The sequence below is a fragment of the Trachurus japonicus genome, chromosome 1, assembly GCF_045865225.1.
Source record: "Trachurus japonicus isolate A0001 chromosome 1, Traja_1.0".
In the NCBI taxonomy this organism is placed as follows: Eukaryota; Metazoa; Chordata; class Actinopteri; order Carangiformes; family Carangidae; genus Trachurus; species Trachurus japonicus.
The window spans coordinates 36,120,510-36,221,954 of record NC_140907.1 but is presented as its reverse complement, the minus strand read 5'-3'; the positions used below and the strand labels follow the sequence as shown (position 1 = coordinate 36,221,954).

The 101,445-nt window shown below is 42.9% G+C and overlaps 6 protein-coding genes and 2 pseudogenes across 7 annotated transcripts; 7 read left to right on the top strand and 1 right to left on the bottom strand.

Annotated features, from left to right (window-relative positions):
* Window positions 1–3,175: 3,175 nt before the first annotated feature.
* LOC146992449 (E3 ubiquitin-protein ligase TRIM21-like) lies at window positions 3,176–5,074 on the top strand (annotated as a pseudogene).
* A 27-nt stretch (window positions 5,075–5,101) lies between these two features.
* Window positions 5,102–66,140, top strand: gtpbp2b (GTP binding protein 2b). 2 transcript variants are annotated; one of them, XM_085786530.1, is made up of 13 exons: window positions 5,102–5,154; window positions 55,483–55,655; window positions 56,560–56,586; window positions 57,124–57,308; window positions 58,089–58,200; window positions 59,076–59,273; window positions 60,456–60,630; window positions 61,957–62,176; window positions 63,067–63,202; window positions 63,413–63,471; window positions 64,502–64,673; window positions 65,022–65,186; window positions 65,897–66,139. In XM_085786530.1, exons 4-13 carry the CDS (start codon window positions 57,268–57,270, stop codon window positions 66,116–66,118), a joined length of 1,500 nt encoding a protein of 499 aa, XP_085642656.1. In that variant the 5' UTR covers window positions 5,102–5,154; window positions 55,483–55,655; window positions 56,560–56,586; window positions 57,124–57,267; the 3' UTR covers window positions 66,119–66,139. The 2 variants fall into 2 exon arrangements, with proteins under 2 accessions (XP_085642656.1, XP_085642646.1); XM_085786520.1 differs by lacking the exon at window positions 5,102–5,154 and having other exon boundaries at window positions 55,424–55,655; window positions 65,897–66,140.
* On the top strand, window positions 10,717–12,363 carry LOC146992448 (E3 ubiquitin-protein ligase TRIM21-like). The gene has a single exon (XM_085790620.1). The coding sequence runs from the start codon at window positions 10,717–10,719 to the stop codon at window positions 12,361–12,363; it is 1,647 nt and encodes a 548-aa protein (XP_085646746.1).
* Window positions 17,610–19,391, top strand: LOC146992447 (E3 ubiquitin-protein ligase TRIM21-like; annotated as a pseudogene).
* Window positions 24,092–26,196, top strand: LOC146992446 (E3 ubiquitin-protein ligase TRIM21-like). Its single transcript, XM_085790611.1, has one exon. The coding sequence runs from the start codon at window positions 24,493–24,495 to the stop codon at window positions 26,194–26,196; it is 1,704 nt and encodes a 567-aa protein (XP_085646737.1). The 5' UTR covers window positions 24,092–24,492.
* Window positions 28,911–32,889, top strand: LOC146992445 (E3 ubiquitin-protein ligase TRIM39-like). Its single transcript, XM_085790601.1, has 3 exons — window positions 28,911–30,550; window positions 31,991–32,139; window positions 32,242–32,889. The coding sequence occupies exons 1-3, from the start codon at window positions 28,915–28,917 to the stop codon at window positions 32,887–32,889; spliced, it is 2,433 nt and encodes an 810-aa protein (XP_085646727.1). The 5' UTR covers window positions 28,911–28,914.
* LOC146992444 (E3 ubiquitin-protein ligase TRIM21-like) lies at window positions 51,230–52,918 on the top strand. The gene has a single exon (XM_085786638.1). The coding sequence runs from the start codon at window positions 51,234–51,236 to the stop codon at window positions 52,875–52,877; it is 1,644 nt and encodes a 547-aa protein (XP_085642764.1). The 5' UTR covers window positions 51,230–51,233; the 3' UTR covers window positions 52,878–52,918.
* A 4,681-nt stretch (window positions 66,141–70,821) lies between the features above and the next one.
* LOC146992442 (apoptosis-stimulating of p53 protein 2-like) lies at window positions 70,822–96,834 on the bottom strand. The gene is made up of 18 exons (XM_085786471.1): window positions 96,687–96,834; window positions 95,038–95,139; window positions 94,122–94,198; window positions 93,837–93,920; window positions 91,864–92,053; window positions 88,563–88,801; window positions 85,665–85,829; window positions 84,313–84,538; window positions 83,268–83,390; window positions 82,055–82,146; window positions 80,493–80,892; window positions 79,240–79,462; window positions 77,670–78,246; window positions 76,084–76,221; window positions 75,836–75,969; window positions 74,752–74,918; window positions 72,726–72,925; window positions 70,822–71,808 (listed from the first exon to the last, which is right to left on the bottom strand). Exons 1-18 carry the CDS (start codon window positions 96,832–96,834, stop codon window positions 71,767–71,769), a joined length of 3,327 nt encoding a protein of 1,108 aa, XP_085642597.1. The 3' UTR covers window positions 70,822–71,766.
* Window positions 96,835–101,445: the final 4,611 nt, after the last annotated feature.

Genomic DNA, 101,445 nt, shown 5'->3' with positions numbered 1-101,445 from the left:
GAAATCAGACCAAGAGGGAATGGAAGAGAGGGTTCTCATGATTGAGAGCTCTGACATCACTCTGGTTACTGCAGACCAAGTGAAAGTATGGACTGATAAGGATCCGGTGCTCTCACGGGTGAGGGAGATGGTGCACAGAGGCTGGCCCTCAGAACTAAAGGGAAGTGAATTCGCACCTTACACAGTGAGAAAAAATGAACTCAGTATCCAAAACGGTTGTGTATTGTGGGGGGCTAGAGTGGTGGTGCCACAGCCAGGCCAAGACAGTGTTTTGAGACAGCTTCATCAATGCCACCCAGGGATGTCCAGGATGAAAGCGCTGGCCAGGAGTTATGTGTGGTGGCCAAAGCTGGACAAAGAAGTGGAGGATACTGTCAAAACCTGCACAATATGTCAAGAGCACCAAAATGTTCCAGCCCCAGCCCCTTTGCACCTGTGGGACTGGCCCGACAAGCCCTGGTTAGCAGAGAGAGGTGTACAGACATTTAAAAGAATGATGAAGAAATGTAAGGAAGGCACACTGACAGAAAAGGTGGCCAGAGTGTATTTTGGCTACAGTTCCCCTCAGACTACAACAGGTCTATCACCAGCAGAACTTCTTCTAGGGAGAAAGCTGCGTTGCACGCTGGATCTGATCCATCCAGATCTGAACAGGAAAGTGCTGAAGAAACAAGAACGACAGACCAGAGATCATGACACCAAGGCAAAAGCACGCTGGTTCAAAGTGGGAGACTCAGTGTTGACCCGGAACTTCAGTTTTGGCCCCAAGTGGATCCTGGGAATCATAGAGTCAGTGACCTGTATCCTATAAAGTGATGCTTGGTGATGGGAGTGTGGTCAGGAGACATGTGGACCAGATTCTGAGGCATCAACAGTCATCAGAGAAAATCACAGAGAGACATCAGACTGACACAATGCAGCAAAGTCACACCACAACACAGGACAGGACATTGCTGGATGTGGAGGATGTTGTTCTCGGCAGTGATAAGGTGGAGGAGCCAGCAGCTGCAGAGGCTGCAGAAAAATCAGAGACTGAACCAGAGACTATGTCAAATGCAAGTCCAGTGAGGAGAAAGTCAAAACGGGAAGTTAAAGAGGAACTAAACCCCTATACCACTTTTTTCTGCTGAAAACAAATGTGTTTGGGTATAAGGTAGTGTTGTCAGTTGATTCTGGTCCAACTTTTGACATTTTAGTCAAAATATTTCAATTTGGTGTATTTTGTAGTAAAAATGTAGAGTGACTGCCCTCTATGGGTTGAAACACGGCTATTACAATCTAATTTTTCTATTGGCTGAGATGGAGGCAGATGACGTTTTGGAGGCAGCTTTCGTCACCGGCCACTAGCTCCCCGGCCAATCAGCACCAGCTGCTGCCTGCCGCCAACGGTTGCTAGGCGCTCTAGCTGCTCTGCTGCGGCTAACGGCTGCTAACAGCTGCCTGAATGGGAATCGTTAGTGCGGCCGGCCGCCGGCGCTAACGAGCCGTTAACGAGTTAACGAGCCGGCGGATCAGCTGTAGATGCTGTGTCACGGCTCTGGCGTCCTCTCCTAGTAGTGTCCACACTACTAGTGCTGTTAGAGTAGCTCGTTAGTAGCTCGTTAGCGCTAGCAGAAGTGTCGATGTGTGTTTATTACTTTTTTTTCTCTTTTGTGTGATTTCGCGGGTGTGAATGGGGCGCAAGGGGGAGGGGGGATCGGAGAGTGCTCCTGAGTCCCGCCCATAATCAAGGCATTTTTTGAATTTCAAGCTTAGAGCACGTCATCCAAAACTGAGGGGTTTAGTTCCCCTTTAAGTTGCCCAGTCACCTTAAAGACTTTCAGTTGAACTAGAGGATTTGCTGAGAGTGTTGTTGTCACCTGTTGTAAAAGAAAAAAAGAAACAAAAATGTTGTAATGTTCATGTTTCAGTTGGATGCATAGATCCTGCTTAAGGGGGGAGGGATGTAGTAAGGAGATGTACTATAGAGAATGCCCACAAGAGGGCACAGTGGGTGTAGAGAACCAGTAATACACACAGAGGAAGTGAGGGTTGTTGATGTTCGTGACCAGCCCAATGTGATGTATGTCGATGTATACCCTGCCTGCAATTCTCGGGTTAAAGTGAAGTAAACCAGTTCTTCTTGAGATACCATGACTCCGGTGTGAGTTACTACAGATGTATTTCCTGTTTTTGACAAGGGAGCAGACTTTTGTTACCATGAGTGTAGGGACTGCTAGCTTGTGTGGATTAGCACGGATCCTGGCATGGACACCTCCTGGTTTGTCCCGCTCAGGTGATGTATTGCAGTGACTGCAGTAACGTCTCAATGGTGGAGCACCATGTGGAAAAACTGGAAGGTGTGGCCTTCCAGATGTCAAACAGTATTTGTCGTTTGCACTATGGCACATTCATACAGTTTTCAGTAATACCAGTCATTCCACTAACCCATGAAAGCGCTGAATTTTCACAGAAATTTCAGAGAAGCTTCCGCCAACATCCATCATTCAAGTCAGACTACACATCCTAGTCATATGCACTAAAGTGACATTTTAAGGCTCTCCACTGAGGAAAAACAACACCAACGTAAATGTCTTCTCTGTTGGTCACTTTCTTGTTCTTTGATTATATTCCTTCTGCTGAATGACCAGGGTTTTCCTGTGTAGTAGCTACAATCCATTTAGGACCGGGTTACACAACAATGCTGGTGAAAATGGCTAAAAAGGACAAATTATTTTATAGGATGTGCCTTTCATTTAGATGGCAACGGCGTTTTTGGGGCTTGAACATTGAACCACCATTGGGTTCCCGTCTAAAGGGTAAAAACGCAAAAGTCTGCTACAATCTGCTCATGTCGCACGTGTTTACGTCATAGGCATGCCGCCTGGCATGCACACGTAATTGGATTCCACAAACTTTTGGCACACAGATTTCCCCCCTAAAAATGCTCGTCTAAAGGCAGAATAAAATGTGGGTACACAACGCCACTTTTGCATTTTCTATTCAGATCGTCTCTATGTAATCATAGCCTCATGAACTGTGTCTTGGGTACTTGTCTCTACCTGTTCCTAGGAGACCCACTGCTCCTCCTCCCCCTCCTGTCTGGTTTAAGTAAAATGTTTCATTTCCTGTGCGCAGCATGGTAACGTTTCAAAACAAAAAACAGTGAAAAATACCACAAGAGATTTGTGTTGTGCTATGGATATAACGGACATTCAACAGACCTGAAAAAGTTACACACTATAGCTTAGAGAAGTGAAGCTCAGTGACTTTCAGCTCCAGAATTAGACAGTTCAGTGAAAGTATTTTGAAAAATGATTGTTTTTTTCCCTTTGTCCTCAGTGTGTAGACATGTCTGCTGCCAGCAACCTGAGGTCTGAAGATCAGTTCCTGTGCTCCATCTGTCTGGATGTCTTCACTGATCCAGTCACTACACCATGTGGACACAACTACTGTCAGAGCTGCATCACTCAGCACTGGGACGTTAATAACAGGTGTCAGTGTCCAATGTGTAACAAAGTTTTCAAAATAAGACCTGAGCTGCATGTCAACACTCTGCTCTCTGAGGTTGTTGCTCAGTTCAGACGTGAAGCTCAACAGAAAACCAGCAGCAGCAGCTCAGAGCAACAAGTTTCCAAACCAGGAGAAGTTCCCTGTGACGTCTGCACTGGAACCAAACTGAAGGCCCTGAAGTCCTGCCTGGTGTGTCTGACCTCCTACTGTGAGACTCACCTGGAGCCTCATCTGACACTGTCAGGTCTGAGGAGACATCAGCTGATGGAGCCTGTGGAGAACCTGGAGGACAGGATGTGTAGGAAGCACGATAAACCTCTGGAGCTGTTCTGTCAGACCGACCAGACATGTGTCTGTGTGCTCTGCTCTGTTTTAGACCACAAGACTCATGAGTTTGTTCCTCTGAGAGAAGGATATGAAGGAAAGAAGGCAGAGCTGCAGAAGACAGAGGCTGAAACTCAGCAGATGATCCAGAAGAGACGACTGAAGATTGAGGAGATGAAACAGTCAGTGAAGATCAGTAAAGCTGCTGCTGACAGAGAGAAAGCAGAAGGTGTTGAGGTCTTCACTGCTCTGAAGGAGTCTGTTGACAGAGGCCTGAAGCAGCTCATCAAGGAGATCGAAGAGAAACAGAAAAGCTCAGAGAAACAGGCTGAAGACTTCATCAAAGAGGTGGAACAGGAAATCTCTGAGCTGAAGAAGAGAAGCACTGAGGTGGAGCAGTTCTCACTCTCTGAAGACCACCTCCACCTCCTCCAAAGCTTCCCATCCCTGAAAGCTGCTCCACCCACCAAGGACTGGACACAGGTCAGAGTCCGTCCACCACCATATGAGGGGACTGTGGAGAGAGCTGTGTCTCAGCTGGAGGAGACGCTCCATGAACAGATGAAGAAGATGAAGATGGAAGCTGAGATGAAGAAGGTCCAGCAGTTTGCAATGGATGTGACTCTGGATCCTGATACAGCAAATCCATGGCTCATCCTGTCTGATGATGGAAAACAAGTTCATGATGGTGATGTGAGGAAGAATCTCCCAGACAACCCAGAGAGATTTGATCCTAGTGTCTGTGTCTTAGGAAAACAGAGTTTCTGTTCAGGCAGATTTTACTTTGACTTTCAGAATAAAGGAAAAACTGACTGGGATGTGGGAGTGGCCAGAGAGTCGATCAACAGGAATGGAACAATCACCCTGACTCCTCCGAATGGTTACTGGACGATATATTTGAGAAATGGAAATGAGTACAAAGCAGGTGCTCGCCCCCCAGTCCCTCTCACTCTGAGGTCTGGTCCTGAGAAGGTGGGGGTGTTTGTGGATTATGAGGAGGGTCTGGTCTCCTTTTATGACGTTGATGCTGCAGTTCTCATCTACTCCTTCACTGGCTGCTGCTTCACTGACAAACTACACCCATACTTCCTTATCTCAATAATGGAGGTAAAAACTCTGCTCCTCTGGTCATCTGTCCTGTCAATCAAAGTGCCTGATCATTGACAACAATCAATACACTGCTGAATGAAATCTTATCATTGTGTGTGAACAGAGTAAATATGCAATAGATGTGGTCTTCATATTACAGCAGTGTTACAGATAGGATAAATGTCCGCCGTGAAATGCTTCTCACGGCGGACATCTTGAGCTCAGCGATGGTGGATTAGTCTGGCAGTGGTGCAGTGTCTCCTGGACACGGCAGACACGGACAGGGCTCCGGCTCCAGGAACAACGGTATGAAAACGTTGAAGAAGTCGGGAACGGGCTGCCCAGCTCTGGGTAGCTGGTAGGGATGGGCATGATTAATCGATGATCGATTATTGATCGTTAAGAATTTTATCGATCACGGAAAATTTTTATCGATTTATAATAAGGGATCATGTAGAGGGCAGAGGTTGTCATGGAAAAATAAACCACGGGTTTATTTTTTCATAACAACCAATAAACTCCATATAAGTATTATTATACAGGCCTATTATTATTATTACATGGTTTAAGAGTAAAATAATTCATTAAATATGACAGGGCACGTTTGTGTCGCAGACTCGTTGCAGCAGAGATGTGAGCTGAGACACCGCGGCTCCGCTCTGATTAGCAGGTTTGGTTTTCAGCAGCAGTGTGGAAGGAGCCTCCACTCTCTCTGTAAGTTACAAGCTACAAGTCATTTATCTAACATCACAACTAGTCCGAAGCTGTTTAACGATGGTTAAAATGAAACTTAAGGTAAATATCCTGCATAGTTAGTTTCTCTTTTCTGTGCCGCGCTGATCAGAGCGCCGCTCCGTGGTGTTGGCCACAGAAAAAACAATAAAACACACGCGTTCACAGTTTGAAAGTGCCTGCGATTTTTTTTTGTACAAGTGCAGCCAAACACGAGGCTGAAGAGAGAGGGACAGCAGAGCTGCTCTGACAGCTCAGCTGCAGGTGAGCCAGGCAGCGCAACAGTGCTTTTTTTTTTTTTACCTAAATGATGCCGGCACCGGCAGCACACAGACGTCCGTGGAGCTACGTTGTTGTCTGACCTTCTTCATTCACGGGGACTGCCCTGGATTACTGGCACACGCCATAGCCGCACGCATTTTTAAAAAAAATTATGATTATTAATATTAATATTAATATTAACGATTAATCGAAAATTGATCGTTAATTTTCCCGAAGATCGATCAAAAAGATTTCTTCAAATGCCCATCCCTAGTAGCTGGATAGGTTGGGAAGGACATCACAGGCCACCTAGACCAGAAACCTGATGCAGTGTGACTCTGCTCACCAAAGGTCAGCCCACAAGGTCTTCCTCATCACAGTTTGCTGCCATCTGGTCTAGGTGCCTTACTGTGCCATTGTTGTCACTTCATTCTGGACTAGTTGCCTCAATTCCTTTCCTCAAGCCTTGTCGGAGCAAGCAGCTGTGAAGGTTCCTAGCCCAGTCCTTCCTCTGGCCACTGCTCCTGCCAGGACTTGATAGCATATTTGTAATTTTGCCTGCTCCACTGCAACATCTTACCCCCACTTCCTGCCAGTTCTGACTGCTACCCCTCCACGAGAGACTTTAGGGTTTCTTGACTCTCAGAACTGCAGCACCTCCCTCATATGCAAAACTTTGGACTCCTCCTTGATGGATTAAAGAGGGAGCCTCAGTTTGCAGGTGTTTACACAGAGGCCGATGTTGCTCAAGCTTCTTAGGAGCCCTAACAGCTTACTCGCCTTTTCAGGTTTGAGATGGTGGAGATCGTGAACTCGCGGAGGAAAATATGCCACAGTACTCTTGGCAGAATCCTGTGCTGGTACATCCACACCTGGAATTTGCCAGGAAGTCCGGTCTTGTCAACTGCCTTCAACAAACTTTCCAGCTCCTTGTACTTGTTCTTATGGCAGCTGTCAAAGATCTTCCCCAGCCTTTAACTGGTTTCTCAGAGAGGGTGGGGATTTGTGACCATGAAACAGAGAACCAGAACTTTTCCACCACTTGGCCTTTCTTTAACATCAGCAATCTTCACATTTCTGACTTGAATCGCTTCCTGGGCCATCCTACCAGCCTCTCCAGTCCCTTCAGGATCCGATCTGCCTCCAGGCACACACTCGGCCTTTAAATGGGGCTTGTAATCAGCCTTTTGGTGAAGCAACTAGTCGGAAAGATTCAACACATTCACAGGACCTCATCACACCATCACTAGTCGAGGGACAGAATAATGGACATTTCCATAGATTATTTATTAACTGCAAGACATTTAAAGCAGTACTAAAGAACTTTCAGTTTTGGTTGAGTTTGGCGGCACCTGTGGACCAAAGCGGTAGTGTTTTGCCTGAAGGAAGACTCCATTTCCCATGAACACTAGCGTGAAGCCCTGTAAATATCCTGCATTAAAATTAACAGAAGACATCAAAACTAAGTTTCTGTTTCCAGTGGATCATTTCAAAGTGAAAACACAAACATAATCCATTGCTAAAGTGCCGTTTTGCCTGTTCCCTCCTTGTTGTGACTCGCAAAAGTGAAAGTGAAAGTAAAGTGAGAGCAGGGTTCCTACCATGCTCCTCAAAGTTGCTTATGCCAGTGAAGGCAACATAGACCCCCTCAGGCCATGACAGAGGGGTCATTCAACCTGTTGTAAGTCGATGTATCATCACAAAAGTTATGAAAATATTTTATGAAGGTTGAAAAGTTCCTTAGTGTTGGTTTAAATTAAGTCTGAAAGGGTTCAGCCTTGCTTGTCCCTCTCCTTGTTCCTCTACAGCTCCACCCAGGCCCTGATTGCTAAACAACATCCACCTGCTTCTTCTATTTTTTTTTTTTTTTACCTTTTTATTTTTGGTGGTATCTGGGTGTGGGTACATTTTCTGGGTGTGGCAGTGGGCCTTGCCTCAGGTCCGTTGTTGACTTGCAGAGTTCAAAGTTTAAAGTCTACCTAGTTAACCTTCATCATGGGGTGCCTCACAACATTACTTTACTCTAACCTTGCCCTTGTTTGTACAGCAGTTTAATCACAATCTCTTTTGGTTTGACTCTACATTTGGTTTTGTTCTGTTTTTTCTGGAGTCTCTGTGTTAACTGATGAACAGTAACTTTTGGGATGTGAATTGTTGTATCTGCACAGTACATTTGTTGGGTTACTCGGTTACTATGTACGGTAGGTGTAAGTTGGCAACATTTGTGTAGTTGTGTCTACATTGTGTCCTTTAATTGTGTTGTGGCTGTGGCAGTCCGCTTTTGGTTGGGTCACTTGTGTATTACTCAATCACTATTGCTTAGCTGTGACTCCTTGGTTTCGTTTGGACCGTGTGTGTGTGTGTGTGTGTGTGTGTGTGTGTCACTCAGATCACAAAGATCAGTGGATCTTAGTTTGATGGGGTTGACTTCATAAGTAACAAAGTCAGTGTTTCCTGGTTAACTGTATTTACTACTGTCATTAAGGATGTGGCTGTAACCTGCTTGGTGTAACCTGCAGGGATTGCTATGGGCTTGCCTGCCTCTCTCTCTTAAAGCCCTTTGAGACAAACTGTTTGTAAAAACGGGCTATACAAATAAAATTGCCTTGCCTTGCCCTTGCCTCTCAGATTGTTTTTTAATGTCCTGTGATTCTTATGTTTATTAAACCATTTCCTATTTTTATTAGTGTCTTTGTGTGGATGTTTTGTAGCCTCGTAAACCAGTTGATGTAACATTTCTGTCAGTAAATCTGAAGCAGAAAACAAAACACAGGAACTGTGCTGCAGTGGCCGTTGGCACAAAACCTCAAGCTTCAGCATCAGGTTACTGAGAAGAGTGAGAGCATCAGAGAGACAGCAGAGCCTCGTTGGAGACGGATCTCTCTCTGTTTTTGTCTGAAGACAAATAAAATAAAGTCCATCAGGATTTTTTCAACACCCTCTTAAATACTGGTGAGTATAGTTAATAATATTTACTGGGATTCAACAGTCAGCATTAATACAAATTAACAGAAAGTACCACTTCCTGCATTTCATATTGACACGTGTCAGATTTACTCAACTGAAGACTGAAAGCAACAATATGCTTTTTTTTTTTTTTGCTTTAAAACAATAGTTTCAAAATCATTTTTATTCCTAATTCACTGACTGAGCTGAACACCTGCTCAATGTACTTAGTGTTTTTTTTTTAGCACAGTCTACACTTTCACCAACAGTTGTCATTGAGTTCCATCTTGGTGCCACACCCTGGAAGGGTATCAACAGTTTCCTCTTGATGAAACCTCTTCATAAAATGACAGATTGTTAAAACAGGGATGTGGCCCTTTGGAGCCGTTATGTTTGTTGGTTAAAGTATTTCTGATGTGCTATCATCTTCACTGTGGTGAAACTAGTAGCCTAACAATTATGCCTTTTATGTACTGTAAAACTATTGTTCACTGAAATTTGGCATACAACCCGTTTTAACATTTGTTTGAGAATCTAATTAAGATTTATTAATACCTGCAAATAATTGTGCCAACATGCTGTGTCTGTATTTTATATCACTGTGTAAAACTTTTTTTTAAAATATTTTATCTCCTGAAAGTTTTACAGGGGCCAAATGAGTCCCTGCCTCGGGGAAGTTACTCAGATTGCCCCTGAAAAACTCCCAGGCGGGGCTTGTGGTTTACTCTGTGCTCATACCCAGAGCAGGATGTGATGCCAAAAGAAAGCCCCCAAATAATCAGTATTTTTTAAAACACAGTATTGTTTAAAAAAAAACATCTGCACAGCCAGAAAAAAAGATAACTCAGTAAAAAATGTATGATAATAGTAGCAGTAAAAATGTATTTAAAGCACAAGTAAGCGGAATGTTTGTGTTAATATAAGTCTTAAATAGTTATATCGTCCGACAGCAATCACTTAAATAGAGAGTTTGGTCCGAAACACAGGTCTGTCAGTCACTGCTCTGCTGTAAGCCGAGGAGAAAACTTTCCTTGTATCCTACAACCTTTATCCAATGAGGAGAGAGAACGGCATAAAGGGGCGGTCCTCTCTGTGTGTGCAGCCAAGGGATGCGCGTGAATGTGGTGACGTAGGGACGAGGGCGGGGACTGCTAACTCCATCTGCTGACAGGAAGTTAGCCAAAACCACCGGATCGCTTACTTCTGCTTTAAGTGGACAGAAAACTACACGATCATGCTACTACGTGACGACTGAAACAGCATGAAGCAGCAAGACCCAGCATTATTACAAAGCCTCAACACTTCCAGAATAAAAACAATAACAAAGCAGTAAAAAAAAAAATCCCGCACATTGATAATGCAATGATTGAAACTTTTGCACGTCGCCTCAAGAGTCTGGGAGCCGAGAGTTTCTACCCCAAAAAAACGCTGCTTATTGGGGGGCTTTTATGCCTTTAATTGATAGGATAGTAGAGAGAAAAACAATGGTGAGACAGAGAGAGGCGGGAAGACATGCAGCAAAGGTCATTGGAGCAAGGACTATACCCTCTGTATATGGGGCGCCTGCTCTACCCAGTGAGCTATATGATGCTCAAGAATAAATTGGTTTATTGGCATGTATTTCTTGAGACATTCAACTGATATTTAAGACATTACTAAATCCTACCTCTGTCCTGTCTCAGTGTTGTTGTACCTGGAGCTGCAGTGGTCACTCTTGCTGAGCACTGCACAGTATTGGTTTAAGAAGTCTAGCTAAGTGACTTTTAGCAGCAAAATTAAACAGTAACTTATGTTATTTATCCTGGCCACAATGGAAATGTTCCTATTTCAAATGTTGTTTTTGACTTCAATCTTTGTCCTCAGTGTGTAGACATGTCTTCTGCCAGCAACCTGAGGTCTGAAGATCAGTTCCTGTGCTCCATCTGTCTGGATGTCTTCACTGATCCAGTCAGTACACCATGTGGACACAACTTCTGTCAGAGCTGCATCACTCAGCATTGGGACGTTAATGTACCATATCAGTGTCCAATGTGTGAAGAGGTTTTTGAAACAATACCTCAGTTGAAGATCAACACTCTGTTCTCTGAGGTTGTTGCTCAGTTCAGATGTGAAGCTCAACAGAAAACCAGCAGCAGCAGCTCAGAGCAACAAGTTTCCAAACCAGGAGAAGTTCCCTGTGACGTCTGCACTGGAACCAAACTGAAGGCCCTGAAGTCCTGCCTGGTGTGTCTGACCTCCTACTGTGAGACTCACCTGGAGCCTCATCTGACACTGTCAGGTCTGAGGAGACATCAGCTGATGGAGCCTGTGGAGAACCTGGAGGACAGGATGTGTAGGAAGCACGATAAACCTCTGGAGCTGTTCTGTCAGACCGACCAGACATGTGTCTGCATGCTCTGCTCTGTTTTAGACCACAAGACTCATGAGTTTGTTCCTCTGAGAGAAGAATATGAAGGAAAGAAGGCAGAGCTGCAGAAGACAGAGGCTGAAACTCAGCAGATGATCCAGAATAGACGACTGAAGATTGAGGAGATCAAACAGTCAGTGAAGACCAGTAAAGCTGCTGCAGACAGAGAGAAAACAGAAGGTGTTGAGGTCTTCACTGCTCTGAAGGAGTCTGTTGACAGAGGCCTGAAGCAGCTCATCAAGGAGATCGAAGAGAAACAGAAAAGCTCAGAGAAACAGGCTGAAGACTTCATCACAGAGCTGGAAAAGGAAATCTCTGAGCTGGGGAAGAGAAGCACTGAGGTGGAGCAGCTCTCACTCTCTGAAGACCACCTCCACCTCCTCCAGAGCTTCCCATCCCTGAAAGCTGCTCCACCCACCAAGGACTGGACACAGGTCAGAGTCCCTCCACCATCATATGAGGGGACTGTGGTGAGAGCTGTGTCTCAGCTGGTGGAGACGCTCCGTGGACAGATGGAGAAGATGAAGATGAAGGCTGAGGTGAACAGGGTCCAGAAGTTTGCAGTCGATGTGACTCTGGATCCTGATACAACATATCCTAGACTCATCCTGTCTGGTGATGGAAAACAAGTTCATCATTGTGATGTGAGGAAGAAACTCCCAGACAACCCAGAGAGATATGATAAATGTCCAAGTGTCTTAGGGAAACAGAGTTTCTCTTCAGGCAGATTTTACTTTGAGGTTCAGGTTGAAGGAAAAACTAAGTGGGATGTGGGAGTGGCCAGAGAGTCGACTGACAGGAAGGGAATCATCACACTGAATCCTCAGAGAGGTTACTGGACAATAAAGTTGAGAAATGGAAATGAGTACAAAGCTGGTGGTAGCCCCTCAGTTGTTCTCAATCTGAGGTCTGGTCCTGAGAAGGTGGGGGTGTTTGTGGATTATGAGGAGGGTCTGGTCTCCTTTTATGATGTAGATGCTGCAGCTCTCATCTACTCCTTCACTGGCTGCTGCTTTACTGACAAACTACGCCCATTCTTCAGTCCCTGGAATAATGATGGAGGTAAAAATTCTGCTCCTCTGATAATCTGTCCTGTCAATCAAAATGCCTGATCATTGACAACAATCAATAGACTTGTGAAATGGTTCAGAGTACACAACAGTCACAGTCATATATTACAGCAATGTCAGTGATGTGAATACAGGATTGTAGTGGATTAGGGTTTGAAAAACAAACCAAACAAGGACAAAAAGATCACATTTTAAATAGCTCAATTCCTAATACTGTTAAAGTCCCTGTAAAGTGAAATTGGAGTTTTGTTTCAAAATATATTAAAAATGTTCCAAATGTAATGATAAAAACATGCAAAAAGACTCATTTCTGTACAGTGCTTAATTTTAGAGGTTAGGGTTTCACAGTTTCACTCTGCTTCAGGGGTCTTTGTTTTTAAGGGCAGGCTTACAGAGGGGGACGCCGTGACGCACTGCACTCCCTACTTTCATAACTCCTCCCATGTGCACAGTCACTGTGAGAAAGCCCTATAGGTGAGGCACCACCTACTGGTCAGAGACGGTAACGCGGGCTGGTGAAGTTGGGGAATGCCAGCAGCAGAGCAGACTGAAGCTGCACAGACTTTCTGTGTGTTCTTTTGTTCCTTATCCTGTGTGCGTTCTTGAAGAAATGTAAGTGTCTCTGCTTGTTATTTGTGGATGTTCTATTATTCTTTCAGTTCGTGTTACATAACATGGTGATAATGTGTTGTGTGTATGGTGAGTTAGCTAAGTAGCTGCTAGCTCTGTTTACTACTAGCATTGGAGCTAAGTGATTGCTAGCAATGTGTTGCAGCTCTGTTTACTGTCATGATTGGGTTTATTGTCAATGAGGAATCTGGGGGTGTCGAGTTGTTTACTTTACTGTAGATAATGTACCTAAGGCTCCAGTGTTGTTAAGAAATTTGAGTGTCTTATACACATTGTTCATGGATAATTATTTTACTCCAGTTTGTGATGCTAATATGCTAACTTAACCCTTTCTGTGGGTGTAGCCATGCCTTTGCTAATAGAGGTTAACTGTTTAATTATTTACTGTGAATTATATCTGATATAAGGCTCCCACATTATTACATGGCAGTTGTATTTGGGAGTGCTAATTGATATTTTGCTAAATATGCAGACCATTTGTAATGTAGTTTTTGGTTTCATCTTTTACAGACCACACACGCATCCATACAAACAGATATGTACATGTTGTACAATGTGGTTGAAGTCCAACAAGCTTTATTAAAGAAGAAAGAGTTGATCTCCCTCTCTCCAAGTCCCTTGATTCTTTAACTGGATTCATCGTCCATAATCCACCGCCTCAACCAGCTATCCTGTTTTCTGAGGCTCACCCTCTAACAGTCACATTATAAATACTTCAAGAATGCCAACGACCATCTGCTGCCACTACCTCTGGAATGGTGTGCCGCCGGAGCTACCAGTCCACTAGCTTGGTCTGTCTTAATAAAATGTAATGCAGACTTAACAGGTCATTGTAAAACATATATTTATTGATGTAAATGTGGTGTTATTTGAACATAGTCTGTACAGATCCCAGAGGCAGCGCTGCTCTCATGTGAAACATGAAGCTCCACTTTTAATTCAAACAAACTAATGAGACTGCCACCGTGGGACCAGCCAAAACTCTAAACTCTAAAAGCCAAAACAGCCACAGTCCAGGTGAACCTCTGCAGCGTCTGTCCCACAGCTGACCGCCACAGCAACGGCTACACCGGCAACAAAACTGAGGGCCGCCGCCCTCAGCACACGAATCTCCGCCTGCCCTGATAGCGTTAGCTCGGCGGCTAACGCTAGGCCCGTTCGTCCTGAGCTGACGGTGGTGGCCTTAATTGTTTTTGCGGTGTAGCCTTCAAGGCTCCCGTTGCTGTGGCGGTGAGCCGTGGGTCCGATGCTGCAGTGGCTCGGGACCACGGAGGCTCGGGGTGAACGAACAGGGCTAGCCGGCGAGTTAACGCGTTAGCACCAGGCTAGTCGAGCTAACGCGTTAGCGCCGGGCTAGTGTTAGCCACCGAGCTAACGCTATCAGGGTAGCAGAGATTCGTGTGCTGACGGCAGCGGCCCCAGCATATTTCCCTCACTGCTCAGTGTGTATCAGAGACATTCAGATAAGAGCTGGACTCAAACTCAGGCTCAAGCCCGTAGCTGCTCGGGTACGATTTGACAGTTAGCAGTAGCATCAGCATAGTTGGCCAGCCAGTAGGCCATTTGATTTACAGTTGAAACTTGACGAAGCTCAGCAAGTGGGTGGGGCTTCTGTGCCTGCAGCAGACTTCCAGAGCTGCTAGAACTGCCTCATTTAGTCATGATTTTAAAACCTAATTTCACCTACTAAACGAATTTTTCTAGCATCCAAAATTGGCAGGATGGTTAATAGGACATATGTCTGGGATGTGATTAACTCAGAAGACGGATCCAGTGTCACTTTTCAGGGACTTTAAGTGTATTTCTAAATCTTTTATTATCTTTGAGCTGTCATCATCAGTGAGACACATCTGTAAAACATGACAATGTGATTTTAATGTGTTGGATGATGTGTTTTTTATTTATTGTATTTGTACTCCAGGGAACATCTGTGGGACAACAGATGGAAATTAGCCTGTGGCTAAAATCTGGCTTGTTTACAATTCTATATGTCTTGTTCATGAACTTACACTGTCCCACCCAAATAAAATTGAATTGAATTGAATTGAATTGAATTGAATTGAAATGAAAACAGGGGATTTAAAAAATAATAATAATAATTTTAGTATGTTGTTCTGGACACCTCATAGAAATGATGTATGGTGAAAAACATTCTGTTACAATTAGTCTGTCGTAAAACGTTATTTTGCCTGGACTATTAAGGCGCGTTTCCACTACATGGTACCGGCTCGACTCGACTCGACTCGGCCTTTTTGCGTTTCCATTACGTAAAAGTACCTGGAATCTGGTACCCGGTACTATTTTTTTAGTACCTGCTCAGCCGCGGTTCCAAAACGGCTGAAGCGGTACTAAAATGTGACGTGTAAACATTGCGGACTGCTGATTGGTCAGAGAGTCGTCACCGGTGGCCGCGGGTCATCAGATATCACCACATTTCAATAAATAAATGTTTTGAAATGAACAAACTATGCAAGTCTGGTCGCTTTTCCGCTGTCGCTGTCCCCCCCGCCACTCCCCTCCCCTCCCCTCCTCTCCCCGTCTGGCCATGTGGGTTTGTTGACAACGAAGCCGGCGAAAAATCAATACGGAGCGGTGGCTAACTTTATATAACACATAGGATGTTATGATGTGTAGTCTTAACTGTCAAAAACAAAGGCTTACAGTTACGGAGCTCGTTTGTGTGGCGGTGCAGCAGAGAGGAGAGGAGAGCTGGGACACCGGGGGCCAGGTAACGGATGTTGCAAGGTTGGTTTTCAGCCGTGAGAGGCCAGGTGAAGGCAGAGAGCCTCCGCTCTCACTCGTAACAAGTCACAAGTCATATAGTAAACTATCAAATTACTCCGGAGCTTTTAATTAAGGTAAAAATGTGGCATAACCACGGGGAAAATCCTGTTTATAGTTTTGTTTTATTTTGTTAAGCGCCGCCGGTCGCTATGACGACCGGCCACTCTAAAGCCGGTACTATCCTGTAATGGAAACACTCTCTAGAATAGTACCTGGTACCAGAGCCGAGCCGAGTCGAGTCGAGTCGAGCCGGTACCATGTAGTGGAAACGCGGCTTTAGATGTAACATTTTTGTCAGTAAATCTGAAGCAGAAAACAAAACACAGGAACTGTGCTGCAGTGGCCGTTGGCACAAAACCACAAACTTCAGCATCAGGTTACTGAGAAGAGTGAGAGCATCAGAGAGACAGCAGAGCCTCGTTGGAGACGGATCTCTCTCTGTTCTTGTCTGAAGACAAATAAAATAAAGTCCATCAGGATTTTTTCAACACCCTCTTAAATACTGGTGAGTATAGTTAATAATATTTACTGGGATTCAACAGTCAGCATTAATACAAATTAACAGAAAGTACCACTTCCTGCATTTCATATTGACACGTGTCAGATTTACTCAACTGAAGACTGAAAGCAACAATATGCTTTTTTTTTTTTTGCTTTAAAACAATAGTTTCAAAATCATTTTTATTCCTAATTCACTGACTGAGCTGAACACCGGCTCAATGTGACCTAGTGTTTTTTTGTTTTTGTTTTTTTTTACACAGTCACACTTTCACCAACAGTTGTCATTGAGTTCCATCTTGGTGCCACACCCTGGAAGGGTATCAACAGTTTCCTCTTGATGAAACCTCTTCATAAAATGATAGATTGTTAAAACAGGGATGTGGCCCTTTGGAGCCGTTATGTTTGTTGGTTAAAGTATTCCTTCACTGTGGTGAAAAAGAAACTAGCAACAATCGTGCCTTTAATGTAAAACCATTGTTCACTTCAGAACACATGGACACTGAAATTTGGAATACAAGCCTTTTTTATGTATGAGAATCAAATTCAAAATCAATGATCTGCAAATAGTTGTGCCTAAATTTTGTGTCTGTATTTTATATCACTGTGTAAAACGTTTTTTAAAAAATATTTCATCTCCTGAAAGTTTTATAGCGGCCAAACGAGTCCCTGCCTCAGGGAAGTTACTCAGATTGCCCCTGAAAAACTCCCGGGTCGGGCTTGTGGTTTACTCTGTGCTCATACCCAGAGCAGGATGTGATGCCAAGAGAAAGCCCCAAAATAATCAGTATTTTTTAAACACAGTGTTATTAAAATAAAACATCTACACAGCCAGAAAAAAGATAACTCAGTATTAGATGTATGATAATAGTAGCAGTAAAAATGTATAAGTGAACAGGAAACTACATGATCACGCTATTACGTGACAATTGAAACAGCATGAAGCAGCAAGACCCAGCATTATTAGAAAACCTCTGCACTTCCAGAATAATAACAACAACAAGAGCAGTCTGGGAGCCGTGGGGGCTGAGTGAGAGGACGGTTCCTGTAAAGTTACTATGCCCGAAAAATGCTTCTTGTTGGGGGGCTTTTATGCCTTTAATTGATAGGATAGCTGGAGAGACAAACAATGGGGAGACAGAGAGAGGCGGGAAGACATGCAGCAAAGGTCATTGCAGCAAGGACTATACCCTCTGTATATGGGGCGCCTGCTCTACCCAGTGAGCTATATGATGCTCATTGGTATGTATTTCTGGAGACATTCAAATTATATTTAAGACATTAAATCCTCCCTCTGCCCTGTCTCAGTGTTGTTGTACCTGGAGCTGCAGTGGTCACTGTTGCTGAGCACTGCACAGTATTGGTTTAAGAAGTCTAGCTAAGTGACTTTTAGCAGCAAAATTAAACAGTAACTTATGTTATTTATCCTGGCAACAATGGAAATGTTCCTATTTCAAATGTTGTTTTTGACTTCAATCTTTGTCCTCAGTGTGTAGACATGTCTTCTGCCAGCAACCTGAGGTCTGAAGATCAGTTCCTGTGCTCCATCTGTCTGGATGTCTTCACTGATCCAGTCAGTACACCATGTGGACACAACTTCTGTCAGAGCTGCATCACTCAGCATTGGGACGTTAATGTACCATATCAGTGTCCAATGTGTGAAGAGGTTTTTGAAACAATACCTCAGTTGAAGATCAACACTCTGTTATCTGAGGTTGTTGCTCAGTTCAGACGTGAAGTTCAACAGAAAACCAGCAGCAGCAGCTCAGAGCAACAAGTTTCCAAACCAGGAGAAGTTCCCTGTGACGTCTGCACTGGAACCAAACTGAAGGCCCTGAAGTCCTGCCTGGTGTGTCTGACCTCCTACTGTGAGACTCACCTGGAGCCTCATCTGACACTGTCAGGTCTGAAGAGACATCAGCTGATGGAGCCTGTGGAGAACCTGGAGGACAGGATGTGTAGGAAGCACGATAAACCTCTGGAGCTGTTCTGTCAGACCGACCAGACATGTGTCTGCGTGCTCTGCTCTGTTTTAGACCACAAGACTCATGAGTTTGTTCCTCTGAGAGAAGAATATGAAGGAAAGAAGGCAGAGCTGCAGAAGACAGAGGCTGAAACTCAGCTGATGATCCAGAAGAGACGACTGAAGATTGAGGAGATGAAACAGTCAGTGAAGATCAGTAAAGCTGCTGCAGACAGAGAGAAAGCAGAAGGTGTTGAGGTCTTCACTGCTCTGAAGGAGTCTGTTGACAGAGGCCTGAAGCAGCTCATCAAGGAGATCGAAGAGAAACTGAAAAGCTCAGAGAAACAGGCTGAAGACTTCATCACAGAGCTGGAACAGGAAATCTCTGAGCTGGAGAAGAGAAGCACTGAGGTGGAGCAGCTCTCACTCTCTGAAGACCACCTCCACCTCCTCCAAAGCTTCCCATCCCTGAAAGCTGTTCCACCCACCAAGGACTGGACACAGGTCAGAGTCCGTCCACCATCATATGAGGGGACTGTGGAGAGAGCTGTGTCTCAGCTGGTGGAGACGCTTCGTGGACAGATGGAGAAGATGAAGATGAAGGCTGAGGTGAAGAGGGTCCAGCAGTTTGCAGTCGATGTGACTCTGGATCCTGATACAACATATCCTAGACTCATCCTGTCTGGTGATGGAAAACAAGTTCATCATTGTGATGTGAGGAAGAAACTCCCAGACAACCCAGAGAGATTTGATAAATGTCCAAGTGTCTTAGGGAAACAGAGTTTCTCTTCAGGCAGATTTTACTTTGAGGTTCAGGTTAAAGGAAAAACTAAGTGGGATGTGGGAGTGGCCAGAGAGTCGACTGACAGGAAGGGAATCATCACACTGAATCCTCAGAGAGGTTACTGGACAATAAAGTTGAGAAATGGAAATGAGTACAAAGCTGGTGGTAGCCCCTCAGTTGTTCTCAATCTGAGAAGGTGGGGGTGTTTGTGGATTATGAGGAGGGTCTGGTCTCCTTTTATGACGTAGATGCTGCAGCTCTCATCTACTCCTTCACTGGCTGCTGCTTTACTGACAAACTACACCCATACTTCAGTCCCTGTAATAATGATGGAGGTAAAAACTCTGCCCCTCTGATCATCTGTCCTGTCAATCAAAATGCCTGATCATTGACAACAATCAATAGACTTGTGAAATGGTTCAGAGTACACAACAGTCACAGTCTTTATATTACAGCAATGTCAGTGATGTGAATACAGGATTGTAGTGGATTAGGGTTTGAAAAACAAACCAAACAAGGACAAAATGATCAAATTTTAAATAGTTCAATTCCTAATACTGTTAAAGTCCCTGTAAAGTGAAATTGGAGTTTTGTTTCAAAATATATTAAAAATGCTCGAAATGTATTGATAAAAACATGCAAAAAGACTCATTTCTGTACAGTGCTTAATTTTAGAGGTTAGGGTTTCACAGTTTCACTCTGCTTCAGTGGTCTTTGTTTTTAAGGGCAGGCTTACAGAGGGGGACGCCGTGACGCACTGCAGTCCCTACTTTCATAACTCCTCCCATGTACACAGTAACATTATAAATACTTCAAGAATGCCAACGACCATCTGCTGCCACTACCTCTGGACTGGTGTGCCGCCGGAGCTCCCAGTCCACTAGCTTGGTCTCTGTCTTAATAAAATGTAATGCAGACTTATCAAGTCATTGTAAAACATATATTTATTGATGTAAATGTGGTGTTATTTGAACATAGTTTATACAGATCCCAGAGGCAGCGCTGCTCTCATGTGAAACATGAAGCTCCACTTTTAATTCAAACAAACTAATGAGACTGCCACCGTGGGACCAGCCGGCGCCCGGTGGCAAAACTCTAAAAGCCAAAACAGCCACAGTCCAGGTGAACCTCTGCAGCGTCCGTCCCACAGCTGACCGCCACAGCAACGGCTACACCGGCAACAAAACTGAGGGCCGCCGCCCTCAGCACACGAATCTCCGCCTGCCCTGATAGCGTTAGCTCGGCGGCTAACGCTAGGCCCGTTCGTCCTGTGCTGACGGTGGCGGCCCTCATTTGCCCCGTTTACATGAGAGCTTTAATTCCGAATTAAAATCATTTAATTCGGATTAATTCCGCTTTAAAAAGATCATGTAAACACTTAATTCCGAGTGAAAATTTAATTCGGAATTAAACTTAATTCCGAATTAAGTGGGTGGTTTATTCCTATTTTAAAGCGGAATTAATTAATTCCTCTATCATGTAAACGTTTATTCTTTTTAAAAATAATTCCGGTCGTTCTGCGCATGCGTATTAACTGACTCGCCGCTCTGTGTGTGTGTTGCGGCTGTAACGTTATGTTATAGCCTACTTTTCGGCTACAACACACACAACATAACGTTACAGCCGCAGTGTTGTGAGTGAATCATGTCGGGACAACCAGGCTTCATGAACCCGCTCCACAGACCCCGCTGCCCGACCGCCGGTGGCTCACACACCGGGGAAGGCGATCCGGGCAGTGAGGGTGTGTGAGCCCGGCGCCACCGCCGCCGCTGGGGGCAGGGAAGGCGATCAGTGAGCTTCGCCTTCCCCGCCGTAGCAGTAGCGGCAGCGGCGGCGGGGGCGGCCAGGCTCACACACCCAGGGAAGGCCATCCTGGCAGTTAAGAGGAGAAACTTTCTGCTTCTAAGTTGTTGTTAAGTTTAGGAGCAGCGGAGCGGCTCGCGGCTGCAGCTCTGTTCACTTCACACACTGGGAATGGAGTTTGTTTTCTTCCAGTAGACGTAAATACGTAAACACGTGTACCCTCTGTCCAATCAGAACGCTTCCCGACCTCCAGACGTTGAGCGGAATTAAATAAAGGCGATTTAACGTGTTTTCCATGTAAAACCTAATTCGGAATTATTATGTCCATGTAAACTCGAAAAATATTTTAATTCCGAACTATTTAATTCGGAATTAATTAATTCCGCTTTAAAAACATCATGTAAACGTGGTAAGTGTTGTTGCGGTGTAGCCTTCAAGGCTCCCGTTGCTGTGGCGGTGAGCCGTGGGTCCGATGCTGCAGTGGCTCGGGACCACGGAGGCTCGGGGTGAACGAACGGGGCTAGCCGGCGAGCTAACGCGTTAGCGCCGGGCTAGTCGAGCTAACACGTTAGCGCCGGGCTAGTGTTAGCCGCCGAGCTAACGCTATCAGGGTAGCAGAGATTCATGTGCTGACAGCAGCGGCCCCAGCATATTTCCCTCACTGCTCAGTGTGTATCAGAGACATTCAGATAAGAGCTGGACTCAGACTCCAGCTCAAGCGTATAGCTCAAGCCCGTAGCTGCTCGGGTACGATGTGACAGTTAGCAGTAGCATCAGCATAGTTGGCCGGCCAGTAGGCCATTTGATTTACAGTTGAAACTTGACGAAGCTCAGCAAGTGGGTGGGGCTTCTGTGCCTGCAGCAGACATCCAGAGCTGCTAGAACTGCCTCATTTAGTCATGATTTTAAAACCTAATTTCACCTACTGAACGAATCTTTCTAGCATCCAAAATTGGCAGGATGGTTAATAGGACATAATATGTCTGGGATGTGATTAACTCAGAAGACGAATCCAGTGTCACTTTTCAGGGACTTTAAGTGTATTTCTAAATCTTTTATTATCTTTGAGCTGTCAGCATCAGTGAGACACATCTGTAAAACATGACAATATGATTTTAATGTGTTGGACGATGTGTTTTTTATTTATTGTATTTGTACTCCAGGGAACATCTGTAAATGGGACAACAGATGGAAATTAGCCTGTGGCTAAAATCTGGCTTGTTTACAATTCTATATGTCTTGTTCATGAACTTACACTGTCCCACCCAAATAAAATTGAATTGAATTGAATTGAATTGAATTGAATTGAATTGAATTGAATTGAATTGAATTGAATTGAATTGAATTGAAAACAGGGGATTTAAAAAATAATAATAATAATTTTAGTATGTTGTTCTGGACACCTCATAGAAATGATGTATGGTGAAAAACATTCTGTTACAATTAGTCTGTCGTAAAACGCTATTTTGCCTGGACTATTAGATGTAACATTTTTGTCAGTAAATCTGAAGCAGAAAACAAAACACAGGAACTGTGCTGCAGTGGCCGTTGGCACAAAACCACAAACTTCAGCATCAGGTTACTGAGAAGAGTGAGAGCATCAGAGAGACAGCAGAGCCTCGTTGGAGACGGATCTCTCTCTGTTCTTGTCTGAAGACAAATAAAATAAAGTCCATCAGGATTTTTTCAACACCCTCTTAAATACTGGTGAGTATAGTTCATAATATTTACTGGGATTCAACAGTCAGCATTAATACAAATTAACAGAAAGTACCACTTCCTGCATTTCATATTGACACGTGTCAGATTAACTCAACTGAAGACTGAAAGCAACAATATGCTTTTTTTTTTTTTTTTGCTTTAAAACAATAGTTTCAAAATCATTTTTATTCCTAATTCACTGACTGAGTTGAACACCTGCTCAATGTGACCTAGTGTTTTTTTTGGTTTTTTTTACACAGTCTACACTTTCACCAACAGTTGTCATTGAGTTCCATCTTGGTGCCACACCCTGGAAGGGTATCAACAGTTTCCTCTTGATGAAACCTCTTCATAAAATGATAGATTGTTAAAACAGGGATGTGACCCTTTGGAGCCGTTATGTTTGTTGGTTAAAGTATTTCTTCACTGTGGTGAAAAAGAAACTAGCAACAATCGTGCCTTTAATGTAAAACCATTGTTCACTTCAGAACACATGGACACTGAAATTTGGAATACAAGCCTTTTTTTTTATATTTGTATGAGAATCAAATTCAAAATCATTGATCTGCAAATAGTTGTGCCTAAATTTTGTGTCTGTATTTTATATCACTGTGTAAAACTTTTTTTTTTTTTAATATTTCATCTCCTGAAAGTTTTACACTGCCAAACGAGTCCCTGCCTCGGGGAAGTTACTCAGATTGCCCCTGAAAAACTTCCGGGTGGGGCTTGTGGTTTACTCTGTGCTCATACCCAGAGCAGGATGTGATGCCAAGAGAAAGCCCCCAAATAATCAGTATTTTTAAAACACAGTGTTATTAAAAAAAACATCTACACAGCCAGAAAAAAGATAACTCAGTAAAAGATGTATGATAATAGTAGCAGTAAAAATGTACTTAAGTGGACAGAAAACTACATGATCACGCTATTACGTGATGACTGAAACAGCATGAAGCAGCAAGTCCCAGCATTATTAGAAAGCTTCAACACTTCCAGAATAAGAACAATAACAAAGCAGTAAAAATAATACTCCCGCACAACGATGATGCAATGATTGAAACTGTTGCACGTCACCTCAAGAGTCTGGGAGCCGTGGGGGCTGAGTGAGAGGATGGTTCCTGTAGAATTTCTACCCCAAAAAAACCCTGCTTATTGGGGGGCTTTTATGCCTTTAAAGGGACAACGAGGAGTTTTGGAAAAGCAAAGTGTTTTCACACTACATTTATGAGCCTCCGCGCGCACCGTGAATTTCTTTGACCGGTGCAAGACAGACTCATGTTTTCATTCATCAAGAATTGAAGTCAGAGGTTCGAAGACGATCAGATACTGTCGTAGTTCCAACCATAAACGGCGATTCGGCGGCGTTATTCTCATGACTCGTCGGGCAGTGTCCACGAAACCGAAAGTAAGGAAACACTGGTCGGCTCGCCCAGCGTTTCCACCACCACTAATAATAACAAAATAACGATAGAGACAAAACAATATATTTATCGAAAATGGGCCCATTAACAAGTGTGGGTAACGTAGATTCATCCACATTAATATGAGACTTTTTTATTGTCGCGAAATTTTTCGTTCTGCCGCTGGAGAAACTCCTCGTTGTCCCTTTAATTGATAGGATAGCTGTAGAGAGACAAACAATGGGGAGACAGAGAGAGGCGGCAGCAAAGGTCATTGCAGCAAGGACTATACCCTCTGTATATGGGGCACCTGCTCTACCCAGTGAGCTATATGATGCCCAAGTAAACTGGTTTATTGGCATGTATTTCTGGAGACATTCAAATGATATTTAAGACATTAAATCCTCCCTCTGTCCTGTCTCAGTGTTGTACCTGGAGCTGCAGTGGTCACTGTTGTTGAGCAAATGCTGCACAGTTTTGGTTTAAGAAGTGTAGCTGACTTTTAGCAGCAAAATTAAACAGTAACTTGTGTAATTTATCCTGACAACAATGGAAATGTTCCTATTTCAAATGTTGTTTTTGACTTTGATCTTTGTCCTCAGTGTGTAGACATGTCTGCTGCCAGCAACCTGAGGTCTGAAGATCAGTTCCTGTGCTCCATCTGTCTGGATGTCTTCACTGATCCAGTCAGTACACCATGTGGACACAACTTTTGTCAGAGTTGCATCACTCAGCACTGGGACGTTAATGTACCATATCAGTGTCCAATGTGTGAAGAAGTTTTTGAAACAATACCTCAGTTAAAGATCAACACTCTGTTCTCTGAGGTTGTCGCTCAGTTCAGACGTGAAGCTCAACAGAAAACCAGCAGCAGCAGCAGCAGCAGCTCAGAGCAACAAGTTTCCAAACCAGGAGAAGTTCCCTGTGACGTCTGCACTGGAACCAAACTGAAGGCCCTGAAGTCCTGCCTGGTGTGTCTGACCTCCTACTGTGAGACTCACCTGGAGCCTCATCTGACACTGTCAGGTCTGAGGAGACATCAGCTGATGGAGCCTGTGGAGAACCTGGAAGACAGGATGTGTAGGAAGCACGATAAACCTCTGGAGCTGTTCTGTCAGACCGACCAGACATGTGTCTGCATGCTCTGCCCTGTTTTAGACCACAAGGCTCATGAGTTTGTTCCTCTGAAAGAAGAATATGAAGGAAAGAAGGCAGAGCTGCAGAAGACAGAGGCTGAAACTCAGCAGATGATCCAGAAGAGACGACTGAAGATTGAGGAGATCAAACAGTCAGTGAAGACCAGTGAAGCTGCTGCAGATAGAGAGAAAGCAGAAGGTGTTGAGGTCTTCACTGCTCTGAAGGAGTCTGTTGACAGAGGCCTGAAGCAGCTCATCAAGGAGATCGAAGAGAAACAGAAAAGCTCAGAGACACAGGCTGAAGACTTCATCACAGAGCTGGAACAGGAAATATCTGAGCTGGAGAAGAGAAGCACTGAGCTGGAGCAGCTCTCACTCTCTGAAGACCACCTCCACCTCCTCCAAAGCTTTCCATCCCTGAAAGCTGCTCCACCCACCAAGGACTGGACACAGGTCAGAGTCCGTCCACCATCATATGAGGGGACTGTGGTGAGAGCTGTGTCTCAGCTGGAGGAGACGCTCCATGAACAGATGGAGGAGATGAAGATGAAGGCTGAGATGAAGAGGGTCCAGCAGTTTGCAGTGGATGTGACTCTGGATCCTGATACAGCACATCCTGCACTCATCCTGTCTGATGATGGAAAACAAGTTCACTGTGGTGATGTGTGGAAGAAACTCCCAGACAACCCAGAGAGATTTTCTCCTAGTCCCTGTGTCTTAGGAAAACAGAGTTTCTCTTCAGGCAGATTTTACTTTGAGGTTCAGGTTGAAGGAAAAACTAAGTGGGCTGTGGGAGTGGCCAGAGAGTCGATTGACAGGAAGGGAGAAATCACACTGAGTCCTGAGGATGGTTACTGGGCAATATGGTTGAGAAATGGAAATGAGTACAAAGCTGGTGATGGCGCCTCAGTCCCTCTCAGTCTGAGGTCTGGCCTTGAGAAGGTGGGGGTGTTTGTGGATTATGAGGAGGGTCTGGTCTCCTTTTATGACGTAGATGCTGCAGCTCTCATCTACTCCTTCGCTGGCTGCTGCTTCACTGACAAACTACACCCATTCTTAAGTCCTTATCCTAATGATGGAGGTAAAAACTCTGCCCCTCTGATCATCTGTCCTGTCAATCAAAGTCCCTGGTCATTCACAACAATCAATCAATCACTGCTGAAATCATTGTATTTGTGATGTGTTATGAGTTAATACAGAATAGACGCAGTCTTTATATAACAGCAGCTGCTTAACCCACTGCGCCACCCGGTGCCCCGATTTTCACTGTATTTACTCATCAAAATGTGACAAATAAACTTGAAATTTTAATGAAAATTTTGATTGAGTTGAGTTTAAAAGGGTTTTAATATAAATGTAATGTGATCTGATGTGAACAAATCTCAGTATCAGTGAGACACATTTGTACAGCATCTGTAAAACATATCAGATCTTAATGTCTGGTGACTGAGGGAAAATGTTATTTTTGAATTAATTTCTTAAGAGCTTAAGAGGTGATGAGTCTCTCACGTCATGACATAAATAAATGAATGTTTGTGATTTTGCCGATAATGTGTAATGAAGAACACAATAACCTGATTAAAAAATGAATAAACCTCTGAATACAGATACCCTAATCGGATTATTTTTGCAATTCACATTCACATCACAGACTGCTTTAGGCCACCAAGATGTCACAGGACATGAACATGACCATACCCCTCTCCAACCATAAAACTGCCTCTTGGACCGACCTGATAGGAGCCCTCCTGAAGGGGTGGGTTTCGCTCTAGAAGGGAACCGACCTGCAATGGGCTGGCCACCTCCTATGGGTCTGGTGACAACCCATTGTATGCAAGAACTAACGGGAAGGAGAGGGATAAGAGAATTAAAAACTGAGAATGAAATAAATAAAATAATGGTAAAGATAATAAAAGAGAAAGAATAAAACAAAAACAAACAAAAAATAAATTTAAAAGAAAAATAACACGTATTACGAGTACCTGCCTTGGACTTGAGAAGTTAAAAGCCCTGCAGCTGGCACCAGAAGCAGTGCACATGGGGACTGCTGGGCTTGCCTGCCCCTCAGCTTGGTTTTTGTTTTTTTTAGTTAATGTCCTGTCTTGATCATGTCACCCTTATGTTCATCAAACCTTTTCTTATTTTTTATTCATGTATTTGTGTGGGTGTTTTGAGGGTCTGTTGTTATGCCCCTTAGTGTCAAAAAAGCTGGGGCGTAACATTTGTGTCAGTAAATCTGAAGCAGGAAATAAATCACAGGAACTGAGCTGCAGTGGTCGTTGGCATAAAACCACAAACTTAAGCATCAGGTTCCTGAGAAGAGTGAGAGCGTCAGAGTGACAGCACAGCCTCGGTGGAGACGGAGCTATCTCTGCGTTTTTGCCTGAAGACAAATTAAATAAAGCTCATCAGGATTTTGTCAACACCTGCTCAAATACAGGTGAGTATAATTCATAATATTTACTGGGATTCAACAGTCAGCATTAACACAAACTAACAGAAAGTACCACTTCTTGCATTTCCTACACACGTGTCACACGTGTCAGATTAACTTGAAATTAACATTATGCAATTTTTGTGTTTAAAATAACACCTTAAAAATCATTTTAATTCCTAATTCACGGCCTGACCTGAACACCTGCTCAGTGTAACCTTGCGTTTTAAACAGTCTCTACTTTCACCAACGATTGTCATTGAGTTGCATCTTGGTGCCACACCCTGGAAAGGTCTCACCAGTTTCCTCTTGATGAAACCTCTTCATAAAATGACAAATTGTTAAAACATGGATGTAAAAATCTTGGGTTGGTCCGTGGCCCTTTGAAGCTGTTAGGTTTGTTGAATGAAATATTTCTGATGTGCTATCATCTTCACTGTGGTGAAAAAGAAACTAGCAGCAATAATACCTTTGATGTAAAACGTATCGTTCACTTCAGGTAATTAGGCATACAAACTGCTTTTATTATGTTTAAGACTCTAATTCAAATTCATCAATAAATAATTGTGCCTACATTTTGTGTCGGTATTTTTAACTGTGTAAGGCTTTTTTTTTTTTTTTTTAAGTATTTTTGGCGGGAGGAGGAGGGTGGGGGTTTTCCCACTGCAGGAACTTCAGGGTAATTTTACGGGGGCCGTGGCTGTTGTTGATTGTCTCCACTACAGGAACCAGGAACTCCTGGGTGGGGCTTGTGGTTTACTCTGTGCTGATTGGGCATACTCAGAGTGGGATGTGATGTCAAAAGAAAGTCCCAAAATAAGCAGCATTTTTAAAACACAGAAAAATTTAAACAAACAAACAAAAAAAAACATCTACACGTATAGTAGTAATAGTAAAATATGTATGACATGTGGACAGACAACTATGCGATCACACGATAATTAAAACGGCATTTTTTAAACCCAGCATTATCAGAAAGTGTCTATACTGACCGAAAAACAACAATAACAACAAAAGCAGTAAAATAAACTCCCGCACAACAATTGTCCTACGATCGAAACTGTTGCACGTACTGCCTCAAGAGTCCAGCAGGTCCTGTCTGCAGTGGAGACACGGGGGCCTCAGAGGGCCGAGTAAGAGGATGGTTTCTGTCAAGTTAGCTCTACCCAGTGAAGTATAGGATGCCCCTAAACTGGTTTATTAGCATTTATTTTTGGAGACATCCAGATGATATTTAAGACATTAAGTACTTCCTCTGTCCTGTCTCAGTGTCAGTGTTGTGTAATTACCACTTGTAGCTGCAGTGGTTGCTGTTGCTGAGCAAATGCTTCACAGTGTTGCTTTAAGAAGTGAATTTCAGTGACATTCAGCTGCAGAATAAAACAGTAACTTGAATTTATACTCAACAATGGAAACTCTTCTGATCTAAATGTTGTTTTTGGCTTTGTCCCCAGTGTGTAGACATGTCTGCTGCCAGCAACCTGAGGTCTGAAGATCAGTTCCTGTGCTCCATCTGTTTGGATGTCTTCACTGATCCAGTCAGTACACCATGTGGACACAACTTCTGTCAGAGCTGCATCACTCACCACTGGGACGTTAATGTACCATATCAGTGTCCAATGTGTAAAGAGCTTTTCTACACAAGACCTCAGTTGAAGATCAACATGTTCATCTCTGAGGTTGTTGCTCAGTTCAGATGTGAAGCTCAACAGAAAACCGGCAGCAGCAGCTCAGAGCAACATGTTTCCAAACCAGGAGGAGTTCCCTGTGACGTCTGCACTGGAACCAAACTGAAGGCCCTGAAGTCCTGCCTGGTGTGTCTGACCTCCTACTGTGAGACTCACCTGGAGCCTCATCTGACACTGTCAGGTCTGAGGAGACATCAGCTGACGGAGCCTGTGGAGAACCTGGAGGACAGGATGTGTAGGAAGCACGATAAACCTCTGGAGCTGTTCTGTCAGACCGACCAGACATGTGTCTGCATGCTCTGCTCTGTTTTAGACCACAAGACCCATGAAGTTGCTCCTCTGAGAGAAGGATATGATGGAAAGAAGGCAGAGCTGCAGAAGACAGAGGCTGAAACTCAGCAGATGATCCTGAAGAGACGATTGAAGATTGAGGAGATGAAACAGTCAGTGAAGATCAGTAAAGCTGCTGCAGACAGAGAGAAAGCAGAAGGTGTTGAGGTCTTCACTGCTCTGAAGGAGTCTGTTGACAGAGGCCTGAAGCAGCTCATCAAGGAGATCGAAGAGAAACAGAAAAGCTCAGAGAAACAGGCTGAAGACTTCATCACAGAGCTGGAACAGGAAATCTCTGAGCTGAAACAGAGAAGCACTGAGGTGAAGAAGCTCTCACTCTCTGAAGACCACCTCCACCTCCTCCAAAGCTTTCCATCCCTGAAAGCTGCTCCACCCACCAAGGACTGGACAGAGGTCAGAGTCCATCCACCATCATATGAGGGGACTGTGGAGAGAGCTGTGTCTCAGCTGGAGGAGACGCTCCGTGGACCGATGAAGGAGGTGATGGAGGCTGAGTTGAAGAGGGTCCAGCAGTTTGCAGTAGATGTGACTCTGGATCCTGATACAGCACATCCTCAACTCATCCTGTCTGATTATGGAAAACAGGTTCACTGTGGTGATGTGAGGAAGAAACTCCCAGACAACCCAGAGAGATTTACACGTTATATTATTATCTTAGGGAAACAGAGTTTCTCTTCAGGCAGATTTTACTTTGAGGTTCAGGTTAAAGGAAAAACTGACTGGGATGTGGGAGTAGCCAGAGAGTCGATTGACAGGAAGGGAGAAATCACACTGACTCCTCAGGATGGTGTCTGGACGATATTTTTGAGAAATGGAAATGAGTACAAAGCTGCAGCTGTGTACTCAGTCCCTCTCAATCTGAGGTCTGGTCTTGAGAATGTGGGGGTGTTTGTGGATTATGAGGAGGGTCAGGTCTCCTTTTATGACGTAGATGCTGCAGCTCTCATCTACTCCTTCACTGGCTGCTGCTTCACTGACAAACTACACCCATTCTTAAGTCCTTATCCTAATCATGGAGGTAAAAACTCCACCCCTCTGATCATCAGTCCTGTCAATCAAAGTCCCTGGTCACTCACAACAACCAATCAATCACTGCTGAAATCATTGTATATGTGATGTGTGTTATGAGTTAATACAGAATAGACGCAGTATTTATATTACAGCAGAGTCAATGATGGAAATGCAGGATTCATGTGGATCACAGACAAACTAAACAAGGACCAAATGATGAAGTTTTGTTTCATCTTTTGTTTTTTTAGGGGTTTGAGGTACTGATGAGAGTTCAATTAATAAAATGTTTTATTCAAATGTAATGGGTCATTGAGCTACATCTGTAAAACATATCAGACTTTAATATTTAATGTCTGATGATTGTGTGAAAACAGGTGATTTTTGAATTAATTATTTTAGAGTTTAAGAGGTCATGAGTAAATCAGAAGTTAACAATAAATAAATCAATGAATGTTTGTGATTTTGCCTATAATGTACAATGAATAAGTGAATTCCCTGATTAAAAATGAATAAACCTATACAGATAACCTAATGTTCTTATTTTTGCAATTCACATTTAAAATCAGCAGCAATTTAATTTCATTGGAATTTTGAATTTTATATTTGCTTAATATCATGTTTGTACACACGGAAGCACAATATTGTGTAGTATTGGACAATAAAGATAAGTAATTTCCAGTCATTTTCTCCACTGTGTTGAAATCAATCAGTCATTAAAGTCCAAGTCAATGCTGTCGAATAAAGTTGAAGAAAAAGGTAAAAATCTTTCAAAAATGTTAAGAAAACTGAAAAATAAAGAAAGAGAGAGAAATTTGAAAAAAAGAAAGAAAGAGAGAGAAAGGTCACTTTGTCACTCTCAGCGTCGATTGATAAAATCATGTCAAAAGGGGGAAATGTTATAATTGACTATGTTGGGATATTATGTACTCTGTTTCTATACTTGAATGACTTGATGTATGTTTTGACTGTACTTTACACAAGTGTAGGTCTATGCACAGAGTCAGGTGAGATCGATATAATGTAGAGCAGTGCACACATTAGTATCTTACTTTTGTATGGACATCTTGAGCTCAGTGATGATGGATTTTGGAGCCGGAGCCCTGTCCATGTTGTGACAACCCCAAGTGGTTGTGTGTATGTGTGAGTGTGTGTGTGTGTGCGGCTCCCCTCTCGCTCTCTGTCTCTCCTTCCCTCAGGATTACTCATGGGCCTCCGGTGTGCGTGCCGTAGGGGGGCGTGGCTATGTTCCTAAAAGCCGGGTGGAGATCGCCGTCTCCCTCTCTCTCATCCCATTCATGACCTGGCGTCCTGCAGCTCCCCCGCTGCGACTGTCCTCTTGGTTTTAATGCACAGACAACACCTACATATCCATCCATGCACCCGCACTCACCACTGATATCCTCCACTACTGATTGTTTACCTTTGATTGTTGTTACAAATAAATAAGATTATTGTCGGCACCTTCCCCTCTCCGCGTTTGCTTTGTCAGGAAAAGGAGCCAGTCCTGACAAATGGGGGCTCGTCCGGGAAGCTCCTGCTATGTTGTGTGCAAGTGTGCGAGAGGAAAAGGCGGTGGAGGCGACCGTCAGTGACAAGTCTGGGTTTGAGCCTTTCATCATAAAGGCGCGTGTGTCCTTGGTGGGCAGTACTGAATGTGTTCCTGTGAGAGTGTTGCGTGACACAGGGGCCCGACATTCTTTCATTGTGCAGTCTGTGCTCCCTTTTTCCTCTGATACACAGTCTGGAGATTTCATTGTGATGCGGGGGATGGAGCTTGGCTTCGTTCCCGTGCCACGCCATGATGTGGTGTTGGATTGTGATCTGGCTAAAGGTGTGTTTTCTGTGGGCGTGCGGCCTGAGTTGCCTTTGCCAGGCGTGTCAATGATTCTGGGAAATGATATTTGTGGTGGTCGGGTTTGGTCCAGTGGTCCCCCGCCACCTGTGGTGGTGTCCGAACCGGTGGCGTCTGACAGTTCAGCGCTGGAGGTTTTTCCTGTTTGTGCCATGACGCGCGCTCAGAGTAAATGTGCGTCTGTGCCAGCGGAGGCTGCGGCCTCGGTGGAACCGGTTGCGCTGCCTGATTTGCCTCCACTTGTGGCAAGAGAGGAGTGGATTAAGGCTCAGAAATCTGATGTTTCGTTGTCCTCACTGTGGGATCAGGTTGTGCCGCGTCACCAGGTTGGTGATGTAGCCCAGGGCTATTTTGTGCAGGATGGGATGTTGGTCCGCAAATGGTTGCCTTGTGATGAGGACGTTGTGGGAGCGCCTGTGTTTCAGGTGGTGGTGCCTCAGGATTTTCGTTCCCACGTTTTGAGAACAGCACATGATGAAAGTGGTCACTTTGGGGTGCGTAAAACGTATCTGTCTGTGCTTAAACATTTTTGGTAGCACTACATAATACGGCCCGCGACTTACAGCGTACCTACCGCTCTCTTGCCGCGTAGGTTGCCGCTTATTTCACACAAGTACTGAGTAACTGCAGCTCACTTTCCCCCCTGTTTCCCCCGTGCATTTACAGTGTAACTAGGCTGCGTCTTAGCGCGTAACTTACATCCTGCTTCACACCAACTTCCACAGAAGTACAGGGTAACTCTCGCTGTTTTACAGTTTAACTAGGCTGCGTCTTGGCACGTAACTCCTGTCCTATTTTACACCAAATTACACAGTAACTCTCGCTCACTCCGCCACTAATTACCCCGCATTTTACAGTATAACTAGGCTGTGTCTTAGAGCGTAACTCCCGTACAATTACGTCCTACTTTCCCCGGACTTACAGTGTAACTCCTGCCAGGTACATTAGAAATTAAATAGTCTACTGTACAATATGAGCACAGTTGCAATCCATGTTTTCCAAAAGTGTCAGCAGCGACATTTCACCTCTATTTCAGAGATTTATTATTCATTATTTAATTGTATGGTTTGGAATAGGTGAGAAATGGGTATAGAGTGTGGACATTTTCCAATACAGTAACAGGCTGGCTGGTAGTAAACTTACCTCTCTAAAATGCACATCTATGAAAGTCTAGTTCTGTCATCCAAGGGCAAAACACAAACTATACAGTAAAACATCCACAATAATGAGTCATTCGGAGAGTTAGAAAATGTTTTTATTATTTATTAACCAGAAAACACATGACACATCCACATCCATGATCATTCATAAACTTTAAGTACAGTAAGTACCCTACTGTAAGTGAGCACTGTTACCCCTCCTTAGTCTGCACCTACACAGTAGCTGTCATGCACCTACACACTACTTGTCTTAGAGTTACCCAGTAAGTAGAGGGTAACGGGCTGTATTATAAAGTAATGGCTGTTACTCCCTCCTTAGTCTGCACCTATACAGTAGCTGTCATGCACCTACACACTACTTGTCTTAGAGTTACCCAGTAAGTAGAGGGTAACGGGCTGTATTATAAAGTAATGGCTGTTACTCCTTCCTTAGTCTGCACCTATACAGTAGCTGTCATGCACCTACACACTACTTGTCTTAGAGTTACCCAGTAAGTAGAGGGTAACGGGCTGTATTATAAAGTAATGGCTGTTACTCCCTCCTTAGTCTGCACCTATACAGTAGCTGTCATGCACCTACACACTACTTGTCTTAGAGTTACCCAGTAAGTAGAGGGTAACGGGCTGTATTATAAAGTAATGGCTGTTACTCCCTCCTTACGCTGCACCTATACAGTAGCTGTCATGCACCTACACACTACTTGTCTTAGAGTTACCCAGTAAGTAGAGGGTAACGGGCTGTATTATAAAGTAATGGCTGTTACTCCCTCCTTAGTCTGCACCTATACAGTAGCTGTCATGCACCTACACACTACTTGTCTTAGAGTTACCCAGTAAGTAGAGGGTAACGGGCTGTATTATAAAGTAATGGCTGTTACTCCCTCCTTAGTCTGCACCTACACAGTAGCTGTCATGCACCTACACACTACTTGTCTTAGAGTTACCCAGTAACTAGAGGGTAACGGGCTGTATTATAAAGTATTCTTTGTTATTCCCTCCTTAGAGTGCAAATACACTGTAATTGTCCTGCAACTACAATGTAGTTGTCCCGGAGTTACCCAGTACCTACAAAGTAGCGGGCTGTATTATAAAGTATTCTTTGTTATTCCCTCCTTAGTGTGCAAATACACTGTAATTGTCCTGCAACTACACTGTAGTTGTCCTGGAGTTACCCAGTACCTTCTACTACAGCTGTAACTACTGTCTAAGTAGAACCAGTAAGTTAGAACACAGTTTGTTTCACGAGATAACATCATCTGAAAGTACAGTAATACAAAGACAAAACTAACTGAAGTGTCCCTGACATAATAAAATAACAGATTTCTACTGGCTTTTGTTATTTACATTAAAGTTCAGTTTTGTTCCTTCTGTTATAAACTGTTTCATTTAGTTTTGATCCATCTGTCTGGTCCTTCTAGGTCTAAAATAGTCAGTCAAGTCAGTTTCATTTGACAAAATGTACTTTCTAAGTTAGAAGAGTCAAGTTGAAAAGATTGTTGTGATACTACTATCACACCGGAGTGTGACACTCAGTAATGGAGACTGGATGGGCTCCTCCATAAAAGGTGATCTTGATCTTGATCCAGCTCCTTGGGTCAAGGCAGAGATCAGGGTCATGGGTGGCGTGCCATCTCCCTCGTCAGGTACCATTTTCATGGCATCTCAAAAACCTCACCTGTGTAGAAACATAATTATATATTGTATCATCAACTTCATCACATAAATGCATCACTGTAAAACAAAGTGAGAAAATTAATAACTTTGAACGGTACAGTTTTTCTCATCATGGAATACTTAATCCCGGTTTTACCTTTCACATCATAAATCATTAGCCTTTTAAACCATAACTTGTGATTTTTAAGCATATTAATCAATTACAAATTATACATATTTTTTTCTTTAACTATTGAGTAAATATTTTAACCATTTAAAAATCTTCAATTTTACAAAATCAATGCTATGACCATACTGTTTCACAACTGTAGGCTGCACCAGTACATTATTGTTACTCTTGACTGTATTCATCATACCATTCATTACCAACAGTAACGTTAGCTAATGGAGCTAATGTGGACAGTACTAACACAAATACAGTTCCCGGTTAGCGTGGTTCAGGGGAAAACACACACTATTATCTTTAGCACAAGCTAACATTGCTAGCTGCGTTAGCATAGCTACTTAACTCACCAAGAGGTTGATAACGCGGTCAAACTGCCGTCGCACAGGTCCTCGGTTCATCCCTCTCGTCTCCCGGGGTGTTTGCTCTGTGTTTAAATCAACATATCACATCGTAGACATTGCATAATTTCCCTCATTTCTCCACTTCGTCTCCTCCTGTCGTCCCTGGCTGTGTCAACAAGCTCCGTCCTCGCTGTGAGGTGGGACTTTCTACCTTCTTAACAGGCAACCAATGACAAGTGAGCAGCTTCTGGTCTGACCAATGACAGATGGTCAAATCTGAGAGACTGTGGTAGTCAAATAGGATGAAATAAGTTGTCAATCACAGTCACTCACCTTTGACCATCTGTCATTGGTCAGACCAGAAGCTGCTCACTTGTCATTGGTTGCCTGTTGAGAAGGTAGAAAGTCCCACCTCACAGCGAGGACGGAGCTTGTTGACACCGCCGCAGGGACGACAGGAGGAGACGAAGTGGAGAAATGAGGGAAATTATGCAATGTCTACGATGTGATATGTTGATTTAAACACAGAGCAAACACCCCGGGAGACGAGAGGGATGAACCGAGGACCTGTGCGACGGCAGTTTGACCGCGTTATCAACCTCTTGGTGAGTTAAGTAGCTATGCTAACGCAGCTAGCAATGTTAGCTTGTGCTAAAGATAATAGTGTGTGTTTTCCCCTGAACCACGCTAACCGGGAACTGTATTTGTGTTAGTACTGTCCACATTAGCTCCATTAGCTAACGTTACTGTTGGTAATGAATGGTATGATGAATACAGTCAGGAGTAACAATAATGTACTGGTGCAGCCTACAGTTGTGAAACAGTATGGTCATAGCATTGATTTTGTAAAATTGAAGATTTTTAAATGGTTAAAATATTTACTCAATAGTTAAAGAAAAAAATATGTATAATTTGTAATTGATTAATATGCTTAAAAATCACAAGTTATGGTTTAAAAGGCTAATGATTTATGATGTGAAAGGTAAAACCGGGATTAGGTATTCCATGATGAGAAAAACTGTACCGTTCAAAGTTATTAATTTTCTCACTTTGTTTTACAGTGATGCATTTATGTGATGAAGTTGATGATACAATATATAATTATGTTTCTACACAGGTGAGGTTTTTGAGATGCCATGAAAATGGTACCTGACGAGGGAGATGGCACGCCACCCATGACCCTGATCTCTGCCTTGACCCAAGGAGCTGGATCAAGATCAAGTTCACCTTTTATGGAGGAGCCCATCCATTCTCCATTACTGAGTGTCACACTCTGGTGTGATAGTAGTATCACAACGATCTTTTCAACTTGACTCTTCTAACTTAGAAAGTACATTTTGTCAAATGAAACTGACTTGACTGACTATTTTAGACCTAGAAGGACCAGACAGATGGATCAAAACTAAATGAAACAGTTTATAACAGAAGGAACAAAACTGAACTTTAATGTAAATAACAAAAGCCAGTAGAAATCTGTTATTTTATGATGTCAGGGACACTTCAGTTAGTTTTGTCTTTGTATTACTGTACTTTCAGATGATGTTATCTCGTGAAACAAACTGTGTTCTAACTTACTGGTTCTACTTAGACAGTAGTTACAGCTGTAGTAGAAGGTACTGGGTAACTCCAGGACAACTACAGTGTAGTTGCAGGACAATTACAGTGTATTTGCACACTAAGGAGGGAATAACAAAGAATACTTTATAATACAGCCCGTTACCCTCTAGTTACTGGGTAACTCTAAGACAAGTAGTGTGTAGGTGCATGACAGCTACTGTATAGGTGCAGACTAAGGAGGGAGTAACAGCCATTACTTTATAATACAGCCCGTTACCCTCTACTTACTGGGTAACTCTAAGACAAGTAGTGTGTAGGTGCATGACAGCTACTGTATAGGTGCAGCATAAGGAGGGAGTAACAGCCATTACTTTATAATACAGCCCGTTACCCTCTACTTACTGGGTAACTCTAAGACAAGTAGTGTGTAGGTGCATGACAGCTACTGTGTAGGTGCAGCGTAAGGAGGGAGTAACAGCCATTACTTTATAATACAGCCCGTTACCCTCTACTTACTGGGTAACTCTAAGACAAGTAGTGTGTAGGTGCATGACAGCTACTGTATAGGTGCAGACTAAGGAGGGAGTAACAGCCATTACTTTATAATACAGCCCGTTACCCTCTACTTACTGGGTAACTCTAAGACAAGTAGTGTGTAGGTGCATGACAGCTACTGTATAGGTGCAGACTAAGGAGGGAGTAACAGCCATTACTTTATAATACAGCCCGTTACCCTCTACTTACTGGGTAACTCTAAGACAAGTAGTGTGTAGGTGCATGACAGCTACTGTGTAGGTGCAGACTAAGGAGGGAGTAACAGCCATTACTTTATAATACAGCCCGTTACCCTCTACTTACTGGGTAACTCTAAGACAAGTAGTGTGTAGGTGCATGACAGCTACTGTGTAGGTGCAGCGTAAGGAGGGAGTAACAGCCATTACTTTATAATACAGCCCGTTACCCTCTACTTACTGGGTAACTCTAAGACAAGTAGTGTGTAGGTGCATGACAGCTACTGTATAGGTGCAGACTAAGGAGGGAGTAACAGCCATTACTTTATAATACAGCCCGTTACCCTCTACTTACTGGGTAACTCTAAGACAAGTAGTGTGTAGGTGCATGACAGCTACTGTATAGGTGCAGCGTAAGGAGGGAGTAACAGCCATTACTTTATAATACAGCCCGTTACCCTCTACTTACTGGGTAACTCTAAGACAAGTAGTGTGTAGGTGCATGACAGCTACTGTGTAGGTGCAGACTAAGGAGGGGTAACAGTGCTCACTTACAGTAGGGTACTTACTGTACTTAAAGTTTATGAATGATCATGGATGTGGATGTGTCATGTGTTTTCTGGTTAATAAATAATAAAAACATTTTCTAACTCTCCGAATGACTCATTATTGTGGATGTATTACTGTATAGTTTGTATTTTGCCCTTGGATGACAGAACTAGACTTTCATAGATGTGCATTTTAGAGAGGTAGGTTTACTACCAGCCAGCCTGTTACTGTATTGGAAAATGTCCACACTCTATACCCATTTCTCACCTATTCCAAACCATACAATTAAATAATGAATAATAAATCTCTGAAATAGAGGTGAAATGTCGCTGCTGACACTTTTGGAAAACATGGATTGCAACTGTGCTCATATTGTACAGTAGACTATTTAATTTCTAATGTACCTGGCAGGAGTTACACTGTAAGTCCGGGGAAAGTAGGGCGTAATTGTACGGGAGTTACGCTCTAAGACACAGCCTAGTTATACTGTAAAATGCGGGGTAATTAGTGGCGGAGTGAGCGAGAGTTACTGTGTAATTTGGTGTAAAGTAGGACAGGAGTTACGTGCCAAGACGCAGCCTAGTTAAACTGTAAAACAGCGAGAGTTACCCTGTACTTCTGTGGAAGTTGGTGTGAAGCAGGATGTAAGTTACGCGCTAAGACGCAGCCTAGTTACACTGTAAATGCACGGGGGAAACAGGGGGGAAAGTGAGCTGCAGTTACTCAGTACTTGTGTGAAATAAGCGGCAACCTACGCGGCAAGAGAGCGGTGGTACGCTGTAAGTTGCGGGCCGTATTATGTAGTGCTACCACATTTTTTTTGGCCGCGGGCCAAAAAAGAGGTGGCGGCGTATATTAAAACATGTCACGTCTGCCAGCTGACGGGGAAACCCAACCAGTGCGTAAAACCGGCACCGTTGCAGCCCATCTCTGTGGTGAGTGAACCGTTTGAGTATCTGATAATAGACTGTGTGGGGCCGTTGCCTAGTGCCAAGTCGGGGTGTAAGTATTTGTTGACTGTCATGTGTCAGTGTACTCGATACCCAGCGGCTTATCCGCTTCGAACCATCACCACCAAAGCGGTTGTTAAAGCACTTGCACAGTTCATTTCAGTGTTCGGGATACCCAAGGTCATACAAAGTGATCGGGGGTCCAATTTCTCCTCGCATATGTTTGCGGAGGTGTTGAAATCGCTGGGGGTGAGCCATAACCAGTCCACTGCGTATCATGCGCAAAGTCAGGGCGCGTTAGAGCGGTTCCATCAGACGCTCAAGTCCTTGTTGCGCGCTTACTGTACAGAGTTGGATCGGGACTGGGAGGAGGGGCTCCCCTGGTTGATGTTGGCAGCGCGAGAAGCCGTGCAGGAGAGCACGGGCTTCAGTCCGAACGAATTGGTTTTTGGGCACTCGGTGCGCGGGCCGTTGGCAGCGCTGAAGGGTGGATTGGTTCCTGCCGAGGCGCCCCGAAACCTGATTGACTTTGTTAATGGTTTTCGGCACAGATTGTTTCGGGCGGGTCTGTTGGCAAAAGAAAAGCTGGGGCAGGCTCAAGTGAAAATGAAAGCCCAGTATGACCGGGGTACGGTGCGTCATGAGTATAGTCCTGGGGACCAGGTCCTCGCACTGACTCCGCTGGTCACGTCACCATTCCAGGCTAAGTTTGTTGGCCCATACACTGTGTCTGAAAAAATTTCTGATGTTAACTATCTTGTCGCTACACCAGGTCGAAGGAAGTCGTCCCAGTTGTATCATGTGAACCTGCTGAAGCCATATTACCAACGCTCCGGGCATGGTGAGTGCGTAAAAGGTGACGTTGGTGCAGGGCTCGCTGTGGACACCTGTAGTGTGGCGCAGGAGACAGACGGCGTTCCTGAGCCTGATGACAGTTTGTTGAGTGGTAGGTTGAAGAATTCTGAGTCTTTGTGTAATCTGCAGTCCCTTTTGTCACATCTGTCTGAAGAGCAGCGGGTCGAGTTGGTGGAGCTGATCGGTAGATTTCCGCAGCTTTTTGGTGATGTTCCCTCTCGTACTTCCTGGATTGTACATGATATTGATGTGGGGGAAGCGCAGCCAATCAGACAGCGGTTTTACCGCATGGGTCCTGAGAAGCTGACGCACTTGAACACTGAGATTGATTACATGTTGAAAAATGACATTGCCATTCCATCTGCGTCCAGCTGGGCGTCTCCTTGTGTTTTGGTGCCTAAATCAGATAAAACTCTGCGATTTTGCACAGATATGAGGAAGGTTAATTCTGTCACTAAGTCCGATTCATTTCCATTACCGCGCATGGACGATTGTATAGACATGGTTGGGTCTGCCAAGTTTGTGTCCAAGTTCGACCTGCTCAAGGGTTATTGGCAGGTGCCCTTGTCAGAACGCGCGAGAGAAATTGCTTCATTTGTCACTCCTGCAGGCCTCTACTCATACTGTTATGCCCTTTGGTTTAAAGAACGCTCCGGCCACTTTTCAGTGGCTTATGAACCGGGTTGTGCATGGGTTAAAGGGCTGTTCAGTGTATTTGGATGATCTGGTTGTGTATAGTGACACATGGCATTCACATTTACAGAGAGTGAAAGAGTTGTTTGAGAGGTTGGCTGAGGCCCAGTTGACAGTAAATTTAGCCAAATGTGAGTTTGCTAGAGCCACTGTTACTTACTTGGGGCGTGTGGTTGGTCAGGGTAATGTTGTTCCTGTTCAGGCTAAAGTGCAAGCTGTGTCTGAGTTTCCACCGCCGACTACGAAGAAAGAGCTCCAGCGGTTTTTGGGTCTAGTTGGATACTATAGAAGTTTCTGCAGAAATTTCTCTACTGTTGTTTTTCCTCTGACTGAGCTACTGAAGGGTGGAGCTAAGTTTGTGTGGTCTACTGCGTGCCAGCAGGCCTTTGAGAATGTAAAGTCTTTACTGTGTTCCTGTCCTGTGTTGGCTGCTCCCCAGTTTGACCGACAGTTTGTCTTACAGGTTGATGCCAGCCAGGTCGGGGCCGGTGCCGTCCTTCTCCAGGGAGGGGACGAGGGGTTGTTGAGACCAGTCTGTTTTTTCTCAAGAAAGTTCAATCGACATCAGGCCAACTATTCAGTGATAGAAAAGGAGGCTTTGGGTCTCATTCTGGCCTTACAGCATTTTGAGGTGTACGTAGGTGGGACGGCACCTTTAATTGTTTACACAGATCACAACCCTTTAACATTCTTAGGTTCCTTGAAAACTCCAAATCAGAGACTGGTCAGGTGGTCTCTCTTTTTGCAGGGTTATGATTTAGATACGCCACATTAAAGGGCAAGATAATATCCTGGCAGATGCTTTGTCTAGGGCGCCTCTGCCTTAGAGTTGATGGGGTATGGGGTCAATTGTGCATTGTTAATCTTGTATGTATGATGACATGTAACTTTATCCCTGCTTTCACACTCCTGCTCCTCCATCCTTTCAAACTCTTAAATAGGCTTCCCCGGTACCAGGTTGCAGAGTTCTGGGATGGCTGGGTGAGTTGGGTTGAGGTTTTTGCAGTGGGAATTGTTCATGTAATTCATGTTATTTGGAGTATGGTTACAACTGTAAATGGGTAACATGTAGCTGGTCCTGCCACCCTTACTAGCTTGGGGGTTTATTGTGCCGGTTCCCCTTTGGGGTCCCGTCTTAAGGGGGGGGGTGTGACAACCCCAAGTGGTTGTGTGTATGTGTGAGTGTGTGTGTGTGTGCGGCTCCCCTCTCGCTCTCTGTCTCTCCTTCCCTCAGGATTACTCATGGGCCTCCGGTGTGCGTGCCGTAGGGGGGCGTGGCTATGTTCCTAAAAGCCGGGTGGAGATCGCCGTCTCCCTCTCTCTCATCCCATTCATGACCTGGCGTCCTGCAGCTCCCCCGCTGCAACTGTCCTCTTGGTTTTAATGCACAGACAACACCTACATCCATGCACCCGCACTCACCACTGATATCCTCCACTACTGATTGTTTACCTTTGATTGTTGTTACAAATAAATAAGATTATTGTCGGCACCTTCCCCTCTCCGCGTTTGCTTTGTCAGGAAAAGGAGCCAGTCCTGACAATGTCTCCCGGACACGGCAGACATGGACAGGGCTCCGGCTCCGGGAACAATGGGAAAAAAACGTCAAAGAAGTCGCAAACAAGAAGAGGCTAACAAGGAGGAGAGGGAATAAAAAGAACAGGAACAACAAAACCCCGCCGCCATATTTACCAGCCGGAGGTAAATAGTTACTACAACCGAACCGTCCCTTTTTAGCCCCGGGGATTAGCCCGAGGAGAACCTGATGCCTGCCAAACTAAACAGCTAGCTTGCAAGCAACCACACATAATTATAACTTAAAGAGAACTCCTAATGTATGAGCGACTGGATCCATCCAGGTGCACTCTGTCAGTAGGTCCAGGAGGGGCGTTACCTGGGAAGACAGCACAGACTCATGGCAACTATACGGCTGTAACAAGGGGCTTCAACAGCATCAACCTCCAGCTCCAGCAGATACGAGTGTTTGCTGCAATACTGTTGTGTATTATTTTGTAGGTGGTAGGAACCTGTGGCACCTGCTAGACAGTACAGTGACTCAGAGGCATGGAGTGTCCAATGCCGAAGCAGAGGCCATTGTGGAAGTGCAGCCATACCGGTACCAGTACTCTCAAATGAGATGTTAAATGGAGCTTTGTGTAATCATCCTTTTGGTGAAGCAATTGGCCAGAAAGATTCGATACATTCACACCATCACTCGTCAAGGGACAGAACAATGGACATTTCCATAGATTATTTATTAACTGTGAGACATTTTATCACATTCTAAGGACAGAGGATGTTGTTATGATGCCATGTAAAGCCCTTTGAGACTGCGTTTACACGTGCCCGGCTATTTTCATAAACGGACATTTCCCCCTCTCCGTTTATAAAAAACACTGCGTGCACACCAGTCCGTTTTCAGAAAACGTTTCGTTTACACTAACCCGTGTATATATGCCGTCAAGAGCATACCAAACCTGTAGGTGGCAGTGTAGCGAGAAGCTCAAGCCCACGTCAGCCAATCAGAATCCCGCACATGATCCCACATAGCAACCTGATAGCAACAGCAACAACAACAACATCGTCACTTGCCCTCCTTGTGTGTAAAGTTTTAATATTTTTTCATGCGAGAAAGTAACTGTTTAGATGCCAAATATACGGCCAGTTTATCCAGATGATGGCTGTTTAGAAGTTTGCTCCGATGTTTCTCGGAGAGTTGAAGCTTTTTTTTTTCTTTCGGAGAAGTGAAGCTCCACCTGTGGAGCAACGACCGGGACATCACAGAGACAGTGTCCGCTCTGCAATGCTGCTCGGTCGGCCAGCCTCTGTCGTCCTCCCGTGGGACAAAACTATCGCTAATTAACTTACCCGCAGGTTTTTAGAGCTTTACCACCGGCTGGTTAAATTATTTTTAGGAGATAAATGTTGGTCTCATTGATGAAATCTAACAGTTGTGGCCGTAGCAGTTTGTTTGAATGAAAAGTGAAGCTTCATGTGTGTTAACTGTTACTGGACAGAAGAGCAGCCCAGCCTCGGGACTCTGTACAGAAATCACCCCATTTAACGTTACATCAATAAATAAATGTTTTACAATGAACACATCAGTCTGCATTAAATTTTATCATTATTATTATTAATTTATTTTATTAAGTTATGTAATATGGTTACGGTTAGACGTCAGGGTCTGACGTCGGCTACCCAAATCTCTGTTTTTCTCTGTTTACATGCAAACGTGAAAACGGAGTTTTCCAAAATCTCCACCCTGGCCGGAGCATCGTTTTCAGGGGCGTTTTCTCCGTTTGAGTGTAAACTGAGGGTGCAAACGATGGTTAATGTCTCCGTTTTAAAAAATAACCGGGTACGTATAAACAGGGCCTGAGACAAACTGTTTGTAAAAACGGGCTATATAAATAAAATTGCCTTGCCTTGCCTTGCCATTGCTAAGGCCGAAAGGGTTCGGCCTTGCTTGTCCCTCTCCTTGTTCCTCTACAGCTCCACCCAGGCCCTGATTGCTAAACAACATCCACCTGCCCTGGGCTTGAGAAGTTAAAAGCACTGCAGCTGGCACCAGAAGCAGAGACAGAACCAAGGGGACTGTTGGGCTAACCTGCCCCTCAGCTTGGTTTTTGTCTGTTTTAGTCATGTCAAACTTGTGTTTATTAAACCTTTTCCTACTTTTATTAGTGTCTTTGTGTGAGTGTTTTGGGGGTCGTTGGGCAAATTCACCCGCCACTTCCTAAATTTACCCGCATTTAGCCAGTGGCGGATGCTAATTTCCCACCCTGCCTTCCACACTATAATTTTACTCTTAAATATAGATCAATTGTATCTATTGTTTTACTAGTGTAATAGTTTTGTAAGGTCAAGAGAGAGAAATTGGCATTTCCATTGAATGATCCAAAAATGGAACAAAGAATAACAAACAGGAAAAGCAGGAAAAATATACCACAGGAACTGAGCTGCAGTGAGAGTTAGAGCTAAACCACAGACTCAGTCAAGAGGTTCTGAGAGGAAAGTGAAAGCATTTCAGACGGATGTCTTAGTGGAGATATTTCAGACGTATGCCTTAGTGGAGCCGGATCTCTGTGTTTCTGTCTGAAGACAAATTAAATCAAGTTCATCAGGATTTATCAGGCACTGGTGAGTACAGCTCATAATATTTACTTAGTGTACTCCCCAAAAACCTGCTCTATGTAATTTTTATGAGTGCCACACCCTAGAGTCGTCTCAGCAGTTTCATCGCCGTGAAACCTGATGTGATAATAAGATTGTAATATCATTAGACACTGGTTAAAGGGGACAGTCAAGATCTTTAGGGATTACACTATGGCACTTTGGAGATTTAATGTTTATGTATTATTTCTGACATGCTCCTATCTTCAGTGTGATCAAAAATAAAATGGAAACAATCAGGTCTGTGCTCATTGGGAGACTGTTAAGAGAGGATGACAGGCAGAAAGTCACGTCTGCACGAGACCTGGGATTTCACAAATCATGGTCATCATTTATTAAGTTTCACACATTAACCTTATCAAGCCTGGCTGTACTGCTACTATTTTTATTATATATTATAAGCAAAACAGAGGCCACAGAGGTAAGTGTTTAAGGGATATTCCGGCGTAAGTTTAAGCCATGGTCAAACACACTGACACTGAGTAAGACCCCCCCCCCTCGAGAGATCAAGTTTGCCGACCGCTAGCTTCTCTAGTTGCACCAACTTCAGCAAAGACTGCATGATAGCAATACACAGCTGTATGTTTCTCCACGTGCCAATCGCAACCAAAAAGCCACTTATAGCCACAAATAATGCTCAGAAGAGCACCTAATTTCATCAACAGTACATATAAGGTCCCAGCACGTAGTACGAGTCATCAAACATCTGCTAGCTTTGCCTGGTTTCTTTTGCAAAGAGAACAATCACAACTCACTCCAGCAGCTTGCTTGTTTGTGGGGGAGCCCTGACGAGTCAATCACAGAGTGCAGCGGAGTTCTGCAGCTCAAGGAAGAAATTTTATTATTATTACTTTATGGAAATGCAATAAGAGTTCTCATGCATCTTACATATCAGTTTAAACATTTATTATTGAGTGCTGGCAGGGAAATGAGTGCAGTTGAGCATTTTTAACTTTACGTATTTGCGGGAGAAAATCATGTAAAAAAACGTGAGATTTGAAGTGACGTCTAACGCGTGATCACATTGACTTGTAAACATTCCTGTAACCAGAGACGTAGTGTAACAGTGAAGCAGACAAGAGACAACATGGATGAATTTATGGAGATGGAGAACAACGATGAGTGGCTTCATTTCAATGGGCGCACCTATCAGTTTGAGCCAGAATTCACAGAAGAGGAGCTAAAGGAATTGGAGGACTGGGGCGGTGCGTGGCGCAGTGGGTAGAGCGGCCGCCCTATGTAGAGGCTACAGTCCTCGCCGCAGGCGTCCCCGGTTCGAATCCCGCGTCGGGCAGACCTTTCATGCGTGTCATTCCCCCTCTCTCTGCCTCCCCATTTCCTGTCTATCTCTACTGTCATCACTATCAAATAAAGGCAAAAAGCCGAAAAATATACTTAGAAAAAAAAAAAAAAAAAAGGAATTGGAGGACTGCCGGTGGAGCCTGAAGAGTCTCGATGCTCTGGGATTTGGTGCTGTGGCTGTGGGCACTACCTCCCCATGGCCACTGAAAGTGAATGTTTATGCTGCCAGGAGTTGGACGTGTTTCGGCAGTGCCTGGATGCTGTGGTGGACACAGAAAGTCGCTGTATAACGGCCATGGAAGATTTTCAACCTCTCATCTACCCTGCCGTAGGGGAGACGTTTTTCAATCTCCCCAAAATAAAGTGGAAGAAACGGCCAGCTCCGGAGGGGCCAAATGGTCATTTATCCACAAAGTAAGTAAACCATATTTTTTCTCATAGTTGAGATTTACTAACATTCACGATGAGCTATGCTATTACCTGTTTATAACCACTCACGTATTACTGAACCTTCTTGACTATCCAACTATTTACACTTGTTTAAATCTTTATGTTAGCTGTGTGACCAAGTCAGCTTTATCAGGCCTTGTCACTGGGGCAATGTTATGTAAAAGTCTTTTTCGATGAGGTGCAGGGCGGGGCCAAGCATCAATGCTGTGGTCATCCGTCATCTCCAGAGCACTGTCCATCAGGCCAGAACGGAACTGCTGTAAGTCTTTTCATAGATTCACTGATTCATCAAGTTTTAGATGTAATATTGAGCTCCAGCACACATTTATGTGTAGTATTACATGCTCTCAGATGTAATGTTGAAACAGTTTGTATGCATAACTATTTATCTTTACCTTCTTGTGTTTTGGCCTGTGGCCTGCCAACATTTGCATTGTAGTCCATCACTGCATGGAAAACTTCAACAGATCCTGTGGATACAATTATTGAAGTGGTACATTAGAGCATTCCTGTAGATTATCATGCATCTGTGGGATCTTACTTTCATTGTGGTATAACATGAAATTCTACAATAAGTCAGTGGAAAACGACTGTAAATGCATACCAGTATGCTTGAAGAGGGCCATCTGACGTAAGTCACGCAGGAGGTTATTGTCCAGGATGACACTTTTAAGGGCAATGTAGGCAGCATTCATCCGTTTTTTCTTCCGTTGTTCGTCCTCTGTCAATGGTGCATTCGACACCTGACTCTTCCCATCAATGAACACCACAAATGTGGTGGACCAGAGATGTCCACCGACACATACATTCCTGATAAGAATGAAATAGAACAATAGTAAACGTTTCAGAAACATAATTTGACACAGCACTTTTGGAGATTTATAAGTGTTGCCCAGTCTGCGATGTCAGTGTAGGTGGCTCCAGTAAATAAGATAGCGGCACAAGTGAGAATCTTGTTTCTGGTCATGTTTCTCTGGTCTGGGCAGGACTCCCATTGCCCAGTTGCCCTTGCAGGCATGTCCACTGGATTTTGATTTTGCTACCATGACCACTTGTTTTCTCTTCTATTGCTGTTCCACAATGGAAGCAGATTTTGAACAGCTCCAGGAGTTTGGTTTCATCCACCAACCACTTCCTCTCTGCCCATCCACTCCCCGTCCCAAGGCTTGATGTAGAGCCTGAGCTTGATGTGGAGCTTCTACTCAGTGGCTTGAAGCTTTCATCAGCTGAATCCAATTCCATCTCACCGAGGCTTGTGCTCATGTCATACAAAGAATCCTCTACATTTTCCTGTGGAGTGACAGGAATACAACTTTTCATTTGTAGAGAAATGCAATGTTTTATGTCTGAATTCAACCATGTCAATTACAATTAGAGACAGGAATATCAAAGTAATGCACTCACCAGTGCATCAGGTTCAGCTGCAGCATGGGGGGGGGGGGGGGGGGGGGGGGGGTCGGTCTGGGCACCAATTTGCTTTGAATTAAAAACATAAATAATGACCATTATTATCCACAATGTGGATATGTGTCTTCGATTTCACAGAATCAGTCACATAACAATAGTAAACAGTAATGAACATGCTTCTCCTAAGAATGTGCTTGTATAATATGTCAAGACACTTTCCACAAGACTTTGATAAAAATGTTCCTATAAATAACAGTGTTAACTCAATATTCCTCAAACCAGACTGGCAAATTACCTGTGATGCAATGCATACCTTTGAGAATTGCCATGTGGGAAGACGTGCCAGATACCTGCCAGATAGCGACGTTCTTGTACATGGCCTGACCACTCTCTCTTTTGTGGGGTAGACTGGGTGACTGCTTCAAGCTCTGTCTCTTCTATGTGTACCCCAGAAGACTCCAAACTGGTAACCTAAAATGTGGAGGAAGTGTTCAACACATCTATAGTCCATCAAATAGTGTACCTATTTACAACAAATTTGTGAATACCTTTTCTGGGGGGCAACCGCCTTTCCAACATCCCACCAGTCCGACATAGGCCTCTAATTGTCTAAATGGCAACACTTAATTTTCTATCAAATGTCCCATGATTCTGACAATTTTTGCCTCCTATGGTCGGAATGATGGTATTTTTTTCTTTTTTTTTAAAAACATCCTACCTTTCCGACAATTCCTTTAATAGTGTATTTTTTTCCCCCAAAAGATTTTGCACTGGTTGGGCTTAGGCAATGATGAAAGGAGTTGGTTAAGTTTAGTAAAAAGACCAGGCAGAGGCTAGACAGGTAGACTAATCCCTGTCTGCGCTCTGCTGCGTAATTATGCACAACCATGTGGGTATTCCTCTATCAGCATGTCTTAAAGAAGGGAGTCAGCTGTTGAGTAACGCATTTCCTTATATGGAAAGCTTTGTTGGAATGGTGGGATGTTCGCATATTGGAATAGCGGTATGTCAGAATGGTGGGATGTCGGAATAGCGGTATGTTGGAATGGTGGGATGTCGGAGTGGTGGGAAGTTGGAATGGTGGGATGTCAGAAGGACAGCATGTAACTACCTTCTCTAATATATTGACCTGTTAATTTGACTTTTAAATTAATCTCTTGATCAGTCTAACCCCATTTAGGCTAATTACTATTCCATGATTCCACTCCTCTGGATTAAATTAATTGTTTTTGGTTTTGTGGTTCACTTTATGGAAACTACAACCCGCTATATCGTGAGATTATGAATGAATTCGCAAGATCTCGTGTTCCCGCTGTGCACCGCAGCTGCAACAGTCAACATCACGGACGGATCCAGTGGTTGTTGATGGACGGTGGAGTACGGAGCCGTTTCGGAGCGGAGCCATTCTGGAGCTGGTCCGTATCCAGTGGAATCCCGGCGTCACTCTTCACAAGATAAACAAACGCGATGTCACATAAAATCTCACGTTTGTTTACGTGATTTCTTACTCTGTGTCATGGTGTGTTTGACAATGGCTTAAACTTATGCCGGAATATCCCTTTAAAGTTGAGTTGATAGGTGAAAAGAAAACCAAATCGCTTCTTCGCGACACACACAGTGTTAAAGGGGTAAGCTATTTCCTAATTTAGACTCCACAACGTGGACACTGAAAATGATCAACACAATCTTTTAGAAATTATTTATTTCAGAATCTAATTCAAATTCATTAATGGGTGCCAATTATTGTGTCCAGCCAACATTTTTATTTCACTATGTAAAACCTTTTTGGAGACATTCAGATGATATTTAAGACATTAACTCCTACCTTTGTTCTGTCTCTGTCAGTGTTGTGTAATTAGAACCTGTGGCTGCAAAGGTCACTGCTCCTCAGCAAAAGCTGCACAGTATTGTCTTAAGAAGTGAAAGTCAGTGACTTTCACTTGCAGAATTAAACAGCAACTCCTAACAACAATGAAAATGCTTTAGGGTGTAATCAGACCTGGCTCATTAGGAGCAGTTGTTCTGAGACAGGGAGCATTTAACCTCAAAGATCGGTTCGTTTGGATGTGGTATGTGAACACAGCAATCGCGCTCAGATGCGGAATAAAACAAGCAGGCTGAGATCATTTAGAAGGGGTGGATTCGGCTCGTGTCCATTCAAGCCCTGGAGTGGTTTGTCTGACTCAAAGAACGACAACAAAAGAGGGGCGCTGTTTAGCGTAGTGGGTAGGGTAGACACCCCATATGCTGAGGCTATAATCCTCGCTGCAGCCGGCCCTGGATCGAATCCCGACTTCGGTGGCCCTTTCTCCCTCTCTCTGCCTCCCAATTCTTTCCTTCTCTTAACTCAATTAAGGGAAAAAGCCCCCAAAAAACTAGCCAAACACACTTCTGATGCCCCAATGTTTTCAACGACCGAGCATGCTGATTCAGGCCAAAAATATATAGTACCTAGGATCACTCGAGTCGGCTTCCTTTTTTTGGCCGTGTTCAGGTTGGGTTTGGGCCGAAAATATACAGAAATGACTCAGATTGGGTTGGGTCCGGGCCTCAACTGCGGTGTGGACCAGGTTGGGTTTTAATGACAGGCCCATTGAGACCTCTATTCCATGTTTTTTTGTTTTTCTTGGGTAACTTCTTCCTCCTTCAAGGTGAGATTTCTGACCTATGATTGATTCACGCATGGCATTTGTTTACAATTTTGGACCGCTTTGGACTGTTATCGTGTGACAAATGACCCAAAAGAATAATGCAACAATTGTATCGGTTTAGCACCTGAATCAGGACAAAGCAAATAAGCCACAGGTCTGAATACACCCCTAAATTCAAATGTTGTTTCTCTCACTTTGATCTCTGTCCTCAGTGTGTAGACATGTCTTCTGCCAGCAACCTGAGGTCTGAAGATCAGTTCCTGTGCTCCATCTGTCTGGATGTCTTCACTGATCCAGTCACTACACCATGTGGACACAACTTCTGTCAGAGCTGCATCACTCAGCACTGGAACGTTAATGTACCATATCAGTGTCCAATGTGTAAAGAGCTTTTCTACACAAGACCTCAGTTGAAAATCAACACTCTGCTGTCCGAGGTTGTTGCTCAGTTCAGGGGTGAAGCTCAACAGAAAACCAGCAGCAGCAGCTCAGAGCAACAAGTTTGCAAACCAGGAGAAGTTCCCTGTGACGTCTGCACTGGAACCAAATTGAAGGCCCTGAAGTCCTGCCTGGTGTGTCTGACCTCCTACTGTGAGACTCACCTGGAGCCTCATCTGACACTGTCAGGTCTGAGGAGACATCAGCTGATGGAGCCTGTGGAGAACCTGGAGGACAGGATGTGTAGGAAGCACAATAAACCTCTGGAGCTGTTCTGTCAGACCGACCAGACATGTGTCTGCGTACTCTGCTCTGTTTTAGACCACAAGACTCATGAGTTTGTTCCTCTGAGAGAAGATTATGAAGGAAAAAAGGCAGAGCTGCAGAAGACAGAGGCTGAAACTCAGCAGATGATCCAGAAGAGACGACTGAAGATTGAGGAGATGAAACAGTCAGTGAAGATCAGTAAAGCTGCTGCAGACAGAGAGAAAGCAGAAGGTGTTGAGGTCTTCACTGCTCTGAAGGAGTCTGTTGACAGAGGCCTGAAGCAGCTCATCAAGGAGATCGAAGAGAAAAAGAAAAGCTCAGAGAAACAGGCTGAAGACTTCATCACAGAGCTGGAACAGGAAATCTCTGAGCTCGAGAAGAGAAGCACTGAGGTGGAGCAGCTCTCACTCTCTGAAGACCACCTCCACCTCCTCCAAAGCTTCCCATCCCTGAAAGCTGCTCCACCCACCAAGGACTGGACAGAGGTCAGAGTCCGTCCACCATCATATGAGGGGACTGTGGTGAGAGCTGTGTCTCAGCTGGAGGAGACGATCCGTGGACAGATGGAGAAGATGAAGATGGAGGCTGAGATGAAGAGGGTCCAGCAGTTTGCAGTGGATGTGACTCTGGATCCTGATACAGCACATAATCTCATCCTGTCTGATGATGGAAAACAAGTTCACTGTGGTGATGAAGAGAAGGAACTTCCAGACAACCCAGAGAGATTTTCTTACTGTGTTAGCGTCTTAGGAAAACAGAGTTTCTCTTCAGGCAGATTTTACTTTGAGGTTCAGGTCAAAGGAAAAACTGACTGGGATGTGGGAGTGGCCAAAGAGTCGATCAACAGGAAGGGACAAATTACACTGAGTCCTGAGGATGGTTACTGGACGATATACATGAGAAATGGAAATGAGTACAACGCTGCTGCTAGCCCCTCAGTTGATCTCAATCTGAGGTCTGGTCTTGAGAAGGTGGGGGTGTTTGTGGATTATGAGGAGGGTCTGGTCTCCTTTCATGACGTAGATGCTGCAGCTCTCATCTACTCCTTCACTGGCTGCTGCTTCACTGACAAACTACACCCATACTTTGGTCCTTATCTTCATCATGGAGGTAAAAACTCTGCCCCTCTGATCATCTGTCCTGTCAATCAAAGTGCCTGATCATTGGCAACAACAATACACTGATGAATGAATCTTATCATTGTGTGTGTATAGAGTAAATATGCAGTAGATGTGGTCCTTATTACAGCAGCGTTACAGATGTAAAGGATAAATGTGGATTAGAGATTTAAAAACAAACTAAACAAGGACAAAACGATCAAATGTAAATTGTTCATTTTCTTTTTTTGTTGTCTTTTCTCTTTTACTTTGTCTCAGTCATTTCAGTGGGAGAATTTTAGGAAATTATTAAAGTTCAAAAGGGTTTTTAGGGTTTTAAATATAATGTGATCTGACAACTGACATCTGTTTGTCAGAGTCAGTGAGGCACATCTGTACAACATCTGTAAAACATCAGATTTCCATGTTCTTAAATGCCTGATGATTGTATGAAAACAGGTGATTGTTGAATTAATTTCTTAAGAGCTAAAGATGTCATGAGTAAATCAGAAGTCTGTCATCTGTGTCTCATATTAGAAATACATGTGTTTGTATAGCATTGTGGTTGTGATTTCACCTAATGTGTAAGTCAATAACCTGATGAAAAATTAATAAACCTATGAATACAGATAACCTAATGTACTTGTACTTGTTTATTGCAATTCACGTTTAAAATCAGCAACTCAAATTTATTTAATTGGAAATTTGAATAATATCATGTTTGTGCACAGAGAAACACAATACTGTGTAGTACTGGTCTGGACAACGAAGATAAATAACTTCCTGTCAGTTTCTCCACTGTGTTAAGTTTAGTTCTGTGAAATTTTACCTTTAATCCCATCATCATAATTCAGTATAGAGGTTCATGTTCATAATCTCTGTTAATTTCACACTGACCTCATTCACCCCGACAGCTATCACCCTCCTGAATGCGGGGAAAAGGAGGTAGCCACACAGTTACACAGTCAGTCCTAGGCTACTCTTGCACTTATTTATTGCCTTACTAGGTTTGTTCATGTATTTTTAGATTTGATCTATTGTTGTTTCTTATCTGTCCTCTGTATAGATTTTATAGTGGCTTTGTTGTTTTTATTTGCCATTATCATTGACAGCAGTGCTGTGTGTGCTTTGTGCTTTTCACCTCTATGTCCTCCTGTGGTGTGTCTCGTTTTCAATGTCTAGCAGCTGCTGCAACAACATGCCCCAATAAAGAATTTACTTACTTACTTACTTACCATTCTCAGATCAATCACTCATTCAAGTCCACATCAGCGCTGTTGAATAAAGCAAAGGAAAAGGTGAATGCACTGTAATATTTTGTATTGTATACTGTACTTTATAAGTAGGCATAGTACTGTTTTGTGTTTGTTTATTTTTTAATGCATTTTTAATTATTGTAGTGCTCAAGTCACCTGCCCCAGACTACGGTTGAAAATTAGCCAACTTGGCTAAACCGGCATGTTTACAGAAATGTTTATTAATGTGCATTGTCTCTGTATATTTAAACCAATAAATTCAAATTCAAATTCAAAATCACTCAAAAATATCAATTAAACTGAAAAATACAGAAAGATTGATAAATTATGCATCAAAATTTTAAATGTTAATAATCTGTTCATTTAATTATTATTTTTTGTCCTTCATATGATTTTGAAACTGCTGCTTTAAAATGGATTTTAACCAGAACCTGCTATTCCCACTTACCTTTGTTCTTTTATTTTGAAATTTGAGTCTGTCTGTATCCCGTTAAAACCATGGAAGTATTGGTTAAAACGCACTGTAGGATTATTATTCTGAAAGTCGTAGCCGGAAGTTGAGGGGTTTAAAAGCCCAGACTTGACGAAGATGTCGGTGATGCTGAGGAGAGAGCATCCTCCTCCTCCGCCGCCGCAGCCCTGCTCCCCGACAGCCTGACTGTGTGTTTTAACAGATGCGATGTTACAAGACAGCATAACGTCGGTTTTATTACTCTTACGTGTTCTTTCGTCACCGTGAAGCCAGGCCACCCGCTCTCCCGGGTGATTCTTTTATTAATTTCTTAAGAGTTAAAGGGGTCATGAGTAAATCAGAAGTCTGTCATCTGCATCTCATATTAAGAAATAAATAAAAATATGAATTAAACTGAAAAATACAGAAAGATTGATAAATTATGCATCAAAATTTTAAATGTTATAATTATTAGGCTAATCTGTTCATTTAATTATTATTTTTTGTCCTTCATATGATTTTGAAACTGCTGCTTTAAAATGGATTTTAACCAGAACCTGCTATTCCCACTTACCTTTGTTCTTTTATTTTGAAATTTGAGTCTGTATCCCGTTAAAATAGGATTATTCTGAAAGTCGTAGCCGGAAGTTGAGCGGTTTAAAAGCCCAGACTTGACGAAGATGTCGGTGATGCTGAGGAGAGAGCATCCTCCTCCTCCGCCGCAGCCCCGCTCCCCGACAGCCTGACTGTGTGTTTTAACAGATGCGATGTTACAAGACAGCATAACGTTAACACCACCGTCGGTTTTATTATCATTATCATTATTATTATTATTAATCCTACATGTTGTTTCGTCGCCGTGAAGCCAGGCCGCTCTCCCGCCGCATCTCACGGCGCCGCCGGCGGACATCTTGAGCTCATCATCAGCCAGCGATGGTGGATTTGTCCGGCGCCGGCGGAGGTGCAGTGTCGCCCGGGCACGGCAGACACGGACAGCCGGGCTCGGGCTCCGGGAACAACGGGAAGAAAACGTCAAAGAAATCGCGAACGAGAAGAGGCAAACGAGGCCGGAGGAGACGGAATAAAAAGAACAACAGGAACAACAAAACCCCGCCGCCGTATTTACCACCGGAGGTAGATAGTTAACCGTCTGTTTTAGCTCCGGGGATTAGGGTAGAAGAGAAGAACCACTTACCTGAAGCCCGTGAAAGTAGCCAGGCAGGCGGCGGGAAACCCCACTAACGTCTTCTTGTTAACACCACTACACTAATAATAAAACGTCGACAACATGGCGGCTTCGCTTCGTCCTGTTACTGTTTGTTATTATTCTGAGTTTTAAATTTTAGCCGTTAACACCGTAGTGAAGTCTCTTAACGGCCGCTCTCCTACGTCACACCACCCTCCACTCACATATCTGGCCATTTAACACGTTTACAGATAAATAAATCAGTCATACAGCTCGTAGAAGTTCACTAAACAGCTTGTTTTAAATTAAAAGAACCGGATAATAATTCGGCTATAAAATCTACAATATAAGCAGAGTTTGATTTATTATATTTTAGCCTCCAACTTCTGGAGCAGTTTGTTTGACTGACTGACGTCGAGGCCCCGCTGTCAGCGCGTTAACCCGGGTGGGCTAAATCCTTAACTGCGGTATAAACTGGTGATTTGTAAAGAAATATGTGGTGCTAGGTGGATTAATACTAAACCGAATTGAGAAGTTAATACCGTTGATTCAGGAAAATGTCCACTGTATGCGATATGTGTTAATTTATGTTTCTATTTTGAAAAGAAACCTTAAATTGTAAGGATAGTCAATGAGATCCGGTTTGAGGAGGTGGGCGTTACTCATCACTGTAAAAACACAACATGTTGATATTATTTGATTCATGCCATAATAATAACAACCATAATATATATTAAAAAAGTATTTATTATTATAGTTATTATAATAGCCAGTCATGTTCTGCCACATTGTGTAGCCTATATCTTTTTGTCATTTGTTGTTCACTAACCTGAGGTTGTTCTTGTGTCACAGGCTGAAGAAGGAAACATTGAATATAAGGTAATTATCTTTAACAACATCCTTTTACTTGTGTGATTTCCCCTGAGTAGATGTTCAGATGACAGGTGAACTGTTACTTATACATATTGATAGTAATATTATTATGATACTAAAAACACACCATGACATACATGATTAAATGTAAATGTGAATGTACTTTATTTATACAGCCCTTTACAACAATCCTTTCGGTGTACCAAAGTGCTTTACAGAGGGTAATAATAAAAAAGAAAGAAGAAGAAATAAAAACAACATGATTATGTATACCTTTTTAAAAGGTGTACAACACACACACAAAAGTTACAGGAAGATAGCCTAGTTAAAAAAAAATAATAATAATTTTAAACTAAAGCACTAAAATAGCTTATTTCATATAAATGAGTATGTTAAGGGTTGAAGTATCTCACTGTTTTTTTTTCAGTGAACTGTGTCCTGTCTTGTGATTTTTTTTTAAACTCTCCATAATCACTGTCCACAACCTGCTGATATGTTGTGCTCTCTATATTAATTATTGATTATTGACCTTCCTCTCTGCAGCTGAAGCTCGTGAACCCGACTCAGTATCGCTTCGAGCACCTGGCCACGCAGCTGAAGTGGCGTCTGCAGGAAGGCCGCGGCGAGGCCGTGTACCAGATCGGAGTGGAGGACAACGGGCTGCTGGTGGGACTGACGGAGGCCGACATGAAGGCCTCGCTCAAGACCCTGAAGAGGATGGCAGAGAAGTAGGTCCTACTTCCTGTTAACAATCGCTTTAAACGCCGCCCATGTTGTTTTCAGGTCGTCTCTGTCTCACCGTCACAGACGACGCCTCGATGGAATTTGTCTCAAACGCTAAAAGATGAAGTTTATTGTTTATTATTAAGATCCCCATTAGCTGCAGCAAAGCCACAGCTATTCTTCCTGGGGTCCAACAGTATCAAATATACAGTTGAAAACACAAAACATAAACATTATAAAAATTAAAAACAAAAAAAAAACAAGTGAGCGATATGCTTAACCTAACAAAACAAAAACAGAGTAAGTTTTTACGTTTCTTAACTGTGCTTCATTCATTCTTCGTTATATTAATTGTTCACATACTAATCATATTACCCACATTTCTACATATCATATATGTATACTGTACGTCATTACACATCACACATCATACTTGTATATACCTTCATTCTACAGAATATACATTATAATAACACATATCATATATCCATCGAAATATACTCCATATATAAATATACCATGTTGTCTTACTTTGATAAATGCTGTTTTATTAATATTTTGAATTTCTTTGTGTTCGTGGTGAGTTTGATATTTTTCGGCAGTGAATTCCATTCTTTCATACCTCTATACAGAACCGTACGCTTGATGGCGTTAGATCTTGCTTTAGGTAATGTAAAGTTTCCTACAGCTGCATGTCTGGTGATATATTATTTATGACTCTCTGCACTAAAAGCGAGGTTTTTATTAAGTTATTAGAAGTTAGTTCTTCTGTTTGTCCTCTGCAGAGTCGGCGCCGACATCACTCTCCTCCGAGAGCGCGAGGTCGACTACGACTTGGACAGAAACACTCGCAAGATCGCCGAAGTCCTCGTTCGCAAAGTCCCCGATGACCAGCAGGTGAGTTTCTGTCCTCGTCATGACTCTAAAATTGTTTGATTTGGTGGAGCATAAAACAGCCCAAGTATTATATAAAGCAAGGAACTATCTGCTACCAAGAAATATTCAGAGAATGTTTCATGAAAGAGAGCAAGGTTATGATTTAAGAGAGAAATCAAATCTAAAGGTTGGAGGTTCTCATTCTCTCTTCTGATTGGCCAAATGACCTGTGCCTGCTAGAGCTCCAGAAAGAGGCAACAGAAAGGGGCAATATAAACGATATTAAGCAGATTACAGATACTCAAAACCAATGATACATCTTGTTAGGGATATCAGCAGGTAAATAAACCCAGAGAAAAGTGCACAGCATGGGGCCTTTAAGAGAGAAATCAAATCTAAAGGTTGGCAGAGCTCGCACAACAAAGAAAAGTTTCTGTATCACCATTTGTGGAGTAAAACTGTGGAATAATATGAGTGCTGAAATCAAAAACATTTCGAGTATAATCATGTTTAAAAAGACAGATAAAGAAATGATTCTCCAGAGGTACATTGAATAATTCACACAAGGTGTTTGCTTACTTACTATTTGGATTAAAATATGTAATGTGTAAAATGTTTAATTAGAACATATAGTTAAAATGATAGGGGTAGGATTAGATAAGTTTATACTTCTTCCTACTCCTTTTCGCTCATGTAAACTGCATTGCTTATGAGATGTTACTTTTTTTGTGTATATACATTTTTGCTGTTCACTTATTTCCTTATTATATTATTATTTTATCTTATTTATTTTATTTTTTTAAATTGTCGTTTACATGATCGAAATAAAGATATCAATCAATCAATCAATCAATCGTCTCCTCTCTCTGTTCTGTTGCTGTTGCGACCCGGGTCAGTTCCTGGACCTGCGGGTGGCGGTCCTGGGGAACGTGGACGCGGGGAAGTCGACCCTGCTGGGCGTCCTGACGCAGGGCGAGCTGGACAACGGGCGAGGACGAGCGCGACTCAACCTGTTCAGGCACCTGCACGAGATCCAGACGGGACGCACGTCCAGCATCAGCTTCGAGATCCTGGGCTTCAACAGCAAAGGAGAGGTGACGATACAAACCTTTATTGTGAAGGAGCTTTAATACAAACGCCTACTTTTATTCTGAAGGAGCTTTAATACAAACGTCTACTTTTATTCTGAAGGAGCTTTAGTAGAAACATCTACTTTTATTCTGAAGGAGCTTTAATACAAACATCTGCCTTTATTCTGAAGGAGCTTTAATACAAACATCTACCTTTATTCTGAAGGAGCTTTAGTAGAAACAACAACCTTTATTCTGAAGGAGCTTTAGTAGAAACATTTACTTTTATTGTGAAGGAGCTTTAATACAAATGTTTGCCTTTATTCTGAAGGAGCTTTAACAGAAACATCTACCTTTATTCTGAAGGAGCTTTAATACAAACGTCTACTTTTATTCTCAAGGAGCTTTAATAGGAACATCTACTTTTATTCTGAAGGAGCTTTAGTAGAAACATCTACCTTTATTCTGAAGGAGCTTTAGTGGAAACATCTACCTTTATTCTGAAGGAGCTTTAATAGAAACATCTACCTTTATTCTGAAGGAGCTCTAGTAGAAACATTTACTTTTATTGTGAAGGAGCTTTAATACAAACATCTACCTTTATTCTGAAGGAGCTTTGACACAAACATCTACCTTTATTCTGAAGGAGCTTTAACACAAACATCTACTTTTATTCTGAAGGAGCTTTAATACAAACATCTACCTTTATTCTGAAGGAGCTTTAATAGAAACATCTACTTTTATTCTGAGGGAGCTTTAATACAAACATCTACCTTTATTCTGAAGGAGCTTTAACACAAACATCTACCTTTATTCTGAAGGAGCTTTAACACAAACATCTACCTTTATTCCGAAGGAGCTTTGGTAGAAACATCTACTTTTATTCTGAAGGAGCTTTAGTAGAAACATCTACTTTTATTCTGAAGGAGCTTTAGTAGAAACATCTACTTTTATTCTGAAGGAGCTTTAATACAAACATCTACCTTTATTCTGAAGGAGCTTTAATACAAACGTCTACTTTTATTCTCAAGGAGCTTTAATAGGAACATCTACTTTTATTCTGAAGGAGCTTTAGTAGAAACATCTACCTTTATTCTGAAGGAGCTTTAGTAGAAACATCTACCTTTATTCTGAAGGAGCTTTAATAGAAACATCTACCTTTATTCTGAAGGAGCTGTAACAGAAACATCTACTTTTATTCTGAAGGTGGTGAACTACAGTGAGTCTCGGACGGCGGAGGAGATCTGCGAGAGCTCCTCTAAGATGATCACCTTCATCGATCTGGCCGGACACCACAAGTACCTGAAGACGACCATCTTCGGCCTCACCAGCTACTGCCCCGACTTCGCCATGTTGGTGGTGAGCGCCAACACGGGCATCGGTGAGTGAGCTGCAGCCGCGCCCCCTCGTTAAACACAGTCAGATAGATTTTTTTTTTAAAAGGAAGGAGGAGGAGATGACATATTAAGGAATAGCTACCTTTATTCTGAAGGAGCTTTAATAGGAACATCTACCTTTATTCTGAAGGAGCTTTAATAGGAACATCTACTTTTATTCTGAAGGAGCTTTAATAGGAACGACTACCTTTATTCTGAAGGAGCTTTAATATAAACATCTATCTTTCGGGTTTCAGACCTCACCTGCACATTTTTCTTTTCGTATCTTTCTCACTAGTAAGAGAGATAAGTGAATATTCTGTTCTATTTTATATGTGCAAATAAATAAAGTCTGAAAAAAGTCTTTAAAAAAAAGTCTAAACATCTACCTTTATTCTGAAGGAATAGCTACCTTTATTCTGAAAGAGCTTTAACAGAAACATCTACCTTTATTCTGAAGGAGCTTTAGTAGGGACATCTACTTTTATTCTGAAGGAGCTTTAGTAGGGACATCCACCTATATTCTGAAGGACCTTTAGTATGAACTTCTACCTTTATTCTGAAGGAGCTTTAGTATGAACTTCTACCTTTATTCTGAAGGACCTTTAGTATGAACTTCTACCTTTATTCTGAAGGAGCTTTAGTAGAAACATCTACCTTTATTCTGAAGGACCTTTAGTATGAGCTTCTACCTTTATTCTGAAGGAGCTTTAGTATGAAATATCTACCTTTATTCTGAAGGAGCTTTAGTATGAGCTTCTACCTTTATTCTGAAGGACCTTTAGTATGAACTTCTACCTTTATTCTGAAGGAGCTTTAGTAGAAACATCTACCTTTATTCTGAAGGAGCTTTAATAGAAATATCTACCTTTATTCTGAAGGAGCTTTAGTAGGAACTTCTACCTTTATTCTGAAGTAGCTTTAATAGAAATATCTACCTTTATTCTGAAGGATCTTTAATAAAAAAGAAATCAACAACAACCAATTAAATATAATGTTCACACAGCTACAGTATCTATAAATCACCACCAGAGGTCAGAAGTGAACAGATTCAAACCTCCATGTTGTTAATCCTCACCCAGAGCCTCAGATTAATAATAATAATTAATAGTAAATTAAGATTGATTAATGATTAAATAGTGATAAAGTGTCTCATCACTAATAACTGATTGATATCTGTTGATCGGTTAATCAACGAATCACATTTTCTTACACCAAACAACCTGTATCTGTAAACAGAACCGAGGTGTGACATCATAATGGTCCCTGCCAGAGGGGATTCTGGGAAATGTAGTGTTTTTGTTTCATCCCCCTGCTGCTGTGTTTTGCAGCGGGGACGACGCGGGAGCACCTGGGCCTGGCCATGGCGCTGAAAGTTCCCATCTTCATCGTGGTCAGTAAAGTGGACCTGTGTTCCCGCGGCACCGTGGAGCGGACGGTCCGGCAGCTGGAGCGAGTCCTGAAGCAGCCGGGCTGCAACAAGGTTCCCATGGTGATATCCAACCCCGACGACGCCGTGACCGCCGCGCAGCAGTTCACTCAGTCAGCATGGTACAGTACTACAGATACTACTAATACTACTACTAATACTACTGTTAATACTACTAATATTACAGCAGTTCACACAGTCAGCATGGTACAGTACTACAAATACTACAGATACTACTGATACTACTGTTAAAGCAGAAGTAAGTGATCCGGTCGTTTTGGCTAATGCTGCGTTCCAGGCAGGCTTTTGAAACCGTAAATTACAGCTTCAAGTCACGACTTACGACTTTGTAGCGTTCCAGGCAACCCACTCGTGTTTTTCCGACCTGTTTTACCTGTGAAAGTCACTATAACGGCCACTCGTAACTTCCGACCCGTGAACTCGTACCAGATCGAACTGGTACCACTTCACAGGTCGGAAAAACACGAGTTACGGGTTGCCTTGAACGCACCATAACAGTCCTCGTCCCTACGACACCACATTCACGGCGTCCCTTGGCTGCACACACAGCCCTTCATGCCGTTCTCTCTCCTCATTGGATAAAAACTGTAGGATACGAGAAATGTTTTCTCCTGGGCTCAGAGCAGAGCAGAGTGACTGAGAGACCCGTGTTTCAGACCAAACACTCTATGTAAGTGATTGCTGTCGGAAGATATAACTATTTAAGACTTATATTAACACAAATATATCACTTACTTCTGCTTTAATACTACTGATAATACTACTAATCCTACTGTTAATACTAATGATAATACTACTGATACACATTCAGCATGGTACAGTACTACAAATACTACTGATACTACTGTTAATACTACTGATACAGCAGCAGTTCACACACACTGTGAGGTTACCTGCCGTCTGAACATGTTAAAGTTTCCTCTGTCTGCGTGTGTGTGTGTGTGTCTGTCTGTGTGTGTGTGTGTGTGTGTGTGTGTGTGTGTGTGTGCAGCATCACTCCCATCTTCACCCTGTCCACGGTGTCTGGAGAAAGTCTGGACCTGCTGAAGGTTTTCCTGAACATCCTCCCTCCGCTGAGCAACAGCAAAGAGCAGGAGGAGCTGATGCAGCAGCTCACCGAGTTCCAGGTCAACACACACACACACACGCACACACACACACACACAGAGAAGTGTCTCACATATAGTATAAGAATAAACACGTAATAGAATAATAACAGAAACAACGACAATGTCCTGATTCTCTGCAGTGAAAACCTTTAAAATAAATTAAAAATAAAGACTATGAAAGAAGAGGAAGAGGAGGAATTTTCCCATCATGCATCTGTGTGTCTGCAGGTGGACGAGATCTACTCAGTTCCTGACGTGGGGACGGTGGTGGGAGGAACTCTGTACAGGTGAGGAAACAACACACAGACGTTGTAAACATGGTGGAAGAGGTTGGTTGGTTGGTTGTTTGGTTGGTTGATTGCGTGGGTAGTGAGTTGGTTGTTTGGTTGGGTGTTTATTTTGGTTGGTTGGTTGGTTAGTTGGGTGGGTGTTTGGGTAGTTGGTTGGTTGGGTAGTTGGGTAGGTTGGTGGATAGTCGGTTGTTTGTTTGGTTGGGTGCTTATTGGTTGGTCGGTTGGTTGGTTGCTTGGTTGGTCGGTTGGTTGGTTGCTTGGTTGCTTGGTCGGTTGGGTAGGTTGGTGGATAGTGGGTTGTTTGTTTGGTTGAGTGTTTATTTGGTTGGTTGCTTGGTTGGTCGGTCAGTTGTTTGGTTGGTTGGTTGGGTAGTTGGTTGGTTGGTTGGTTGCTTGGTTGGGCAGTTGTTTGGTTGTATGGTTGGTTGGTTGGTTGGTTGGGTAGTTGGGTAGTTGGGTAGGTTGGTGGATAGTCGGTTGTTTGTTTGGTTGGGTGTTTATTGGTTGGTTGGGTAGGTTGGTGGATAGTGGGTTGTTTGTTTGGTTGGGTGTTTATTTTGGTTGGTTGGTTGGTTAGTTGGGTGGGTCGGTGGGTAGTGGTTTGGTTGGGTAGTTGGGTAGGTTGGTGGATAGTCGGTTGTTTGTTTGGTTGGGTGTTTATTGGTTGGTCGGTTGGTCGGTCGGTTGGTTGGTCGGTTGGTTGGTTGCTTGGTTGGCTGGTTGGTTGGGTAGGTTGGTGGATAGTGGGTTGTTTGTTTGGTTGAGTGTTTATTTGGTTGGTTGGGTTGTTGTTTGGTTGGTTGGCTGGTTGGTTGGTCGGTGAGTTGGTTGGTTGGGTAGTTGTTTGGTTGTGTGGTTGGGTAGTTGGTTGGTGGGTTGGGTAGTTGTTTGGTTGTATGGTTGGGTGGTTGGGTAGTTGGTTGGTGGGTTGGGTAGTTGTTCGGGTAGTTGTTTGGCTGTTTGTTTGGTTGGTGGGTTGGGTAGTTGGTTGATTTGCGCTGCAGCTAACTGTGTGTGTCTCCAGCGGCGTGTGCAGGGAGGGCGAGCGCCTGGTGGTCGGTCCCACGGACGAGGGGCGTTTCCTGCGCCTGAAGGTCGGCAGCATCCAGAGGAACCGCTCGGCCTGCAGGGTCCTGAGGGCCGGACAGGCCGCCACGCTGGCGCTGGGCAACTTCGACCGCTCCCTGCTGAGAAAGGTCAGAGGTCACAGGAAAAAAACACCTCTAAAGCGAATCTAAGCTCCACATGTTTCTTCTTCTTCTGTGCTTTTATTTTGAAGGGCTGATCCGGGAGAAGATCTAAAAACCATCTCAATGTAGTTTCCCCATCTTCTCTCTCAGCTTCTCTCTGGAGAACCTACATAGTGTTGCTTAAAAAAGCATTTATTTAGTTTTTATTCAGGCTATGTGATCATACAGCAGGGTTTTATAAATACGACATGGCAATGCTAAACTTTCGTGTCAACAAGCTTTTATTGTTAATCGTTGCAGCTCTAGTTTGAACAGCTGATGGTGGTGACGGTGGCGTCTGATTGGTCGTTGCAGGGCATGGTGATGGTCAGTCCCAAGATGAACCCGACCATCTGCTGTCAGTTCGAAGCCGCCATCGTGCTGCTGTTCCACGCCAAGACTTTCCGCCGAGGGTCGCAGGTCACCGTGCATGTGGGCAACGTCCGGCAGACGGCCACCGTGGAGTGCCTTCATGGAAAGGTGTGTCACGTTTATTATAGTTTTAAAATGTTCATTAGTTTTTATTTTTATTTAGTTTTTCAGTTTGATTTTTTATTTCAGTTTAGTTTTAGTGAGTTCAACAAGTGATGAAGCAGTTTTAGTTGTAGTTTTTATTTTTGAGGAATTGACTAGTTTTTATTTAGTCTTAGTTGTAGTTTTTATTTAGTCTTAGTTGTAGTTTTTTATTTAGTCTTAGTCTTAGTTGTAGTTTTTATTTAGTCTTGGTCTTAGTTGTAGTTTTTCAGGTTTTAGGAGAAAGCCTCTTTCAGACCTCTAAAGATGAAGTTTGGATTCAGTTCTCCTTTTTGGAAAAATTGTAATTTTAATTTTAATTTCCGTTTACTAAATTCTTTTTTCACTGCTAGTTTTGGTTTTAGTCTTTACGGAAGCGTTTTGCATTCAATTGAAAAGAGGAATTTTTCTGTTTTTAGGAATAATACATTTCGAAAAACAGAAAAATAAATTACTCCAAAAAACAGAAAAAAATCTACCTTTTATTCTGAAGGAGCTTTAGTAGAAACATCTACCTTTATTCAGAAAAATAAATTACTCCAAAAAACAGAAAAAAATCTTCTTCTTTTTTTGTTTCAAGTGAATGCAATAAACTTCCGTAAGTCTGTAGACGCCATGAAGCGTGTGATTGGTCGCCTGCATCATGTGACCTCCCTCTCTCTCTCTCTGTGATGCAGGACGAGCTGCGTACAGGCGAACGGGCCGTGGTTCGATTCTGCTTCATCAAACACCCCGAGTACCTGCGGCTGGGCGCCAAGCTGCTGTTCAGGGAGGGCGTCACCAAGGGCATCGGCCACGTGTCCCGCCTGCTGCCGCCCTTCCAGAATCAGGACCAGAACCAGAACCAGACCCAGACCCAGGACCAGAACCAGAACCAGAACCACCTGCTGGACCCGTAGAGCCTCGGCGTTGCTCTGCGTCGCTCGGCTGCGTCGTCACCGGGTCGGACAGATGTTTGAGCTCCGTGAGAACTTTGACCAGTCGGACGCCAACAACGCCGCCACATGTCGGCACGGTAATCCGCCCGGCCTGGATCTATAGTCACGTCCTCATGCGCCCTCCTCCTCCTCCTCCTGCTGCTGCTGCTGCTGCGATGTCACGCCGCCGTCCACCACCATCATCATCCAGGGCCGTTGTGTAGGGCAGAAAGGTGATGATAACTCTAGGGGCCCAGCGCCCAGTGGGGCCCATAAAAAACCCCAGTAGTCTAATCTTTGTATGACTGATTTATTCTGCATAACACCCTGACTAATACTCATAGTACACTGTAAAAACTCAACATCTTTCCAAGAATATTTGTCTTATTTCTTGTCAAAATGTCTCATTTCGATTCAAAACTCATCTCTTTTCACTTAAAATAAGACTCATCACTAAAAACAAGCTACTTTTAATATGATGTGTCTTATTTTAAGTATAATGAGATTTGTTTTGACTAGAAATGACATTTTGACTAGAAATAAGACAAATATTCTTGGTGAGATACTTGAGTTTTTGCAGTGTAATGCTGCATTAGCATCAAAACAAAGTAGGCTAAATAAAAAACGATAATACATACGTAGTCTAAGAAAAAAAACTGGAAAAGTTAGGGGGAGGGGCCCACTTTAGTATTCTTTAAGGGGGCCCAGAATTCCTAGCAACGGCTCTGTCATCATCATCCTCTTCTTCCTCCTCGTGTGTCTTGGCTTAGCGCCGGCTCAGCGACCTCGGGGGGACTTAAGCCCCCCGGTCGTTAATCTGATGTTGTGCCACAGATTGATTGATTTAAGAGGCTCCTCTTCATCAGCGCCGCTGCTGCTGCTGCTGCCGTGCGAAGGGAAGGCGGCGCCGGCGAGGGAGGATTTGAGGAACGGGGTTTAAAAGTGGCACGCCAACATTTTTTCTTTCTTTCTTTCTTTCTTTCTTTTCCTTGAGTGCCGACGTCTTCAGACGACAGAGGAGGAGGAGTGGCTCTGTTTCTGTGACAAGGTGGATGCACCTGATAAACGTCACTGCTGATGAGATTTGAGGTGAATTTGAATTTGCGTCGTTGATCGATAACGTGGTCCGTCTCCATGGCAACAAGAACAAAGGGTATTTACAGTATTACCTGTGTCCCAGTTCAGTGGGACGTGGTCTAAACTGAAGCCACGCCCCCCTTTAGCGTTGCTGCGAAGGTTCAGAGTTGGATCCTCAGACTGTCCCAGTGTTGTTTGATTTTATTACCAGAGTGCAATGCATCATGGGAAACGTAGGACCACGGAAGAGTCCACCTGTTGTCCAGGGTTACGGGATGTATTTAAGAAACTCTTTGCAACGGGACCGACTCGTCCTGAGTTGGGACACCTCACTGACTTTAGCAGCGGCGGACGTTACTTACTGACCTGATTAATAACTAATTAGAGAAATTAAATGACTCGTTTAAAAGAAAACAGCCTTACTCTGAAGTTTTAAAGGGACAGTTCAACATTTTAGTCATTCTCCTCTCACCATAATCCCTGTACTAGTCATAGCAGTAGGTTAATCACCTTTAATTATCGGTGCATGTTGTTTTGAGATCCACCACAATATGAAATAATCACGTATAATTATGTAACATTACGAAACACGAAGCAAATACTCTGAACTACTGTGTGGAATGTAGTTCCAGCTACGCATTTTCTTCGGGAGTAGGGCCGCCCTTACTGCAACTAAATCTAATAAGTATAAGCAATTTTTATCGTGAATAACAATATAAAATAAAAAAAATTGTATATGTGAAGAAGCATATTCAATTGAGTAAAGACAGACACGCAATTTTTGATTGATGCATTATCAGTGATCGCCAAACTCCCAAAAACTGGGATGAAATATGTTTTTACCCTTCAAATAAAAATGTATGTTATACAGGGTTAACATGAATTTAATAAATATCACCAGTTAAATGAACAATTAACACGGTGATACGTGATTAAAGCTCGAAAAATATATTCTTAATTTAATGAGAAGTTGTTTTGTACCTGCTCAATCAATTTAACATTTGGAAACTACATGTATTAACATATTATGATCAGGAATAGTCCATACGCATCTTCTCTGTCAGTTCCTGCTTTTATTGTGAAGGGGGAAATCCTGTCAGAATTCACCTCCGTTGTGTTCAATGAGCAGCTCACGTCTCTGCCCCGCCGATCTCAAAACAACATGCACCGATAATTAAAGGTGGTGATGAACCTACTAGCTATGACGATAGAGGGGTTACGGTGAGAGGAGGATCTGACTAAAATGTTGAACTGTCCCTTTTAAAAACTAATTCAGCAGCAGTTTTGTTTCCTGATGCTTCGTCTTTTTGCACTTTGTTCCGTCGCGGTCGCTTCGTCCTCCGTCGTTTGACCGAGCTGCGTTTCGAGTCGGACGTGGACGAATCGCCTGAAGAGGAGGAAGCGTTCAGATAAACACGTCGTCGTCTGTGAATGTGTTTTTGAGAGACTGAGACTTTTCTTCACGCCTTCTAGTGGGACAGGAAGTGGAGCTTCTTTTTTTTCTTTTTTCTACGTTTAAAGGGATAGTAGCATTTTTTTTTAAAGTGGGGTTGTATGATCTACAAATAGCCCCTAAGTACTTTAATTGCAGTAGAAGACTCTCTGCACTCCTCCCGTTAGCAACGCCAGCCCATAATAGCCCTGCCCAGAGATTTACAACATACAGTGTTGTGAACAGACCCAAAAAAACGGCCTATTTTCACGGCCTAAAAGAGGTTTTACCTGAAAAAAAATACACAGTTCCATTGTTCACTATAATATAATTTTTTCCAGCCCCTCAAAGTGCAGGAAAAACACAGTTTTTATTTGGACCGAACCAACTCACGTATCCCTCCGCCCAGGGTTAGCGCCCGCCGATCAGCAGTTGGTTAGGTCCAAATAAAAACAGCATTTTTCCTGCACTTTGAGGGGCTGGAAAAAAATATATTATAGCGAACAATGGAACTTTTCAGGTAAAACCTCTTTTAGGCCGCGAAAATAGGGCGTTTCTTTGGGTCTGTTCACAACACTGTATGTTGTAAATCTCTGGGCAGGGCTATTATGGGCTGGCGTTGCTAACGGGAGGAGTGCAGAAAGTCTTCTACTGCAATTAAAGTACTTAGGGGCTATTTGGAGATCATACAACCCCACTTTTAAAAAAATGCTACTATCCCTTTAAAGCCCCCGGCGGTTCGTTCACGCCGCCTGAAGCCTGAACCTCCAGTATCTTTACTCTGAGACTCTTTGCATCTTGGTTTTTCCGGTTTGTTCCGACCCTGTGTTCATGTTCGGTGACGATATATATAAAAGTTTGTAGGTTCGATGTAACTTGGCAGCTTTTCTTTCTTTTCTTTCTTGTTTTGTTTTGTTTTTGTTTTTCGCAGCGACTCATAACCTGCATGTTCTTTGACCGGCTTCTCTAAAATCTTGTCTCCAGTGACGTGTCGTTGATGCAGTTGTTTTCCGCCCCCCCCGTTTTGTTTTTCTGAGGTTCTGTGCAATTGTGAACTTAAAATATCGAATGTACTTTTTTTCCCCCCTGGATCCCGTGTAGCATTTGGATTTTTTGCTTACTTACTGTTCGGATGGAGTTACTGTCTGACTGACTTTGCACTTTTTTGCACCCCTGAGTCTGCATGTTTTGTCGGAGAGCTGAGTCAGCTGATTCTGCAGGACATGGACACCGAGGTCAGAGGTCAGAGGTCAAAGGGGGTGACGTGACCTCACACTTCAGCTGAACTTCAACGCCAGAACGGATTTATTCGCTTTGTTTCCTCTCCGACCGAGCTGATTAATAAACCATGATGGTGAAAACAACTCTTGTGTTTCTATTCTCACACAATGTTGAAGCAGAAAGGTTTGTTTTTTTGTTTTATTTTGAAAAATCCCTTCCTCCTTTTAAACGGATAGTTCAACATTTAGTCAAATTGTCCCATTGCCATAATAACTATAGTCATAGCAGTAGGTTCGTTACCTTTAATTGTCGGTGCAAGCTGTTTTTAGAACGGCGGAGCAGAGCCGTGAGCTGCTCAGAGCTACGCTACGGAGGCTCATTATGGGATTTCTTGGTTTCCCTCATCAAACTCATCAAAAACACAATCCAACAACTCCAAAACGCTCTGGTGGACAAGTTGTGACCTGCACATTCACCACGCTATGAGATAATAACACAACGTTACCAGACAGAGTTGTTTTAGAGGGAAATGCAGAGACTGCTTGATGAAAAACTGTCCCTGAAGGCAACGCGCATCAGCTGTTTTGCATGAATTTCCCTCTAAAACAACTCTGTCTGGTAACGTTGTGTTATTGTCTCATAGCGTGGTGAATGTGCAGGTCACAACTTGTCCACCAGAGCCTCGTGGAGTTGTTGGATTGTGTATTAGATGAGTTTGATGAGGGAAACCAAGAAATCCCATGAGCCTCCGTAGCGTAGCTCTGAGCAGCTCACGGCTCTGCTCCACCGCTCTAAAAATAGCTTGCACCGACAATTAAAGGTAACGAACCTACTGCTATGACTATAGGGATTATGGAAATGGCCAATTTGACTAAATGTTGAACTATTCCTTTAAGATGAGTTTAGCTTAGCATAGCACAAATACCTCTAAAAAGAACAAAAACACACACACCCACATTCCTGCATGTTTTGATTTATCAACAGCTGATTTAAGCTGATCAGGCTTTTATTTTGGAAAACGTAGCAATCTATTGGAAAATAATGAGTTTTGTAATAAGTTAAAACACAATCAAAAGCTTCTGGCTTTACATTAGAACAGAGTTGTAAATAGAAATGACTCAAAACAAACAACTTTGATAACAAAAGAGAATCATGGTCATGACCTTTCAAAATAAGAGCTTCAGTTTCATAACACTTGCATCCTGTGTTGGGTTTTTGGATGAAATGTGTGAAACAAACAGCAACGATTTCAGTCTGAAGCTCTGAGCTCGATTTAGGCAAACCTGCAAAACCCCAACAACAAACAATTTGTCAAAACGAGTCAATAAAATAAACGACTATTATTTTGGAAGCTCCAAAAAAACTGAAAAAAAAAAAGTACTTTTGAATCTTGTTCCCTTTGTTTATGATCATTCTTCGCCGAGTTCCTGTCATGTTCATGTCATTAACATGTTTCCAAGTTTTACTACAAGTTACTATTTTGTCAAGACAAAAAAAAAAACGAACATTTTTGGGACGTGTTTCCTCTCAGATGATGATAACTGTTGATTCTGCCAGATTATGGCTACAATGTTTTGGACGTTACAAAAAAAAGAATGATTGTACTTTATATTGAAAGATAAAGAGGCCGTGTGGTTCAGGTCCAGTCTCTTCTTTGCTGTCACTAATCAACAAAATAAAAAATGAAGAGGATTCATCGTCTCGTTTGACGCCTCAAGTCGTCGAACATCTGAAATGAGGACGCAAATGTTTGGACAAGTGAATGCGTCACTGTGACATTCTTTGTGCTGTTGTTGTAAAAAAAAAAAACAACCAGACGTCTAGAAAACATCCATCACTCTAAACAATCGACCGTCCGGAGGTTTACTCGTCTCCTCCCGGGAGAGATTCATCTGGCGGGTTAAGCCAGGCTCCTCTGCCGCGGCTTGATCCGCAGATACAGCTGGGAAATAAAAAAAAAGGGGGAAGAGTTTCTCATTAAAACACCATTAAGATAACATGAAACAGTGAAACTTCTTACATAAAGTCGTTGGGTAACAGGACTCTCAGAGCTGCTGTTAAAACCTGATTAAAAGAAAAGTGACGAGACGGGCTGATGCCGACAGGGTCGACGGTTCATTTCCCGGCAGCAGAGCTTGAGGAACAGAGTGGGACTTCGTTCTGAGTGCACCAAATTTATTCTACAATCCCACAAATGTCCAAAATCTCTCGTAGAAACGAGCCGGTGCAGGATTGTTGGTGCAGCAGAGAGTCCCTGGATTAAACTACTGTATGTGTCTTAGTGATAATTAAAAGGACGATGGATTAAAAGGTTTTCAGAGTGAATGAATCCGTCGGTTCGTTTTAAACTCAGCTGTCGAGACCGTTCGACGCTGCTCAGTGGCTCGAGTTCATCACTCAAAGGCCAGAGTTCAACGACGGACTTTGCCGTCACACCAGCTTCCTGTGAATTCAGCCTGAAAACATCTGTGCACTGCAAAAACTCAAAATCTTACCAAGAATATTTGTCTCATTTCTAGTCAAAATGTCATTTCTAGTCAAAACAAATCAAATTATACTCAAAATAAGACTCGTCTCATAAAAATTAGCTTGTTTTTAGACACTTTTTACTTCTTTCAAGCATATTTTCCCTTGAAATAAGTAGAAAAATCTGATAGTGGAGCAAGTTTTTCTTTCTTATTGTAAGCACAAAAATCTTGCTTTCACTGGCAGATTTTTAGTTTAAAACAAGTTATTTTAAGTGGAAAGAGATTAGTTTTGACTAGAAATGAGACATTTTGACAAGAAATAAGACAAATATTCTTGGAAAGATTTTGAGTTTTTGCAGTGTGTTGTCAACAGCTGGCAGCGGCGACTCACCCCGAGGAGGTTGCGGGGGATGTAGCCCTCGCGGTCGGCACACCTCGCCCACCACCACTCCGTCTCCACCTCGTCCTTCTGCCTCAGCACCGTCATGCAGTCGCCCTCGATGAAGCCCAGTTCGTCGTCGCTCTGAGGTTCGTAGTCCCACAGCGCGTACACCACGCCGCGGTTCATCACGCCCATCTTCTCCTGCACGCCTGTCCACACACAAACAAGGGAGGAGCCTTTTAAAATCTGGATCATCAAACATGAGTAGGTCAGACTGAGGCCAAGGACCCGGACAACCTGAGTAAGTATTCTAATCCCTATAGTCATAGCAGTAGGTTTGTTACCTTTAATTGTCGGTGCAAGCTGTTTTTAGAACGGCGGAGCAGAGCCGTGAGCTGCTCAGAGCTACGCTACGGAGGCTCGTGGGATTTCTTGGTTTCCCTCATCAAACTCATCAAATACACAATCCAACAACTCCACAACGCTCTGGTGGACAAGTTGTGACCTGCACGTTCACCACGCTATGAGATAATAACACAACGTTACCAGACAGAGTTGTTTTAGAGGGAAATACAGAGACTGCTTGATGAAAAACTGTCCCTGAAGGCAACGCGCATGCATGTTGCATGTATTTCCCTCTAAAACAACTCTGTCTGGTAACGTTGTGTTATTATCTCATAGCGTGGTGAATGTGCAGGTCACAACTTGTCCACCAGAGCGTTGTGGAGTTGTTGGATTGTGTATTTGATGAGTTTGATGATGGAAACCAAGAAATCCCATGAGCCTCCATATAGCGTAGCTCTGAGCAGCTCACGGCTCTGCTCCACCGTTCTAAAAATACTGTAGCTCACACCGACAATTAAAGGTAACGAACCTACTGCTATGACTATAGGGATTATGGCAATGGGCCAATTTGCCAAAATATTGAACTATCCGTTTAATCTCTCAAAACAGGAACCATGATTACATGAAGTGATGCTCGGCTGTAACATCCTAGACATGCACATGAAAGTCACAAAACTCTTCCCTTGGACCATCACCAACTTCTAGAATGATCCTTCAACAGACCGGTGGACATCCTCCAACAATAAAACACCTGAGATCCTTCAGACTTTCACACGGACGGTTGTTGTCAACTCAACAAGGCAATCGTTTGCATCTCACATGATCCCTGGTTGCTGCTGCTGAGTTTTTCCCTAAAGTTTCCGTCAAAACAAACTAAAGAGGTCATGAAATCTTCCTAAACATCCTCAAACTTCAACAAACTCTTCGAATGTCTTTTCTTTTTCCCTTAGTGGAACCTCCTTAAACCTACCCAACAAGGTTTCGGAGAACTATCATGAAAAGATCCCTCCCTGGGAAAGTCCTCAATCGTCTTATTCTTCACAGAACCTCTGAGACAGATGTCAAATGTGTGGAACCTCCTTACAACTTCATTAATCTGTGAGATCAACTAGAATCTGTGAAGAACTCAATCACACCTTCAGTCTTCCAAGTATCTTCTCTTCACTCGTGGCATCAATGAGCTTTTGAATCTTCTTGAAAATCTCAAATTTAGAAACTCGAAGGACCCATGGTACCAATGGATCATCTCAAATCTCTCAAAGGACAAAATCTCCTCAAGGAATCGTGGAACCTCTTAAGGCTTCCCATAATTTACCAACTCAAACTTCTTATTATCTCAGGAACCTTCTCGTGGACCCCTCACCCAAGGCAAGGCATGGCAAGGCGCAAGGCAATTTTATTTGTATAGCCCGTTTTTACAAACAGTTTGTCTCAAGGGCTTTACATGGCATCACAACAACATCCTCTGCCCTTAGACTCTCACATCGACTGAGGAAAAACTCCATGGAAAACCCTTTTAACAGGGAAAAATTGGAGAAACCTCAGGGTGAGCAACAGAGGAGGGATCTGTTATCTCTGATATCCCCTGTTTGACACCTGAGACCTTACTGAAGGATCTAAAGTCCAAACCCCGATCCCTGACCACCCCAACCCCAACTGATGGCCCACACAGCCCACCGCACCATCTTACCGTAGAGGAACTGGGAGCACTGGGCATAGCCTTCCTCCATCTCTTCACATTTGTCAGCAGCGGTCTGCATGTCGCTGTAGGTGGTGGCGAACACGGCCGCCCCCGACTCCACCAGGAACTTACAGACCTGAACGTTGTTACAGGAGGCGGCGCAGTGAAGGGGCGTCCTGGAGACGAAGGTAACAAGGTGACAAGGTTAAAGTTTTTTAGTTTTTGTTCTTAGTTGGAGAAACAAATCAATCAGAGCTTTGTCGGATTGATTAACAGGGATGATGTTGTCCTACGTGGCAGCTACAACCTTGATTGGGATAGTTGGGTAAAGTCAACTTAAAGAAAGACCAGACTCTTCAATTAAAGGTACATTGTGTAAGTTCTCCTGTTATCTATTCACGAAAATCGATTATTTGGTTCAAAAGTCTGTTTTTCATTAATCAGTAATCCCCCCCCATCAACAAAGTGAAGTGTTCCTTTCAGCTCTGAATTTGCCGTTCATATCATTCATATCTCCATGGAGCGGGTAAGCTCGGTGCTGCTGCCATGTGGTGTCGCCATGTTTTTACGTTCAGTGGCAGCGTGACGGTAGGAAACCACGGAAACTCAGCGGAGACACCGGAGCTGTCGGCTCAGGTGGAGGTGGCGTCTGTGAAAAGTCACCGCGGTAACGCAGTGAGGAGGAATGGAGCGTTACACTGATGCTGCATTCACCTGCAGTCGGGCAGACGGCCGTCGGTAACAAACCAGACGTCATTTTAGTCACAGAAGTCCAGAGAAAGCTGGTAAAACGTGGGTCGGGTAAACAACACGCCATGACAACATATTGTCACCTGTATTGTTTTGCCTCGTGCTGACGGACCACTTGTTTACATAGAGGCTTGTTTAAGCCGTTACCTGCAGTGGCTGTCGTCCGTCTGTCATCTAACCGATTTCACATGAATGCAGCATGAAAAATACGACTGAGTTGCTTGCGATATACAACCACAACGCTAGATGGGAGGAATTCTTACACAATGTACCTTTGTCATGCATGTCTTGGACCAAAATGTCAAATGTTAACTGCAACCACAATGATATTGTTGTGACTCACCAGCCATCGCTGTCAGCAGCATTGACGTTGACGCCATACTGGACCAGGAACTTTACAATTTCGGTGTGGCCAGCGCAGACGGCGTTGTGCAGCGCTGTGATGCCCTCGTCGTTCGGCATGCTGGGGTCTTCCACCTGCAGACACGTGGACATCTGTAGTTTCAGCTGCTGATTTCAACCCCTTTCGTACCAATGATTCATGTTCTAAACTTGTTCTAATATATCGTCTCGGACGGCGGCACAACTCACGTCGTAGATGACCCTCTGGACGAGGTCGTACTCGCCCTCCAGAGACGAGTCCAGCAGCAGCGCCAGAGGGTTGAACTTGACCCGCATGCTGTGGTTGATCCGGTCTGAGCCGACTTTACGGAGGATGGACCTCTTACCCTGAGAGAGAGAGAGACCAAGAGAACAGATCATAGAGGATCAGCCAAGTATCAGTCCGATCCCATCATGAGCCAGCAAAATGGGTCACAGTCACCCAAATTTCAAAATTGAGATTTTGGTATCAATGTGAAGAGGAGAAAATAAGCTTAAAAATGATACCCTAGTCAAAGTCATACATTGGACGGTTTTCAATAGAAGGCCATTTGAATTATGGTCTTCCACTCTCTTTTTCCAATTGAAAACCTGAGAAAAATTGCTTTTAAACAATATAGAACATCTCTGGCCAGCGGACTCTGGCATCTGTTCCTGTACCACGTGATTACACGGCACGCACCCCCTTGTTGTCAAAGAGGAAAGCAGAGAATCTAACAATTCACATGCTGTTTACAGCTCGTCTCTATCATAAACGGTTCGGAAGTTGTAATGTTTTGTAAAACATGTGCAAGTGTTCGGTTTAGCATCTGTTCCCGTACTAGTACTATGTGATTACACGGACCCCGTCCTTCGTTTTTGGTCACAAAAGCACCATTCAAGGACCCTCGTAAAGCGGAGAAGCTCACGATTCAGATGCAGTTTACAACTCGTCTCCATCATAAACGGTTCCAAAGTTATTTCATATTTTGTAAAACGTGTGCAAGCGTTGAATCCATGTATCGATGCTACGCCAGAGACGTCCTATGTTGTGGCTACGCTCGGTTTAGCATCTGTTTCCGTACTACGTGATTACACGTGGACCCCGTCCTTAGTTGTTCTAAAGGCACCATTCAAGGACGCTCGGAAAGCGGAGAATCCTGCGATTCAGATGCAGTTTACAGCTCGTCTCCATCATAAACGGTTCAGAAGTTGTTTAACGTTGTGCTCGTCTAGAGGGTTAAAAGTTGCAAGTCAACTTTAATCGTCGTTTACGTGCCTTTCCTCAATTCTCTGGACTATGAAACTTTGGGAGATTGTTTTTGAATGTCATTTCTTTGAAATTAGCAAAAAAAAATTGGGATTTTTTATTGGTTTTCCACATTATCAGTAGCCTGACAAGCCAGACTATATCACTAAAATGTCTAGTCTGGTAGACCTCGGCTCAATCCAGGGGGCGGGATGAAGGCTGTCTTTCAAACTGCCTCTGCACCAATAGGGTAGCGCTACGACCAATCAGAGCAAAGAGCAGGATGACGTTGCCTGACAAGCCAATTAAAATGTATGTCGTCATCGCGTTAAGCCCGCCCAACGACTCTCTAAACAGATAGAGCGCTGTGATTGGTCAACACAATCGGTGTTCGAGACTCAAAAAGTTCCTATGGCTCGTTTCTAGACCCACCTACGGAGCAAATATATTTGCTGCCGCTAGGGTGCAGCTAGATTTCTAGGCTACGTTATCAGCTAATTATCTAAAAATAGAACGTTGCGACTTCCGACTCATTTCTCCAAAGCGGGTCAGATATGGTAACACCCACCGGTGGCGCGGTGACCTGCCCTGTGACCTCTGGCGGCTGCATGTTGAGCGCTTCCTCCAACTGATCCACGTCGCCACAGCTGGGGTACGGCGGCGGCGGGTACGGCGGGAACTCCTCTGAAAAGCGACGATCCTGGTGGACCGAAGAGGACGGACACCCTTCATCCTCCTCCTCCTCCTCCTCCTCCTCCTCCTCCTTGGAGTGGCGGGAGGCGGGGTCGGGGATGGGCGAGCGCGGTGGCAACGGGGGCGGAGTCAGACGCTCCTCCGGGCTGTCGGTCAGCAGCCGGTCGTCGTCGTCGGCAACCCTCGATGCGACATCAGCACCACCACCACCGCCGCCGCCACCCATCCCTTCCTCGTGAGCCTCGGGCTGATGAATGTACGCCCCGGCTGGACCGACCGTCTCCATGGGGATGGTTTCCATGGCAGCCAGAGTGGTCTTCTGGTACAGCAGCTTCTGGATGTTGGGTCCGGCCGGGCCCTCGGGCTCCGTGATGGAGCTGCGCTTCTTCAGGGGCCGGGGGGCGTGGTGCAGCCGGCGGCGCAGCGCCTCCAGGTCGGCGTCGCTGGGGTTCCTGTGGATCGGATTGGATTGTACTTTATTGTCCCGAAGGGAAATTTGTTTTGGGCTCTGAGCCACTGCAATACACAAAACAATACATACCAGACATTCATACAAAGTACTTTCACACATTTAAAGCAGAAGTAAGCGATCCTGTCGTTTTGGCTAACTTCTTGTCAGCCGATGGAGTTAGCAGCCCCCGCCCTCGTCATGGATCTATTGGTCCTCGTCCCTACGTCACCACATTCATGTGCATCCATTGGCTGCACACACAGCCCTTCATGCCGTTCTCTCTCCTCATTGGATAAAGCTTGTAGGATACAAGAAAAGTTTTCTCCTGGGCTCAGAGCAGAGCAGAGGGACTGACAGACCCGTGTTTCGGTCCAAACACTCTATATAAGTGATTGCTGTCGGAAGATAGAACTATTTAAGACTTATATTAACACAAAAATATCGCTTACTTCTGCTTTAACACACATTTAACCCTCCTGTTGTCCTCCTGGGTCAAGGAAGGAAGGACAAAGGGAAAGAAGGAAGGAAGGAAGGACAAAGGGAAAGAAGGAAGGAAGGAAGGACAAAGGGAAAGATGGGAGGAAAGAAGGAAGGGGAAAATGAAGGAAAGATAGGCCTAGATGGAGGGAGGGAACAGATTGGGTCAAAAAGTAAGGACAAAGGGAAGGAAGGAAGGGGAAAAGGAAGGAAAGAAAGATGGAGGGAGGGAGGGAACAGATCAGGTCAATTGGGTCAAGAAGTAAGGACGAAGGAAGGAAAAGGGAAGGGAAAAGGAAGGAAGGAAGCAAAGAAAGATGGAGGGAGGGAACAGATTAGGTCAAGGAAGGAAGCAGAAGGATGGACGAAGGGAAATAAAGGAGGAAGGAAGGAAAGAAGGAAGGGAGAAAGGAAAGAAAGAAAGACGGAGGGATGGAGCAGATTAGGTCAAGGAAGATAATTCTGCTCCTCCCTCCCTATGGTTTTCATGGCGGTTTGAGCCGAGGCATTGCCATACCTGTGAGGGTTGGCGGCGGACAGGAAGGGGAGGAGCTTGGTGGGGCTGAGCGGGCGAGGGGTGGCGCGTTCGGCCGTCTCCCCGCCGACGGCCTCGCTGTTACCCAGGTAACTGTTGTCAGCCTCGCTCCCGTCGAACACGCAGCACCCAGAGTTCCCGGCGGTGTTGTCTGAGGCGGCGGACTGCTGCGCCCCGCTGGTGGACAGAATGGGTTTCCCGTACACTGTGACGGAGCAGAGACACAGAGATCAGCACAACACAACACAGACTCATCAGGGGAAGAAACAATAATAGGCGTTGTCCTCCACCTCAACACTAGGTGGCGATATGTGTCGTTTCAGCAAGTTAATACAGACTCCTTTCCTGTTGACTGTTCTGTCACCTGGTAAATAACTGGATATAAATAAGACGATTCGATACGTATCTCGATACATGTGGTACGATACGATTCAGGAACGATACATTTTAAAATGGAACGATACGATTCGATTCGATTCGATACGATTCAATTCAATTCAATATGACACAGTTCAATTCAAGGGGTTATGATGCAATGATAGTTCCTTGTTGAAAGTTTAAACCAATGTATAACTTTGTAATCGGGCCATCGGCCGGTTCAAGCCACTTTGAGACCGATTCATTAGTCCGTCTACCGATGCACTTGCCTCGTTTAAATCAAAATCGATTTTCCGATTCAAATCGGTTTTCGTTACACCCCTATAATTTAAGAGTTCTCAACTCCAGATCCCAATCGGACATTATACGGTCCGGGTTCGGGCTGAAAATATATACATAGGTACAAATGATTCATGTCGTTTCAGGCCACAGGCTTCCTTCCTTCCAATCGCATTATCTGGGTGATTTGGTCGGAAGCAGCAGCACACCAGACTTGACTCTAGGGATGGAGTGATTTTCGATCGGATCGTCTATTTTTTTAAGCTGACGTAACTGCGGCCGCTCTCTTAGACGATTAGATCGCCTATTGGTGATCGACAGTGACCACGATTGAATGATCTGAAGACAGGGCCGATTTCCCATCCCTACTTGACTCATTTAATCAACTGATCTCAGTCTTCAGACTCTTGATTGGTCAAACTGTGTTCTCTTGATTGGTTGGAACAAAAACCACTCGGCCCTTTGTGGAAGGCGTTTACATGAACTTTAGTCGTCCAGTTATAGTTGGATTAAGGCCGTAATTCGGTTATTTCAAATGTCATGTAAAGGTAGTGACTGTTGGCGGACAGTGGGCTCACCTCGGGGCTGACTGCGGGGCAGCGTGCCCCCGCCACCCTGGTAGCCCTTCCCCGGCGTCGCCTGCTGGGTGTACATGGAGTAGATGGACGAGGCCGCCACCGTCTGAGGCTTCTTCTTCAGCGCCGGAGGAGGCGGGCCGTCGGCGAGCTCGGGGGTGTACGGCCGGACGGCGGCGGCCGGGGGACTCTCCTGCTTGGTGGGCAGAGGGAGGGTGTTGCAGTGGCTGGAGAGGACGCCGGCCGCCCTGAGGTGGCCTCCCACCGGCCGCACCTTACCGGGGAAGGTCCCGGTGCTGTAGGGCGGCTTGGAGAAGGTCGGCGGGCCGGACGACGAGAACGGTTTGGGTTTACTGGGAATTGGAGGTGGCACCGCCGTCTTAGAGAGACCTTTACCTGAGGCCTGGAGGTGAAACAAAAATAAAGAGCGTTAGACTCAGTTCAGTTCAGGGACTTCCTGTTATGGCCGCAGTAATTTGGCTCAGAAAGTCAGAACTGTCCAGGTAAAAGGCGTCTCTAGGCAACTGAAACAAGGCAACTGGACTTGAAGATGTTTTGCCCTTTATTGAAATAGCTTCATCAGTTCGTTTAGCCAGTCTAGTCTGCACAAACTGATGGAGACACTTGGATAAGAGTCTTCAAGACCAAAACTACGTCCAGTTGACTTGATTCAAATGCCTAGAGATCTAAACCGTCCAAAACACTGGTGCAAGACCAACTATTCCAGAGTTAAAACTAATATCTGCAGGTTTTGCCAACTCTGCCGATATGTTAGAAGCAGAGATGAGACCAAATCACACATGTGCAAGTCTCAAGTCAGTCCCAAGTCCTTTTTTCTTGGGCAAGTCAAGTCTCCTTATTATTGCAATTTTACCTGCAGAGTCTGGAATTAATAAAGTGAAAAGAACTGTCAGTCAACATCATTGGCCAATGTATCCAACCTGTTTAAAAAGTATGACAATGAATTGGATTTACATTGTAATTACCGATATTCAGTAAAATACATGGAATCAAACATGGGCATGACTGATTGACAGGGTAGTGATCCAATCATGACAACGCCTTTCTCAGCCTGTGCTCAAAGTCAAAGTCAAAGTCAAAGTGTCTTTATTTGTCCCAAACAGGGAGAATTGGTTTGAGGCCAGGAAGATCCACACATTCAAACACATACACAAATAGACAACACCAGATAACATGTAACATATCATGGGCAGATTAAAAGGACCTACTGCAAATATCAGGTAATATTAGATATTAATTTAATATTTTATATTCAAACTGAACACATGAAATGAACAACACTCAAGTCAAGTCAAGTTCCGAGTCTTTAACGTCCAAGTCCGAGTCAAGTCTCAGGTCTTTTATTTTCGACTCGAGTCGACTCCAGTCCAAGTCACAATGACTCGAGGCCCCATCTGTGGTTAGAAGCCATTAAATGAGAGTTACTGTCCCAAAGGAGAAGAAGTCCTGGCTCAGCATTAAAGGTGATACCATATTATAGACCAGTTCCTTGAAAATATGAAATATTTAAGCTTTAGGTTTGTAGTTTGTAGTGACAGTGGTACCTGGTTGTCCCTGAGCAGGCTGTCTGTGGTGTGACTGGTCCGTGAGGGGACAGGGGGCGGGACGTCCTTCTGGTCTGAGAGGGTCTCGCCACCTTCAGGAGACAGAGCCAGAGTCAAAACACAGACGTCTTCCATGAAATATCATCTCCTGTCTCACAGACCAAACTTCTGACAACATCCTCAGGGTTCCCACTCTTTTCTTGAAATCGTTTTCCAGGACATTTTCAGCTGCTACAGTCTGACAGACATTAGTTTTTACACCGTACACTGATCCATCCGCTGTCCCATTCATGCTTTGGAGAAGTCTTCTTTTTGACAATGGTACCTTATTTTGTAAATGTAATCAGTTTGTTTCTATGTTTATTCCTCTCTCTCATTCTCTCTCCCAGAAATCTGATTTAAAGATGTGCAGTCTATGGCTCTAATGTATGAAATAATCTCTTAAATGGTTAGAAATTATGACAAATGTATCATAGAACAGCACAAACATGTTTAGTTTTTTTTGGAAACGAAATCCTTAGAAGGGTCTGAAAAAGTCAAAAAGGAGCTCTGGTAGCTGTGATAAATCATTTTCCAGGACAACGTTTGACTTTTTTTCTCATTTTCCATGTGTTTTTCATGACTGGAAAATTGGTGAACCATTTTCCAGGTTTTCCAGGTTTTCCAGGACATGTGGGAACCCTGATCCTGTCTCACCATCAAGGATTAAAGGGATAGTTCACCCAAAATTCAAATTTCACTCATTATCTACTCACCCTCATGTCGACTAAGAGCTGTGAGAATTTTCAGAGTCCTCTGTGCCTTCTCTGAGTTACGGGGGGGGGGGGGGGTCAGCGCAGCAGTATTTGTCCATATAATGGTTGTGAATGGATACCACTTTTCTTTGTCCAAAAAGACACACCAAAAAACATCCAAATACCTCCATGCTCGTCTCATGTTGGGGCTTCAATACAAGAGGGACATTACAGACGAGCACCATGGAGGTATTTGGATGTTTTTTGGTGTGTCTTTTTGGACGAAGAAAAGAAAAGTGAGCTCCGTTCTCAACCGTCATATGGACATGCAGTGCTGCACGGAGCCCCGCTGTAACTCAGAGAAGCCACGGAGGACTCTGAAACTTCTCCCAGCCCTTAGTCCACATGAGGGTGAGTAGATAATGAGTGAAATTTGAATTTTTTGGGTGAACTATCCCTTTAATGGTGCCCAAACCGACCTGCATTGCGGCTGCTGAGGCTGGACATGCGCGGCAGGGTGGAGGCGTGGCTGTATCCGCCACTGGATTCAGAAAAGGAGCTGCTCCAGTCGGGGAGTTTGGTCATTTTGGAGGCGTTGAAACCTGCAGAGACAAAAAGAAGAAGATGAAGGAGAAGTCCAAATGAAGCTGGTTCAGACGACGAGGACCAAAACCTCCGGATTCTGTCTACGAGTCCAAGGGGACGGAACTGTATAGACATATATTTTTTAGGGCTGTCAAACGATTAATTTTTCTAATCGCGATTAATCGCATTTTTTCCATAGTTCACTCGCGATTAATCTCTATTAAAAATATTATATATGGCGCTTTGGACTTTCAACACTCCAAAGTGTTATAATCTCTAGACAAACAACTTTTAGACCAGACCTAGCAGGCCTAGTACCTAATCATAACACATGATGCATGAAACTCACACAGAATTGAAACGAATTGCATCCAGTGGAAATTGCCCTTTACTTTGCTACACCTCTGCCTGGCCATGTGCATTTGTTGACAACAAAGCCGTCAAAAAAGCTGTGGATATATGTTAGACTGTGTATATTTGTGTAGCAACCAACTTGAAGGTGCCTTACCGCCACCTACTGGACTGGAGGTCCCACACTCCAGTCCTCCAGTCCAGCAGACAGAGGACAAAATGGGCCGCGATTAACCGCGATTAAAAAATTTAATCGCATTAATTTTTTTAATTAATCTCATCGCGATTAACGCGTTAACTCTGACAGCCCTAATATTTTTATATTTCAATGAATCATGTTAATTCCAGCGATATAGATTATGTATAGAATCATGTCTAACCCTGTAACTATGTAAATGTACTTTTCCTGTTATCTAATGGTCCTCTGTCTTTTTGGACTTTTTATGTTAATTTGTTGTATTGTTTTGGGGACTACGGATGTAATTTAGCACATGTGCTAAATCCGGTGTATTTACTGTGGGTACTCCAGCACTCACTGTCCGTTAATATGCATTGTCCTGACCAAATAAACAAATAAAGTAAAGTAACCTGAGGCTGGTTTGACGGGTCTGGGCGGCGGCTTCAGGGACGAGTCGGGCATGGGCAGCGTGGCCGTCCCGTCGGGGTAGGCCGGCTTCACCAGCACCTCCTGGCGGGCCGGCACCGGCGGGCCCTGGGAGCCCGTCGAGGAGGACGACGACTGGATGTACGGACCAACGGCCGCCACTCTGGAGCCCACGCCGCCGTGCTGCGGGGCCACGCCGTCAGAGGCCACCTGGACAGGAAACACTAAGATCAGAGACTGATGGAGCCAGGCAGCCTAAACCAGGCCAGATGCAAGCATGTGTCAAGATTCCTCATCACAGCAAAGACTCTCATTTTAAAAACATTGGAAATGCCCAACAAACCAACCATACATGCTACATTTAATTTAATTTAATTTAATTTAATTGTATTTTATTTTATTGTATTTTATTGTATTTTATTAATTTATTTTTGTCCCATTTTATTCTTATTTATTTATTTAATTTACTCCATTAGTCTGATGTCTGATGTCACTGACCATTTGCTTTTTTATTTTATTTTTTTGTCTGTTCGAGGGGATATGGGAGAAAATGTTTGTACATTTAATGTTGAGTTTGAAATACATTTGAAATTTCAATAAAAAATATTGTTAAAAAATTGGCTACACTGCATCTTCAGACTGTCCTCCACAAAAAATACCAGCCGGCGTTTTGATGGTTGAAAAATTGAGCCTACAAGTGCATGAAAACGTTTGACTATAAACAGTAGCCTACTGCCATACCAGCCAATTCTCTACATTTTCAACCTTCCTGAAAATAATTGACAATATTTTAGAGTCGTGGTCGTTCAAGTTTGGCAAGTAGGCTATCAGAATTTTATCTCAAAAACTGAATTTTTGCGAACATTTTGAATTCTTCTCTCATGGGGAACAACTGCAGTCAATGAAAGAGTGGCATTTTTAAACAGATTTTCTTTTATGAAGCAAAACACACAAATCACCAACATTTCAATGCTGTCAAGGTGTAATTAATGTATTACCAGATTTTTGTCTTGATAACAGAATTTTTGACATTTTGTCAATTTTTTAAATCTGCCTTGACAGCTGCTGTAACCATGGTGACGGGCTTAGTCCATGAGTTAGAGCCGGTTCTTGGTGTCAGAGGTTGTGAGTTCAAGCCTCAGCTGATGTTCTTGTTGTTTTCCTACAGTACAGTAATTCTGTCTCTTGTTGCTCAGAACTACATTTGTTTAAAATTGCCTCGACCACCACTACAGAGAAGCAGCAGCTTTAATTCAGGCAGCCTTCGGTGGTTTGTTTAACGTGGTTTTGTTTAACGTGGTTTTGTTTATCGTGGTTTTGTTTATCGTGCGCTCACCGGCAGGTTCTCCTTCTGCTGCAGCGCCGCCTTCTTCTTCCAGAGCCGCTGGCGGAGCTCGGCCAGCCGCCGGTCCATGGTGGCCACCTCCAGGTTCCTCTTGTTCAGGCTGTCTCTCTGCTGCTGCAGCCGCGCGCTCTGGTCCTGGTTCAGCTTGTTCCGCAGCTGCAAGAGGAAGAGGAGGAAGAGGAGGAAGAAGAGGAAGAAAAGGTGTTGAGGAGCAGACAACCGGTGAAGGAGCAGGAAATACTACAAAAGCTGTTAGCTAGTTAGCCTAGCCTAGCCTGCTACGTCCAGACTAGCCTGTTTTTAGCTAGTCCCAAATTCTGTTTTAATTTTTTGGGGATTCTGTTTTTTTATTAACCTTTTACTCTTATTTTACTACCAAAAGGAGTGTTTTTAATGTTAATGACTAAAATGTACATGAATTAAATAGAAATTATCTTAAATTTATTGAGGTAACAAACAGACAACACTTTCCCGCAATACTTTCAGAACAAGTACAGCATAATGCAACATAACACGGCACTATAAGCACTTTAAGTACCAACAAAATATTAATGCTCATGATGTTTTAAACCGGGGGTGTCAAACGTGCGGCCCGCGGGCCAAAACCGGCCCAGCAGAGGGTCCAATCCGGCACTCAGGATGAATCTGCCAAGTGTGAAAATTACCAAGAAAATTATCAAGAAATTTCAAGTTGTTCATAATATGTTTTGTAAAAGGACTGTAAACATCTTAATAATGTATTAAAACAAAGGGAGAAATTCAAAGTTCTTTTTATTTATAGGTTATCATGATTATTTTGCTGGTCCGGCCACAATTGCGATCAAATTGTGCTGTTTGTGGCCCCTGAACATGAATGAGTTTGACACCCCTGTTTCTAATAACATAAATTGTAAAATTGTGTTCAATTAGCTTTTTCTTTCTTCAACTTAAAAAAAACGGGACCAAACAACACTCAATTTCTGCGTTATACCAAAGTATTTATAAGAATCATCTTTTCCATAACCAGTACATTAAAGTGCAAAAAAAAACAAGGCAAAATGCAGCGAGTAGGCTACTTCCTGGGTGATGAAATTTAAGTTGACTTATTGTCGTAAAACAACAACGAAAAAATATTTTAAAGGAGCATTAACGCAAATTGGGGAAAGGAAAAATAAAACTGGCTAGCTCTACGTCGCGCACAACCACAACAACGGCAACAACAGCAACTGCAACTTCCTCCTACAAATGTATGATCGTTGGCGTGACGTGCAGACCGCAGTGGGACGACTCCTCAGTCCATGAGTTTCATGTCTCAGACCGGATCATGCAGCTGCAGACACACACACACTGTCTGTGTGATCACGTCTGGAGAGAAGCAGCCTCTTGCGGTTAATGTGCTGTTAAAATCATTTTGCGTTAACGCGTCAATAGCGCTGAGAGGACAGCTGAAGAAAGACACGGGACGTGGAGACAAAGTGTTCTACCGAGCGATTCAGTGACTGTAAGCAGCCTAACACACTGCTACATTACAATTTACTGTTGCATTTTTCCGATTCGGAGGTCGGATTTTCGAGTTCCGAGTGCAATCGAACGCAGCAGGCGCCGGGCCGGCTTGTGTCATAACAAAGACAAATTCTGCATTTGCCCCACGGACACTACACTGTCGGCTATTTTCTTTGTAAATTTAGTTGTGGCTCCCCCCGACCTATCTTTTGCATATTTCAGCTTATTTTATGCTATTATTGCTGTATTTGCGATAATGCTCCTTTAAACTAAGTCAGTCGAGTTTCTTAGTTCTTTGGTTGTAAAACCCAGACTTGCTTCCCTCGGTGCAATTTTCGCCAGACGTCTGTGGTGCATTGATTGATTTATTTAGCACAAGTTAAAAAAAAAACAGTGCAGGGAGGGAAAGAAGCTTGGAGGACTTGTACTGTACGAAGTTCCACTCCCATCATCTAAATAAGAATTACACAAAACTCAAGATAAACAATAAGACGTACGTTCCTTTTCCTCACGAAAACAACATTTAAATCAAATTATGTCAAACTCTGTGTTATCCCTCTATGGTACGCTGCATCATGATGCCAGTGGGGGAAAAAATGTTTGGAGTGTTTTTATGTCTCAAAATAGACTAAATAAACATAATCTAAAGACATTTTTAAAAATTATTTATTTTTGGAAGTTTTGGGGATTTGTTGACTGTAGGCAACATTGTACCATTACGGTTCATCATCTACTGTATTAGAAACACCAGTCTCTGTAGACTTTCACCTTCACTGGCCTCATCCTCATCCACATTCTCACTCTCATCTTCCTCATCATCATCATAATAGCCTGATGTTTACTTTACTGCATCCAAAATCACATTTATTAAGGATAAAAAACAAAATTATGATGAATTATATGTTTTTGAACATTATATTTACACCTAAACACACACTACCATAGTCTCATAATGCAATATTGATTCCATAATGGTCCACTGTGCAATTTTCTATACGTTGGTACGTTGTTGCTTTGGGGCAACAGGTGCATTTTAACAAGTTTCCATTATTTAATAAGTAAATAAATTGCATGGTACTATTAAAAATTAAACTTTACTAATCTATTAGAGTAAATATATTATTTTCCAGATGAAAAAGGGCCAGGAAGTTACTGTATGTTTTCAGACCGTTTTAGTGGAGCAAAAAGGCAAACCTGTTTCCTTTGAAAAAGTCTGCAAAAAAGGGTTTCAGTGGCTTCTTGAAAGTCATGTGATAAATTAAAGCATTGTTATTGGTTCTCTAAGGTCTCCTCTCTTTTTTAAAGTATTACAGGGATGAATTGTGGAGATGTGACAGGCCAAAAAGTGATAGATTCTGTTTTGATTTCTTTGGCCGACTCAGCGACTCGGTGATAACGTGATCTGACCTGCAGCTCCTTGTAGAGTCGCTCCAGCTCGGCCGTGGAGGAGGAGGAGGAGGAGCTGTGATGAAGGTGGTGATGATGATGTTGGGGGTGGTGATGATGAGGAGGAGGAAGAGGAGGCTCCGGCCTGTTGGTCCTCAGCACCTCCAGCTGGTCGCTCAGCTCCTCCACCCTCGTCACGGCAACCAGCAGCTCCCTCTGCTTCTGCTGGAACAGGCCGGTCATCTGCTCGATCTCCTCCACTGACACACACACACACACACACACACACACACACACACACACATAGTTCATCATCACGTTACATGAAGAAAGGAGTTAGTTAAAGGGACAGTTCAACATTTTGTCAAATTGGCCCATTGCCATAATCCCTATAGTCATAGCAGTAGGTTTGTTACCTTTAATTGTCGGTGCAAGATGTTTTTAGAACGGCGGAGCAGAGCCGTGAGCTGCTCAGAGCTACGCTACGGAGGCTCATTATGGGATTTCTTGGTTTCCCTCATCAAACTCATCAAATACACAATCCAACAACTCCACAACGCTCTGGTGGACAAGTTGTGAGCTGCACATTCACCACGCTTTAAGATAATAATTAGTTTAGTTTAGTTTATTTATTTATTTCATTCATTTATCGAGCATAAAAACAAATAATAAAATAAACAATGACAATACTGTACTCTTGAATGAAAGGGGGCAGAAAGAAGCAAACTTATATTGTCTACCCCTTGTTACAAAGAATTAATTCACAAATTAGATAACAGAACGTTACCACACAGAGTTGTTTTAGAGGGAAATTCATGCAAAACCGCTGATGTGCGTTGCCTTCAGGGTCGGTTTTTCATCAACAGTCTCTGTATTTCCCTCTAAAACAACTCTGTCTGGTAACGTTGTGTTATTATCTCATAGCGTGGTGAATGTGCAGGTCACAACTTGTCCACCAGAGCGTTGTGGAGTTGTTGGATTGTGTATTTGATGAGTTTGATGAGAGAAACGTAGAAATACTGAGCAGCTCACGGCTCTGCTCCGCCGTTCTAAAAACAGCTTGCACCGATAATTAAAGGTAATAAACCTACTCCTAAAACTATAGGGATTATGACAATAGGCGAATTGGCCAAAATGTTGAAATACCCCTTTAAATGAAAGAACAATCAATGTTTTTTCAAAATAAAATGAGCTCCTGTTCATTATGAAGTGTCACGTTCTGGTTTATTGAAGGAACATCAAGTTCCTGTGTGTATTTTTAGATTTTAATAATCAGCCTCACACACGTCTCTGCTGATGAAATATCAAACTGCTGCAGTGATGAGAATGAGGGGAATTTCAAAATAAAGGCGCGTCTTTAGTTGGAAATGTTGATAATATACAGTATATCGATGTCTGATTGATATTATCATTTTGGATCAATTGATCAGTGAACAACAGATGACTGAGACCCGAGAAAACAAGATTACAGGTCTGAGGCTACTGAACACACACACACACACTCACACTCACACACACACACACACACACACACACACAGATGTGAATACACAATGGATGAACTCGTCACAGTTACATTTAACAAACACAAGAAGCTTAATGTAAATCCTGTAATTTCCATAATGACGACCTCAAATCTATCTGATCTAATATCATCTAATCTGATCTGTAGTCCCATCTGCTCACACACACACACACACACACACACACACACACACACACACACACACATTGACTACTCCCTCTGTTATTATTGTGTCTCCAACACAATGAACCTTTAAAACCCAGAATCCCTGCCAGGTGACGACGTTTTGTCTTTTATTTCATGATTTGGTTGTTTTTAATCTTCGTGTCTCGTCCTTTTTGCTTTTTTATTTTAATTTAAATTTTTTACTTCTGTACAACATTTTGTTTTGAAAAGTACAAATAAAGTTTATTCACTGTGATGCGTTCACTGTCACTGAGAAGAACGGGAGGAAACAAAGAGCAACTGAAACTCGCAGGTTCCTTAAATGCATCATATCCACTAAAGAGCACAGTACGATGAACCAACTGTGAAACAAAGCAGAGCCGCGACAATGAATCGATTAATTGAACAATAATCAATTATTAAATTAATCGTCAACTATTCTGATAATCTAATAATCGGGTTGAGTCATTTTTTTAAGGAAAAAAAGTCAAAATTCTCTGATTCCAGCTTCTTAAATGTGAATATTTCTGGTTTCTTTGTTCCTTTATGACAATAAACTGAGTCTCTCTTTGGTTTGTGGACAAAACAAGACATTTGAGGACGTCATCAGGTGGACTTTTTTTATAACCAAATAGAAACTCCTTGTTGTCCCTTTAACTAATCAACATCATTTAACTAATTAATTAAGTGTTTTTAACTGTGTTTCTAATGAAACGTGTATCTTTTTACGGTGAACCAAATGGAATAAAAATTTACTGTATAGAGGGTATGCGTTTACATCACGTTGCCCTCGGCAACGCTCCGTTCGATCGGACTGAGTGGCAAAACAAACCTCCCTCAACATGCTGGCGGATAACGGTGGACTCATAAACTGGATAAAATATCGTATATCAAAACAAATTGATGTCAAAAGGAATCGACAACCAGCTCCCCAAAACTGTCTGCTCCACGGACACTGACAATCCTGTAACCATGGTAACACACAGTGTGACCGCGGCACCTGCAGAGTGACAGAGGCTCACTGTTACTGTGCAGAGGGACGAGATTACAGCTGTTACTGTCGTCCTGACACTGACTCCCGACACTAAAACACGAGCTGCTTTTATTCTGAAAAACTCTGACCAGTCAAACTGTAGGATGTGTTAGAGGACTAATTTAACTGTCTAAACATCAGAACTACGACACCTGAAACTGTAAACACAGCTGATCGATCGGAAAAAATGACCGCACCAGTGAATTTACTTTCCGTCATTGAGAACAGGTTGTTGAATGTAACTCGGTCAAAGTAAGACGTATCCTCTAGATTTCTAGCAGCTCTGTTAGGTCATGCTGCTGCTTTACCTGCTGGCAAAGCTAGACATGTCAGACTTGTGTGGGCTCGGAGGAAATCGCTTCGTTACTTGATCGTTTTTAAAAACTTTAGCGGCTCTGCCACTCGTCTTTTTGCCACTCAGTGGACGTTCCACAGCGACTTCAGAGTACCGTGACGTCATGTGCATACCCTCTATTGTATTGTATTGTATTGTACCGTATCGTATCGTACGGTATCGTATCGCATCGCATCGTATCGTATTGTATCATATTGTATCGTATTGTACTGTATCAGAGTAATGAAAGGAGGTGGCTACAGACCTAGTTTGCTGTTGCTGAGGCGTTTCTGCTCCACTTGACCCCTGAGGGCCCGGACACGGCGCAGCTTGGCCTCCTGGTTGTGAGCGTTTTCTCTGAGCTGCCGCAGCCGCTCCTGGTCCGACGCCTCCTGCTGCTGCTGCTGCTGCTGCTGCCGCGCGTCCTGCAGCTTCAGGTAGCGCAGACGCTGCTCCTGCTCACACATTACAACAACAACAAACAACTTTAATTATGAGGCAGTCTGTGCAGATAAAAAATAAAATAAGAAACAAACAGTGAAATCTTTTGCCCCTCTTCCTTTTCCTTTTCCTTCCTTTCTGGCGTTTACACTGTGAGCTCTTGAGTCTCACTGAGCTTCTGGTCTTGAATTGAATTTTTGAATTGAAATTTTGTTTATTTCGGTCATACAACACCAACATCAAAATTAACCATTCTGTGTGAACAGTTTAGCCAACACATATTATACACAATTGCAACCATACACACACACACACACACACACACAAAAAAAGAAAATATCGTACAGTGACCGAAAAGGGAATAGGCTGAAGCCCAAGGCTTATATTATATTTGCCTCCTTTACTCTCTATGAAATTAAATTACCTAGAATGTCAGCAGTCCAATATAATAAGATGAAAGTAATCATTACTGTATTTTATAATTTTTCATTATTTTACATTTCAAGGCTTTCTTAAAACTCAACAAAGAACTACATGTCTTCAACTCATCATTGAGCTTATTCCACATTTTAACTCCTAAGACCGAAACACATTTGTATTTTATATTAGTTCTGACTTTACACATTTCAAAAATCAATAACCCTCTTAAATTATAGTTTCCTTTTCTTAATTTAAATAACTGAAGGATACAAGCTGGAAGGCTATTGTTCTTTACTCGAAAAATTATTTCCATTAGGGTTAGGAACACAATATCTGAAAATTTTAATGCATTAGATCTTAAAAATAGTGGGTTGGTAGGTTCACAATAGCACTCGTTGTTTATTATTCTAATGACTCTTTTTTGAAGCTTGATTATAGGGTCTATGTTTGTTTTATAAACATTTCCCCAAACTTCAACGCAGTATGTCAAATATGGAAATCTTTACCATGTCTTTACCAGGAAGTCTTGCATTGACATGAAAATGACTGAAATGTCAATTAAACAGCATCAGAAAGGTCAGCCAAGCTATGGAAGGTGCTGGACAGAGTGTGGAAATGCCCAGACTGTCCCGTTATACAACCCTACTGGCGAGATGTCTTGGAGAAAATTAAATCAGTAGTAGTAGGCTTCGAGATTGAACATGATTTTTGCACAATTTATCTTGGTAATTTCTCCCCCACAAACAATGTCACTGATAAATATTTGATTAAAATAATGTTAGTAGCCAGTAAAAAAGCTATTACAAGAAGATGAGTGGCCCCTCGTCACAACAGGACACAGTTAACATTTACATTTTTGTTTGAGTAGCTACAGTGTCCCTTAATGTCATACTCAAGGTACTCTCTCTATGCTTATTGTACACCTAAATGAGAAGGAAAGACTGTGGGCAAATAGAACAAAAAGGACTGAAATGGCTACTAGCCCTGTCTCTTAAAATGTACACATCATTATGATTCATCTTCCTCCTGTCCATTTTATTTTCTCCATCTGTGCCTTTTCTTAATGTTCTTTTTTTTCTCTAATTTTTCCATATATAGGCCTACTGTAAAACCTCTTAAAAATAAAGTTTAAAAAAAAGAAAGAAAAGAAAATGACTGAAATGTCACAAACAAGTCAACTTTTATAGAGCTGAAGATGTTGAAGATTAATTACATTTTCTGACACATTTTAAGGCGGACATCTTGGAAGCTTCTTTGTTTTGTTTTTTCTCTTTTCTTTTCTCTTAAGGTCACACGCTACGCTAGCCATTCTTGAATGTTTGTGTTTGTTTAGTGTCTTATAAGCCCATCAATCAATCAATCAATCAATCAATGAACCTTGGAGGCCAGAAGCTGCTGCTGAGCGTTGATCTGCTGCTGCTGTCGGGTTGCCAGGTCCTGCAGCTCGCCCAGCGTCACGTCCTGAAACAAACACACACACACACACACACACACAGTCAGAGTCAGAGTTCACCTTCACGTCATGCAGCGCAGCCTTCACAGGGTTGGAAGGAGTTTAAAGCAACAAACACAAAACTTTCATTTCTATGGAGCTGCAGCTGAAGCTAGGCTAGCAGTGCTAAGCTACGCTAAGCTAAGCTAAGCTAAGCTAAGCTAACACACCCCGTTCTCCAGACTTCTCTCCACCGAGGTCTTCACCTGGTTCCTCTTCATCACCTGGTCCAAACCTCTGGATCCACCTGGACACACAAACAAACACGCCACAGTCAACAACGCCACTGATGCTTTTATTTTGAAGGGCTGATGGAGAATCTAAACTTCCTGCTGATTCATTTCTCCATTCAGAGAATCTGAATCTAGATATTCAATAAATGGAAAGATACTCCATGAGCGGCTGCTCCAATGATAGAAATGGTTTCACTTCCTGTCTCTCTAAATGGGCGTGGCCAACCGTCACCACCTCGTCTGTGAACGTGTGTGTGGATTTATACAATTTGTAGGTAGATGAAAGTGAGATATTTATATTTTCTTATGATAACATTAAATATTTACACTACTAACAATAATATTTAGCATGACAAAAATAATTTAAATCATTTTCACGGGAGTTTGCGGCCGTTTGTTTGACGTTGCCTAGGAGATCTGTGGCCAAATCTGGCGAGAGTGTGTCGTAGAGACAGAGACAGGTCTGGAACAAAGTGGATTTTCTCCTGATGTGTCCGTCTGAAAATCGCCATTTTCGTGTCAAACTGTTCAGAAGAGATGTGGCTTGTGAAAAATGAATCCAAAATTTACTTCAGTGACTGTGGGGCGAAAGGACAGACCATAATATGTGTTCACGTTCAATTTTCCCATTGGAATCAATACACTCCAAGCTGCCTCTGGTCTCCTAAAGGGGCGTGGCCGTGCAGAAGCCTAGTGACATCATACAGGAAGCTGACTCCTCATGGAAGGTCTTGGTTTATAAACCGTCTTTGTTTTAATCTAAACTTTTTTTTTTTTTTTGCTGTTTTTTAATTGTCTCCATTCACTCATGTAGAACTTTTCAAAATAAAAGCATTGTGCAGATGTTTCTCACCTGGAGCTCTCTGGTGGTGCAGCAGGTAGCGGACCTCGCCCCTCTGCTGCCCCCATCGCTGCAGCACCTCCATCATCCGCTCCCCGTCCCCGACCACGCGCTCTGATTGGTTGGAACAACACAACACAACACAACACAACACAACACAACACAACACAACACAACACAACACGCTCTGTCAGTTTTATTTGTTTTAGTCACGTTTATGCTCTTTTGTCTAGTCAAGTTTCAGTTGAATAAAAATCTGAGCATTAAAGTCTTATTTTTGTCAGAATAATCCATGACTATGTTCGTCTAGTTTTAGTCAATGAAAATTGTTCTTTAATCTCTTTTTTGTAATTTAATTCTATTTAACCCAGTCAATATAGGATAATTACAGAGTACAGAATAGACAAAACCTAATTTTTATTTTAGTCAAACCCATTTCACAATTCAAACTTGGTTATATTATTATTGTATTATTATTATCTTATAGATTCAAGAATATGGAAGATGCTCTGCTCAACATATTTATTTTACCAACCAAACATGTTAAGAGGTGCACACTAGGGATGTCACAATTATAGATTTTATTGGTACGATTATCACGATTATCATGCATTAATTAATGTCACAACACTATTAATGTGTAAAATCAAATATAGTCAAAATATTTACATTAAATGTCATCTGCGGTATACCAAGTGTTTAACTTTATTTTAATCGTGTTTTTTATTACAAATGACACGCTAACATTTAAATTCCTGTCGGTCAGCCGATACGGTTCCAACATAATCTTTTTTGGAAAGTGGTGGTATTTATGAATCTTTACGATTACTTAAAGCAGAAGTAAGCGGAATGTTTGTGTTAATATAAGTCTTAAATAGTTATATCTTTTCCGACAGCAATCACTTACATAGAGTGTTTGGTCTGAAACACGGGTCTGTCAGTCACTCTGCTCTGCTCTGAGCCGAGGAGAAAACTTTTATCGTATCCTACAAGTTTTATCCAATGAGGAGAGAGAACGGCATAAAGGGGCAGTCCTCTCTGTGTGTGCAGCCAAGGGATGCGTGTGAATGTGGTGACGTAGGGACGAGGGCCAATAGATCCATGACGAGGGCGGGGGCTGCTAACTCCATCGGCTGACAAGACGTTATGGTGCGTTCAAGGCAACCCGTAACTCGTGTTTTTCCCGACCTGTGAAGTCGTACCAGTTCGATCTGGTACGAGTTCACGGGTCAGAAGTTACGAGTGGCCGTTATAGTGACTTTCACAGGTAAAACAGGTCGGAAAAACACGAGTTGCGGGTTGCCTGGAACGCTACAAAGTCGTAAGTCGTATCTTACGGTTTCAAAAGCCTGCCTGGAACGCAGCATTAGCCAAAACGACCGGATCGCTTACTCCTGCTTTAATTGTGGCGTTTAACACCACGATTAATTGTGAAAACAAGTAAGTAATCGTGACATCCCTAGTACGCGCACATAAATTAAAATAAAATCAATAAATAAATAGCAACACATGACTGAAAATGCCAGAAAAAATGAATATATTCAAGTTTAACATAAAGAGAAATAAGGTACTTGAATGCTCGAGCTACAATAACATATAAAAAATTGCAAATAAAAAGTGCGTGTTGACGTTGCATCTGGTCTGGTCTGGGTCTGTCTCACCTGAGCCCCTCCAGGTCTCGGCCAGGTAGCAGTCGGCCTCCCCCGGCTCCTTGCAGAGCTCCACCACGTCTCTGCACAGCGTCTCCGGGGTGATGGGAACCTCGCTGACGTGCTGCTCGTTGTTGCTGAGGAACACGGTGAGGAACATCTGAGGAGCACACGGTCACGAAGAAGAAGAGACATAGTGGAGGATGAGTCACAACTAAAAGCTGCTTCACAACCACGAGTCAAAGACAGATATACACCTACAGCTTCTCAGTCTGAATGTCTATCCAACGCCTTCTTTATTCATTTGGTTACTTTCATTTTCTTATTTTTGTCCTGTCATCTTTTCTTGGACCTTCTGCAGCTGCTGTATTTACGTTGAGTTTAGGGATGTCACGATTACTTGCTTTCACAATTAATCGTGGTATTAAAGGCCACAATTATTTAATCGTAAAGATTCCAAAATACCGTTATTTTCCAAAAAAGATTATGTTGGAAACTCAGATGCAGATGTGCGCCAAAGTAAAGGTAAATGTAAGAAATACTGGTCCATTTAACTAACGTAACAATGAATTGGTAGGAATTTAAATGTTAGCTTGTCATTTTTAATTAAAAACAAAGCAAAACAAAAAAAACGATTAAAATAAACGTAAACATTTGGTATAGATAACAATTCATGACTTGAATATTTCAAACACTTCCCCTGGGGATTAAGAATTGGTCATATATTAATAGATACTTGAAATATTTTGTGTAAACAATGAGTAATGTAGTTATACTTTTACTATATTTGATTTTACACATTGATAGTGTTGTGAAATTATTGAATGCATAATATTTGTGATAATCGTAGTACCGTGATTATTTCTCTGTCAATAATCGCATAAAGACAATCTATAATCGTGACATCCCTAGTTGAGTTAAATGAGCTGCTGTGTCAAACCAAAGACCAAAACTCCAGTACATTTATATCCGCTAACACTGATGTTATTAATGTGCAATGTCCTTTTTTTTTTAAATAAATAGAATAAAATAAACTCTAACATGACAAACAAAACACATGAAAACAGATATTGTCAGTTCAGATGTGGAAAATGAGGTAAAGGCGAGGTAAATTCATGCAAAACCGCTGATGCGTGTTGCCTTCAGGGACAGTTTTTCATCATCAGTCTCTGTATTTCCCTCTAAAACAACTCTGTCTGGTGACGTTGTGTTATTATCTCATAGCGTGGTGAATGTGCAGCTCACAACTTGTCCACCAGAGCGTTGTGGAGTTGTTGGATTGTGTATTTGATGAGTTTAATGAGGGAAACCAAACCGAGAAATCCCATAATGAGCCTGCGTATAGCGTAGCTCTGAGCAGCTCACGGCTCTGCTCCGCCGTTCTAAAAATAGCTTGCACCGACAATTAAAGGTAACAAACCTACTGCTGCTATGACTATAGGGATTATTATGGCAATGGGCCAATTTGACTAAATGTTTGAACTATCCCTTTAAAACATCGGAGGACCTCGCTTCAGATCTGTTTCTGTCATTTTGCTGTAAAGTTTGTTTGTTGTTGTTTTGCCGGCGCTGAGGTAAAACCAGGTGGTTGCCGTGACGACCTGAAGCCGCAGCAGAAACGACGAGCTGCTTCCTTCACCTTTCGGCCTCCTGAGCTATTTCAGACCAGAACAGATATATTTGTGGACATGGATCTCCCATGATGCACTGGGGGCCATCTGCTACTCCAGCAGGGTTTCTATCTGCTGCCGTCGGGCCGCCAGCCAGATCTCTCCTCCCACACCCACGCCAACAAGCTGCAGGGAGGAGGGGGGGGGGGGGGGGGGGGGTAGGCAGCACCACTCAGCGTTTTCCCAGCCTGCTTTTCTGCAGTGAAGGTGGCGACGAGTGCCGAGCGACAAGCAACGGACGGCTCGGAGGAATCGAACCTTCGATCTCTGACTCCCTGAGGCCGGTCTCTCTGGTCCGAGGTGTAGCCTATGTGATACTCAGGTTTACTCAGCATAAATGCATAATATACCCAGTACAACAATGTCAATGGTTCTCAAAGTGGGAGGGTTGACAGGATTCAAGGGGGTCTCCAACTTTTCCTAGAATTTCTTTAACTCTTTTTTTTTTCAGAAATGTTATCACTTTTTTAAATTATTTTTTGACTTTTTTTTCTTTCTTTTTTTTCTTTTTTGTTAGAAATTTTACCACTTTTCCTAGATTTTTTAAACTCTTTTTTTTCAGAAATGTTATCACTTTTTTTTTATTATTGTTTGACTTTTTTTTTTTTTTGAAATTTTACCACTTTTCCTAGATTTTTTTTTAACTCTTTTTTTTCAGAAATGTTATCACTTTTTTAAAATTATTTGACTTTTTTTTTTTTGACATTTTACCACTTTTCCTACATTTTTTAACTAATTTTTTTCAGAAATGTTATCACTTTTTTGAATTATTGTTTAACTTTTTTTTTCCTTTTTTTCTTTTTTTTTTTTTTTTAATTTTACCACTTTTCCTCGATTTTTTAAACTCTTTTTTTTCCGAAATGTTATCACCTTTTTCATAATTGTTTGACTTTTTTTGGGGGGGGAATTTTACCACTTTTCCTAGATATTTTAAACTTTTTTCTTTCAGAAATGTTATCACTTTTTTTAAATTATTTTTTGACTTTTTTTTTCTTTTTTTTTTTGAAATTTTACCACTTTTCCTAGATTTTTTAAACTCTTTTTTTCCAGAAATTTGATCACTTTTTTGAATTATTTTGACTTTTTTTTTTTTGAAATTTTACCACTTTACCTTGATTTTTTTAACTCTTTTTTTCAGAAATGTTATCACTTTAATTATTTTGACTTTTTTTTTTTTCCTAGATTTTTTAAACTCTTTTTTTTTTAGAAATGTTCACATTTTTAATTATTGTTTGACTTTTTTTTTTCTTTTTCTTTTTTTGAAATTTTACCACTTTTCCTAGATATTTTGAACTTTTTTCTTTCAGAAATTTTATCACTTTTTTAAAAATAATTTTTGACTTTTTTCTTTTTAGAAATGTACCACTTTTCCTAGATTTTCTTTGAGAAATTGTACCAGTTTCTTCTCAATTTTTCTTTTTCTACTTTTTTTTCCTTTTTTTTTTTTTTACCCATTTTTGTGTTATTTTTTGCCCCCTTTTTTTGAGAGGTAAATTTTCTACAATTTGTTTTACCACTTTTTCGCTTTTTCTACAATTCTTTTGAGAAATTTTACCAGTATTTTCTCAAATTTTTAGAAATGTTTCAACTTGTTTTCAAGAAATTGTACCACTTTTCTTTCCACAAATTTCTCTATAATCTTTCAAAAATGTACTCCTAATTTAAATGTACATTGATTGTTTGTGTATTTCTGGTGTTTGCTTCAACATTTTGTCCAATGGGGGTCCGTGGTCTAATTGGTGTCAATTTTGGGGTCCTTGATGAGAACCACCAGTGATACAAGTATGAACAGTTTACCACCTAAAAAGCAGTTTACCTACTTAAAAACATTAGACTACACCACTGGATGTGACCTCTGTAGATCAATCAGCTACAAACACAAGCAGCAGGTTCCTCCGATGAAGCAGAGCTGACGGAGCCTCGGTGGGAAATGAAACGCTGAATAAATTCATTCTGGTTGTGAAAAATAATGTTTCTGTTTTTATTTATCTGTCTGTTGGTGTTTTTCTGTGTCTGAATGCTGATGAGGTCGGAGGTTCAGTCCAAACATCAGACTGAACTCTGAAAATATCACTGTTTTATTGATGTATGTGCTTTTATGTAGTATTATTTTATGTATGTATCATGTAATATGTATGTTATATATATATAATGTTGTTTTGGTACAGGTTCGCCTGTGGATTTATTTGTACTTTTCAAAAATAGAAAAGTAGAGTCCTGTTTTTTGAATCAACACAGTCTCACCCCTTTGCGTCAAACGGTTGACGCTTGGTCAAGGCCCCTTACGTCAATATAGTGACGTGGAGGGGGTACCCTCGAGGTCGTTTCTCGACGAATATGGCCACTCATAGACTTGAATGCAAATCCCTCATTGTCGGATTTTGACGAAGGGGGGCGGGACCGTTTCTCCCTCACTCCCAGTGCGTCAACAGCCTGACGAACGGTCACTGTCCCTCCTCGTCACATGCCTGACTCATTAGGTGCCCGTTTTTCGTCAGGTTTTGACGCACTCGGCTTTCAGTTGATTCCAATGCAGTTCCCTTCGCGGCGATATGTGACGCTCAGAGCAAGTGATCCAGCCGACCCGGCTGCGGCACTGACGGACGCTGTGAGCAGAGAATAACTTTTTTTTTTTTTTTTTTTTTAACTTTTCCTTAAATCTTTATTGAACCTGATGCTGCTGTGTCTGACGTAACTTTCGGCAAGGACGTCCTTTCGGTTATTTATTTATTTATTTATTTAGTGATCATGGTGTTTGGTGCAGAATAATCAATCAATCAATAAATAAATAAATTACGTCCTTGTCGGAAGCTGCGTCAGACCAGGAGGGGGGGGGGTTGTGGATTCTACAGGTGAAGACCACTTCCGCGTTCAAAAAGCTGCTCTGTTTAATCAATATTCTGAAGAAAGATCTGATTATTAGCCACAACGCTGTAACCATCCAAGGAAGACTGTGTAACAATATTATGTGCTTCTGCTGAGTCCAAAAGCCCTGTGTAATATCAACTTTATTTTAAGAAAACACGCTTTGTTTCCAATGTCATATCACGGAGAAGCACTACATTACCCATAATCCTCATATTTATCAGCGACGTGTCTGA

Excerpts from the sequence above, each read along its gene's own strand:
- LOC146992448 (XM_085790620.1), top strand. The coding sequence starts at position 10,717 with ATGTCTTCTGCCAGCAACCTGAGGTCTGAAGATCAGTTCCTGTGCTCC.
- LOC146992446 (XM_085790611.1), top strand. The coding sequence starts at position 24,493 with ATGTCTGCTGCCAGCAACCTGAGGTCTGAAGATCAGTTCCTGTGCTCC.
- LOC146992445 (XM_085790601.1), top strand. The coding sequence starts at position 28,915 with ATGTCTGCTGCCAGCAACCTGAGGTCTGAAGATCAGTTCCTGTGCTCC. Across the intron at positions 30,551-31,990 it reads CATCAGTCCTGTCAATCAAA|GAAAAGGAGCCAGTCCTGAC; the intron begins GTCCCTGGTCAC and ends TTGCTTTGTCAG. Across the intron at positions 32,140-32,241 it reads TAAAGGCGCGTGTGTCCTTG|TCTGGAGATTTCATTGTGAT; the intron begins GTGGGCAGTACT and ends TCTGATACACAG.
- LOC146992444 (XM_085786638.1), top strand. The coding sequence starts at position 51,234 with ATGTCTTCTGCCAGCAACCTGAGGTCTGAAGATCAGTTCCTGTGCTCC.
- gtpbp2b (XM_085786520.1), top strand. The coding sequence starts at position 55,455 with ATGGTGGATTTGTCCGGCGCCGGCGGAGGTGCAGTGTCGCCCGGGCAC. Across the intron at positions 60,631-61,956 it reads GAGCGCCAACACGGGCATCG|CGGGGACGACGCGGGAGCAC; the intron begins GTGAGTGAGCTG and ends TGTGTTTTGCAG. Across the intron at positions 65,187-65,896 it reads TGGAGTGCCTTCATGGAAAG|GACGAGCTGCGTACAGGCGA; the intron begins GTGTGTCACGTT and ends TCTGTGATGCAG.
- LOC146992442 (XM_085786471.1), bottom strand. The coding sequence starts at position 96,834 with ATGTTCCTCACCGTGTTCCTCAGCAACAACGAGCAGCACGTCAGCGAG. Across the intron at positions 92,054-93,836 it reads AGCAGCTTCTGGCCTCCAAG|GAGCAGCGTCTGCGCTACCT; the intron begins GTTCATTGATTG and ends ATGTGTGAGCAG. Across the intron at positions 83,391-84,312 it reads ACCCGTCAAACCAGCCTCAG|GTTTCAACGCCTCCAAAATG; the intron begins GTTACTTTACTT and ends TTGTCTCTGCAG.